Below are 144,179 nucleotides of genomic sequence, written 5' to 3' on the forward strand. Positions count from 1 at the left end.
GTTCCACAGCAAAGTATTGATAATACAACCTGTACCAATTGCTATCAGAGCTGGTGAGAATGGATCGTGTTCGATAGTGGTTTGATGTATCATTTGGTTCAAAACATTACAACATAACCTCACACCAAAATTTGACGATACTAGTCAGATAAGATGAGAATGAGAAATATCATAGCCATTTAACTACTCTTGACCGATTAGTACTCATACGAATCAAAAATCCATCACAACAAACCGTTTCTATCAGATTACTCAATTGACTTTTGAGGCTATGTTTATATTTTGAACCAATGGAAACCGATACAATGTCACCCGTTTGACGTATAGAATGCGATCTTTAAGTTGTTTCCATTAATATATCAATTCAAAAGGCTAGGCAACTTTATGACATTAGAGCTAGCTCATTGCATGTTACTACAAATGCCTATCTTTAGATCAGCACCACCCAACAGGTTAATACAAGCACTCAGACATAACCTTTGGTCAGAGGTGGCTTAAACAATACATAACTTTCATCTCAAAATATGCTGAAGGAGCTCTAGAGCATTAATGATTTGACTCAGAACTTGCCAGGTCACCATTCACTTTAAATGAATTTGCATTGCAGCTGAATACAAGCCTGTCTCAGCTTTCAACGTCCTGCCCATTCTTTTCGGTTTTCTGCCATATCTCACACTCCTCTTTTTGGGCTATATAATTGTGCATCCTTGCACTTCTAAAGGGCTTTTATCTTGACCGAGGAACGCGATGAATCAGGATTTTTATGATTCGGGCCAGTTCAACCGGCCTAAACGCGACCTCAGTCCACCTCGGAAGAGCGGTCCAAGCGTTCCACTGGAACGAATGGAACGCGCCAGTGGAACAGGATAGAAAATGATGCACTCTGCAGCAATCTTCTGCGGTTCGGATAAAAAAAGCCCTTTGGGTACACCGACGGATCCTACAAGGTGCAACAATGCATGAGCAATAAGTTCAGTCTTCCTCACCTGCTGGAACTATGATGTGAAATACATAAAATCCGAAGCTTCCCAATGATGAGGTTATGAGTAGGAGCTGATCACAGAGTGCATAGTTACCTTTCTTTTACGGAGGTGGTGAGCAGGTTCCGAGGAGTTGCATGGTCAGCCATCTCTGGAATCTCTGGATTGATGTGTAGGAAGAGCATGGACGAAAGAAAACCGATACTTTTCTGGTAAGTGTTGGATTTGACTTAAATAGTAGCGGATACAGAAACGATCTCATGATAAAGATGATATGTAGGAATTTGACGCACGAGGCGAATCGTGAAGCAAAGTTGAAGTGTCTGTGTAAATTTAACCTCAAAAATTGTTCATACCGAAAAAAACATTTGATTGGTCGATCGGTATCCATGTATGTAAACAAGTTGAAACTTTACTCTCATTGGTTCCCGCCAATTCGGATGGCGCTCGCGGCGAAAAATACAAATTGACGCGCCACTTTTCAAATAAGCGGAGAGTCCTCTGGTTGCGCGCACTTTGGAAACCAGCATCAGACCACCCGCACTAGGTTGTTTTCCTTGTGTTTTAGGTCATACGAAGTCAGGGATCGCAGCGTTGATAGGGAACCATCCCCGAGGAATCCGAATTTCTTATAGTCCCATCCCCTCCTCCCTTGTCCTTATAGTTCCCTTTGGGAGTTGAATTGGGGGGGGGGGGGGGGGTCATGACCTTAAAGTCGGGGTTCCCGACCGAACTGCGGAGAAGAACGGATAATGTTTCTTGCTTTCATGTTTGAGACATGTTGGCCGAGTTTATACCGGCTTTTAACGTTTTTTTCATTATTAGCGAATCGTTTACTTTAAGAATTTTCCTACTTTACTTTCAACCGAAGCAGGACAGATTACAATGAATTGCAATCAAATTCAGAGCCATTGAACACTACTATTTTTTTTTTGTGTATTAGAAATAAACAAGTGGTTAGAAATGAAAACAAAAGAATATGAACTATGCAAAACGATAATTTGGGTATCGGAACATGGCTGTTTTGAAAACGCCTTCAAATGTGGCGTGATACCTAACGCATTCTGGAGAGTTCAAATAGTTGTATCATTGCGCCGTAAGAATGTGACGGAAGATTTAAATGGAGATAGCTTCCATGCACACTGGGCTTGTCGATTTCCTTTGACATTTTTGCAGTGGTGAATGCATAGCTGAAGTGCGCTCCTGCTAGAATTGTATTTAGCAAATGGGTGGTTTTTCTCCAAGGATTAAAAATATACAAGTGGTTAGAAATGAAAACAAAAGAATATGAAGTATGCAAAACGATAGAGAGAGTTCAAATAGTTGTATCATTGCGCCGTAGGAATGTGACGGAAGATTTAAATGGAAATAGCCTTATTCAAGCAGGCTCGCCACATCCCATCTCGGGCCCTGGTACCAGTTTTAAGGTCCCCAAGGAGGACCGGAGGGGAGGTGGGTGGGTCCGAGGGGCATCCCCCGAGAAATTTTAGAATTTAAACGACTAATCGGACACATTTTGAAGCTTCCATAAAGAATTTTTCCATCAATTTTTGCGGAATAATTTTGTTTTTTTGTTTTTTTTTTCTACTTTCAGCACTAAATACTTGCGAATTGTTGTATTTAAATAAATGTATCATTGCGCCGTAAGAATGTGACGGAAGATTTAAATGGAGATAGCTTCCATGCAAGCTGGGCTTGACGATTTCCTTTGACATTTTTGCAGTGGTGATTGCATAGCTGAAGTGCGCTCCAGCTAGAATTGTATTTAGCAAATGGGTGGTTTTTCTACGAGGATTAGAAATGAACGAGTGGTTAGAAATGAAAACAAAAGAATATGAACTATGCAAAACGATAATTTGGGTATCGGAACTAAGCTGTTTTGAAAACGCCTTCAAATGCGGCGTGATACCTCACGCATTCCGGAGAGTTCAAATAGTTGTATCATTGCGCCGTAAGAATGTGACGGAAGATTTAAATGGAAATATTCTCCATGCACGCTGGGCGGTCGATTTCCGCTAACATTTTTGCAGTCATGAATGCGCTTAAGTGCGCTTCAGCTAGAATTGTATTTAGCAAATGGGTGGTTTTTCTACGATGATTAAAAATAAACAAGTGGTTAGAAATGAAAACAAAAGAATATGATGTATGCAAAACGATAATTTGGGTATCGGAACTTGGCTGTTTTGAAAACGCCTTCAAATGTGGCGTGATACCTCACGCATTCTGGAGAGTTCAAATAGTTGTATCATTGCGCCGTAAGAATGTGACGGAAGATTTAAATGGAAATAGCCTTCAAGCAGGCTCGCCACATCCCATCTCGGGCCCTGGTACCAGTTTTAAAGCCCCCAAGCACGGAGGGTGGGGGGGGGGGGGTCCGAGGGGCATCCTCCGAGAAATTTTAGAATTTAAACGACTAATCAGACGCATTTTGAAGCTTCCATAAAGAATTTTTCCATCAATTTCTGCGGAATAATTTTTTTTTTTTCTCTACTTTCAGCACAAAATACTTGCGAATTGTTTCTCATTCATGTCACTCATCTCACTCATCTCATGTCACGTTGTACATTCAAAACATCTGGAAAATTTTTACTTTTTTTTTCGGGGGGGGGGGGGCATAAGATACTATTTTCTGCTCTATGAGGGCCAGGCCCCCCTGGACTCCTCCTTCGTTTGTCTATGGCAAGGGAGTTGTGCCATGAGCCATTGAAGTCGAGGATGCCTAGACTGGAGACTCTTAGCATCTGACGGGGAAAGAAAATGAAACGCAGTTACTAGAAATATCCCTCCGTACTGAAAATCTTGAAAATTTAAGGAGAATTCTACAGTGCCCCAGCATGTTTCTGAAAACCTATTCACCTTTTGCGAAATTTTTAGGGTAAACTTTTCACTTTTTCTTACGAAACAAGGGTTGCATGTGAATTCGTAGTGGTTTTTCAGGGGGAAACACGGGCCCCCTCCGGGACCCGGGCCCCGGTACCAGGGACCCAGTATCATCCCTTTGTGGCGGGCCTGCACACACCATGGAATGTTTTTATTTTGAGACGAAGGGGCCCCTCATATTCTATTCAAAGTCTCGCAGACTGTGTTGATAAATCTGAATGTTGATTTTCCGGGCTTTTTTGTCGGTTTTGAGGCTCCACAGGTAAAGCTGACACCTCTATAAATTATATTTCATAGTCTCCAGGGGCCCATCTATCACTTCTGAGGCCCTAGGAGCTCCCTGGGTATCCCTGTATATTTCTAAATTCAAAGCCTTAGGGGCCCTTTTAGGTCCGTTGTAGGTACACTTGTGATACCAAAGAATTTCGGGGCCTTAAAGATATTGTAGGTATTGACACAAAGATATAATAAAAAGAACAACAATTAAAAAATATTTCGACATACTTGCATATTTTTCCCTCCAATAAATATAATACTTTTACAATGCAGCCATAATTAGGTAGACCTTGACAGATTAATACACACAAAATTAATATGTTTAAATGTTACGACCCTCTATACGTCGAAGGCTAAAGTAAAAAAAGTGCGTTTATGCAATTGTGACTTCGCATTTTTTTTGCTCATGTACTATTTTTCGATAAAAAATTTGGTCAGTCAATGAAACAAATGCTCCTTGCAGTAGGTTTGGCAGAGTTTTTCAAAAGAAAAGAGACAAAAAAAGAAGAAGAAGAAAATCATCAGCCGAATCTGGCAATGACTTTTAAACAAGTATGATTGGTAATTGCAGGATTAAAAAAAACCCCATATCATTTTTACAATTTACATTTTCCGAGATTTTACTCCCAACAGGCGACCTCTTCAGTGTTACGTGCTTAGGTGGTACCACTTGACTAAGTTGTTGAACAGTCTCAAGATTCCTAGCAAAGTCTCACTTGTATTCGGCAAGGAAATTACGATGGAACTCTTCAAACTTGTTTAACATGTTCTTTAGTTTATCCGTCTGCGGGAGAATTGTGGTTCTAAAACAGAGGAAAATTACACGTGTTTGTTAAAGCGAAGGAGATATATTTGTATGCTCGTGAACGAAACTTTATATTTGAAAGTTTCACTCGAAGTTTAGCAAAATGCGACCATTACATGGAAAAAGTGAGGGCCTCCTTCGATTGATACCTTTTCAAGAAAGTAATTTTGGCCAAGTTTTGATTGAATAATTGGAAACTGGATACCCAATACGACACGCTCTTCAAGTTATACCTCACATCGTTGACAAAAAAATGCTGTAAGCCGCAAAAAACAATAAAAATTGATAAAATATTGTCCTGCCTATTTAGTGTCCTCAAATTTTAAGCCTGTTTTACCCATTTTTTACTTTTTTGTTTTCGTATTTTCGAGAAATGTCTTTAAAAGTGCTTTATCAAAACCAATAATTTAATATTTGAAACCCATATATCAATGGGCGCCTGAGAAATATTGCCTACTCACCTGATGTGATAGGTTCCAGGTTTTTGGCCAAATCCAGCACCGGGTATGACGCAGATCCCGGTGTTCTCTAGAAGTTGAAACGCGTAAAACTCCGAGGGACACAATCCAAGGTAAGTAGCTTTCTCTATTGCCTTGGGAGGCAACTCCATCTGGTTAAAATCAAAATAGAATTGAGAAGAATTTTGTCAAAAAATTCTAGGAGTTTTGTTATTCCTCTTCTCCGAGAGGATTCTTTTATCATTCCGGAGAAGAGAAAGGAAATAGAATTCAACATATGCGCGAGATAAATATTTTTATCAGGTTAAGAGACATCTTTCAACATGTAACATGAAATTGCATGTTTGTTGTTTTCCAAACTTTCGTAGTAAATACATGCAAATGACTTTTTCTGCAGTTCCGAATTGAAATCGGTTATATTTTTTCAAATTTCCTAACCGCTCGACAAAAATACAACTGAGGCAAATAAAAAGAAATCATTGAAGAGGAGAAATGGATGAAATTATCCTTGCTCAATGTACACCGTGCGAGGTGCTCAAAGTGGACTTCGGTTCTTTTGATTGGTTATACTAAAACGAAATATCAACGAAATAAAAAAAAAGGATTCAAAAGGAAATTGAAGTTTTTGGCAAAAATGGCAAAAAATTCTCAACTTTTTTTGTACACCGGTTGGCTTGTCCCCAAACCTTAATTGTGCATGTGCACTGTGATGATGAAGCATACCTTTGGAAATGCATACATGGCTCCTTGAACCGGCTGACACGACATGCCCTCCATACGATTGAACGCATCGGCCACCAACTTAGCTCTTTCTTTAAGGGAGTTTATAACACCTCTTGTTTCTTTCATGAACAGCTCATACGATAGCTCAGTTTCTCGGGGTGGATTCACAACACAATCAATCGCAACCTGTAACCCACAGAAGCGTTTACATTACTATGCAATACTTGGAAAATAACAACAAAAAACCAGTATAACGACGGTGATAGCCTGCAACCATGTATATCGTTTGTGCCGTTTCAAAATCTCCTCTCCTTCTTTTCTTTTTTAAAGGAGAACAGATCAATACCATTATTTGAAATTTTCTTCGCACGGAGAAGAAAAATCACAGCCGTGTTTAAAGATTGCTGCTGAGTAGCCTTCAATTCAGAAAATAAAGTACGATAGAAAGTCTGCAACGTCGCAACCCGAGATGCATGCCTGCGGAGTCTCAACGTCGAAGAGTAACTAATGATTGATAGTTGCAACTGATTGAGTTACGACCGTTTTTGTCTAAACTTTCAGCAACGTGTATAAAAAATGAGATGAATTTATCTAGAAAACCTAAGCTGATACAAAGCAACATTTTTTAGTATAGGTCCTATTTATTTAAATTGTATAGCAATATTTGTACCTACTTCCCTCTTTCCCTCAATTGTCACACGTATGATAATTTTTGAATAAAATGGTGATGAGCTCCGCTCAGAAGATTGAAAATTATTGCAATACCGGTGCTCTGGACACCAATAGTAAAACAAGTAACCGCTGAAGCTTCTAACCTGGCCAAAACTAGGTTGATGCATATGACTAATGGATTTTAAAAGCATGGCTTTTACTTCAGGGTCAAAGTTGATGATTTCCATGTAGGCTCCTCGGGCTCCACATTCACCCATGTAACCTAAAGAGAAAGAGAGAGAGAGAAAGAGAAAGAGAAAGAGAATGAGAATGAGTAGATATATTAAATCAATCATGAGAAAGAAATGTAACAAAAGCCTCCTTAAAAAAAAAAAAAAAAAACAAAACAAAAATAAATCCGTAAGTAAGGGCACTTCTAAACGTAAAAAAACCTGAGGATACTTAAATATGCAATTAAACGTCAATTTATTAACGTGTGCAAGAAGTTAATGCTTACTTTTTTTCGGACGGAAAATGAATTCGACCACATTTGACAATAAGGAACTACTATTTCTGGCTCCCCCACAAAAGCATCTATCTGCGTAGGAAAACTAATGGCATATACGTCGTTTCTGAGGTGGGCCAGAAAAAACGGTTAATTTATAATTGTTTATCATATTGATGACCAAAGTGCGAGACCACATATCTCTATTTGCGACGTTGCAGATTTCCTGTAATACTTCAATTTTTCTCGGAAAACTAGGCAACGTGATTTCTTGAAACTTCCTTGTTTTTTTTCTCTCCACTGCTGGAAAAAGAAGTCGCTTGGATCTAGAGCAGAATCTTAATAACATTGACAAGAAAAAAATACTCCTAATTCAATAGGATTTTTCCTTGAATCAAAGGGCCTGCAGATTTTCTTTGGATTCAAGCAAAAATCCGATTGAATCAAGAGTATTTTTTCTTGTCAATGCTTCTAAGAGTCTAAACTCTAGATCCAAGTGAATTTTTTTTCCAGTGTCTGTTAGCAGAATATTCTGTGTACATTTTAAGTTTTAATGTCAACTTGTGTCTCTTTGGAAAAATAAACCAAGTGGAGATTTCGAAACATCGCAATGGAGATACGTGTACTCGCACCTCCACATTGATACTGCCTTATTACTATTAGAGCGGCGCTGCGCGGCGCGGCGCTACGTGGCATTGCTCGCTGCGATATGCTATCGGGAAAGAAAACCAGAACGCCTTCAACTTTTTGTATATGCAACTTTAACGGCATCTGAACACGAATAGTTGCATCCATGCATCACCAATGACATCTCGTCCCGTTGCTTGCGCTAATATACTTTCTAAAACGATCTTCGTCCTTTTTCTTTTTAAATGAAAAGTGATGATCCACCCCTGATTTTAAGATTGTAAAAGACTTTTTAAAAAAATTCACTTAGTTAAATATCAACTTTCCTAGTGTTTTCTTTCCTTGTTAAATATTATGACTAAAGGGGTTACCTTTTGAAGTTGACATAAAGGAGGCGACTTCCATTTGACTAAACGGCTCACCCATCTCCGTTATAACTTTCTTAACTGAATGAAATTCATCCCCATCTCCGTAAATATTCTGTTGGTAAACCTGAAAGTTGCAGAGGCTACGAGTGAAATTGGGGCAGATTTTCTAAACGAAACGGGATGTATTCTCGTGAGGGAGATTCAAATTAATCATTTAATCATTGTAGAGAACAATCTTCAAGAAGAAAAATAAAAGCAATCTTTAAACCTAAAAAAAAAAGAAAACTGAATAAGTTCCTTTCCAAAAGCTTTCAAATGCTTTTATAAATTTTCGTCATTACTTTTTAATTGAGTTTTCATAATTTTTAATCTTTGATCCTTAATTTTTGTTTCTTTTTTATGTATTAAAAATTAAAACTTAGGAAAGTAACTTAGCTCAACACGAAACTATACACGGGGAAAAAAACACATTGGATCTAGAGTCCAGACTCTTACAAACATCGACAAGAAAAAGTACTCTTGATTCAATCAGAATCTAGCTTAAATCAAGAACCAAGCCTCTTAATTTAAGTGGATTTCGTTTTGATTCAAGCAAAAATCCGATTGAATCAAGAGTATTTTTTCTTGTAAATGTTTTCAAGAGTCTGGACTCTAGATACAATGTGTTTTTTTTTTCCGCGTGTAAGATTTTCCGGAATCGAACAGACAGTGACGCACACATTGCACTCATATTAGTTGGGAATCTCAAATGCGAAACTGATATATACTTACTTCATCAGCAAATATAAATAGTTTCTCCTTGTATGCGAACTTAATGATATCCTCAATATTTCTTCGCCTTAAGACTTGTCCTGGAAAAGAAATTGATGAAAAATGAATGTATGAGGAGGTTAAATACATGAAATTTTCAACGAAAAAAAGGGGGGGGGGGAAAGTCCGAGTTATGACTTATAAAGGGCATGCAGTATTTATCACATCGTCATCGTGGATTAGTTTCATTTGTGATTTTTTACATTTACTCTTTTCAATGTTTTTAAATTTTATGTATCAGTATTTGTAAAACTATGGTGTATATAGCCAAAAGCCTGACTGAGTATTTTGACTAGATAACCCACGCAATGGTTCCATTAAATTAAAGTATCTTTTTACCAATACTCGACTAACCTGTTGGGTTTCCAGGGTTGATAACGACAATAGCTCGGGGGTAGCAATATTTCCTAGCCTCTGTAATAGCGCGCTCGAGTTCCTGAATGTCAAGACTCCAGTTTTGCTCCTCGTGTAAGTAGTAATTTATAGGGATCATTGAAAACTCGCCTATAGTGGACGTGTATAGAGGATATTGAGGAGTGGGAATCATCACACCCGGTGCTTTGTCATCAATACGTGCATTTAGAAGCTTCAGCATAGCCTGTAATTGAAATATAAAAGAGACGTATCATATCCAATAACATACCTCAACAAAAATACTCCATCTTGAGCCAAGAAATGAGGAGAACCTCGAAAAAATTTTTTAATGCACCTCGACAATCTTGAATTCAATTCAAAATCAAAAAACCACACAAAATAATGACTAGATCTTATTTTTTTCACTTGTAAATTTTTAAGGGCTGGTACAAATTTACGAAGTTGAGCGAAAATATTCTCGATGAACCTCTGTTCTCATTTCGTAGGACTCTCATATTATTTTATATAATGTACCCCTAGACAAGGTACGAATTTAAGCATTCTGATACATATTTCTCAGCCAGAATTTTACGTAGTGCACGATTCGCGCAACAAAAATTACTGAAACAAACTCCTACCGAACATATACTAACGTTTTTATTTCACATTGGTCACGAGGAATTTGAACTGCCCGCTCTCAAGAAACTGAAAGCTCTACGTGAGTCAAATCGCGCACTACAACGGTTTCAGCAAGCTCCTCAATCGAGCAATGTTCATTTCCCGCCATGTGTTGTTCAAACTATGAGCAATTTGCTATAGCTGAGCCAATGCGTCAAGATTGAGGTTGCCAGATTTTTATATCGCAGAGACAGTCATGATACCGTTTAGCGTGCGATGTGAATCACGTAGAGCATTGAGTTTTCATGAGCGGGTGGTTTTAATTCACGCACCAAGAATCATTAAATATCTTCGTAGGTTTTCTCGGTAATTTTCGTTGTGTGTATCGTGTTGTACGTAAAATTTTGGTTAAGGAACATGTATCAGAATGCTGAAACTCGTACCTTGTCCTTGTGGTCCATTCTAAAATGTGCACAGGCAAAAATGAGGAATCAAGATAGGACGTGTGATAACGTGTAAAAATGAAACGGTGCATGATAAAGTGAACGTCAAGCAAACAATTATTCATGAAATCATGAATAAGCAGCTTTTCTGGTGTGGTCTAATTCTAATGATGGTATGGATGACAATTCGGCTAGGAAGTTTTTGGATTGGATTCCTCATGGACGAAAGCGCGGGAGACACCGAGTTAATCTTGAATGGGTGGCGTTTAACATGAAACCACCCAAGTAGCATTTTTCAACGGAAAAAATCGCTATATATTGCGATATTATCGGCGATAAAATCGCCAGGATCATCAACATCTGAACGATTATACTCGATCTCACCGCGATAAAATCGCGCTTTTATCGCCCGACAATTTATCGCGATATTTTCGATATAAAAATCGCGAAAAATGGCAATTTAATCTCGATTTTATCGACGAAAATTGATCGAAATTATATCGAACCAAAAATTGCGATGTGTAGCGATTTAATCGCCATATATCGCAATTTTTAATGCGATAGTATCTCGATATTATTGCCACCGATACAATCACGATAACCAACCGAATTAATCACTATTCATCGCGATTACTGCTCCTTTGGGCAATCTGAAATACGCGTTTTTCGACTCAGGCCAATAAATTTTGGACCGCGTTTAGCAGAAAAGAACCAAGTGACATCAGCTATTGCCAAATTAAATTGGGCAATGTAATTGTTTACAGGGGAATGTTCGTGCGGATTCCTTCGAAAATCTGAATGAATATGCTTCGCACTGAGCAGAAAATTCACTGAAATTTGCACGCAAATCCGCACAATAATTTTCACGTGTAAATTAAATTTGGCCATAGGTGATGTGGCTCGGTTCCTTTCTGCTTAATGCGATATATCTTTTGCACAGCATCTAGTGGTATGTGGAAGAGATTTTCCCGAGTAGAATACCAAGCACGTACGTCGATGCCAGTAGAAGCTCCTGAGGTGAGAATGATATTTTGCCAATCGGCTGGTGCACCGTCACGCCTATGGATATAATCTGCCACGTGCTTCCGAATCACTTCAATACCAGGAATATCCGTGTATGAACCTGTAGCAATCGAAAAACTAAAATGAGACATTAAGGCCTAAATACACACGGCGATTAATCGCCGCGATTGAAAGACGAAAGCCAATGGAGAGCCTGGATTCTGTTATTTCGACGTCAATAGATCGAAATCTAGGCTCTCCATTGGCTTTCATCTTTCAATCGCGGCGATTAAGCGCCGTGTGTATTTAGGCCCTTATATATACTTCAGTCATTTAAAATTTTTTCAGGTCTCGGCTCTTTGCTTAGAATTTGACGTATATTTTAGTTTGAAAATTCTGGAAATCTATGCAGTGAGCTCTCTGATACCTTAAATTTCAATATTTTGTCACAGTTCGTTTGATCGTTCCATTGTACGCCGATTTCAATGATTTTTGCGCCGGTTTTCGACAGGTATACCTGGTCCTGTGAAGAGTATAAATATCTAGGGGTTTTGTTAACTAAGGACGGAAATTTGGATCGAGCTATTAAAGATCGGAATGGCAAGGCAAGAAAGCTATCGCGATGCTAAATGGCGTTCTCTGGGACCAGAGTATCTCTAAGAAGACTAAAAGGAAAATTTACAACGTCATCGTGAAGAGTATCACAACTTACGGGAGTGAGGTCTGGCAATTTTCCGGGCCAATTTTCATGATATTTGCGGCTATTGATAGGAGATAGTCCTTAAATGAGCCCGTACTATTTAGATTAACTCAAAAAGGCCCGAAACGGGCCCCTTGCAGGCGCGAACCACCCACTGCGGATTGGAACATATTATTGAATGAGTTTATTATTGAATCTTGATATATCAGGAATCAAGAGGTAAAATATTGTAGTTCGTTTCCTATGAACAATGATTGAATATGCGCACTGAAACAAGAGTTGCCGGCCTTATGGATATACCGTCCGTTCCGGGCTCAGACGCTCAGAGGCCCTTATTTCCGGGTGCTGAACCCGCAGCATCGACTGCTGCGGGTTCAGCACCCGGAAGTTCTACATCCAGAACTTTTTGTCTCCGAGCCTGAAACGGACGGTATGTTTATAGAGCCCCCTTGGAGTGGCTTTCACAGCCGGAGTTTTTTTTTAACAGTGCGTGAAGAAGTATATATTATAAAGAAGTAAGAGACCTGAAACTTTTGAATCATACCCATGGTGCCTCCCGGGCAGCTAGCCAATATGTCTCTAGCTCGAACCTTGACATCATCCGGAAATTTAGGATCATCCAGAAGATGTGGAAGTGCTACTGCTGCTAATACCTGTATGAAAATAGCATCGGTGAATTGCAGTGATCCTACTAGACAATGCCTATCATTTAATTCTATGACAGCGCCGTAGCATAATCAATTTTACCCTCAAATGTATGCATTTGACCACGTAAGCAACCCTCTTTCTAAAATTACCCTCAGGTACATTGACAGTGCCTCTCCAAAATTTCTTCAAATTCCGAGTGAAATTATACCAGCTTTTTCATGTACATTTATCTAACCAAGAATGTGCGTCATACTTCTACATATAACGTTTCTGCATTCTCAAAGGTTTAAAATATCTTCAGTGGGCGGATATTCGTGACCATGTTTAAGACAGCTTTAAATGAAAGTCAAAGTTAAATTACACAGCACACAAGTATGACGAAAGATATTTTGGGGAAGGGAAAATGAGGCAGTATGGGGTGGAATTAGTCTCAAAATAACATGTGTGAAAAAAAAAATCAGCCTTTAATCTGTTGTGTCAGAACAACCGTTTAAATTTTCCGTAGTTCATAAATTTTCATGTAATTGTTCGATTTAGAATCTATTGATCTAAAAAAATTCCTAATGACAGTCATTGGCTGGACCTTTCAATTGACATTTCCATCGTTCTTTACTCTACTTTTATTATACTTTTGTGTGACTGGATGCTAATTACGTGAATAACTCAAGCGTGAAATGGAATTTTCATTGCGTTTCAAAAATTTGTAAGAGCATAGTGTCAGAAAATGAGCATGTTCGGCTTAACCTGCTTACTCATATAAATTTTACTTTTAACAGAAGTGGAATAGTTACAGAATCATTATGTGCTCCGAAAATATCTCGAGTGTCAAGTGATAGGTGAGGCAAATGGAACATTAGACATCAAAGCCCTAAAATTATCCGTTTACCCTCGTCAGTGATAATAATTTATTATCAACCTGGAACGTGATATTATTATGGATATCTCACTTGTCGAATGAAAGTGATCGGCTTTTGCCCCATGGCTTGTGCATCGCCCACGTTGGCTCTCAAAACCTCCTTGAAGGGTTTTTTCACACCCTACAACAAAAAGAAGTTATAAAATCAAAGAGAGTAGTCATAGATTTGTTATATTAATTACATAAGTTCTGTGAAAGTTTGACAGAGAGTACATGAGGAGGATTGTTTAAAGCGAAATTGATATGAAGTTATCACTGATCTAAAGTCATCATAAGGAACAAGTTCATAATGAATTGTTGATTGGTGGAAATGTAGGATTTTTGAAGTTTTAAAGATGAGGAATGAAGAAATAAAGATTTGGTACAGTGAACAGTTCATTTAATTCATTTTAAAGGTACAAAGTTCTTCTGCGTAAAATGTACAGGAAACTCAGTGAAATTTTCAGAGAATCTAAAATAGTCCTGAAAAAATATAGATTTTAAATTGCGCACAACTTACAAGAATTTGAATTTTATGTGAACGCATGGTTGGTCGATAAATACGTTTATTAGGAGGTGCCTCAATAAAACAATCATTAATACCTTAAAAAAGATCAATCAAGTTACGCATTGTTCCGAAGGAATTGAAAAGATAGTGCGCCGGGATGGTCTTCCCTTCGAATTTTACATTATAACCGACTATATTTTATGAAAAGTTAATATAAACCATAACAATTTCAATAACTTAAAATCAAATTGAAAATTATTTTCCTAAAGTTTACATGCGGTTAAGTTCTGTGGTATAGTATTTATCCTTTACAATCACGTTTTAAATGTCCGATAACCATAGACACAATCTTAAAGACGCCCATCATCGTTGTAAAATCGTGATAGCGAGAATATAAGCTAAAAATAATTAGAAATCAGACCTGTTTAAGCTCCGCTTGTATCTCCATGGCCCTGATAAAAAGTGGTCCTCTGACAGCATATTGCATCACTTTCACCCCGGATTTAAAGTTTCCAAGGTCAGACATTTTCCGCGGTTCGGACAATGCCCCCCGTTAACTTCTTTTTTCACCGACATGTCTGTGGTCTTTCTCAGAGTCCACGCAAAAGCCCTAGAGGCAAAAGTGTAGCATTGCTCTTCGAACGGAGAACACAACTCACCGCACTAGAATGACCTAACAGTGTAACATAATCTTAGATGGGCAATTAATCAAATCAGAATTTTAAGCATAGTTGCCAAGTTGATGTTTAAAATTCCCTCGGATAATTATGCCAAATTCGATGTTTAGTAACGAATAAGCCACGTAAGATAGATGGGTATTAACTGCAGCTCACTGCTGCCAATTTTGGTGGAAAGACGTGTCTTTATAAAAAAACTTCAAAATAAAAGATGATTATTTATCGATGATTATTTTCGGATGATATATTGTCGCTCGACTGCGGTGCTTTAGAGATAATAATTATTAATGCATGAGGACCCTTGATTATTAGCATACTTATCACAGACTATCCACGTATCGAATACCTCCTACCTTATCTAAATTTCTAGTGGTCATGTGGCGCGCGTGATATACATACTTATCCTTTCGTAGTTGCATTATGTAAGCATACTTTAACAGTTAGACAGTCAAAGTTCCAAAAACAAGAAAAGACATTTTAAGCCTGCTCAATTCATCATTAATAGGTAATCAGCACAGCTTTTTAACATGATGGAATGTATGACACATTACTGAGTCCCTATAAATAGAATATAATTATTCGAGTGCATTTGAAATAAAGTGCGATTGTTAATTGTTTCATAAAGCATGTGAAGGTAATTGTTATGTCTATAGGACGTGTTTATCCTAAATGGAACTATGTGCAAATGAATAAAATCTAGAGGAGCTACGAAGCACGCAAGAACTATGAATATAATTCATCTCGATTTCATCATTATAAATTGTTACATTGTGTTCATTTTAACACATATATTCCAAATGTAAAAGTAATAAAGCAATGTCGTCAGCTTTTCTTTCTTTTTTTTTAAATGAGTACTAGGATGAAAAATTTGCACGGTCAACACAGAGAGCTATTCGACGAATATTTTCTCTCTGATATACCTGTGGTCAGCCTTGGAAATCCGATGGAAAAACATTTTCATATTGAAGCCTATAGTGGAAGTGGTTTCGTTTCAATTTTCGCTCGGGGACAATGGAGGTTCCATGATTAAAGTTGAAAATAACGAAATACAAAACACGTATATTTACCTATTGGATCGAGCCTACTACTTACTTACTGATAACACAACAAAATATGCATTTATATACAGCTTCCACCCATTTTCTGCAGAAAGTAAAATTTAGGAACTTTTTAGTCATATCCACGCATCAATCAGATGTGAAATATATTAAAGTTGGCTTTATAACTTATATTATACTATAATTTGATGTAACTTATGAAGTCAATCGTTATTTTGACAATTCGCAGGCCTTTTCAAAATTTGAAATCATAGAGGGCTGTAGGACGGCTGAAAAAGCACTGAAGTTGCACATGACGTCTCCCATTTCCCCGGCTAGGACCTCCGCACAGTCTTCCATTTTCAGCACTGATAAATCATCGTCTAAACTTCCCTTTTTGTGTAAAATCTGCAAATTATAGATATAAATAGGTATTTAAAAGAAAAAAAGTTAGGTTCTTAGTTATTAAGTATTTAGTAACTTATTTTAGAAAATCACTCATTTGTACCCTAAAAGAAAATCTCGATTATGTGCTGAATGTCATGTGCCTTATACCGATCGAACTATTTGGTTGGTCAAATTGAACTTTCGATCCGTCAAAGCGGACATTTGGTTTATGAGATCAAACTTCTCGATTGATCCGCACTGATTTAAAAGAAGTTCGGTCATATCATACGAATCGAACGTTCGATCTCCCTTTGATAAACTGAATGGTTCGATGGATATGAAACACTAAGCTTCGGGCTCTCACGATCAAATTTTATCGTCAGTGCAGTGTACGACTTTCTTGATTCGGTGATTAATTTGCGTTGCAGTGTCGATGCCGCAGGTAAATATCATTCGCAATTCCAATATCTATTTCTGTTGATTTATCTTTTAAAAAAAGAAAAAAGTGAATCCAAAAATAAAGAAACATATGGAAAGTACTATTATTCGTCGAATTGTATGGGATGCTTTATTTTTGAGAATGCATGGTATCAGCCCGCACATCACGACTACTTGTGGTGAAATCAGTGGTTCTTAGTTGGGTTTGGTTCGGATAGGCAACCAAACTAACTGCTTGGCAAAGCGGAGAGTATCATCGAATTTGAAGGCGCTCTGAGCCGAGGGCGTGCTTTTGAAGTTCATTACCAATGAAAACCTTTCATATTTCGATGCGAATCATCGGAATTGGACGAGTCACCACGTATGCCGATTGCAAATTGCTGGCTATTACCTGCGACATGGACATGGTTGGTATTCTCTAAGTTTTTTTCTTTCAAAAACTGCATGTGCACATCTGGATTGCATTTTGCAAAAAGGAACCACTAGCATTGCAATGTTGCTAAGATTTTGCAACTTCTTTTGTCTTGGAGGGAAAACCCGAGTATCCATAAATAGTTTCTATTTCACTCGCTAAAAACTGTGAATTTAAGACAAAAATTACCATCTAAATTTCATAGTTTTTCACGATTTCCGCAATTTTATTGCAAAGGATGAAGTTGCACAATCTTAGCATCATTGCAATGCTAGTGGTTCCTTTTTGCAATATGCAATCCATTTGATCCGAAGCATCTTTGAGCGACTTGATTCGGCTACGATTTGCTTCGTCCTGAACATAAATGCCTCTGAAATCAGGAGACTTCCGTTTCGAGAGCAATTTCATTCGATTCGATTACGGGTTTGATTGACGAGTCGCCGCCAAATTTAAAATAGTCTCGACTGCATCAAATCAACTGAGCACGCAAACGTCGCTTGAACCATACAATTATTTTTTCTTGCTAAACTATAAAAACATAACTCAGCTGAATTGCTGAGTATCTAAACCGCTATATATCTGCGAAACTTTTAAATCTCTGTTGATCTCAACTTACTTTCACAAGATACTGATTGTTGATTTCGTGTAGTTCAATGATGAGCGCTGCTCCATAGTATGGCTGGTCTTTAATGTCCTGACTGAAGTTCATGGCTCGCCATACCCGCACCAAATTACGATCATGTGCAGAATACAAAGTTAATCGACGTTTGAAATTTTCCGGATCCTCTATTTTTCGTTTCATATTTGATACGATCTCGTTTAATATGACACCTAAAATTATCAAGGATTCGTGAGAAAAAAATGAATTTGAAGAAAAATTGACAGGGTCGATCTTACAATAGCGTTAGGTTGGGATGGTTCATGGTTCATCTGAACATCTAAAAGTTTAAAAACCCGAACTTGTAAGATGGCTGAGTCAATTATTAATAATAATCTTTTGAGGGGGTAAGTTTTTCATTTCTTCTGGGAGACCCCGAATTTCCCTTATCATAAATGATTGCACAAATATCGAGAGTCATGAGTGCCGCTCAGCTTTTCTGGCGTTGGTCAGCTCTTGGTGATAATAGATCGTAATAACAGATAATTTTTAATGAAATTAAAAATTATTTATTAAATTTGAATTTTTTATTGGCAGAATGCATCATTAAACACAGATAATGAAATTGTAAAAACTGGAGATACGGGATGGTGGGCTGTAGGACATTAAACACAAATTACAGATGACGCCATCAGGCCTCATCTGTGATTTTAACAATGGAAATTGCTCCGGGGTCGCTTAAGTTAAGGACCGAGCAAACACCGTTCCAAAAATCCAACCAAAGTGCGAATCCCTGAAGCACTGAAAAAATACCTGTCTGTAGTTTTAACATTGTAGCTGACGTGTGCAGCTCCAGAAAATCTATTTTAGCCAGCTCTCGTAGTTTTTCTTGATTTAACTGCTCAGTCCATTTCGGCGGTGGAAGTTTTTGTTGCTCCTGTAAGATCAGATTTGGATTTTAAAATAATTTAAAAATTTCATTTTGCTATTGGATATAACTCTATTAATATTCAGTGCAACCGATTGCATCTATTTAAATCAGATATTTCAAGTGACTTCTGGAATCTGATGATCAAAGTAGGGGAATGTAGCTCTATGTTTCATCATTAGACCTTGCTAACCTCTTACCTTTATCACTCGTAAGTCATATCACTTTTTCATCATAGGGTTGGTAAAGAAAGAATCTGACAAACTGTAAGTAATTGATCGTAAATATGAATACAATGAACATAATGGTATTTGGTAGTTTAAATAAGATTGAAGAAGGAAAAATTAGAGAATACGTATTGACTCACTCATTTTCTGATCAGCAGCCGGCAATATTTGTGAATACGATACAATCTTGTTTTGAACGAGAGTTGAAAAATGAAAACGAGGAAAAATAAATTAAAATGACAGGAGAAATTCTTTAAGTTTGTTGAATATATGCTGCACCGGACAAGACAAAATAACTACGATGAGACAAAAGTGGGGCTGAGAGTATTTTGATCTGGTTTTTTACTTACTACAATTAGTAAATTGTCGTAAAGGAATTTGATGCTCTTAATTGATGATAGTTCAGCGCCAGAAATTTTGGAAAGATTCGCGATGAAGTCCTTATGTTTGTTCAGCTCAAGATCAAGTATGGCATTTCTTCGTTTTTCTTCCTCCGATAACAGTGGGCAGCGTTTTCTGACTCGAAATATCTGGGTGAGAATAAAATACATTTCTTTATCATTTTCGTACTGAATTTCACCGAACCCATCCGCTTCCATTACACACTTCTGTTGAAAAATACTTCAACAAGCAATGAAACCACAACAGTTTATACTTAAGATTATTTGTCATTAAGTTAGATTTTCAAAAGAGGTTGTTCCAAAAACGCCGATTTTGGCTCCCCCCCTGGATTCGGCCCAAACTTTGCTCAGATGTTGTACTAAGTGTCCCCGACGCTTGGGCAAAATTTCAGCCCCCTCGGATAATTAGGGGGGAGGGGGCAGGGGGGCAAAGTTGCAATTTTTTTAAAACTTTAAAAATCGATATCTCGCGAACGGTTTGAGTGTAAGTGTTGCGGTTTGCGCTAAAAAACGTTAAAAAATATTCTCTACAAGAATATTAATGCTGTTTGCAAGGTTGCGTAATTTATCGCGGTCATAAATCGATTTTTTCGATTTTGAAGGTTCGACTTTTTTTCGTTTTTCGTCTCCCCTCTCCAGGCGATCGTTGCTACGTGAATGAAAACCGGTTGAGGTGATTCTCCATGAAATTCTGCATCTGCTACACTTTGTTTGACCTTGGGGAAACGATTCGTTCGTGAGTTATAGCGATTTTTCTGCGCGTTACCGGTTACGCGCGGGCGGCATATCGGCGGCGCTCCATCCCGCACGGGCGAGGCAGAGGTTGTTTCACCGCTAGGGCCTTATATTCATGCTGTAGGCTGTAATTATCGATATTTTCTCCTCCCCCACCCTTCCCCTCCAATAAATATTGTTTTAATACTTCGTTATACAGGGTGTCCCAGACCATCCGTAACAGGTCTTTTTCTCGGTTGGTTTAGGTAGTACGAAGTGGGGGACCGCGGGGTTACATAGGGAATTGACCCCAAGGAATCCGAATTTCACGGTCCCGAAACCCCCTATGCCCCCCCTTGGGAGGTAGGTGCCCCCCTTGGGGTCATGATCCCAAAAGTCGGGAGACATTGTGCCTCCCCCTTTTACGCCCCGAGGGTGGCTAGGGGGGCCTCGGGACCGTAAAAATCGGATTCCCTGGGGTCGATTACCCGGGAAATCATCTTTTTCCGGAGAATCTACGTCAATTTTCCACCAAAGGGAAATTATGGAGGAGGCCGATGTCCCCGTTTTGAAGAGATCATTTTTGGGCGCAAATTGACGTACACCCTCGGGAAAAAGATGATTTCCCAGGTAATCGACCCCAAGGAATCCGATTTTTACGGTCCCGAGGCCCCCCTAGCCACCCTCGGGGCGTAAAAGGGGGAGGCACAATGTCTCCCGACTTTTGGGATCATGACCCCAAGGGGGGCACCTACCTCCCAAGGGGGGGCATAGGGGGTTTCGGGACCGTGAAATTCGGATTCCTTGGGGTCAATTCCCTATGTAACCCCGCGGTCCCCCACTTCGTACTACCTAAACCAACCGAGAAAAAGACCTGTTGCGGATGGTCTGGGACACCCTGTATAACGAAGTATTAAAACAATATTTATTGGAGGGGAAGGGTGGGGGAGGAGAAAATATCGATAATTACAGCCTACAGCATGAATATAAGGCCCTAGCGGTGAAACAACCTCTGCCTCGCCCGTGCGGGATGGAGCGCCGCCGATATGCCGCCCGCGCGTAACCGGTAACGCGCAGAAAAATCGCTATAACTCACGAACGAATCGTTTCCCCAAGGTCAAACAAAGTCCAGCAGATGCAAAATTTCATGGAGAATCACCTCAACCGGTTTTCATTCACGTAGCAACGATCGCCTGAAGAGGGGAGACGAAAAACGAAAAAAAGTCGAACCTTCAAAATCGAAAAAATCGATTTATGACCGCGATAAATTACGCAACCTTGCAAACAGCATTAATATTCTTGTAGAGAATATTTTTTAACGTTTTTTAGCGCAAACCGCAACACTTACACTCAAACCGTTCGCGAGATATCGATTTTTAAAGTTTTAAAAAAATTGCAACTTTGCCCCCCTGCCCCCTCCCCCCTAATTATCCGAGGGGGCTGAAATTTTTCCCAAGCGTCGGGGACACTTAGTACAACATCTGAGCAAAGTTTGGGCCGAATCCAGGGGGGGGGGGGCCAAAATCGGCGTTTTTGGAACAACCTCTTTACTGTTCAAGATCTCTCGGGTCTATTTACTTCTGGTGGTAGACATTATATGTATGCAACTTTCTGGCATCTTAGGAACAAGAATTTGGTTCTCTATTGCACGCTCCACCTACACGGAAAAAAAGATCGATAGAATCCACAATACTTAGCGAGCTAATTTTAGCACATATTATAGTGAGTAATTGAAAAGTTAAAACAACCAAGTTTGTTTGCACTGTCAAATAAACCTCGCATTTTACTGATGATACTTCGAATGGAAGTATTTTAATAAAGTTTGATTCGAACAACACCATTTTAAATTTAGTTTTGAAGTATAACCAAGGTGATGTAATGATCGTTATTTATTAATTTACTATCTACTAATTTACTATCATTTGTATTAATTTACTAATAAAAAACGATCATTACATCACCTTGGTTATACTTCAAAACTAAATGGAAGTATTTTATTCAGTATTTCTGAGTCAAAAAGTGAGTGAAGGTAGGTCAAATCTTGCAAAATGCTCCTCCACCGAGGGATCGTGTATTTTGTATGATATTTCCTACGTGAAAGATAAATCAATGAGCTTACTTCATCACACTGAGGAGGAAGAGTATGCACTGGAATCGGTTGCCAGGGTAAATCAGGGTTCCAAATCTGAATCCTGACCGGTGGATACAGTCCTGCTAACACAAGCTGTGCACTCATAATGGTCCTGTCTACATAGTCCGTAAGAACAGAAATCTCTGCAGGTATGTATGCAGATGAAATAAATCCATCGTATCGATGACGTAGGAAACGCCCCAGAGCATGCATGCTAACTTTTCCTTGCTGAAACAGATAATACCCGAAATTAAATATAAACGGACAATTTCAACAAAAGAGTGCTGAAAAGCACATCCCCGCAACGTTCTAGTGCAAAGGAGGGGTTGAGAAGAGCGTGATTTGTTTTGTTCTTGTATATTTAAATATGAGAACCTACGTCACAAAAGTGTTACGAAGGACAAGAGGGGTTGAAATACCCAAATTTCCTTGAGACGCACAAGAGAGAAAACTCAACACAAAATTTTGGTTAATACGGGTAGTAAAACTTTAAATAACCCGAACCCTCGATTCACATTGAGGTTTCCTAGTCTCTTTATTATGTTTTGGGCTAAATTCACCACAAACTGTGCACGTATCAACAAAAAATTTGGGTTGGTTTGTGTTTCACTCCGTATATTAACCAAAAGTAACGCAATTACACAAATATTTTAATCAGTGAATTTTGTAAGCTGCCCGTCTTGACTTGATAGTATTTTTATACAACAAGGCTGCCATAGATATAATTCCTTGTTTCCGAGGCGGAGTAAAAAATACAATAATAATAAAGAACTGAAGACAGAGGTTGACTCAAACATTTTCCTTTTTATTTCAAAATGTATTATTACGGTTACTTAACACTCACCGCTACCAAGGCACCTAGTCCCTCTGGCCAAAATGACTCTGCCTCGTAAGGATCCATGGGGTATGTTCCTTTAGGGGCTCTTTCTCCATGACGATGAATCTGTATCCCAGAAATCAAAAATATAAAAATTTCACAATCGAACATTAATTGGTAAATTGATTGTCTGATATCAAGCGAGGAAAATGCAGTTTATAAACTGGTAGCCAATAAAGGTTGAGTGTATAAGACGCACTTTTTGCACTAGATCGTGATTGGCTACTACTACTTGTTGTTGGTAGCCAATCACCATCGAGGGGGAGCAGTGCGTCTTACGCTGATCCCTCATTGGCTGCTTTCATTGTATCTTGACTCTTACGATGCTCTAGTCGTCAGTAATTTTTCCCTTCGAATTATACATTTTTAAGAGGACAAAAACAGAGGATAGCTATTTTTATATTCTCATTAATGTTAAAAAATAAGCGTGTGAATGAATGAAACTATTATTTTAGACATTCGCTTTATCAACAGAAAGTTCCTCTTTTCTGGACTCTTCCATTTTCTCAATATTTTCCTTCTTTTCTTTGCTCTTTCAATTTTATGCAAAAACTGACTAGTTTTTTTATGCTTTTGCATTGGAAAAAATTATGCATGCAGCATTTGACATCCGTGTGAGTTCTCTGTGTTAGTTGTGAAAATGTATTTCGAACTTTAGAATAAGAATATTGCACTTTTGGTAATACATTGTAAATATCAATAAAATGACAGAAAATAAAACGATACTCACGATGCTGACAAATCGTAGCGACTGTTCTGCTTTTGGACTATTTTTCAGTAGGAGTAATCCAGCACTTGCGGTTAAAATGGAAACTACTAGAATCACCACAAAAAAAGCGCTTTTGTTTTTTAATTTATCGAAACAAGTACTAGAAGTGTTTGTCAGTAATCTCATCTTAACTTATTTTTTGCCGATGATTTATAAGAGCAAGAACATGTAAGTATCCTCTACGGACATTTACTGAAGATGAAAACAGGCGGTATGGTTTGAAATTTAATACATTTTTTCCAGTCTATAATATTGCAACCTTTATTATAAATCCCTTTAAATTCCTTAAACAAAGCAACAATAGAAGTAATCAATAATTTGGAATATGGGACAAAAGATGAAACCACTGCATAAGATAGAATGAAGATCCAAGAAATGATTTTCATATGCTGTAATTAACTATGAAACTACCCATTAGAAGTGTTTCTGCACCTCTTACTTATCACTTAAATTTTTCTCCTGAGAAATCCCTTTAATCCGCAAATTCTTTCCCGTACATTCTATAATTATCCAGATACCGATAAAAAGCTGGAAGTTTAAATTGAAAGCCAATAAAAGTGTCACCGGTGTGTAAATTATCCTAATTAATACGTGTTATTATCCATTTGAGATTGAAAAAAAAAAAAAAAAAAAAAAAAAAAAAAAAAAAAAAAAAAAAAAAAAAAAAAAAAAAAAAAAAAAAACATGCATTGATGAAGTGGTTAAGCTTTCCTCAATGAGGCTCTTAAAACAGTGATGTCTTGTGGCAAAAAAATATTACTCCAAAATAGCACTTTTTCAAGCAAAGATTCAATACTCATTAAATAAAAACACATAGCTTTCAGCCACGGTGCTTTGGTTCAACTTCCACCTGTCCAAGACAAATGCGAAGGGAGAAAAAAAACCCAAAATAACATACTTTTTCCGACGGTTGACATTTATACAAAACGGGTTTTACATTAGGCAACCACAAATAACAAGTATGAGCCTTTCGTATTAGGAGACTCCTCTTTGCCGAAAGTAGTCCACATACATGAAATTATTTAAAGTAAGGGTATATAAATATTCTCGAGTAAGTGTTTAAAATGTGAACTTGATCGTTACAGCGATTTTCAAAGAGGAATCTAACGCGAATGACATGGTCTCAGAGACAGGGACGAATGGAGGGTCTCTAATCGTAACGTTATGCCCCTCTTTTGTACCTACTTTATTTTTAATCATCATTGTTTTTAAAATGCCACGAACAGTTTTTCTGAAAAGTTTCCACGAATTTTCCTAAATGATCTCAAACGTAAGTATTGAAATTATCGAAAAATATTTACCCTTTAATTGTGGTTAAAAACCGGACGGACACCGTCAAAAGAAATGACGCGTGATCCTAGTTTTGCGGCAATTTTAGCGTTGCGCAAGCCAGGGAGGAGGCGCGGTCGAGCGTCGAGTCATCTTCACAGAGTGATGCGCCTTCAATCCAGCTAGCAGCAATATGCCCATACCCGAGGTCGAATAGTTATCAATTTATCAAAAATAGTTTTCGCCTCGCAGTGCGTTTAGAGCAATGCGAGAGGTATTCATGCAGTCTTGCAGGCGCTAACATACGTTCATGCCAACTGCACTGTTTGGCGCAATGCATGAAGTATTTCTACAGTCTTGCAGGCGCTGATATAAGTGTGACGACGCGACGGCCGCACTGTGTTTGACGCGGTTACTAGCACTTGCGCTAAGATAACCGCGGCATCGAATAATGGGGCTTGAGAGGACCACGCTAAGTTTCGACGCCGCGCCGTATGAGGATTCCAACGTCGCCTCGTTTCTGTGGACAAAATATTTTTTCCGAAGAATGTTAGGACAATTCTCCAAGTTAGCTCTTTTAGACTGAATGGACCATTAAACAATTAAGGTCCGAATTTAAGAATTGTGATACACGTTTCTCGACCGAAATTTTACGGAGAACACGATTCTTGCATTAAAAATCAATGAAATTAACTTCTACCTAAGATATTAACGTTTTTATTGTACACTATGGCTACGGGAACTTTACATTGCCTGGTCAAAAGAAAAACAATACCCTCGGCGATACAATTTTTGCAATTTTTTTTTTTTTTTTTTTGAGGAAAAAGTTACCTTTATAGCTTGAAATGTATGTAGAATATTCTTCCAAAGGAGAAGAAAAAGTAAGATAGTTTTAAATAATTACGTTGAGTATGGCAGGATGTAAGCTTTTGCAACGTCCCAAAGCCTCGCTCCGAACTTCCCGTTGTGTGAATTGTATTCTTTACGTAAAATTTTGCGGTAAGCCTCCAGCATCAATCCATCATCCACGGTGATTTCCTAGGGCAGCCGAATCATCAGCTGACCGAAAAAAGCGCCCGGAAATGACGCAAAACCGCGCATTTCCGAACGGAACGAACGAAATAACCGATCTTTCAAAGGGCGCAAAGGCTGGGCGGCCCGCCGCGCTCAGGTGCGGTGGCGTTTGCGGACGCGGCGTTTGCGGATTCTAAGAATCGGGTGGCGTTTGCGGATTCTCATATTTTGACGGTGGCGATTGCGGACATGCGGAACAGGGCCGATGGACTTTGCGGACCGAGATTTCGCAGTGGCGATTGCGGACATGCGGAACAGGGCCGATGGACTTTGCGGACGGAGAATTTCGGCGGTGGCGATTGCGGACGGAGGGTAGGCACCTACATATGCTGCCCCCCACCCCTGCGCTGTATATTAAAGAGAAAAATTACCGGAGAGGCTCTGGATTCCTTGCCGTGGATGTAGAATGAAAACAATATTAGTATTAAACATTAGTATTATATTAGTATAAAAACATATGAGCTGTGAACATACAGTAAATTTTTAAAAACAGGCATATCAGAAATCAAGAAACTGAAAAATCGTCAGTTTCAGTTCATTTTTAGGATGAAAAACATGTCGTAAATTCTAGTCCAAAATTACTGAAAGTCAAAAAATTAAAATGTGTTTTAATTTTTCGTTGTAATTTTTTGACTTTCAGTAATTTTGGACTAGAATTTACGACATGTTTTTCATCCTAAAAATGAACTGAAACTGACGATTTTTCAGTTTCTTGATTTCTGATATGCCTGTTTTTAAAAATTTACTGTATGTTCACAGCTCATATGTTTTTATACTAATATAATACTAATGTTTAATACTAATATTGTTTTCATTCTACATCCACGGCAAGGAATCCAGAGCCTCTCCGGTAATTTTTCTCTTTAATATACAGCGCAGGGGTGGGGGGCAGCATATGTAGGTGCCTACCCCTCCGTCCGCAATCGCCACCGCCGAAATTCTCCGGTCCGCAAAGTCCACCGGCCCTGTTCCGCATGTCCGCAATCGCCACCGTCAAAATATGAGAATCCGCAAACGCCACCCGATTCTTAGAATCCGCAAACGCCACGTCCGCAAACGCCACCGCACCCCGCGCTCAATCCCTCTATTTTTCCGGCCATCAGGGGATCAGGACGGCCAAGCCGGCACCACCCGCGCCCGGATCGGCCGGCGGCGGTTCCTGCTAAATTTTAACCCAAAGAATAGAGCTTACGGAATTAAAGATTGTGATTACTTACAATACCACGCGTGCAAATGCCACTGTGTTATTGTGTGTAACAATAGAATTGCAAAATAAGAGTTTGAAAGCTACAAAACTTATGCTCTCCACGTATATTATTTATTACTATGGAGTTCCTCCGAAGGACAGAAAATGTTGCCATTCAACTTATCTTACCTGTCGGATAATTTGCGTAGAGTGAAATTGAAGGCGAACTAATCCTGCTTTTATCGATGGGTCCTCTACGAACAATATACAAGATATCGACAGTGTAAGTAGGCAATCGTATAATTCGTTTGTGGTGTCTGAAAATCTCCACCTCCATGTTATTTTTTTAAAAGAGGACAAATTGACATCATTCCTTGAAGTTTTTGCAGAATTTTCTTGGCACGGAGAAGAAAAAACACGGCAGTTTTAAAGAACTGCCGTCAAGTGGTTTTCTGTTTAAAAAATAAAGTATCACAGGAAGTCTGCGACGTCGCAAACCGAGATATGTGATTGCCGACTTTCACCGTCGATATAATTTGATGTTGCGTTACCTTTAGCGCAATATTCACATTGGCAAAAGGGCACATTTCCTAACAAAACCACAGGGAGCTAAAGATCTTAGTTAATTTGACACAAACTCAAACCGTCAAGAGAACGGACGATGTCAATTATTTATCTGACTTAGTCAAGAGAATGCGTTTTGAACTGTCCGTTTCGTGTTTATGGTTATCTGAGAATAAAATGAATACTCTCATTTGTATCAATTTTTCTTGTGCTTCCGGTCTTTTAGTCTAAAAATAATTATGTACTTGGTACCTATTCATGCATTAGGTGTTTAAGTAAATTGTAATCTTCAAAACACAGAAATATGATTTAATGCTCTGATATTGGAACAAATATTGCAAGGTGGTGTCTATTTTGTATTTAAATACATGCCGATTAAATCAAAACAATCGATTATTCTAAAGCCAGCCGCGGCTTTGGTTCCATTCGAGTTGTTACTAAATGAGCGGCTTCATTCTCACCTTCGCGGAGACAAGGTTAACGTAGGAAAAAACACCGCTATTTAATTTTTTCTCCACTTTTTTCTTTCGAATTTGCATGAGGCGGTGAAGAAATTGCGCGTAACTCCTGTTTACTCGGACATCGATTCTCACACAGGTGCTAGCCCACGATTATGCATCAATCATAATTCAAACGAAGTAAATGTTGACTGATGAGCTCGAAGGACGCACCGTTGGGAGTCAGCGATTGTCTACTCGGCGAGCACTCATACATCGAATGTATAATTAGACAGATTATGCTAAAAGAGACCATCTAAAATGACAGTTTTTTTTGTGGAAAAACGTAACTGCCATTAACTCTCTGAACAGGATTATGCGTCTTTAAAGTTTCCAGGCGTAAATTACTTTATATTGAAATCAAAATCCACCTACACTCGTTACTTTATTTTTCAACGTTAAAACAACCAATTATAGGGAGTAAAGGAACTACTAATGCAGGTGGTATCGATCAGTATCCCAAAACACTTATCGAATATCCAATTGATTTCAAATCAGACTGAGGGTTTTACACTTTTGCAAGTGGAATCTTTTTTTAAAAAAATTTTCAATCAGCAGTCCATGAAAATAGTTTAATAACTCGTTTGAGGAAGGTACACAAACGAGTTATTAAAATGTTTACACAGAGGTGCATTTCCATGACGTTTCTCCAAAATATCCAGTGTAACAACACAAACATATTTTTCTCTCACTGTGTGCTTACGAGGCATTAAGTAATTTTAAGTAGGTTCGTTTATTTTTTCAGCACCTCATTCAACAAAAGCAATGTTAATGTATGACTATTGCGGACAGTAAGAGAAAGAGCTATCTACACTATTTTTGGACATTGAAATCGCTGTTACGGAAAAAAATGCAGGCTTGTATTCTGTGAGGCAAATATCTCGTCTTTAAAAATGAATGTTAAAATGTTAAAACCGATCATCGTTATTCCTTCCAAAAAAAATATTTAATAACATCAAATGAACTGAATTTTTACTCAAATGACCATTAGTTTTGGTTGAAACGCTTTTTTGTGGAATTTGAACAGATGTTTGAATGAGAGTGGAATTTAATAATATATTCGTTCTGCATATTTACATACTCTCATTCTTCGTTTCATTATTTTAATGACTGTAGATTGGTTTTTACCCTCTTTTTCCAAAAAAAATTAAAATGAATAACAAAGAAAAAAACATAAATGAAATTTTCTTTGGTTTAATTAAGAGTGCTGAAAAATCCTGATAAAAATTATTAATATGCTATACTCTAAAAGTTTTTGTCGATGCATGTCGAATTCAGTAAATAAATCAACACATTTAGTGGAGTCCTCGAACATACCATCTTTATCAATATACCAAGACGGACTTCAAGAATAAAGAAAGAAAAATCAGAGAGTAGAAATTTACCACAAGTTGAGGTTTTTTATTTTCAAAATCCTACAAAAAATGTACAGTAAAAAAGTATAACTTAAACGTTACATGAGCTGATGATTAGGTGTTAATGAAAATATTTGCTGGACTGAGATAAATAAGCTGCATTAATTTTTGTGTGTATTTGGCGAGAATATTTATGACATCTGCGATAAGCTAAAAACAAAATGAAAATTGCAAATAATGAAGTTTCAGTAAAAAATACTTCACGATCTCGGGAGCTCCCAATGAGTATTTTCATCCTTGAAACTTTAAATTATTGCACAGTATACCCTTCATTACAAAACAAAAATCTTTTGAACCATAAGCGCTTAGCTCAGTCCAGCAAATCTGCATGAAAAATGGGCTATTTACAAAATATTGATACATAAAAGGCAAGGCACTATTGACATTTAAAGTTTAGATTTCTAATGTTCCATTTCAATCTGCATTTAAATGAGGCAGATATTAGGAGTATTTTTCAGTAAAAGTGACGATGCAGTGAGAAGCTTTGGCAGACATTGGATGATTATCGATAGAGAGATCAGTGATTTAGCCGTAAAAAGCGCCATGGAATCCACCGTAGGGGTAATGTCCATAGAAGTGATTGTAACCGTAGTACGGGTATCCGTAGCCTGCTGGGAAACACAAAAGAAATAAGATTGAAAGCACTAAAATTTGAAACTAAGTTGCATTTTGTTCAGTCACATCAAAATAATGTCAAACACAACAACAATTATTAAATTTTGTATCGTCGTCTGAATCAGTAAATAGCCAAATATTCTTCTACTCAGATTGTCCCTTTTTAGGAAACATTAGCCATTTTTCAGTCCGTCTAGTGGCTTATAAATAGTTTGAGGGGATGGCTGTGCTCATTTTCAATTTCTCAATTTCATACTTATTTCGTTGAAATTTTAATTGAAGTTGAAAAAATACTAGGAAAGCCGTCGTAATTAAATTAAATTCAAATAAAAAAGACACAATGCGTTAAAAGGAGTGAGTAGAGGAAACCAGTAAGGAAGGAGCGGGGAAGAGAGGAGCAACGAGGAATCGTTACATCGATGAGAAAATTCTCAAAACTCATAGGAATTACAGCATTTGATGACTGATGAATAATAACTTCGCTGACTTTTTACTTTTATCTTTTTACGGAGACAAACACACAACGCGATTTGGATCATTTTGGGGCCTATAACCACCTCGACCATATGGGTAATTTTGGGCCGTAGAATTCTAAGTTCTAAAAAAAGTTTCTACGTGGTTTTACTTTTTTTGTCATTGGTGTAAGACTGCTCTGATTCAATTTAAAAAAGGTGCTTTATGATAAGGGTGTTGTTGAATCCTTTCGTACTTCATGTCCCGAAGATTCTCTCTCGGTGAATTTTCTGAATTTTAACAATGAGCGCAAAGTTTGCTGTTTTTTACCTTTAAATGTGCAATTTTCCGATGTACTTAATAACATATTCAAAGGGGCTGAAGCAACAAATTTTGCGCTAATTGTAAAACGGCAGCAAATACACCGAGGAATCAGTTATTTCAAGCTGTTTTCGGGGAAAAACGAGAGAGAACCCAACTTGGACACTATATACCATGTATGCCACACTCAGCACACGATAAAAATTGAGAACTGGGCCAGAGTCTTAGCACAGCAGAATACTCCTAGGACACGATATTAACCTAGATCCTAATACTGCCGTGCAAATGAAAAAACGCCGTATGAACATTCGAGAGTTGCCAAATTTCCTTCAAGTAAATGTTTGTTTTTAAAGAAAGTTATGAATATTTTTCCTTTAATTTTTCAGGGGCTTTAGGTGAAATTGCGAACAAAATTATCTGAAAATTTGAAGAAAAATGTTCATAAGTTTATCAGGAGATTCGTGTTTTATAAATGGAAATCTGGCAACGCCTGAAGGTTCTTACGACGATTTGAAATTTTCAGATGCATTAGATTAAATTTAATTGCGTACGGAATCGTCCGAAAATTTTGAAAAATAAAATTCATAATTTCCCCCGTAAATTCTGTTTTTATCGAAAGAAATTTAGCAAAATCTGAAGGCTCATACGGCGTTCCTCCTTAGCACGGGAGTATCGATGACTTACCATATCCGTATCCGCCGGGGTAGGGATAGCCAGCTGCGCCGTAGTAGGGTGTGTATCCATAGCCGCCGGGGTAGCCGTATCCGAAGCCGTAGGAGTTGGCCGTTTTGAGGGTCTCGTCGTCCTCCTGCGCGGCTGCGGGGGCGATCTTCCCGTTCTGCACCTTAACCAGCTCCGCGTCTGGTTCCGCCTCTGGTCCCTTCTCCGGCTGGGCCTCGGCGGCGGGAGCGGGCTCTGGTGCGGGGAGGGCGCTGACCGCCACTGCCACAAATGCCAAAATTGCCTGAAAGCCGCACTTTATATTAGAAAAGTTTATTGGCAAGATTCCTAGCATCAGGATTTTCCCTATTCTTTCAGGATGTGAGCACTCAAAAAAAAGGAAATGTCGAAGTAGCATTAACCGCCATGTTGAAATGACATCACAGAAATTATGTTGATATAGGCTGCACTCCCCGTAACCCAACATGGTTTGACTTAATTCTACATTTGCCGTCATGTTGAATCAACATGACCGAGAATGCTTCTACCTGTCATGTTGAATCAACATGACGGTAATATTCGAGTAACATTACGCATGTTAATTCAACCAAATTCATGTAAATTTAGCATTATGTCAGACTGAAACTGCATTACACATGTTGTTTTACCATTCCTTTGGTTGAAAGAACATTAACATTTTGTTGAATTAGCATATGCAGTGTTATGTTACCATTTGCTTTCATATTGTTTCAGGAGTACCGTGGTGCTCTTGAAACATCATCTACGTACTGAAAAGGGGGATGGCGTGTTCTCCTCCTCTCCCTCCTCCTCATCTCCCTCCTCCTCCTCATCCCCCTCCTCCTCCTCATCTCCCTCCCCCTCCCTCCCCCTCCCTCCATTCATGATTTCGTTTCATAAGCTAGACATCTAAGCCACCTGACTCGATAGTCTTGACACTTAGACAAGATTGTCTACTCACTGCGAGTAACGTTCAAATTAAAAAATAGCGTACCTACTTTTTATTCAGAGAACTGGTACTATTACTCTTTTCAAACCATTCGTTGGTACATTCTGAAAAAGTCTCTTAAGAAATACGTCCCAAAGTATTTACTTAAAAAAATTTCTGGATACCCAATTGATAAGGTAAAAACACAATTGAGACACTTTCGGAAACAAAATAAATCGACTCGAATAACGCTATTAACGCTCACCATGACAAATAAATGGTAATACGGTAATAATACTTACACATGAAACAAAAAGAATTAATTTTAAGTTGATGATAGTTTATTATTCTTCGTTCAAAAACATTTTCGCTCGTGTGGTTAAAGCTCTTAGAATCATACGTTTCTAATTATTTGATTATATTTTTTATTTTCAATGTTTGATTTATTTATATTATTAATTATTAATTATTATCATGATATAAAATAAGAATAAAAATGACGATCGTAAACACTGAAGAAAGTAAACATCGTTGTTGGAGGAGAAAAAAATAGTTCGTGATAAATTGTTAATTTTTATATGGTGCATAATGTAAATTCCTTTTCGTAAATAGTGAATGGAAAAAAAGAAAAACCTAACAATCTGATGCGGTATGCATTTCACACAACTTAGACGGCAAAAAAATGAAAAAGTAATTCAGTGGGATATGGAAACACTTAAAATTCGTCTTTTAGAACCGTAAGCCCGGATGGCTCGGTTGGTAGAACACTCCGCTTGTAATAGGTAGGTCCCGCGTTCAAATCCCGAAAAAGTCGGAAAAATTTGATAGGTCGGATGGGATGATTCTGGGTTGAGAGTAGTATTGGAAGTATAACTACATTAAAATACGATTCAATTTTCATAAAAATAACGTAATTTATTTTAATTTGTAGCATTTGACGTACTCGTATATCAACATGATTGTCATGTTAAATCAACATGATTGTCATGTTAAATCAACACAACAGCATATTAAGTCAACGTGACGACAGTCATGTTGATTTAACATGACGGCTATCATGTTTCTTCAACATTTTTGATTATGTTCCCGTAACATGCTGTAAGCTTGTACCCGTTTTTAAGACGCCCGTCATGCTGAATCAAGCTTGCTCAAGCTTAAAGTAACATTTTTTTTTTTGAGTGTGAGGTCAATCAGGATTTGATCCAGATTTCATCCGAATTTGAGGAAAAATCGGTCGTAATATCAGGATTTGAGAAAATTCAGCCGTCCGAATGGATGTTTGTATCGAGCTACTTTTGCAATATTGATTTTTCTCCGCAAAAAATCAGGATTTGGAAAAATTATGAAATCAGGATTTAGCAGTCTAAAATCAGGAATGTCAAGACTTGCCAAAATGAAAAAAACTAGACATCCTGATTGGAGAATTCTTCCTTTCATTCAAGTTTTTTTTTCTTTTTTTAAATATGGAATATTAATAAAAATTTGAATTTGAGATGTAATAATTAGCGGCTTTAAGCATTAATAAAAATCTTGAGATCAAAATCCTCGAATTCTCTCAATTCTACTGAACACTACGATTGAAAGGCATTTTGCAGCAATAGGGCTGTACACAAGAACATCTCATAATTCCTGCATTGGAATATCTGCCAAATTGAATTACATCCCGCTTTTTCTACCTTAATTCTTGTATTTCGAATTGGGAAGGTTTAATATAAGGCTTGGGAGCCGTTTTAAGAAAATCGCAGCGCATGGGAGGATATTGGATACCACCCTTATTCATGACGCAGAAAAAAAAAGAAGAAGAAGTAAAAACTGATAAACACGAAGGAATTTTTGGGAGTGAAGACATTTAGGCTAGGCTGCTCACCCACGTAATTAGAAAAATGAAAAGTAGCTCAAAATCTATCACGGTTCAATCACAAAATTTCTCCAACAAAAAATTACCATGTTTACTGTTCAGGAACCTTGCCAATACTTACCATAAAATTAGAACAAAGGATTCTTAAAGAAAATGCATCAACCATGCCCATCAAATGCAAAACATTAGACACCGATTGAAAAATTGCATGCTTGCCGTGAAAATGATGAGGAAATTCGAGAAATATATGAACAATGAATTATCCAAATTGCCTTACATTTTGTTTACTACCAAACAATTTGAACTTAATTGATAGTGTGTTTTATACGAAGACTAGGAGGTAGAATTTCAATTTTTCAAATGGTGAAGTGACATCTTTGCCAAATTATCACAAATATTGAATTTTTTAATTTTTTTCCGCTTTAAACTCTCCCGTAACGTTTAAATCACTAGGTCATAGCTCATTTTTCAAATTATTCCTTCTAATTGATTAACTTGAATACTTGATCACTTCTTATCCTAGACGCAGCGTTCTCAACAGGTTTTTTATTTCATTGAGTTTTGGCCGAACCAAGAACTGAATGACCTTTTTATAAAACCTGCTCGAATTATTACCGTGACTTTGGTCAGTTTCGGTTGGGAGCATCAGCCACTCGAGTGCACTAGGACCTGCCTCAACGTGTTTTGAAGAGTGAAATGGTATCTAAGAATGAATGAGAAGTAACTATCAAAGCGTGACACGATTCAAAAGAGAATATTATCCACAGTGTTGAGAGCTCTACATGTTGTGTAGAGTTCGTTGGTCATGCCCATACAGCGTTTAAAGCTACGCTCAAGTTTTAAAGCTTATTGAAATGGCAAATATGTATGTATATAAGAATTAGACGCTTCAATAGTACACTACGGCGCTGTGCAACATCTAACCGCCACTGGAATCTGTCAAGGTAGGGATTTTCCGACAGCTGAAATCTCTCTAACTCCTTTTGAATGTCATCTATCCACCTCATAGTTAAAGCACCCTCTAAAATGCCGACCTGGAGGAACCCATTCCGGAACATCTCTCGGTAACCTGGCATCGGTCATACTTTACACATTCCCATATTATACCAACTGTTCGTTCATGATATCTTAAAATATTGTCTCTTTAACACACGTAATCTCTCGGACACATTAATTTCCGATAAGTTTTTCCCTCGATAAGTCAGCCGATCTTCGCCAGAAATCCATTTCTATCGCCTTGGACATTTTTTGGGCCCGTTTTTTCGATTACCACACTTCACTGCCATAAGTCACTATTGTTCTGACAACTGATTTTTAAATCCACTTTTTGTCATTTTTGGAGATTCTTTGATCCCAGAGAATCCCACAAGCTCATAAAATCCACGGTTTCGATTTCATTGTAGAAAGCGCATCCTGGCAGTTATTGATGTTGGAATTAGGTTAAATCGCACTGGCATGTCGGTTAATACATCACTGTAGAGATATTATAAAATTCAGTTTCTTCTCCTACAGCCATTAAAAATCCGACCTCAATCATTCTGGTATTTTGAAGAGAAACTATTAACGAAAAAGAAGAAGAATGGGAAAAACAATAAAGCTCGAAAATATTACTGATATTCCGAAGGCTGGCTGTTTGGGAGAGAAAGGATTTTGAAAAACTCAATCAACCCCGGAGAGTTAAATAATTATTTTTCATCAGAGATTTTATTCTCAAAATTGTGCCAACATACTTCCATTATTTTACTCCCATCTTCACGAATAGCTCGAATTTTTTAGGTTCTCCATAGAATCAGACTTTTAGGTGGTATAACACTTCATTTTACAGTGTTAAGATTTTTAATTGAAATTTTATATTCAACGAGAGGCACAGTTTCCATCTAATTCTAAAAAGCATTTAAATAGGACAAAATAAAAGAAATATAATGTGCATTGCACATTGGTATTTTGAGTTTCAGCTCTGAAAATACCAATGCAAATAAAATCACTACAATTAAGTCTCAATTTATGCATTCTGATCAATTGGTTGCCTCTGAATTTCTGGCTAGATACATCAGAGATAAATCCATCTCACCAAAGCATATCTAAATGAAAATTTATGAGGTGAATTGAACTAATATTATGGATCCCAGAAATCTATAACCTTTAATGTAAGAAATTCTATATTTTTCACTAAACTCAGAAGGGAAACTTCTTAGGATTGCATTTTTTACTGATTAATTTTTTTAACACCATCAAAAGCAATTTAAAAAAAAAATTAGAGTTGGGGAAAACTTCACTAATCTTCCGAATACAAAATGCACTTTACTTCTTTCGCCTTCTCGATCCTTAAAACGCACCCGATAAAAAGGGGGAGGGGGGAAAAATATGAGCTTGTAGAGTCATCCGTAGACTCCATGTAACTGTAATTGAACATCACCAAACCCGACACAGAACAAACTTAGAAAGCACTTAACACTTACAATTTTCGCAAAGATAGCCATTGTTTGCAGTATGTGCACTAGGTTGCGATGGGAGCAGAGAGCGATTGAAACTGGTGATTCAGTATTGACTGAAACGATATTTATAGTTTTCAGCGGAAAATCCTTCACCTCCAAAAAGCGCGGGTGAGGGTAAGGAACGCTGTGCGAGTTCTTCTTCTCCCGGGTTTTTTCTTATCACTCGGGCTGAGAGTACCGAGAAAACGACGTCCTTCACGGTCTGAAGACGATCATCGAGTCAAATAGCCAGATCTGCCCGTAAATTCTTCACATTTTCACTTTAATCCAAACGATTGGGGAATGGCAAGGCAGATTACTTTATAGAACTGATCAAAAAAGTATGGATAAGTAAAAGAATGGGGTAGGGTGTATAATTTTTTTTTAAAAAATCTCTTGAATTATGAGAGTTGAGGATTTAATTGCAAGGAGGCAGGAAAAGAGTGGCAAAAAATGAAAACAACAGATTAGAAACTAAAATTCGAAAGATTTGAGCAATGACTGAAAAATGATAAAATGTGGCTTTGAAAACTTCAAAAATTTTTACACTCGTCACTGACAATGGCGGGAAAGATAAAATATCCTTAATATCTCATAATGGGTCCCCAGTCATTAAAACGAACGAGACAACGGTTACCTATGCTATTCAATATTTCTTTATGATCTGTATAACTCATCATCATAGGTAACATTATTTTTCTTTATTTCTAAGTTTGTTACTAATTGCAACAGCACTTTGCTATTGCCTTAAAACGGCGCCTTCATATTTTTGTTCATGCAATACTGTCCAATATCCACAAAGCACGAATAGTGTATCTAGAAGTTATCGTGAGATAGTATACCGTTCTTTAAAATATTTAAGAGGCCTCGCATTATCATGTAATCAATTGCACGAGCTGGCCAGGAGTATAGCTTCAGGAGACTCAAAAAGATCTTCACTTGCCCAATAACAGCCGATGAATGTCCGACCACTGATCACCAAGATGAGTTATTAAAGAGAATCTATTAATGGAAATTCTGCTCTGGGATTAGATGTTTGCAATTCATAGGAATTGTGATGGTGTCATTAATTTTTTTCTCTTTCATTCAAAATGCTATTCTCACGCTAAAAATATATATTTAGATCATTTATCTAGTCATTTTACATGTCCCATAATGGTGCCCCCCCCCCCCCCCCCCCCCCCCAAAAAAAAATTAGCATTCACTCTTCATTGGTTCAATCTTATAAAATAATGAAGCTAAATTTTAGAAAAGTAATCTTGATAAAAAAAAAAAACCCGACATGAAAGCTGAATATAAATGACAGATAACCGAAGAGAAATTATACTGACCATGTCTGTTTATCCCGGCCCTGGTGGAAATTTTAGCTTGCGGGTATTCTGGCATATCTTTCCCATTGCAACCCTTAAATTATTTCATCTCATCTGATGATTCATGAAAGTGGTAAGTTTTGAGTCTCAGACAAGTTAATAAATCTGCTCAACATGTTGTTTCCGCCAAGGAGAGGGTAACATCCAAGGTTGATTGGTGCAGCCGCAATATGGGCTTAGCCAGTTTCCTATAGTCAAGGGTCTCTATTTGCATTCAAGTTAAACTTATGAGCAAGGTTTCAATAACTTAAAAATAAAAATTGCCTGAAATATTTATTAAGATATTTTACAAAATGGTGTCCTTTTTAGGGACAGCATCTGCTCAGCCCTAACTATTGACTGACGGTTGAAGACTTTCTCGTGTTGAACGGTTGTCACGACATCAACTTTGAGGGATTTCGATACGTTTTGGTATTAGTCTAGGACAGCATCCTTGTTATAAATTAATCTCGAATAGTGAGCATTCTGCCAGGCGAGTTCTCGCAAATTAGCATCGGTTCGCCAAACCAATGGAGATTTCGCACGCAAATTTTTCCCCCTCCGTCTGAGAGTGTTTAAAGAGCTGATTTCGCAGTTCTTTTTTATAATTTTTTCTTTTCTGGCAAATAGTATGTAAATAGGTTTAAAAGTGAGAAAAGTGAGCCCAGGGATGTTATCTGGTGGCTTTTCCCATTTAAACCAATGCGTTTTAGCAGATTTGATCATTTTGTCATATCTCCTCCAGTAATTGTTCAATTTATAAACCAACGATATCCTCGTGTTAAGTTCTTTCAGTATTTTTCACTTGAACACGAAATTCACCAGACATGTGCAAATTCTCCATCGGTCAACACTTCGGTCATCAGTCATTATTTGGTTAGGTGTCGACTTCCGAACATTATCTCTACATTGCAGGGCAGGTGACAGTGCGGAATCTTTAAAGTATATTGTGGAGTCCCTTTACAGAGAGTTGAGACTACGCGGCTCATGTATGTCACAAACGGGAATAAAGATACCCCAAATCGGACGTTTTTTATAATCTTTGATGAACTCATTCCCGACTTCCTGTCTCCGTTCCCTCTCTCATTTCATTTGTTCCTTGCCGCACCCCCAATTCCCAGGTCCATTCCGGTTTATAATCTTTGCAATGGAGAATTTCCTGGCAAATTTTTGATTGCTTCATCTAAATGTGCCTAAAGAGCTGATTTTGCAGTATTTTTTATAATATATTTCGATAATAGTATAAAAATAGATTTAAATGTGAGAAAATGCGACGCCTAGTGACGTCATCTGACGACATTTCTCATTTAAACGCATGTATTTTAGCAAATTAGATCATTTTGTCATATTTGCTCAAGTAATTCCTCAATTTATGAACCAAGGGTATCCTCATGTTCAGCTTACTTGGTAGCGTCCATTCAAACACGGAATTCGTCGATTTTTAGACACCTGCCCATTGGTGACAAAGTAATCTGTATTCCTATTTGTGACGCTGTGAAGGCCTAAAATACGGAAACCAATCAGAAATGGATTCGCATTGTCTTTACTCTCAGTATCAAGGGACTCTAGTATGTTGTATTCGAGGGGATATTTTAGAATTTCCCGCCATTTTGACAATGTCGGCTGGATGAGCGGTTCATCGAGGCGACGAAGATCTGGGAGCGTGGTTCTGCAGCGCGGCATCGCTGGGATGTCGTGGCGATCGATGGACACCAAGGGCAAGGGGACTCCAGGTCCGAACTGAGGACTCATCCATCGCAGATCGGTCTTATCCACCAATTTCCACCGGGCTCCCAACAACGTCGTCATTATTTTGCACGCGCGTCGCGTCGCGTCTCGACGGTTCGGCTGCTTTCGTTTGCATCGCTGCGCCATTGGCACACTTTTCTACACGCGCCGCGGCGGCGCTGCGAAACTTGGCCCGCGACGAGCAGCCGTCAGCTTCGTCGCGGGTCTTCCTGTTCACGGAAGCTGAAGAGTGACAACCACTCCTAAGCCCTCGTCCTACGATCAAATGAACTCATCAAATGCAAGATGGCGGGTTCATCAACATTTGACGGCCCGCTAACATTTGATAGCGGACTTGGGCGAAAACCAGTCGCCATCTTGCATTTGATTGGTTCATTTGATCATGGGGCGAGGGCTTTGGTGCAGACAAAATCAGAGGTGCAATATTTCCGAGATCCCGTAGTTCATAGAGACCCTCTATACTGAGAGTACAGTCAATGCGATTCCATTTCTGTTTGGTTTCCTGAATTTTAGGCCTGCACAGTGTCACAAACGGGAATAAACATTACAGTTCCAACAATTTCAAATATTATAAACCGGAATGGACCGGGGAATTGAGAGAACGGCAAGGAACGAACGGAATGAGGGAAGGAACGGAGACAGGAATTCAAGAGTGAGCTGATAAAAGATTACGAAAAACGCTCAATTTGTGTAATCTTTATTCCCGTTTGTGACATCCATGAGCCGCGTTGTCTTAACTCTCTCCATAAAGGGACTTTAAAGAAGAGTTTGTTTTAAAGATGAGATTGTTTTACGGGACAGTAAATCCTTGCCATGTAGTATCCTTTTTAAAGCGGGCAGACAAAACCAAAATCCCTTCATTTTTGCAGATACAACCCGAACATTCATCGAGCAGTAATAGTTGCTTCCAGGCGCCTTGGCATAGACTTGTGCCGCAGCAATATCGCGTCAGTAAGATGAACTTCAAGAGCTTCAGGATTTCGTCGGACTTGAAAATTCTCGGACTTACATTCTTGCAGACTTACTTTCATACTTTATTCATTAAATAGAAAATTGCTCAACGTCAATTCTTGAAATCTTCCGCGATATGTTTTCCTCTGGGCGTAGAATCCGCTGAGAAAATCTCCAGTCTTGATAGTGGTTTGGTCTGCTCTCAAAAAATAAAATAGGAGCAGGGATTTTAAGACATTGCAAACGAGATATGTGGTTTAGAGGGTTCGTCATCGATGTAGGTACGTACTCACAGCAGGGTCGGATCAAGGGGGTGGCCACATGGGCCGCGGCCCATGGCGGCAAATCTAGAGGGTGGCAAATTTTGCAAATTTTTTAAATGTAGGTATAAAAAAAAATCGGAATTAGAAAAAAAATTACAAACGAGAAAAGGCGACAAAATCTCATTTCCTGAGAGTATAGTAATTTTTAATTTTGTCGTGTTTCAGTGATACAAGAGACAGCATCTTTAAGTAGTCGAGTTAAGAGAAAAACCAAACACGCAATTTGGCCTGGGACGGCGCGGCGCAGAGAGCAATGATGCTGAGGACTTGAGATGGAAAGGAGAAGCCCTCGGCGCGGCGATCGGCATGTAACACATATTAGCGCCTACAAGACTGCACGACTACTTCACGCATTGCATCAGACACAGTGCGGTCATTGCGGTCAGCGTGAACCGCATAGCGCCTACAAGAATGCATGAATACTTTATGCATTGCGGCAAACACAGTACGATCAGCGCGAAACGCATGGCGCCTACAAGACTGCGTAAATACTTCACGCATTGCGCCAAACAACGCGACTGTGCGGCGCGGTGGCGGAAGTTAAAATCATTAAACCACATTTATGTTTATTCTTTAATAATTGTTTTGTTCATTTCTTATGAATGAAAGGCCTTGTCCTCACAGAGATAGGTTTACGAAACTTAACTTTTGCCAGTAGTGTTGACAGAGCATTCCAAAAACATGTGTTCAACACGAGTAAACGCGTCTTATGCACCCCTCCCCCGCTGGCACGTTCACTTGATGGTTTTTATTGATGTTTCAATACGAATGAGAAGTAGGCGGCAAAGTACAGGCGGCCCATGGGCGGCAAGTGGGTAAATCCGGCCCTGACTCATAGTAATTTTTAATTTTTCCTTTGCGAATAAGTTTTTTTTCAAAACCGTCCATCTATTCCATCTACAAGACTACTGCCATCACTGCACATCATTTAGTATCACAGACTTGAGTAACTGGATTGATTTTTAAATATTAGTATAAGCCATAAGCAATAAGCAGTCAGTAATTGCATTTACCGTACTTTGTTTTTATATTGTAAAGAATGTACCTTATGACTCATGGCTAACGGTTGCCGACACTGATCCTCAAGTTGAATGGGATAATTGTTCGATTATGACAGCCAAGTGCCGGTCATCTTATTAACGCCTCACAGCTGCTCTACACCCTTGCCAGATGACATTAATGTCGATTTAAGCAATTCGGCGGACAAAATTAACATTTGTCGTATTGAAAAAGCAACGATACTGAATTTATCAAAGTAAGTTAAGAGGCATATTCCTCATGTCAAAATTTAAAAAAAAAAAGTTATCCCGAGCTTTGAAAAATCATAGTTTCCGCACCCGGCAATTATCAGGCACAAAACAGCGGATCAGTTTTACATGGGGGTTTACAGTTAAAACTTCATTATCTGACGCAATGAGGACAATTTTGTATGATCGTGTTATTTGTTTTCCCATACATTTTGGGCTCTGCGATGCAAAATGACTTCTAAGTTTTTCTATAATTCACCGATATCCTAGAAAATTCTGGGAAAGTAATTAATGAAAGGAAAAATTCTATTTTCCCAAAATTTAGTCGCCAAACGGAAAAACTCATAAAAATGTTAAAGATGAAAAATTGATGTGACAGATTTTTCTTTTCTTTTCCGACAAAATCTTTCGGAAGCGTAATGGATTATTCTTGTCAATTCAAAAATATAAGCTTTTTACTGGGTTTTTAATTTAAAGTTATAAAATTGACGTTTTTTTACTTTAACTAGATTCCAGTCTTGCTTGTTTTTTGCAAACCGTGATGGTGTAACAGTAGTGAGTAAGCAAACAGGAGTAAAAGCATTGAAAAACTTGAGTTTCAAATGGAGAATTTGCAAGTGTCTAAACTTTGATGAAATTCGCGTTTTAGTGTAAACTATCGAATAAACTGAACACAAGGATACCCTTGGTTCATAAATTGAACAATTATAGGAGGAGATGTAACAAAATTATCTGATCCACTAGAATTGACGCCAGATGCCCTGCTAAAAATGTTCCGTGTGGATGATTTCCATGAAGTTGATTTCCATGAAAAAATGACACGGAAAAATGGAACAGGAAATATTTCCATGTGGCTGATTTCCGTGTGGCTGATTTCCATGTGGCTTATTTCCATGAAAATTTTTCATGGAAACGAAATCATTTCCGTGAAAATTTGTCATGGAAACGAAATCATTTCCGTGACAATTTTTCATGGAAACAAAACCATTTGCATAAAAATGATCACAAGATGGTTTCAGTACCATCCAAATTGCTCATGGAAATTAAATAAATCTTAGAATCAAGACAAAGGAGACAAGCGTCCCAATGGGAGCACATGATATTTGGACCATGCAGACATGCTCAGTAAAATAGAAAATGAACAAACAACACTCACCAACTTGTTCAAATCTGTAATCCACTGGGTCAGAAAAATCCACTTGAAGACAATAAATCCAAATTTCCGATTAGAACTGGTGCAGGTACGAAGGAACTTTTGAAAACACGATGAGTGCATTGTAAAAATATCTAAAGCACTCTTTAACGTAAGAGAAAAATTAGCACCATGATTTAATAGCTGATCAATACAGAACACCACTCTCAGAAAAGCACTGACACAACACGATTCTTCAGTTTAGTTTTAGAGGAGAGAGCATTTTTCAAAAGATGCGACATCATAGATCCACAGCTTAAATAATTTCACAATTTACTCCGATTATTGATGATATTAAGGTAGCCATCGATTCTCTACCCGACGTTCCTTCCACACATGACAGGAAACATCTACAGGCACAGAGCAAATGGCACTAAGCAGCAATGTACATCTGATAAGGCAAGCTCCTGGAAGTGTCGATCTGCAAAAATACAAAGCGGGAGACAGATCATCAAATTGATCTACCTATCGTTAATGGCCGTCCTTGGAGACAGACAATAAACTACGTAACAATATATCAACCACCTTTTGATAACAAAACGAATTTAAAATGAGAGCAAGACCCTTCCTTATGGAGGGAGGGCCAAGAAACATTTAAAAACGGAACATTTTACTAGTTACAGGTCTGAGCCACTGAATAAAATACATTCCACCAGTCAATAAAATTTTAAATTTTGAATGTTGATGGATAACCTGATTGCCAGTATACATCGAGTTGAAACATCTGATACGTAGAGCGGTTCATTCTTATAGAAGCTTTTGTGACGAATGGATGGTGATAGTGACAACTGTCACCCCATTCGCAACAAACTGAAACTGGTAAGTTCGTCGGAGAGTGAAAGCTCGAGCTTAAAGCTCCAGGGTGCACTCCCCGATGAACTTACTTGTAGGAATCAGCTGTGAAGCGCCTTGGAGAGGGAAAGCGTCCGGCGGTCGGGATGTCACTCGGGTGGTCCAGCTACAGATCACGCGCGACATGGTGACATCATGTCGCGGATATGTGATCGCTAACATGCGAGGGACAGACCGATCACCCATAAGGACCAGTGATCTGAGAGAGACAGCGTCCTATGGCCATATGATGCCGAATCCAGCTGCTCATCTGCGGGTTGCCGGAGGGGGCACTGAAATCGCTGTTGTTTCACTAACATCATCGGACCCGGCGATTTCGGGTCTCCAAATCCGGCAGCCTGCATGTGATGTTCCAGGGATATGTGATTTGGTGTCTTATGACCAGAGCCAAAAACGCTGGCTTCGGCTGTTTTCTTGGAGTTTTCGCGTGGGAACCCACGCCATCTCCCCTCCATCCGAGGTTTGATGAAAACTCCGGAAAATGGGTGAAGTCAGTCTCTCTCAGGTCTCAGCTAAGGACGGTTAGCTAAAAGCACCCACACCCTATACTGTACCGAAGTTAGCCTCCCGGCCCCCAGAGTCAGTCTAGCCATTGAGCAGATTTCGCTGCCGCGTCGGTAAATCAGTCTTCCCGCTCGAGCAATTTGCCGTTCGGAACCCCGGAGCAATTCGCCCGCCAACTTGTACCCTTGTACAACCTGCCCTTGTTGCTGTGGACAAATAAACCTTGGTCTTCATACATCTGGTCTCTTCATTTATTTCACGAGGTAAATTACCATTGTCTGTACGTACGCTCTACCATCTGAGCTTGATAGGGACTCAGCATACACCATCCCTATCTGGTGGCGCCCCCAAAAGTCATCATCCTGTCAGCACCGTGCGGGGGCTGATAGTGTGATTGTCATTCAGCGGTTGGGTTGTGAGAGTAGCCCACATCGCCTTGCTCTGCAAACCCCCCATAGTAGTTTTAGCCCCGCTCCAAGTGGTGGATTCTCCGTGTTGTCAAAAATTAGTCTCTGTGATTGTTTTGGCCAATTCTGGACTAACACCTCTTGCTAGCCAAGCGGGAGTAAGAATCCAGACAAGTGTTCAGATCGTGAATTTGTGAAATTTGACTAGAATTATTAAATTTTTTTTCTTCCTTCCCTCCTTCACCCATCCTTTCCCCTCTTCATACATCTTCTGGTCTTAAAACAATTCTTTTTAATACTCCTTTTACTTCTTTTTAATAATTTTTCAATTCTCTTTTATTTTTCTTTCCCTTCTGGAGCTAAGAAACTCACAGGATTATTGTTGTTTCTGAACTCTAACTTTTCCTTCTGGAGCTAAGAAACTTACAGGATTATTGTTGTTTCTGAACTCTAACTTTTCCTTCTGGAGCTAAGAAACTTACAGGATTATTGTTGTTTCTGAACTCTAACTTTTCCTTCTGGAGCTAAGAAACTTACAGGATTATTGTTGTTTCTGAACTCTAACTTTTCCTTCTGGAGCTAAGAAACTTACAGGATTATTGTTGTTTCTGAACTCTAACTTTTCCTTCTGGAGCTAAGAAACTTACAGGATTATTGTTGTTTCTGAACTCTAACTTTTCCTTCTGGAGCTAAGAAACTTACAGGATTAATGTTGTTTCTGAACTCTAACTTTTCCTTCTGGAGCTAAGAAACTCACAGGATTAATGTTGTTTCTGAACTCTAACTTTTCCTTCTGGAGCTAAGAAACTTACAGGATTAATGTTGTTTCTGAACTCTAACTTTTCCTTCTGGAGCTAAGAAACTTACAGGATTAATGTTGTTTCTGAACTCTAACTTTTCCTTCTGGAGCTAAGAAACTTACAGGATTAATGTTGTTTCTGAACTCTAACTTTTCCATCAGGAGCTGAGAAATTTACAGGATTATTGTTGTTTCTGAGCTCAAAAATCAAAAGAAATCTTGCCTATCAGAAAACACGCGTTTTTAGTAATTTAACCTAAATGTGTTGCCTAATTAATTTTGTTATAAAAATAGCAGCTGTAGTTTTTCTAATTTTGATGATTCATTTTTTCCTTGCGGAATACCTACAACAACACTTCCTTGAATAAAATTCCTAGCCCATTCGTTACAGAATCCAATTCCCCTTCCTGTGCCTTGCATGTAAAATTTTCAGGTGGTAAGTAATTGTAAATTTTAAATTAATGTCGAAACCGTCTGAAAATTGTCTTGATTTGCAGTAGTTAATGGCATGGCAGAACAAACAAGCGTACAGGGAGAGTCCACTACAGTATATTCCTTTGTTGAGAAAGTCAATCAACTAACAGTGGGTAATATAGTTGTGTATGAGCAAATCCAATTCATTAAGACCCATCCAAATAACGTAGCAAACTTAATTATTGAAGCACAGAAAGCTAGAGAACTAAACATTAATAAGAAAAAGACAAAAATAATGCTGAGTTCTTGAAATCTCAGATTGGTGGAATTTCATTTATAATTAATCACTGTAATCTTGTCTATTGTGTATGTGTATCTACCTTTTTAACTACATAAATTATTGTGTTCAATACTAATCACATCAGTGCTGATATCGTGAAATTTCTTTATTAAAATCTAAATTAGTAGCGAATTGGAGTGTAGAGTTTTGGTGGGAAAATTTTGGTGAAGAAGTAAAATAGCTACGAAGGCAAGCATCGACTTCTGGGAGACAAGAAAAATCACACACGCTATTAGTAATGAGCACATTGAGTACTAGTAATAATCAAATTTACATTGAACTGCAGTCAAGTCGAGAAAAGATTGAAGCAGTAATTTTTGAAAAAGATCAAGAAGGTGTACCAAAAATTGTGAGTGTGTTTTCTTGTTGCCTAGGAACTGAAGTTGAAAATTTTTCGGTCGCAGAACTAGAAATTTTTGCCTTTGTAAAAGTTTATGAACAATTTTTCGACGTAATCAATAATAGACAGGTAATATTGATTACAGATTCTACGATATTGAGCATATTGGTTGCGTGATCTGTTGCCGTAAATATCATTAATAACGACATTCATAGGTGTTACTGTGTAATAAAAAAATCAGTGAATAACTGGGAATAATATTCTGTGAGAGCTTGCTGCGCAATTTAATTGTCAAGTATGTCAGACTACAATTCAAATGCATACCGTGACATTACTGATCAATAATGAAAATTTCAATTTAACCATCTTAGAACTTTTACCGCTAATAAGATTAAACACTCCATTAAGAATCGACACACATGTTAAAATTACAGAGGCATTAGAATTACTAAAATCAATCCCAGTAAAGAAAGTTATAGAGTTTCTGACAAAAAGACTAGGCAAAGTCGTAAGTGAGAGTCCTAGCAAAATTCGACCAGAGATAACTGCCTACGTACCAGTCTATGAATCTGTTGAAGAATATGAGTCAAGAGTAAAAGAGCTCCACCCCATAGTAAAATCAATAGAGTTTGATGAGGAAGGAAACCCAGCAGATATTAGCAGATTGACGGCGGATAGATTAGAGGTTGAATTAGCAAAGCGACTCTATGCATATAATTATTCCCGAGTTGACACTGCACGCGCGGCGTTAAGACAAATAATCGCAAACTCACCAAACTCACCCCCTCAACTACAAAGCTTAATTAAAACACGCGCGCAAAAAGAAAGAGAACAGAGCGAAAACCAACCTCCACGGTGTCATTTTGACCCTGAAGTACCGAGTTTTTCAGGGAGCACATCTGCAGGTAAATCCATAGTTAAATCTGTATCACTACGGGGTTCAGAAGTTGTTTTCACCACTGGTAATTCCACTTTCAGGGATTCGGGTGTAGGTTTGGCACCTAATTTTACATTAAATTCAAATAGTAACAACCCTCAAAACGCAAACAGGGAAAATATTATTAATAGTATTCTACCTGAAATAGAATTTAGGGAAGAAATAGTGCTAAAAAAAAGGGTAAGACAAGGGCAAAACTCAGAATCAGAGCACTCAGATTCACAAAACTCGGAATCCAAGCACTCGGAATCTCAGCAGTCAGAGTCTGAGCAATCGGAGTCCGAGCATTTGGAGTCCGAGCATACGGAATCCGAAGGAGAAGGGCAAAACCCTCCAGTTATGGCGCAAAATCCGGACTTCGTGAAGTTGCGCATACCGCATTTCACGGGGAAAATCACTGAGGATATTGATGAACATTTACGTAGGCTCGATGTAGAAAAAGCCGCGTACAACTGGAACGACGATACTGCGAAAAGGGTTTTAGCATACTTTTTAGGTGGCAGTGCCAGGGATTGGTATGATAGGAAAAGAGCAGCATTAGAGCAATTAACGTGGATACAATTAAAAGAGGAGGTTAAAAATCGATTTCAACCTGCAGCAAATAGATCAGCGTTAAAAACTTTAGGTGCGCGTAAGCAAAAATTGTCCGAACGCCCAATGGATTATTTTGACGCCATGTCAAGATTAAAAACTAGAGTCGGTAATAATTTAGCTGACTTAGAATTTATTATTCATGTAATAGACGGACTCCTGCCCGAACCGAGAAGAATAGTGAAACAATTTGGAAATAACACGTTAGAAGAGCTTGAGCAAAACATTGAGAGAGCGGAAGAGTCGCTAGGATTAAATGACAACAGAACTGCTGAGTCTGGTAGCGAGAATCTCGGGCAGGAGGAAAAACTATTGAAAAAGAAAATTGATAGGCTCGAGACATTGCTAACAGCCCAGGTTACACCGTTGCCAAACGTAGACGCAGAAAATAACACATTAACAATAGATAATTTGGTGGCAGCAATCTCTCGGCTAGCTACGCAGCAGGGATCGAAAGAAAAATCGCAATATACTAGTGAAAATATGGCCGCGAAAACTGATATTCTATGTTATATTTGCAAGGGCATAAATCATTATGCCAAAAATTGTTTACTAAATGTAAATAAAACTCAGTCACAGCCGGGCAGTGCTGACAGATACCGACAAATGACAAGAAGCTCATCCAAAGAAAGAGATAATAGAAATGAACAGAGAGATAGCTCCAATGAGCGTCGGAATTCTGGTGGTCCGATCTGTCAATACTGCTCTGGTTTTGGCCACGTTGCCAGTTCGTGCAGAATTTTAGAAGGTAAAATTAATGGTAAAATGCAAAAAAACTAGAGAAGCCTCGCGATTACGACTCAAAATTGCAGACTAAAGAGGCGAAAAAGGAGTCATTTTTTAAAACAAAGGTTTATTTATTAGAAAATGTAGTTCTGATCCCTCAAGAACAAACTTTGGTTAAAGCTACGGTGCCAAAACTAGAGAAGCGGGAAAATCAAACTTTCAGATTTGATCCATTTATATTACAGGATGCGGAAATAAAACCAAACGTAAAGGTAAGACTGATAAATCGCAATGAGTTTTTGGTTTCGATTATAAATAATCTGAATGTTCCACTAAAGTTAATGGCAAACATTCCAATAGGACATATTGTTAGAGTAACTACCAATGAAAGTACACTAGTGAGCTTACAAATACCAACCAATAAAACCTCACAAGAAAGTAGAAATGTGCGAGTTATAGTGGTAGGAGATGTCCATGTTCAGCGAGTAAAGGCCAAATTAGAAACCTTGCTTCAACCTTTAGGTGAACTTGAAGTATACTGTGCCACGAGCCTGACGTTAGATAAGGCATTGGAACATTTAGAGTCAATAAAAATTAATGGAGATCAAAAAGTCATTGCGATAATAATAGCGGGCGGTATAGATTTCCACATACAAAGTAATTCGAAGGCTAACTTTTCTTGCCCTGCATTTGTCAACAGCTTGCCACTCGGAAAAATGGCAGACCTATCGAAAAGTATGCATATTATTTTTTCACCAATACTGCCGAGATATGACAGAGAAGAATTAAATAAAAAAATATGTGTAATAAATACGACCATAAAGGGACAATTACATGTAAGTCCTACACTAAACAGACTTAATGTGTCTAAAGAAAATTTCACGGAAGAAATGTTTGAAACGAGCGGTTATTTGTTGAACGATAGGGGCAAGGAAATGTTGGCTGCGCAAATAGAAGGCCAGTTGAAATCAGTTCTGAGCGAAAGAACTGAAACTGCGATTGTAAGCACAATAAAACATGAAGAAGTAGGTAAGACAACGTTAAGCAAACCTTTAAGAGTGGAGGGTTGCATAAACGGCCGGCAAGTAGATATTCTTCTCGACACCGGGAGTGGGATAAATGTCGTGAACTTAAAAGTGGTAAATCAGAATTCAATAACATCGGTGGATAATCTAGAATTATTAACTGCATCAGGTGATACCTTTGAACCAATAGGGGAAACTACCGTAGACATAAAACTAAAAAATGTAAATTTACTGCAGTGTGCATTTGTAGCTAAGGAACTTCCGGCATCAATATTATTAGGGGTGCCATTTTTTGAACACTTCAAAGCAAAAATTGACTTCAATACAAAAACAGTATCTTTAACAAGAAATGTGCAGGAAACAGTAGAAATTCCCTTCTCCCAAGACTATGGCAGTTCGGAGTTGCAAAGTTTCTCCATCAGAAGAACACATGCGAGACCAAAAATATTAGTAAGCATTTGCGATGTAAAGAAAAATCGTCATTTGTCTTCTGATGCAGAAACTCCTGGGACCCCGAATGACTTGGTAGAGATGCAGGATGCACCATCGGTACCCAATAAGGTGATCAAAATAAGAGAGTCTGTAATATTCAATCCTAATGAAGTGAAATCGGTACCTGTTTACATTACGGGAGAATTCAATTCTAGGAAAATCACGATAAAACCAGTACGGCACAGAATCAGTCAAAAACTGGACCTCTTAACGAGCAATTTAGACAACAATTTGAATGAAGTAATATTAAGGAACAAAAACCTACACAAATTGATCTTATATCAGGATGCAATAGTGGGATCGGTAAAGGCAGGAAATAAACCTGAAATGATCTTGAAGCCATTTCCACATTGGGAGGACTTGAAGCTCATACAGGTAAACCAAAACTTATCATTAGACGATCGTCATAAGGTGTATCAGATACTCTCAGACTTTCACGATGTGTTTTTGTTCCCGGGGCAACAGCTACAGGGAGGATGTGTTAATTATGAACCGATAAAAATACAACTGGAGAAAGAAGAGATGATTTATAAACCTCCCTATAGACTGTCACATAAAGAATTAATGTGGCTCCAAAAAGAAGTAGAGCGATTGAAAGAATGCGGAATAGTGGAGGAGTCTGATTCTCCGTATGGATCACCTGCCTTACTGATACCCAAAGGCGATGAATTCAGATTAGTACAAGATTTTAGAGTCCTAAATACATTAGTCAAAAAGGTCCGCTTTCCACTGCCAAATCTTGAAAGCACACTAATGGCAATCACATCTTGTAAAATGGCTAGTAAACTAGATGCTTCTCATGGATATTGGCAATTAAAATTAGACGAAAATAGTAAAAAGTATACAGGTTTTAGCTTGCCCTTTGCCCATCTATGTTTTAAGGTGTTGCCTCAAGGATACGCAAATGCACCCGCGGAATTTCAAAATATGATATATAAAATGTTGGCAGGTCTGCTGTATAATAGGGTATTACCCTACGTTGATGATTTATATCCAATAGGCACAGATTTAAATGACATGCTAACTAGCCTGAGGCTTTGTTTGCAAAGATGTAGAAAATTTAATCTTAAATTAAACTATGCGAAATGTCAAATCGGATGTGAGGAAATATCGGTATTCGGATACCGCCTCACGAGAGACGGCTTAGAAATTGATCCTGAAAAAATTCAAGGAATAACTAATTATGAAAGACCCAACTCCGTAAATAAAGTTAGAAAGTTGTTAGGATTGGTATCATACTATAGACGCTTCATAAAAAATGCAAGCATAATATGTAAACCTCTTTATGACTTAGTAAAAAAAGAAAACAGCCCATTTCAGTGGAACGATGAAGCTGAAGAAGCTTTCATGAAAATTAAATCTCTGTTAACTAGCGCTCCAGTTCTAGCGTGCTTTGACCCGGAACTAGACATCCAACTCGAAGTTGATTCTTGCAAGTTTGGGACTGGGGCTGTATTATCAGTAATTATTGATGAGAACACAATTAAACCAGTATGTTATTATTCATGCTTGTTCAGCCCGGCTGAGCAAAGGTATTCTATTACAGAGTTAGAATTAAATGGTCTCGTTAAAGCGACATCTAGGTTCCGTCCTTACATTTACGGGAAGAAAGTGAGGGTAATTACTGATCATTCGGCCTTAAAACAGTACACGAAATTGCAGAACAACAGTAATCGTTTGGCGAGATTGGCAATAAAATTATCAGACTATGATCTGGACATAAGGTACAAAAGTGGTGGAATAATTAAAAATACTGATGCACTTTCAAGATCAATACCAGGGGCAGAGGAACTAAATTTCATTGCAACTTTAATGCTTAACGACATACCGGAGCAACAGGCTAAAGACGAGGAATTCTCAGTAATGATTGCAGCGCTCAGAAATCCTGACAAAGTAACGTCAAAAGAGAGAAAGAAAAGTAGACAGTTCTTCATTGCAGAAGACGGAAAACTGTATAAAAAGAAATATGGGCCAGAGGGAAGAGATAGACTTTTATGCCTACCAAAAGCTCTTCGACCTAAAGTTTTGAAAGCTTTCCATGATGATATTGAAAGTTCGCATCCAGGTATTTTTAAGACGGTCCAGAAGATTTGTAGCAGGTTTTTCTGGGCTGATTTAAGAAAGGATGTAGTAAATTGGGTTAAATCTTGCCAAACATGTCAACTTACGAAACACAGAAACACTCTAGTAGCGGGGAAAATGACATCCACAAAAATTGAACCCTACCCTTTTCGGAGAATTGCGGTGGATGTAGCAGGCCCATTCAGGGCAAGCACCTCACGAAAATGTTACATAGTCTGTGCAATTGATTACTTTACTAAATTCATGCATGCGGAGGCTGTTACTTATAATAACGCTACAACAATAGGAAACTTCTTATATAAATTGAATTTAATGTTCGGCCCTATTCAAATGGTACACTCTGATTGCGGAGCATCCATTATTGCAGACTCTGTAAAGAGCATGCTAACAAAAATGGGCTGCGGGATGAAAACAAACTGTCCATATTCACCGATGACATCAGGGCAAGTGGAAATTACATTTAAATTAATTAAAACCATAATTAAACAATACGTGGACAAAAACCAAAGAAATTGGGATATTTTTGTCCCGATCGCAACAGCAGCATTGAATAGACATGTGCATATGTCAACGGGTAAATCACCGTTTGAATTACTTTTTGGAGTGAGACCGACGCACCCGATTGATTTCATGTTTGGGACCTTACCTCCTCCCATTCCATTGGAAAAACGCATAACTCGAATGGAAGAAATACGCCAAAAGGCAATGACAGCAATACTCAAAGCGCAAGCGAGACAAAGAAAAACTCATAATGAAAAAAAGAGGCATATGGAACTAGAAATAGGGAGTGAAGTGTTACTTTTCCATCCAGCGGTCAAACCTGGAGTAATGAAAAAACTGTCCATTCAATACCGAGGTCCATACATAATTACAAAGAAAATAACAGACTCAATTTATGAAATCAATCAAGGTTCAGAACAACACCCAAAATTAAAGAAAATAAAGATTGATCGGTTGCGTCCATATCTCAATCCAGAAAAATTAAGAGCGAATGTCTACTCAATATTAGCATCAAAAATAATAAAACAACACAGGAGAGGCACGTGCGGGGTAAACAGAGTGAGGAAGAAGAGGAAAACACAAACTCAGCACATAGCCAAGTTGTCATCGGAGAATAGGTCAGCGAGAACATCAGTGTTAACAATTGAGCCTCGACCGGGGAAAGTGTCATTGGATCAGTATGTTATTCCTCAAGTAATTTCAGCTCTTGCTAACAAAGAACAAATCCCCCCTCCCTCAGAGTCACAGATGGAGGCAAATTTGCATGAGGAGTACAAGAAAATCTTCCGAGAATGTAAACCAAACGACATCGCTTTAACACCAAAAAATTACAAAAACAGATTTGACTTAGCACTGTATTTGGAAGAACTCCAAGCAGCCAAAAATTTGAGAGGTTATGCATTGAGAGATGTTCCGCTTTTGGAGACGACTGAATACATGGCAGTCCAGGTGCCAGGACTTAGAGAAGAAAAATCAGTATTAAATATAGGAGATAAAGTTAGAGTTACGTTAACAAAATTCCCGGACCAGGCTTACTATGGAGTGGTAAAACAAATTAGAAATGAAACAACAGAGATTGATTTACCGGCTTCATTCTTTTTCAATTATTCAGATGGCGATAGAGCGAGTGTCACGTTCATGCTAAATCGCTATCCCTTTAAAAGTGCTCATAGAGCCTTACAGCAGTCGGAAAATATGGATAGGGAGGCACTATTTCCTTCAAAAAATACACTAGTGCCCAAAAATTTTAATGACCCAATAAAGTGGATTAATCCAAAAATTGAAAATAACCCAGAGCAGGCAACTGCAATAAAGAGTATATTAAGAGTTTCGTCAGTTCAACCGTTGATCATTTTTGGCCCACCGGGGACGGCAAAAACTGCAACAATAGTAGAGGCAATCAATCAACTATATGATCGAGCCAATGACACTAACACTAAAATACTGGTTTGCGCTCCATCAAATTCAGTGGTAGATAACATTACAGTATCATTGCTAAAACATATTTCTGCCACACAGCTATTGCGCCTTTACCCAGTCAACAGAAAAATAACGTCAATTCCTGAAGAAATTTTGAAGGCACAATGTTACAATAAAAATCTTAAAAATGAGGTGGTAAATTTTAAAGCACATCAGCTGAGAAAACATACAATTCTCGCAACAACTCTGGTAGGAGCTGGAAAACTTGTGTCAGCGGGTTTGGGAACGAGCCCACATTTTACACACATCTTTGTGGATGAAGCATCTTTAGCAATTGAACCAGAAATTCTGATTCCATGGGCAGGGTTAGCAAATGCTGGCAAAAATCCGACTCGCATAATCCTAGCGGGGGACCCATTTCAACTATCTCCAGTTATAATGTCAAATTGGGCGACAAACTTTGGGCTGGGAACCTCACTACTGGAAAGATTAATGAAATTACAAATTTATTCTAGCAACAACGGATATCATCCTAATAATGCGGTTAAATTAATTAGAAATTACCGTTCGCATAAGACCATTATTAATTTACCAAACAAATTATTCTACGGCGGTGAGTTGATTGCGGAAGGTCAAAGTAAAATCATAACGGCAGCAATTGGTTCAAATTGGTTGCCTAATAAAAACCATCCGGTGGTTTTTCATAATGTTACAGGTAAAGAAAAACAAGATGAACTCAGTAAGAGCTACTATAATATGGATGAAACTGATGTAATTGTATCTTATTTACATAAACTATTAACAACGCCAGGGTTGAAAAATAAGGTAATAACACAAGAGAATATAGGGGTCATTACGCCGTATCGAGGTCAGATACATAAAATCACACAAAAATTAATCGAAAATAATTGGTCAAAAATTGTGGTTGGAACAGTGGAACAGTTCCAAGGAATGGAGAAATTGGTAGTCATAATATCAACGGTACGATCAAAAAGAGCAAATGCTCAAAAAACCTCTTTAGGTTTTTTAAAGGACCCTAAACGCTTTAATGTAATGTTAACGAGAGCCAGGGCTTTAAACATAATAGTGGGTAACGCTAACCTACTGACAACCAATGCATGTTGGGCTCAATTCATAAATCAATGTAAACAAGAAAACGCGTGGCAAGGAGAAAAATATTAAATTACGTGATAACAATAGTGAGGACCGCAATAACCAGAGAAGTAAGTTATTTTTATTAGGGTCTTAAGTCATTGCTCCTAAAAAACGTATTTTTTATTCAAGCTACTAAATGAGGGTAGGTCGCACGCATTTAAAGTTTTCAGTAATACGCATAATGGTATAAATTGAACAAAGTTAAATCTTTACCGCACTTCTGAAAGTCATAACAATTGTTTTTTTCCCTCTTCTTGCACTTTGATTAATCTCAGGTGCTTCTCAGGTACTTCTGTAATCTTCCCGTAAATCGAAGTACTTCAAATTCAATGAAATTTGCAGTTGGAGCAGTCATGTTTTAGGTGGCTTAACGCCGGTAGTTGGGCAAAAATCATAACGTGCCAATTTATGTAGTCTACATTCTTAATTGAAGGAGAAACTTATCGAAGGCTGCAGTGGTGCAAACTCAAAAAAAAAAAAAAAAATTTTTTTTTCCTCCCTCTTCTTGCACTTGCTCTTCGATTAATCTCAGGTGCTTCTCAGGTGCTTCTGTAATCTTACCATGTTTGGAACCATGTTGTGAACCATGTTTTGGAATTGGCGTAACGCCGGTAGTTGGGCCGAAATCATAACGTGCCAAATTACGTAGTCTACATTCTTAATTGAAGGAAAAACTTATCGCAGATTGCAGCGGTGCAACTCGGTAAAGTGGCTTCCTATGGGTTTATATTTTTAACATTCTTGATCAACCAATGAAAAGCCGAGCTTCTTCCTGCACAAATCATCTAATTATGAATTGATTATAATCTGCCCTGTAGTTGGCGTGTGCAGAGAGAGGTGTGGCTGACCGTTGAAAAGATCAACTACACACAAAAATGGAGAAAGCACTGGGGATAATTATGCTGAGCGCACTTCTAATGATGCATCGAGAAGTAACTGAAGCATGCATGGAGGTGAAGAACGACACGGTAATAACATACGCAACGGAGCGGCGAGCTTACTTTAAGGACGGAGAATTAATATTAAAATTAGTAATAGATACAACAATGCATTATGAAATTTGTCAAAAACAATATAAGTCAGATGTACTGGGTTCTATGTTTAGGATATTAAATGAGGAAACTTTCAGAGATAACTTAAGCGACTTACAAACTGAACGCACGAAAAGGAGTCCACTTGCGTTTGCAGCGCTAGGAATCGGAGCGGTAGCGTGGCTTGGGTTTGACTATGTTACCTCACAAGGTAGAATTGAGCAACTCCGTCATGAGGTAAACACAAAAGGGGCATACTTGAAGAAAGTAATCATGAAGGATAGGAATGAGGTAGAGCAGACCTTTATTGCAATTAGGAGGAATCTGCACCACATTACAGAGGGGAACAAACAACTTGCGTGCAATGTGGAGCGAAATGTTACTTTCATGATGTATCAACACTTTCTTTTGCAAGAATTTGATGACATCCTACAGAGTCTACACTCAGAGCGCCTAACCAGTAAAATAATTCCACCTAGCCAAATTACACAATTGATACGTGAAACTAACATTTTGCATGACACAATATACGTAAGGAAACCTTATCTCTTATACCAAACAGCAAAATTCTCAGCAAATGTGGAAGAAGCAACCGCTGAAATTTTAAGGGGTGCCCTTACTATTCCTCTACTCAAACGAAAACAAAAGGTGCTTTTAAGTATTGCTACAAAACAAGTAGGTAATGAACTAAAAGTCTTTCAACCAGTTTACGTGGCGGAAAGCAGTAAGATGTCGGTGGAAAAATGTCATAAGGAAGGCCACACATACATATGCACTGATGCCGATCTAGCGAGAATCAAAATGATAGAATTAACTAACCCAATACTGTATGATGACGGCCTCATAATCTTAAATAAAAATCAGGTAGCAACGGTACAACAAAAGAAAACAGGGGCCTTAATTGAAGTTTCTGGGATTGCAGTATGCACTTACGAGGACACCCCGTCCTTAACGCACAATAATAAATTATATTACACGCAATCGCCGGCCTTTCATGTGTTACAAGACACAATCGATTTTGATGTATCTCCCTTCAACATAACATTAGTATTGGCAACAGATCACGTTGAAGAGCTCAACGAGAAAATTGTGTCATTCGATAACGCTTCAAAAATCCTACATGGATCCCACCTATTATTGACCGGACTTATCATTCTAGTGATTATTGCAGCTTTTATAGCAAAAAAGATCAAGCAAAGAGAGGAGAAGAGAAAAAGAGCAGCCAAGGAACACATAGAATTGGAGGACGTAATAATAATTGAGGAGGTAGCGACTACGTCAGAGAAGAAAAACGGTAGAAAATTTAGAAAAATTTGAAGGGGAGATCACTGAAACGGAATTGTCTCACCAAAATTTTGCACTCCATTAAAATGCACGATTACTTACAAAACAACTTATCTTAAATTTTTTGTTTTTCACGATTGTCATAATTGAATGAAACTGATAACACCTAACTCTCTACCCCACCTCTGCTTGAGGGTGGAGAAATAGGAAATGTAAATAATGTATGTAGCTCATCTAATTCTTATACCTGTCTCCTACCTCTCTACCCCAACGCTACGCTAAGGTGGAGAGAAGGTACTCATTTCTCTCTACCCTAAATAAGTTGAGGGTGGAGAAAAAGGTCATGAGATACACAAATCAACATAAATGAATGTACAGAAATAATGGTGGAGGTGGAAATAATATTCCAAAAAATTTAATTAATGTAATAGATACTCATTAATATTAGTCGTATATTATAAAATTTAACTCTCATACAATATAATACTCATTATCCCGCCCACAAACGTCATCACACATATAATAGGTATATAACACATACAATTTCTATTGCAGGATTGTGCTTACATGCTTTATTATGTCTGTTCTTCACTAGGTTGGAGAGAACTCTCGAAGGACGCACTCTAACCAGAGACGGAAGAACCAATAAAACTAGGTAAAATTAAGATTAGTATTAGTGCAATATTCTTTTTTATTGAATCTTACCCACAAAAATGAAACCCAAGCAGCAATTAAAAGCGAAATATTACACCTCGGATGCACCAGAATTGGAGACAATAATATCCGGCTATGAAATATATCCCGATAGATATAACAACATAAGAGAGGATAGAGGAACATGGATATTTAGACAACCCACTGTTGCACCGTGCTATAATGTTTTGCTAAAAAACGCAGTCTTATTAACAGAGAATATGACGGCAAATGTGTTTGCTTATATCCAACAAAAGAGAGAAAGTTTAAAAGGCGAAACTTACTGGTTCTCTCCAGAAAAAGTGGCAAACACATTAGTAAGGGCTAGCGAAGGGCTGGTTAAGACAATAAAAAAAAATATTATCTCCATAGAATTAACAAATATTACTGAGCATAGAATAACATTACAGCATGACACTCTCTTGGGCATAGTAACAAAAGACAAGAAAAATTTGGAACGTAAAAAGAATAGAGCAATTCCCGGAATAAAAAAATCATGTAAATTAAAATGGAAGCCATCAAAGATCATTAATAACAACATGTTAGAGCAAATTTCTCCTACCAAGTGTGTGACCCTACCTAATGAAACAAACCAAGACCATAAGATATCAAGACCATACAATAAGAAAACAGCAGGTGGTAATAGAAAGGGCGCAAGTGAGCGCAAAAGACTGAAACGCCAAATTCTCAGGGGTAAACCTGCCCCACAATTTGCTAATGCACCGACCATACTACCGCCTATTGAGGTCAATGAAAGAAATGTGCATCTACCATTTTATTGTACTGCACTCGGGAGATGTGATTCGTGCAAAGCTCTAATTACTAAGTACTAACCACAGGTAATAAAAAAATAGCTTATCTCTACCTCACGGAACTAACCTGAAGGTGGAGAAAGCCGATTTGGTAAATTTAGGTTGTAAGTCTCAATTTTTATTTATCATTTATTATATTAGGAGTTAGCATACCAACATTTATCATGTATTATTTTATCTGAAGAAGACCAAGGTTGTACATATGTTAAATGTAATTATTAATTTTTTCATGTTAAAATAGTGGCGAAGTGCTCCGCCACATCTCAGACGCGATCATGGAAATGCACATAAGCAATGAGGCCATGCAGTTGCTATCATCCCAGAAATGGCTCAGCGACGAAGTGATAACAGCGTACTTCGAATTGCTCCAACAAAGGGCGACTAGCGAATCCAACCTCCCTAAGATAAAAACCTTGGACACCTATTTCTTCACATCGCTAAGAAATAGAGGTCCAAGTGCCGTGCAAGGCAGGTTCAAGAAATGCAACATCAATGAACTGGAATTAGTACTCATTCCAGTTCATTACAACAACATTCATTGGACATTGGTGGTGTATGACTTGAGAGAAGGATCAATCTACTGGATTGACAGCATCCCCGATGACAAAAGCACCGAACTGGAACTACTGCGGAGCGCTGGGAACACACTATTTGGAGATAGAGCGTGGTACCTCGCAGAGGTGGACGCCCCTTCTCAAAACAACACCTGGGCATGCGGAGAGTTCACGTGTGCATATGCAGAGTCAGTGGCGCGGAGGGCTCCGTTTGACTTCGAAACTTGCAATCTAAGGGACCAACTGAGGCTACAAATTGTACAACGAAAAGCAAGCCCATTCTCAACCGGACAACCCTACAGTGGAGTTCTACGCAACCTCTACAGACCTCGGCAACAACATCCGCCATCGGCCTGCAAAGAGCTAGAGGATGTGTGGATAACCAAGCAAAATCTCATCGATATGAGAAAATTCCTCCACAAAACTAAACAAAGAAAATCGAGGTTTCTTCTCAAAACGGGGATAAACAAAGTGCGGTTATACCAAAAAGACATTATATTGATTCTGAAACGTTTAGAACATAATTGACCCTCATTAACCATTAACATTAACTCTCATTGTTTTTTTTTTCAGTGCGGTGTCACGAACATTTTAAAGTTTTAAAGTTTAAGAACCTTCTTAATTTTTATATAAATTTTGAACATTTTTTTCTCAGCGAAAGTTAAAAACTTTTTTTTTTAAACTGTGTTTGAAGATCACGCGCATCGAAGGCACGACTACCCTGCGGGCCCCTCCCGCAGCAAAACAATAGGAGGGCGAGACTACCCTGCGGGCCCCTCCCGCAGTAAAAACATAGGAGGGCACGACTACCCTGCGGGCCCCTCCCGCAGCAAAACAATAGGAGGGCGAGACTACCCTGCGGGCCCCTCCCGCAGTAAAAACATAGGAGGGCGTGACTACCCAGCGGCACTACCCAAACTTCTACTATATCATGGTAGCATGGTTATGTATGTATACATGTAATTCTAAGATTGATGATTAGAATAAGATTATTCCCTTTCCATTTTAATTTTTTTTTTAAATTATTTTTGACTTATTTTTATATTTTGATTTACATTCTGATTTTACACTTTGATTTATTTTTCCTCCTTTTCTTAGATTTTTAATTAAATGTCTAGTAATTAACCACCCTTGATATCTTGTTTTTTAGTAAGACTAATTATTTTAATTTCAATTTCAACATTTTACTTCTATTTACTGATAATGCTATGCTATTCATACCACATATAATTTACATAAAACAAGATTATGTTATGCTCCAAGCCTCATAAAATTGTTTTAGTTTTGATTTTTTTTTATGGAAGACTATGTATCTTGAGTACCTCTACCCCACGCATAAGCTGAGGGTGGAAGCCAAAAGAATGTTTGAATACATGTATATATATTATGTTTGCCTTTCCTCTGATAACTTACATTTTCAAATTAGTATTTTTTTTGCTATGTATCTTGAATACCTCTACCCCACGCATAAGCTGAGGGTGGAAGCCAAAATGAATTTTTGAATACTTGTATATATATTATGTTTGCCTTTCCTCTGATAACTTGCATTTTCAAATTAGTAGTTTTTTTTTTTTTTTTGCTATTTCAAACATTTCAAATCACATTTTTACATTTCAAATTAGTATTTTTTGCTATGTATCTTGAATACCTCTACCCCACGCATAAGCTGAGGGTGGAAGCCAAAAGAATGTTTGAATACATGTATATATATTATGTTTGCCTTTCCTCTGATAACTTACATTTTCAAATTAGTATTTTTTTCTATGTATCTCGAGTACCTCTACCCCACGCATAAGCTGAGGGTGGAAGCCAAAATGAATTTTTGGATACTTGTATATATATTATGTTTGCCTTTCCTCTGATAACTTGCATTTTCAAATTAGTAGTTTTTTTTTTTTTTTTGCTATGTATCTTGAATACCTCTACCCCACGCATAAGCTGAGGGTGGAAGCCAAAACAATGTTTGAATACATGCCTATATATTATGTTTGTCTTTCCTCTGATAACTTGCAATTTCTAATACTTATCAAATTTAGTCTATCAATCTGGAATCCCGATTTGGATACTTTAATTATTTGGATGTTAGTGTTTTCTACGAAATTTTTGAAAATTTTTGATGTTGTTGTTAGAATTTTTTTTAAAAAAGACGAATGCACGAATGCGTACCACTAATTCCGAAAATTTTTACTTGCTACGTACCATAAATTCTGTTCTTGTATCATGTTATTGTATCTTATGTCATTTATTGTATCATTTATAATTCACTTAATCTTCCGGTTATCTATCCAAGATATATATCGTATTCTGTTATACTAGTTACAGGGCGAATTGCTCCAATCCACAAGTTATTATTGTCTCAAAGCTTCGCAAAGAAGGTAAAATACAGGTCACAGAACATCCTCAGGAGTTGAATAATGTAAAGTCAATGCTGAGGTCAGCATTTTTGTGTAAGGGCGGGGTGAGGGAAGCGGAGCACAGCTGATGAGAAGCAGATCGGTACACCACATCAGCGGATTGGGGCTCCACCAGCTGTGAGCCGCGTCCTCTACCCCCCCTAGACTCACGTTTCAGCCCGTACTCAGCAGACATGACCTATATTTCGACTTCCTTCTCCAAGGCTTGCAGACACATTTGTTTAGTTTGCGGAAAGGCTTCGCTGGTCAAAGTGTGAGGACACACTTTCAGTCGAGATGAGTGGGATGTGACGAATGGATGGTGATAGTGACAACTGTCACCCCATTCGCAACAAACTGAAACTGGTAAGTTCGTCGGAGAGTGAAAGCTCGAGCTTAAAGCTCCAGGGTGCACTCCCCGATGAACTTACTTGTAGGAATCAGCTGTGAAGCGCCTTGGAGAGGGAAAGCGTCCGGCGGTCGGGATGTCACTCGGGTGGTCCAGCTACAGATCACGCGCGACATGGTGACATCATGTCGCGGATATGTGATCGCTAACATGCGAGGGACAGACCGATCACCCATAAGGACCAGTGATCTGAGAGAGACAGCGTCCTATGGCCATATGATGCCGAATCCAGCTGCTCATCTGCGGGTTGCCGGAGGGGGCACTGAAATCGCTGTTGTTTCACTAACATCATCGGACCCGGCGATTTCGGGTCTCCAAATCCGGCAGCCTGCATGTGATGTTCCAGGGATATGTGATTTGGTGTCTTATGACCAGAGCCAAAAACGCTGGCTTCGGCTGTTTTCTTGGAGTTTTCGCGTGGGAACCCACGCCATCTCCCCTCCATCCGAGGTTTGATGAAAACTCCGGAAAATGGGTGAAGTCAGTCTCTCTCAGGTCTCAGCTAAGGACGGTTAGCTAAAAGCACCCACACCCTATACTGTACCGAAGTTAGCCTCCCGGCCCCCAGAGTCAGTCTAGCCATTGAGCAGATTTCGCTGCCGCGTCGGTAAATCAGTCTTCCCGCTCGAGCAATTTGCCGTTCGGAACCCCGGAGCAATTCGCCCGCCAACTTGTACCCTTGTACAACCTGCCCTTGTTGCTGTGGACAAATAAACCTTGGTCTTCATACATCTGGTCTCTTCATTTATTTCACGAGGTAAATTACCATTGTCTGTACGTACGCTCTACCATCTGAGCTTGATAGGGACTCAGCATACACCATCCCTATCTGGTGGCGCCCCCAAAAGTCATCATCCTGTCAGCACCGTGCGGGGGCTGATAGTGTGATTGTCATTCAGCGGTTGGGTTGTGAGAGTAGCCCACATCGCCTTGCTCTGCAAACCCCCCAGAGTAGTTTTAGCCCCGCTCCAAGACCATTGGAGCGGTGCTAAAACTACTCTTGGTCTTGGAGCGGGGCTAAAACTACTATGGGGGGTTTGCAGAGCAAGGCGATGTGGGCTACTCTCACAACCCAACCGCTGAATGACAATCACACTATCAGCCCCCGCACGGTGCTGACAGGATGATGACTTTTGGGGGCGCCACCAGATAGGGATGGTGTATGCTGAGTCCCTATCAAGCTCAGATGGTAGAGCGTACGTACAGACAATGGTAATTTACCTCGTGAAATAAATGAAGAGACCAGATGTATGAAGACCAAGGTTTATTTGTCCACAGCAACAAGGGCAGGTTGTACAAGGGTACAAGTTGGCGGGCGAATTGCTCCGGGGTTCCGAACGGCAAATTGCTCGAGCGGGAAGACTGATTTACCGACGCGGCAGCGAATTCTGCTCAATGGCTAGACTGACTCTGGGGGCCGGGAGGCTAACTTCGGTACAGTATAGGGTGTGGGTGCTTTTAGCTAACCGTCCTTAGCTGAGACCTGAGAGAGACTGACTTCACCCATTTTCCGGAGTTTTCATCAAACCTCGGATGGAGGGGAGATGGCGTGGGTTCCCACGCGAAAACTCCAAGAAAACAGCCGAAGCCAGCGTTTTTGGCTCTGGTCATAAGACACCAAATCACATATCCCTGGAACATCACATGCAGGCTGCCGGATTTGGAGACCTCCTGGACCAAGACCGAGGCTACCCGGCGCCTCCACCACTTGGAGCGGGGCTAAAACTACTATGGGGGGTTTGCAGAGCAAGGCGATGTGGGCTACTCTCACAACCCAACCGCTGAATGACAATCACACTATCAGCCCCCGCACGGTGCTGACAGGATGATGACTTTTGGGGGCGCCACCAGATAGGGATGGTGTATGCTGAGTCCCTATCAAGCTCAGATGGTAGAGCGTACGTACAGACAATGGTAATTTACCTCGTGAAATAAATGAAGAGACCAGATGTATGAAGACCAAGGTTTATTTGTCCACAGCAACAAGGGCAGGTTGTACAAGGGTACAAGTTGGCGGGCGAATTGCTCCGGGGTTCCGAACGGCAAATTGCTCGAGCGGGAAGACTGATTTACCGACGCGGCAGCGAATTCTGCTCAATGGCTAGACTGACTCTGGGGGCCGGGAGGCTAACTTCGGTACAGTATAGGGTGTGGGTGCTTTTAGCTAACCGTCCTTAGCTGAGACCTGAGAGAGACTGACTTCACCCATTTTCCGGAGTTTTCATCAAACCTCGGATGGAGGGGAGATGGCGTGGGTTCCCACGCGAAAACTCCAAGAAAACAGCCGAAGCCAGCGTTTTTGGCTCTGGTCATAAGACACCAAATCACATATCCCTGGAACATCACATGCAGGCTGCCGGATTTGGAGACCCGAAATCGCCGGGTCCGATGATGTTAGTGAAACAACAGCGATTTCAGTGCCCCCTCCGGCAACCCGCAGATGAGCAGCTGGATTCGGCATCATATGGCCATAGGACGCTGTCTCTCTCAGATCACTGGTCCTTATGGGTGATCGGTCTGTCCCTCGCATGTTAGCGATCACATATCCGCGACATGATGTCACCATGTCGCGCGTGATCTGTAGCTGGACCACCCGAGTGACATCCCGACCGCCGGACGCTTTCCCTCTCCAAGGCGCTTCACAGCTGATTCCTACAAGTAAGTTCATCGGGGAGTGCACCCTGGAGCTTTAAGCTCGAGCTTTCACTCTCCGACGAACTTACCAGTTTCAGTTTGTTGCGAATGGGGTGACAGTTGTCACTATCACCATCCATTCGTCACACTTTCGTAAGTAGTTTCAGATAGGTACTTTAAAATTAGACACCGGTCAAATGTAGTACAAGAGAGGAAATGGGTGCAACAAAACTTTAATTGTCCTTGATTCTTTTGAAGACACAAGGAAAATGCAGGCAGTATGAGGATGTTTCAACAGACTATCTATAGTACTCGCCTGCAAGAGTTGGGAAGTTTCGACTTGTGATAAAGTCCGCGGATAATAAGATTTGCACTTAGAGAGTGCAACAGAAGATCCACCATCTTGATTCTGGTCTTTCCCTTCAATGCTAAATGGATGAAAGATTATCTCCCTTCCCACGGAAGGAGTGGATAGGTTTATCAAACGTAGACTCTTCGATCAACTTCGTAACCACGGTTAGGAATAGCACATGGTAGTAAATGCATTCGCAAACCAAGAGAATAGAATTCACGATTACCTCGCTCGTTGGAAAATATCGACTGAATCGTAAATCGGCAAAGAAAATTAAACTCGAGTTACTTGATCAGTATAGCTTGACATGACAAATAATGTGTAATGTAAGTACAAGGTTACAGGCTCATACTTAGGTATGTCCGTCGTCAAGAGGTGAAAGAGAGATAATTTACCTGTGTTCGATGAAACTGAGTATAGTCAAGTAGACGCCGATAATACAATCGATTCTTCGTTAAGAATCATGAAAAGTAGATCAAATTAAGTTTTCATTTTCAAATTAACGGCATGGCAGGGCTTGGCTGGCTGGGTGGATTGAACAATGGTCCGGACTCCGGAGTTCCGAGTCCGACTTGGACATCGAACAGTTGGACGAGGGACCATTCCGCGGTTCCGCCTTTTGCCTTTTTATCGAAGTTGCGTATGAAAATGAGTGAAAATCAGCCGCTATATTGATTTAAGAGAGCCAGTTTTTGTATTTTAATCCTTTTGAAAACATTTGCCTGATAATTATTTTGATAATAAATACAACCCTGGAAGTATCGGCAAGGAACGATTATTCCAGGAACTAGGAACATCTTCTTCACAAAAGTTAGGTTATATTTATCTCTCACATCACTTCAAGTAGTTCAAGTAAGTAATTTAATGAATAATTTTTCACTTTCACACCTTTCCCTACTTCAATTCAGCCTGATGGCATTTATCGATTCCAAATATTCAAGTTATAAATTGAGCGCCCAAATAGCTTGCCGACTGTTACCTACTGAGGTGTGAGAGCTCATTCACCCGTCAATTTAATACTGACAAGGCATCCACACTGCTTATCCTCTGCCTCACTCATGAATTGGGTGGCTAATGCATTAGCGAGAACTAAAATCGCATCATCCTTAGACATTTTACCAATCGCACATCTGCAGTGCTGCGGATGTTGCCGTAATTTTATCCCTTCAAGGTACCCACAGTCAAATCATCAGTTTGTGCATGTACCTAAAAGTCGTATAATTTTAAAATACCTCAAGAGCTTATACAAAAATGAACCGCTCTAAGTATCAGATGTTTCAACTCGATGTATACTGGCAATCAGGTTATCCATCAACATTCAAAATTTAAAATTTTATTGACTGGTGGAATGTATTTTATTCAGTGGCTCAGACCTGTAACTAGTAAAATGTTCCGTTTTTAAATGTTTCTTGGCCCTCCCTCCATAAGGAAGGGTCTTGCTCTCATTTTAAATTCGTTTTGTTATCAAAAGGTGGTTGATATATTGTTACGTAGTTTATTGTCTGTCTCCAAGGACGGCCATTAACGATAGGTAGATCAATTTGATGATCTCCCTAGTAGCCAAAATACCATATAAAATACAAATGAAGATTCAAAAAAAATTCGTATCCAAATACGTATTAAATACATATTAAATACTGGAAAATACGTATTAAATACGGTATCCAAATACTGTATAAACTTGCTCTTTTTGCCGTATATTATTCTGTATCAAATACGTATCTAGATACGAATTAAATACGTATCTAGATACGAATTAAATACGTATCTAGATACGAATTAAATATGTATCCAGAAACGAATTGAATACCTGCTAAAAATTTTCCATGGAATTCCGTGGTGTTTTCCATGGAAAATTTTCTCCACGTAAAATTGGTCACGTAAAATTTTTCCATGGAAAATTTCTCCACGGAAAATTTTACCATGGAACATTTCACCACAGAAAATTTGTACCGTGGAAACCTTCCTTAGCACTCATTGTGCCTCATGCAGGTTTCCACCATCAATTTACTATGGTGTTGTTTCTATAAGTCATCATAAAACTGTTCTACTCAAATTTGCTGGTTTTCTTAATATTTAATTAAAAAATTTACAAGTTTACCTTGTAATCAAAATGAATGAAAATGATACACTCACCAACTTGAAGATACATGGTACCAACTATACTTGACAGAGATGTAATAATTCTTTTAACAGTTTATACAACTGAGAAACTACCGCACTGTACCTTTACTTCACATACTGCACGTGCAATGTTTAAATGTAGATTTCATTAAGTTGACATTGTGATAAAATATTTAAATTATTTCACAATAAGCACGGAAAACAGCACCAAAAATAATCACAACACTGTCCAAATTAGCGGGCAAGAGAGTGATATATGAACTGTAGATTTTGGTTTCTGTCTGAGAAGCTTAATTGCATCTGGATGGTTTAAAAGTTGCCACCAATTCCCTGCGAATGGCTGTTCGATAAGATCAAAGGAACTGCCAGATGATAGGAAACAAATGGCGATTGCTGCAGCTGAACAAAGCAGGTAAATGTCTTGGAGTGTCTTTATGAAAGCTCTGAAAAATGAATAATGTACAGTGCATCAAAACCTTGAGTACAACCAATGATCAGCACTAAATTAAAACAATCTCAAGGTGAAGCCAACCAACATTTCTTGAGAAGTTAAAATAAGTTCTGAGGATAGCAAATAATTTTTATGGCTAAAAATGAGATAAAATTCTTGTTGAAAACCTCAAAATTATTGTATTGGTAGCCATAAAAATAGGAAGTAAATTATTGGACATCTGATAATTCGCTGAAACATCATTGATAAGGATGTGATGTTTTAGCCCTCTAGAGTTAGGAGTTTCAGGCCTCATCTGTAACTTCAGATATATCTCTCACACTACTCACATTTGTGAATAAAAATACCCAGTAATAGCTAAGACTCAATTTAGACGACCACACTTTTCCTCCACTTGTGTCAAATGAAAAGTTGCTGTTAAGTGGTGCAAATTCAGAGCTAATCAGAGATTGACGATTGTCTTAACATACGATGCCCGAGCTCTATGTTCTCGTGTCCGTATCAAACAATCCAACTTTACACTCAAAATAAGTGGAGGAAAATTTGGACTATCTGAGGTGGGCTTTAGTTTCCATCACACGGCAAAAAAATCTAGGAGGGCCTGTAATTATGGTTTCTTTTTCAGTCCTAGTTCTCACCCGTGAATTTAATACACAGTCTATATGGGTTACGGCAAACGATAGGAGATGGCGATCTCATATGATTTGACAGAAATCTGATATTATCCCTTAGGGGGACGATGACATGAGCTGATGAGCAGCTAGGAATGGAATGCAGTTAGAGTGTTTAGCATGTGCTGAAAACACGATAAGGGAGACTGTGACCAAAATTCGATCACGGTTCATGTTTGAGGTGCTGACTCGGAGGAGTGACCAAAGAGAAGATAGAGAAAATGGTGAGCCCATATGAATCTACTATTCAACAAATAATGTTAGAATAGTTTATCAAAATGCAGAAATAAATGTACATAATGCTATGATTCTATATCTATAAAGAGGTTACTGAGCGCTGATGGATCACTACCTATTGGTGCCTACATTCAGTAATGGGAATTGCTAATCATTGTTATTCATGACTTACCTAGATTCAGTTCAAGGCCCTTGCATTCAACTCGGATTTGGCGTAATGTAGCGAAAGCAGGAAGTCAAGAAATATATACTGATCTGAGAATTACTGTAAAGTTTGCGAGAGCCTCACCTCACAGCGCCTGACATCTCGCCTCGTTGATAATCTAACCTCAAAATACCGACTAGGCAGGGCGAGGCAGAGCGGGGTGGCACATCTCCTGAGTTGCCGAATTGAATTGAGGATTTTTTATTTAAATCTGCATGATCTATAAAAACTCATTTGCCTATTTATTATTGAAATGCGTAACGCCAATAATGTTTCATATGTCACACCTTCAACTTTTGCGTTCTATTCTTGCTTTCATTTTTTTAAAATAAAATTTCAACATGAAATAGGGCAGGATTGCAACACAGGAGCCGGAGCTAAATCGTAAAGAAACACAAGATGAGTTGTTGGTTATCACTGCCAGAACATAATGTAAGTTTTAATTTTTTTATTTGATTTAAGTAGTTTCAGCTCGAATTCGAGCCTTCTTCGTTACGAAAGTAATGTTACCTCGAAGTTGGTAGATTTTGATTAAACTGAAAGTAAGCCAGCAGTGTATCGTGATGGATTCTTGGTAATCACTCCTCAAATTTTTATTTTGGCCATGCGTAGAAATAGAATGAAAAAATTCTGATAGATACATCTCAATTCTCATTGATTTTCCTATTACAGCTATTCGGTTCTTTCTACAATTCAATGTTGGTTTCACACAGGAGATTTGGAAGTATGATGAGTGAGCTTCAGTAAAGGCAATCGGATATAACTTGCTTTCAGGCGCTACTTTGCCTTATCAGTTTGTTACACACTTCCTTCATAGGCAGTTAACTCCCCCTACCCCAATGAAAATTCTAAAAAATTGAAAGTCTCTGTCTTTCTTCGTGCTTTCCACTGTACATAATATCATCCTATTGAATAGTCAGTGTCTAAACTAATCTTGCAAAACATAGACGTTTGATTTATAATTGACAGACTTTAAAGCTGTACCTACGTTGTATGCGTGGTTTGAAGAAGCTGCGTGTTTTCTGTTTTTTGACATACTATTGCGGTTATTTCAGTTGTCTTAAACAGAGTATAAGCGGCAAATTATTATTACATCTCTGTCAGCCATAGCAAATCTCTAAGTTGATCATATTTTAAATGAATACTTTCTCTGTGTGAAAAGTAATTGCTACCGACTGGTACAATTGTTAAATGGTGGGCATTGTCTTGGGAATGCCATGGTTGTAGGACGGTTGTAGCCAGTGCACTAATCAAGACTTATTCTGTGATAACTGATGACATGAAACATTTTAGTGGCCCTCATTAGTGAACTTCGGTGAGTATAGTTCAACTTAATTCTATAATGCATAACGAAACAGCAAATAGTTGCTGATAGTCAATGATCAAAGGCTTCCAGATTACCATGTTGATTCTTGTGGTGGTCTCCAATGTTTCACGGCGTTTCAATGCATGTCCTTTGCTATTCCGTGACACTCCCTTGGAATTCCATGTAGCCACCACGGAATCTTCTGCTGCCACCATGGAATCCCATGTAGTCACCATGGAAACCCAGGTGTCACCATGGAGTTCCGTGTCTCCTCCATGGAGTCTCCATGGAGTTCCGTGCCTTCTCCATGGAGTTCCGTGTCTTCACCATGAAATTCCATGGAAAACAGCACGGAATACCATGGAATTCCATGAAACATTTTTAGCAGGGATGAATTTACTGCATATCATGCATACCATTGATACAAATTTAACATGCATCTACTACATATACAAATAGTAGGAAGTGTATATGTAACACACGTTGGCAAATGAGTACATAAATAGGAGTATGTTTCTTATGCAAAAGATGTGTCCCTGTAGCCTTCAACTTATACCACTCAGAAAAGCTCCATTTTATGGGCAAATGCAAAAATCAGATACCACATGACCATATTTTACACTGCCTACTTAATTTTTGTAAGTTCTATCTTTTGAACATACGACTAACCATCTTAGAACTTTCTGCATCTTTCTTCTAAATTAAAAAATTACTTAGATTGGAGGCAAAATTTTAAAAAATTTCGGGGGTGGCCTCCCAAACCCCCCACCTACTGGGGGCGGTCCCCCCAGACCCCCCTTAGATAGTTTACTAAAAGAGAGGCCCGCTGACTGATCCGACCCCGGGGCCCACCGATGGATGTGGGGGGCCTGCTTGGGGAACATGACTGATACCTAGGTACTCACCATGGAGTGCACTCGCCGGGCAGGGGGAAAAATTAAATACATATAAAATACAAATTTTATTTCGCTATAAAATTCATCTATTTTATATGTATAAAATTTATATTAAATACTGAATCCAAATACTTATATTTAATACATGTATAAAATACATATATTATACTGTATCTAGATTCAAGTATTTAATACATGTATAAAATACATATAACATACGAATTAAATACGGTATTTGAAGATACCGTATCTGATACTAGTATTTTTGCTACTAGGGCTGTCTCCCGCTTTGTATTTTTGCAGATCGACACTTCCAGGAGCTTGCCTTATCAGATGTACATTGCTGCTTAGTGCCATTTGCTCTGTGCCTGTAGATGTTTCCTGTCATGTGTGGAAGGAACGTCGGGTAGAGAATCGATGGCTACCTTAATATCATCAATAATCGGAGTAAATTGTGAAATTATTTAAGCTGTGGATCTATGATGTCGCATCTTTTGAAAAATGCTCTCTCCTCTAAAACTAAACTGAAGAATCGTGTTGTGTCAGTGCTTTTCTGAGAGTGGTGTTCTGTATTGATCAGCTATTAAATCATGGTGCTAATTTTTCTCTTACGTTAAAGAGTGCTTTAGATATTTTTACAATGCACTCATCGTGTTTTCAAAAGTTTCTTCATACCTGCACCAGTTCTAATCGGAAATTTGGATTTATTGTCTTCAAGTGGATTTTTCTGACCCAGTGGATTACAGATTTGAACAAGTTGGTGAGTGTTGTTTGTTCATTTTCTATTTTATTGAGTATGTCTGCATGACAGATGTCATCCATTATTACTTTGCATGATGCATATTTAGCTGAAAGATTCTCTTTACACATGCCTAGTGGAAGATACATGTGTGTTTAGAACTGCTAACATGCGAACTTTGAAAAACTACGCTGCTATGATATAGAAAATCCTACAAGTCCAAGAAGGTCTATGCGCTGATATCAATTACATACTGACATATACCCGTCAAACAAGTTCCCATGGCCGTCATAGATGGCCTGCCCACAAAGTATGTCTGAAAGGGTGGCCCTAATTTTCATCAAGGAGCTTTGAGTACGCCATGTACTTTTTAAAATTATTGTGCTTATTATTGCTTTCACTTGAGTGTAGATGTAAGTACACACTAAGCTTTTATCCATCACATATTTTGGCACATTTCTTTAATTATTGAGCTTCATAAAATTTCAGGTACTTGATTTTCAGGGGCTGAGATCGAAATCATATCATTAAAAAAAATTGGTTCCAGCAATTCTTTTCAAATTCTTTACAAAAAAATTTAGAAGATTTAATAACTGAAGATAAAAACATAACATGCTAAACACTACCTTCTGATGAAAAAGTACTTAAGTGATGACCAAAATTGAGACTTTTTTCGATCACCCTGATATGGGGATCTTCTTCACCTCCTTTCTAAACATACGCCTGAGAAGAAAAAATTTGACTGCTAATGCAACCCGCAACAATGATCGTATAGCTCTTCTTTCGGTTTTTTTCCTTTTTCCCTTCATCTCCCCCCCCCCCCTTCCAAAACTTAAGATTTTTTCCTTTTCATGTCATAATGAGCCCATAGCACAGAAGTTTTCAAAAATGATTGGAATTCACGAAATTTCATTTTATGAAGTTACATATAAAATCTTGCATCTCTGGTTTGAACCGTATACCGAGTATAATTCCTTGGCGCGCACCTTGCGGAGCGCCTTCAACATCGTAGTTATGCTTCAAACGCGACACTCACGCTCCGATGTGTAATTTTCGCATGTTGCGCATGTCGGAGCGTATGTCCAGTTTAGAATTGCCCAAAAATTGAAAGATTTTAAAGCCGCGAAATTCATGTTTAAATCCGCAATTTTTATTTCCATGCCGAACTGAGAAGGGGATTTTTAATTCCATGAAGGCTTGATGGAAATGACTTGGTTTCCGTGTGAGTTGCATGGAAGTGTTATGAGTTCCATGTCGAGCTCACAAGGAAATATTTTCATTTCCATGAAGACTTGATGGAAATGACTTGGTTTCCGTGTGAGTTGCATGGAAACGTTATGATTTCCATGTCGAGCTCACAAGGAAATGTTTTCATTTCCATGACGGCTTGATGGAAATGACTTGGTTTCCATGTGAGTTTCATGGAAACGTTATGATTTCCATGTCGAAGGACATGGAAGTCAGACGATTTCCATGAAATCACATGGAAATCGGGTCATTTCCACGTGAATCCACATGGAACATTTTTAGCAGGGTGGCATCACTATGCGCTGCATTTTTTCTCTTTTAAATCTATTTTGAGACAATTTCCCATATCAGAGCAAAATTGAAAACAATACTGCGAAATCAGCTCTTTGAACACTCTCAGATGTAGCAATAAAACATTTGCGGGCAAATTCTCCACTGGGGGTGCTCAGCAAACACGTGTTTTTTCATAATTACTAATTGATACATCTCGTTTTCGCTGAGCGGTGTAGAATCTGACATGGCACCAAAGCAGGATCCGGGGATGCCCGTCTCACGATCACCGACGCCCCGCCCTCCTCACTCCGTGAAGCCCGAGCACGGCCCTCGCTTATTTATGGCTCTGTTTATCTTTAAAATATTACAATATTCGAGGGATTCTCGTAATTATATTGTCAGTTTCGTCAAACAGCTGGGACCCCGCGGAGGCTGGACTTTGACGCAATATGCCGTGATCCGGGAGTGAAGGGATGTTAATCCGACTATTGTTCGGGATCCGGCGAAATCAATCACTGGCCATGGTCAGTTGTTTCAGCGGTTAAGTTTGAGTGAGAACTGATTCTACTCTCGAAAGAATGGCTCAAATAGCGCGATGCTAAAAAATGAGGTAGCATTTACCATAATTTGGTTAATAAACGGCACAGCCGGAGAGTATGGTAACTTTCATCAAAATTATCGTGAAAGTGACAAGATTTTTCCTTGTTGTGCCAATAATTTTGGTGGAAGTGTCTGGTTGTGCTGCTTTTTGACCAGACTATTGTAAATGCTACCCAACTTTTTTTCCGTGAAACTTCGGGGTAACATAATACTACGACAATAGTTCCCATGAATGAGTAGTTCTGTTCCCATAACTAAGTTTTCAGCTGCACGCGATTTCTACGATTCCCCCGGCCCCGAAGCGGCCCTCAAAGTTCCGCGCAGCGCCCCGGGGGCCGGGCTGCGTAGTGGTCAGGAGGTAGAGCCCCCAAAAAACCCAGATTTCTCGAATCTGTCGGTAGGCCGTAGGGGAAGGGGGGGGGACTTTACGGAGGTCAAGACCTATTTTGACCCATAGAACACGATCTTGAGTCGGGTGATTTGGCCGTAGGACACGCTGTTGGTACTCCAGAACATTCCACTCCAATAAAGAGGATGACCGAATCAATGGATAGAGCACTGTTGCGCTTCTTTGTCCACCTCCATCCACCACCGTCGGTGTGGGTATCCAGTGTTTGGCGTCGCGTCGCTTGGCGCGTGCGCTAACTTCCGGTGGCTGGAAGACGCTTCTTATTAGCCTGAAAAAATCCAGCCCATAAAGACGGAGCTCCAGCCCGGGAAGGCGGTTAACCTGCGAGTTGACGAATAGTCGAGATATCCGATGCGCCTCTGATCCGACAGTCACATCCGTGGATGATGCAACCGTTTTCACGCTCGGCCGATCCGAAATAGCACCTTACGACCCGTCGTCGCATCGCCGCGAATATTTCGATACGTCCCTCTTCTACGTTGCAACGCAGTCACGCGAGTTATGATCTTCCGGGCTATTTTCCAATGGTAGACAAAGATACAGTGGCGTAGACGAGGGGCTGAACCCCCCCCCCCCCCCTCCCGCTCAGCATCGTTAATTGCACTTTTTTTTTACTTTTGGAGGGCAGACATAAAATATTATCAGGGATGTACACAAAATAATGTAAATGGACCCCCCTTCCCCTCGCTTCAAGATTTCCTAGCTACGCCACTGCAAAGACAGACAATGGTAGATAACAAAAATTACTATCTTTCACTTTAATGGATTGTATTCGATGGTGGTTCGACGTATCGTTGAGTTCAGAAGGATAAAACATAACCTTGAACAAAAATTCTAGGATTTAAGTTGGAAAAGTTGAAAATGAGAAAATTCCAAACAATTTCACTTTCTATCGTTATTTAGTACGACATACGAGTCGCGACTCTATCACAAAACCCCCGTTCGCTCAGATTACTCAATTGACTTTTGAGGCTGTGTTTACATATTGAACCAATTGATATCGATACTATCTCAGCTGTTCCACATATCGAATACGATCTACTAGGTTTCAATTAGTTTTATTTTTAGTTTTATATTACTTAGAATATTAGTATTGATTTAATGGACGTATTTGTGCTGAAAAAAGCTAGAGACGTGTGGGAAAGCGCACACGTATGTACCCGTTGGAGTTGTACAGAAAACAATGTACCTAAAAGTGGGCGTGTTTCATTTTGGAAAAATGGACAAGTGGGATTTGATATTAGGCAAATTAAATGGAACTGAGCACCAAAAAATGATATTTCATTAACTGAGTTTAGGAAGATTTAATGCATTGACTGTATTTTACAAGAATATGAAATTTTGACTTTGGAAAAAATTATTCACAATTTCATATTTTTCCCCAGTATCCAGCATAGAGAGTACATTTCACGGGCAATATTGCGAGGAGCTTATATTTCTGATGCTGAAACGTAGACCAGGTTAAATCAGGAGCCAAGAGAGTTTCCCAGAGAACCGCGGCTGCAAACGGGTCAATACCAAAGATAAGTAGGACCGATTACTTTGAATATCGATAAATCATAATGATGGTACTGAATGAGAGTGTCATTGCCAGCTTGCTGCAGCTGAACCTTCCAAGCGAACCTCGGAGGGATCATACTACCGTAGATCCAAACGAAGTGGCAGCCGTGGCAATGGTTACCGATGGTATGCTATCGGAAATCGCTGCTGCGGCAATGGTGAGAAGCTTTTTTCTCACTTTTCCTTGAACAGTTCCAGGGTTGCTGCATTCGATATCCTCCTGAATGTTTACATGCATTGCAAATTAGTTTGATAAATTGGTGGAGTTTTTATTTTAACGAAGAATTGGTTATGGGATAATATGAAAAACCTCGGTAAAAATAGATTTTTGTGCGGTGGATTTTAGAGGCAAAAAAAACCAAGTGTTTCAGATATTCCAAAGTCTCCCCTCTTTTTCTGCTGCATGGTTATATGGTTTATACTGTGTTTGGTACACACTCCCATATATAAGCACTATGCAGTGTTCGGAGACGTCAGGGTGATATAGACACATCCATCTAAGCCTTTTAAACTTTTATGGATCAAGGCCAAGTGAGGTCTGTTTCGGCAGATGATCACCTATAACCTTAAATAATTTGAGTTAAGTTCTCATAAAGAATCATCTGGTCAACTTCCAGCATCGACTTATTTTAACAAAAGAAGGAGAGGGGAAGAAACTTGGTCGTCTATCTGGAATGAAAGATATAAAACTTTCTTTAAACCAAGCATCGATGATTTTTTCATGCAATATGGCCACACTGTGCTACTACAATGAGTTTTAATTGATGAGTAGTTGGTAATGCCCTTTGGCGCGATTTGAGAGACCTCGTCAAGAAAATGTGCAGCAGATATTATCTCGCCCCTATAATACTAAACGGCTAATAGCCGATTGTCGCGCCTTTATTTAAACTCACCGCAAAGCGGTGGGTATGATCCTACAACTTCGATGTTTCTTGAAGGAAAAATCGATTCAAATTATCCCCGCCACGGCTTGTGTTTAAAATATTTCTCGCTGCAACTAAAAATTTAAGTCGATGACAAGAGGTTGATGGTAACGACTACCACTTGTTGTCAATTGTAACTTAAACGATTTTAGCTTATACCTTTTTTATCAGTCACGTAAAATTTTTGCATTGTGGGCATTACCACGAGTATTTTTTTTTATTTATTTAAAAGCAGACTACTCTAAAATATGCATTTCCAAAATTTTGGACAATTTGAATTTTCAATGGTTTTTTCATCTAAATCCACCATAAAATTACATTGAAATGTTGATTAAACTTTTACGGTAAATACCTTAAACTGTTTGCGGGGAAGTAATAATGAACTCTCGGAAAGTTTCTTAATATTTTACAAGGACATGCAAGAATAAGACTTAAATAAAAGATACTTCCCCCATCTGAATATTTTAGTGTGCTGCAACTCCTAAATGGGTTGTATTTTTTACAAAATCACGGAAAAATAGCAGAACTACATTATTATTATCCGTGTCTTGATCTTATGTTTTCAAAGAAAAAAAATTTACCAGCGATTTCAAAGTACTGTATTGACTGAGGTACACCGCACCACGATTTTTGTTTTAATTGAGGCGCAAAATACGAACGGAAACTTGAAAACATTGCAAGTCACAATCGAGTTAATTGATCAAAGATGAAGTTGAACGGTTAATGGTTTAATTGCCCGATATTCCTACGAGGAAGATTTTGTAGAAAAATCCAAAAAGATTAATCTCTGAAAATCTTCCTTGAAATGACCGAAAATACATTCATTTCTCGAGTCCGTTAATACTGCCGTGCTAAGGAAAAACGCCGTCTGAACATCCGAGAGTTGCCAAATTTCTCGTGATAAAACATGTATTTTTGACGACAATCGTTCGCAATTTTTGTTTGATATTTCAGATATTATAGATTATATTGCGTAAAAACTTGTCTGAACATTTTGGAAACAATATCCAATATTTTACCAGTAAATTCAGCTTTTAGTGAAGAAAATCTGGCAGCGTCTAAAGGCTCATAGGGCGTTTTTCCTCAACACGGCAGAATACTCCTAGGACACGATAGTAACCTAGACCCCAATACTGCCGCACAAATGAAAAACGCCGTATGAACATTCAAGGGTTGCCAAATTTCCTTCGATAAAATGTTTATTTTTGCGGAAAGTTATCAATATTTTCCCTTTAAATTTTCAGGAGCTTTAAGTAAAATTGCGAACAAAATTATCTGAAAAATTGGAAGAAAAACGTTTATGAGTTTACCAGGAGATTCGTGTTTTATAAACGGAGATTTGGCAACGCCTGAAGGTTCTTACGGAGTTTTTCCTGAGCACGGTGGAATAATAGAATGGGAGAGTCACAGGCCGGCTCCGTTTCTTCGAGGAGGCCCGAAGTTCGAGTTCGGGGGTAGTGGCGAGTGGCGCCGAAGTACTTGACCCATAACTGGCCGTTGCGTGCGGTGCGCGCGCAGTGGTCCGTGTCCGCGCGCGTGCGTGCGAGCCATGCGTGCGGGAAGCTGGCGCCACGCTTATTAGCATAGACGCATGTGAAGCGGTAATTATTTTACGAGAGGCTCGCTAAGGTGAGTGAGAGGGTTCAAAAAGATGGAACAAGAACCCCTTGCGCCGTTTTGATAGATTCTTCCCAAATTAGTCAGCAGATGAAAAGATCTTTCGTCTTGTCTCCAGGGGACGTTTCACGGGATTTTTCCCAAGTTTGAATCGCAGGAATGAAACTTCTGGGCTTATTTCCCGGTAAACAACACAACACAAGTATTTAAATTAACCATGGACAAATGAACATGGATAATTAAACATGGACAATAGAGAAAAAAACAAAATATCATGGTTTTCTTTCATTTTTTCTTCCTCTTTAAGTTGATCTTGGATCTCTACAAGGGCCCTACTTTGTACTGCGATTGGTATTGACTAACTCAATATTGTTCCCAAGTTTCCAAGTGAGATTTTCCCCCGAGACTTATCCCATGAAACGTCCCGTGGGGACAATAGAAATGTGGAATCGGAGTGACTTTAACGCAACAGTAGGAAAGTCAACAAGCGTCAATTTTTTCAGGCCTAAGATTCGAGATGTAACATTTGTCCATAATGGACCTGTTGCAAACTTTTGCTAGAGCAAAAATAAGAGTTGTTTCTTGTAGATAATGCCTCAAAAATCACGATGAGCGCATCGGCAAAGTCTGAAATGCACTCATAACTTCACAATCTGCGTAAGAAATTTGCGTTTTTTTAAGCTTCCCGCTTCAAAAACGATACTACGGCACAGGTGAACATTTTGTTAGAGGAGTCGCTCCATCGTCGGCGATATTCATCATGGCCGACGCTTGCGCGCAGTTCCGCGCGTAATTCGAGGAGAGTTCAAGGTCAATCAATTCGGGCGTGGAAAATATGAACGTTAACACACCGATTGTTATCTGGTCTAATCCAGTTCAGATGTTATCTCGTCCCATCAAACGTGTTTTGGCGGATTGGCGTCGGCCATGATGATTATTGCCGACGATGGAACGACTCCTCTTACAAAATGTTCACCTGTGCCGTAGTATCGTTTTTGAAGCGGGAAGCTCAAAAAACCGCAAATTTCTTACGCAGACTGTGAAGTTATGAGTGCATTTCAGACTTTGCTGATGCGCTCATCGTGATTTTCGAGGCATTATCTATAAGAAACAACTCTTATTTTTGCTCTAGCAAAAGTTTGCAACAGGCCCATTATCGATTGTAGAACTGAACAAATCCTGTATGCGAGTTTTTGATGTTCTAACTGCCCATCAGAAATCACTGTAATAAGAGAAAATCATTCGTGCGTTTATATAGTTCGTAGAATTTTATGAGATTTTTTTTCGTTAGTAAAAAAAGTGTATAATTGTCGTTTTTCTTTCCAAAAGTGATGTAAAAACGGAAAGAGGGTACCCTCATAGGGACGCAGGCGTTTCATGATAAGGACATCGATATCGTACATTAAAATTTTCGTCCGACATCATATGCAAGTACATATATTCTAGGAATTATTGACAAACAACAGCATTCTAAAAACAAACGAACCAATATGCAGGATAGAAAGTAATTATTCAGGCAGCACGAGTAATACAAAACCTTAACTAAGTAGAGCAACATATCCTAAAACGGAGGATAGATATGGGGGAAAAAAATCGAAAATAGAAGCCTCTTTTACACACACCCCCACACCCTGCCATATGGATATCCACATATATCCTCATACATATCCCCTCTCCATGTTTTAATTTCAGAAGAACCCACGAAGAAATGACAGAAAAGTTTGTCAACCTAAGAATTGTGGACTGGCGATGTGATATTTACGCTGTTGGATAAGGTAGAGACGTATTCCGCCAATTTTGAAGTCTCTTTTCAATGCATCTGCTTGATTGCTAAGGGACATTTTGCAACAGAACGCGCTGGGTCAGGGTCTACATTTCTTTTCAGCAACTTGCTGTATTATTAATCGGTTAAATGAGCGGTCTCTCTGGTGAATTATGCAGAAATATGATCGGGAAATGTCGACTCAATAAATAATGAACGAGGAAAAGGGGTGATAATTATGAATGTAGGAGCGAGAATAATCATCATCGTGATTTGATGAGGAGCTAGGAAGCCATTAGACTGCAGCGTCTTTGGGAATCATCCCACCTACTGTAAACGGATCCGATTTAATCAATGCCCTACATTTTCCACATTCATGCATGCTCTTTAAGACTTACAGCGGAAAATGTTTTCTTACCCTTATAATTATGTATACATATCAGGGGGTTCGTGGTCCAATCCAACCCCCGAAGCGCTTCGCTGCCGTGCCAAGGAAAAACGCCGTATGAACATTTAAGAGTTGCCAAATTTCTCCGGATGAATCATGGAATCATTTATCAGCATGATATCTCACAAAAACTTTGCGCGAAGGTGTTTTAGTTTCATCGCCCACTCACAATTTCAATAGATATTAGACGTGGACCACATTTCAGAGGGAAAGATCAGAAAATAATATAATTTTCACCAATAGATTTAGCAGAGTTCATTGTGCTATAGTTCCACCATTGCACCTAGAATATCATATACATGATTTAACCTTTTGTTGGTACGGATTTCCTGTCGAATTTCAGTTTGTCAAAAGACGAACGTTCATCGTTTTTGTTTCGAATCCAGTGCGATGCATTAGGATTGTTCTTTGAACATTTCGCACTTAAACGTCAAAATTAGTTTCCCCAAAGGAAAAATAAATCCAAACAGAGGACGACTCATTAAAGCAGGTTAAAGTAAACACTTCATATCGTGCGTAAATACTTATTTTTTTTTCTTTGAGGGCCGAAAACGTTGTATCATACTTGAATCATGCATTTCTCGGAATATTGACAATACCGCGCTAAGAATCTGCGATGGTTTACTTCATTGGCACAATAGGCGACGCTAGAACCAAGTTAAGTCGTAGGAGTAATAATCAAAGCTCTGGTTGATCTAACATGCGACGGATACAAAACGAATTCCTTTATAACGCCTGGATGTAACTATTCGGGTTCCAAGGATGTCTGTGTTGCATATGCATGGGAGTGAAGGCGTTTCGACTTCAGACACTAACCGCCTGCTCCTCACCAGCAGCGGCGCTTAGTGGTGCTTGTGCGAGTCAATAAGACGTGTCATGAAGAAATGTGGAAACATTAGGAGATGTTATTAAGGAATTTAGAGGTTTTAGAGGTGGTTTCATTGATTTTCTCGTAAAATTTCCTCCAAGCGGCACCGCATACCATGCATGATGAAAATAAATTAACATACAAATTTGCAGTTTTAGTCGAAAATGTCAATAAGTACATGAGGCTATTTTTAAGCAGTCGGCATAAAATTCACCTGAGATATAAAACAACATTTCAGTGAAATTATGTAGTAAAAGCTCATGAGACTTACTCTTCCAGAGAGACAGTAATTGTTTATTTTCATTTATCAAAGCGACGCTGTTATACTGCAATCTAGTTGATCAACTTTTCACTGATTAAAAAAGAATCTTAAATTTGCCGCCAAGAAGTATTTTTTCTTAAATCAAGACTTTTGCTGCTTAATATAAATTACTTTATTGCTTAGTCCAAGCATTATTTGTCTTGTATCAAGAAAAATTCAGCTTGGATCAAGATAAAAAAAAATTGGGTGCCCAAAGGTGGAAAATGTCGGAGACCGCCCCCGAAGAGGACGGTCGCTCAGGGGAGGCCTAAGTTTCGACCCTCAAGTTTTATCCCTTTTCTACCTTCTTTGATGCCTCCTTTCTCTTTTTCTCTCCTTCCTTTCTACTTAAAAACCTATAAATTCAATGTAGAAAATTTTTAGCAAAACTTTCCATCAAAACTACAATCTTACCATAAAAAAACAGTGGAATCTTTGTAAAACACGGCTATCAATATTAATTCTGGACACCTGCAGATTTCAAAAATTAATGAAATAAAAATATTGCCAATTTTTTGCGCTTCATAAGACGATTTTTTTCTCGACGTTTTTACTTGCCCAAAAGCCTCTTTCACGGTTCCGGTAACCGTATATACTTAATTTTTGCTTGGGGGTGCCCGGCACCCACTGGCACCCCCGTAGAACCGCCTATGGCTGTATATTTTGTTTTAACATCCTTTTTAGACGAGTGATTGTAACTGCAAGGTTAATTACAATGCAGTCTTAAATTTTAGGTCTGAAAATAGCCTAGTTAAAAGGTTAACACTGAATTCTTCTCTCTAAGAACGGCAGCATACACATCAATGCGTTTTTAAATTAATGATGCAAACTTGCTTGTTCATTCAATCTGCGAGAGTAAGTCGCGCATTCTCTCGGAGTTTCTTTGCAATGTACATTCAAGGCTCCCTCGGTAGATCTCGCCACAAGATACATCAAAACACCGAAGTATAACTTGTTGGGTGATGGTTTTTACTTCATAGAAGAGGGATTAGCAGTGTAAGTTAGATTGGGCGTATTTGAAAGGACCAACACAAATGATGATTATTTACTTCATTCTCTCTTCCCATCCTGCTAACCCTTCTAATGAGGTTGCAAAGGAGAAGTTACAGCTATCGACTACAAATTAAAATTAATGGCTGCCTCAGGTCGGTTCTCTGACCCTTATAGTTTTAAGAATCTAAAAATTTAGCATCACGCAACATTTTTTTGAATATTACGCATTTTTTTTTTTATCATAGCATAATTTTTTCTCCGGAGACGATCAATTTTGAAGAATGAACTTGACACGCACACATCGGAGGATTGGACTTTTTAAGAAATTGGGTGACAGCACCGCCCCCATAAAAGTTTATTTTCGTAACTTTCGTGAGATAGGCTCCAATCTATGTCGGTGTATTAAATGTGGGGTTGGAATTCATACATTTTCAAAAAACCATTCAACTGGTAGAGTACTCATTATGTCCACAGGTGGCCGTAAATTCCTCTTGGATTAAACTCCCCCCCCCCCCAAAAAAAAAATAAATATAAATAAATAAATAAATAAGCAATAGAAGAAAAATGAAGTTAATTTTTCTATAAAAAGTTCATTAAATTTCTCATAAAAAAATTTCTATACACTTTTTTGCTCAAGGCAAAATTAAGCGCGCTGACGGGCACCGAACTTCGAAAAATGAACGAAAATCGCGTTTTTTTGCGGTTTTTGCAAAAATCCCGGGTAGCGATGTTTTGATCGATTCCTATGTAATTTTTGACGCTGAATCCGAATTTCAACTTTGCGCCATTAAATTCGGACCGGAAAGTTGCCAAATTTGGCAGAAATGGCCTAAAATGGGCCTTTTTTCCGGATTATGGCCTGTAACTCGCCCAAAATTGATCTGACGATAAAATTAGTTATTTTCAGAAATAAAGCTCGTTAAATTTTCTATAAAAAAGTTCCTATTCTTTTTTTTGCTCAGGGCAAAATTAAGCGCGCTGGCGGGCTCCGAACTTTAAAAAATGAGCGAAAATTGTGTTTTTCGCGGTTTTTGCCCGATGTCTCCTGCTTTAATCGTCCGACGAGTAATTTCTGGACAAATTAAGTGCAGATGATAAAATTTACACTTAGTAAAATAAATTGATGTAAATAATAAGGATAACCCAGCACATTACACTATGCGCAATATTCGCTCATTTTACAAAGTTCGGAGCCCGCCAGCGCGCTTGATTTTGCCTTGAGCAAAAAAGTGTATAGGAACTTTTTTATAGGAAATTTAACGAGCTTTATTTCTGAAAATAACTAATTTTATCGTTAGATCAATTGTTGGCAAGTTACAGGCCATAATCCGGAAAAAGGCCGATTTTAGGCCATTTTTGCCAAATTTGGCAACTTTCCGGTCCGAATTTAATGGCGCAAAGTTGAAATTCGGATTCAGCGTCAAAAATTACATAGGAATCGATGAAAACATTGCTACCCGGGATTTTTGCAGGCTATAGCCCCTTTTATGGCTTATTTGCCTGGACTAATGCCCCATGCGAGTACAATACTGCCGTGCTAAGGAAGAACGCCGTATGAACATTAGCGTGGAGTTGTCAAATTTTCTTCGATACAATGTTCAGTTTTGAGGAAAAGTTATGAATATTTTTCTGAGAAATTTTTCAAAAACTTCAGGTAAACCTGCGAGTAAAATGATCTGAAAAATTTGAAGAAACATATTTAAAAGTTTTCCCGAAAATTCGTGATTTACCTCAGGAAATTTAGCAACGCCTATAAAGGTTCATACGGGCTTCTTCCTTAGCACGGCAGTGTATCTCTCAAGCATCAAAGGTATCTTCCTCGCACTCTCGGCCCATATTTACCGGATTTTTCCAGCCATTTTTACACGATTTTTGCGGAATTCAACAGAGGATAGTCGTAGCTGACCCGCTCTATTTAGATTAACAAGGCATTTTAGATTTAGGGCATGTAGGTATTTAGGCAATGAGGCGCACTCCTTTATATCACTTATGCATACCAATTAAGATTTTCACTATCGCTATGGACACGTTCCTCATAAATTTGATCTATATTTTACTCGGCCTTTGTAGCTAAAAAGGGATCTTACACAATACTTGGTCGGCAATTGAATCCAACGATCGAAAGAAAGTTTATCCATGCTTCAAACAGTCCTCAGCGGGTAGTCTCATTTCTATGCAATTTTCGGAGAAGAATGAAGCTGAACTATTCAGAATAAGTAAAGTCATATGCGTGGGCCATGCAATTATGCATTAGCTAACTTTGCAGTCGTATTACACAACTCAGATATTTTCTTGGAGTCCAACCGAGGAAATATGCTGCCTCTGTTCGTCTCGACGTCGGATGTGATGGATCAATTACCTACATATTTTCACTGCGCTTACTCATCCTGATACTGATCTATGAGAGCATAATTTTGAATATGTAAACGTTAATGTATCGATTGACTCATTTTTTCATATTTTATTTTATTTTTCATGCAATTTCGGTTTTCATGAATCTCAAGAACTCATGAGAATTTTTTAAATGCAGAGAGACTTTAACGCAACGGCATAAAAATCAACCAACAATCTATTATAGAAAAGTTTTCCTTTTTGGCACTTGTATAATGAAAAGTGAGTCAGAAAATAAACTTCTGGCTCAGATACACACTTTGGTTGATGATTTGAAAGCGTATTTTGAACTAAGTCCAGTATCCAACTTTGGACTCGTGCTTGTTTTTGATAGATTCACATTATTCTCAGCGCGACTTTTAATTGCAATCCGACAAAAGATGTGACTGTGAATCTGATCGAGTTGAAGATGGGTTCAAGTATTTTAATATTATTTATGTGAGGAATGTGGTATTAAATATTACTGCCAGGTATAGTTCATCGTTATTCCAAGTCGCAGTAAGGTAGATTCAATCAGATTTTGAAGCCAGCTATTCCTAATTTAGTTTCATGATTAATTAGAAGCTTAATTCGAAACCTTCTCTCGCATTAATCAAAATGACAAACTACCAGTGATGACTCTCGTAAGTTATAGCAACATAAAATTGTATTCATTTAAGTTTTTGTGAAACTATCTTTATCTATCGAAACAGGCTGATTCACTGAATCTAAGAATTTTCGAGCCGGACCGACACTGGGTGTACCGTTCGTTTTGCTGTCATATGGAAATGACTTATAAATATAGAATAATGGCAGCGACGTTTGCGTTATGATCAAGAGCAGTCAGGTGTCACACTAACAATAAGTCTTAGGATTGCGTTACCCACACATCTTACGAGTGTAAAATCGACCGATCAAAAATCGATCGCATAGCTCTCGATAGTACTCGCAGGTATGTTAGACAAGCTAGGGATTACTTGGATTCGATATTTTTTGCGCACTTTGCGCACGGGAAAGACAATCCGACGCAAGAAACACATCCGAGTAATACTCGGTGATCCGGTCGCCAAGAATGTAGAGGCATTGTTGCCACATTGTGATAAAAATCAGCACTTTTCCCTGTATAGCTCCATATAAAATATTCAATTGTATCACTTAACCTAGCAACTTGTGTAGAAGTCAGTTACGACATCTAGGAAATCAGGCTGTGGGTTTCAGCGAACACTCGATGCTTGCATTCAAGCGAACTCAACTAAAGATGAGCTTTTTATATTATAGTAGTAAAAAATCACTCCGGCAAGGTCTTCAATAATTTTTAACACCATGCGGCAAGAAGAGTTTATACTCTCATTCATATATTTAATTATGTTTTGAAAGGCAAGTATTCAGTCATTCCCTTACAAAACTGCAAGGCAACTTGCAGCCTCTCAAAATGGCATTTTTCTGACCTTCTGGGAATTTTTCAACACGAAACCTTGTGATGAAAAAAATGAGCCTATGTAAACAATTATACCATGTGGTGTTTTTGGAGATGAAGCGTTGCAGTTTTCACATTGTTTGATGGCCTTTTTTGCCCATACGGCGCTGAAAATATAAAATTCCCATAGCCGCATCGCCAAAACTAACCAGTAGCTGATGCTATTAAATGTAATGGAGTTGTCCTTATCATAAGATTTTTCTTTACTCACATTCCAATTATTGATATCCCGCGTTCTCTAAAAAGGGGTCATGTTTCCGGAGTCTCTTTGTCTCGTGTACATACTCGAGTGGAAGTAAGGTAGTTTCTATCTTTTTCTTTCTTACACGGCAAAAATGAAGTTCTTTAATTCATATTATTAATCTGAGGATTGACCGATCAAACAAATTATAAATGACTTAGAGCACAACTCATGACAGAAAATAGTTTTATTTACAAAACAAACGCTTATGAACTAAGTACGAAAATAAATAATAACTAATGCGTAAAAAAAACAGTAAATTAAAAACGGCACAATAGTGGCAGGAATCACATAGCAGTATATGTGTACGACTGGTGTACATTTTATTGCCGTAAAATGAGTCAGCTCCAAAGTGTGTATCAATTCTGTAAGCTGACCGTCAAAGTGTGACGAGAATCCTACAAACTTCTAACTCCACGAAGTGAGAAAAAGGCATTCGTTTTATTTACAGAGTAATAAAATCCTCTAAAGAGAGGAATAAATAAGTTCGTCTAAAAGGAAAACGAAGAACACAATAAATAAAGAAATAAATAACGAGAGGAATGGGAAGGAGTGCCTGAGATTTTTTTTGTCCTGTTCTAATTTAAAAAAAAAAATCGGCTCATCGAAAAGAACCGATTTAAAACTTCGAATTAAAAAGGAAATGTTTTAAATTTAAAACGAACAAAAACTCCTCACGTGTGAGTATCTCTCTGGTTTGAAATTTCTTCATTTTCATTTAAACTGAGTATTCTTTCTCCGAAGCGAAATCACATCTTTTTTTCTTGGTCGTGAAAATATCTCATAATTAAAGAGAACCTCACACCTGACATTCCACGGTGATAGTTTGATCGCGCAGAGGTGAGGGGTGGGTGACGTTTTTTTCTTATTTTTCATTTTTTATTCATTTAGTTTTTGTCTGTCTGCGCCGAGCTGAAAATTTCTTCCATTTTCCCCGAGCAAATTTGCTGTAAAACTCGCAGCATGTCAATGATTAAGAGTAACTAATTTAAATTTCACCCAACTTTTGAATTGTACCTTTAATCGGAGCACTTTTTCGTCGGAAAACATACGAGGAAAAAATTATCAGGATAAAAAAAAACCTTGAGGACGAAGGTCGAGGAAAGAAAGACCGATTTCATGAATTTTAAAACAATAATCTCTCGAAAACTAATTCCTCTTGTATACCTTTTACAGACTGGAATAAGTAAAATCAAATAAATTCTTTCCAGTTTATAATGTCAGAATGCGTGGGCACTGGAAACTCGGAAACTTTAAATCTATTGAAAAATATCAAATGCTCACAATTGGTTACTGAACTCATTCAATGGTCATGTATGGCTAAGACATTACACAACAGGTACATCAATTTCGAGGAAAATGAGGAAACTTGGCGAGAGATTCAAGCACGACCAAGAAAAATTATCGGAAAAAATAAAATAAGGAAACACAAAAAAGAAAGTTACTTGCGAGCAAACAATACGAGCTTATTTCGTTTGAGTTCGTCACAGAAACTTTAAGGCAAAGAAAATAAATGGAGTCACCAAACTTTAAAAAAAATGAATGTGCGGCAGTCGCATCGTTGTGGTATAAAAAATTCTCGTGGATTTCTGAATGCCGTTTCCAAACGGCAGAAAACAACTGCCGGTATTTCGCGAGACCGTTCTCCCACGGTCATCTATCAGACTTTTTTTGTGGGCATTGTAGCGCATACACGCCGTGCACCGAACGCGTGCTACATACAAACGTTGTAAAATTGTTTAAAATCCTGAAATTATGAACGTCTAGACTTAAACGTCTCAGCGAGGGGTTAAAAATTAAACTAGGCGAGTGAGGATTTTTCAATTTTTTTACAGCACTCAAAAGGCGCAATACTGTATTTTCCTGGATTCAGTTCCTCGTAACAAGAAGAACCTTTTCGTAGACTAATCTACCATGCTAAGAAAAAACGTCGTGTAAACATTCGAGAGTTGCCAAATTTCCTCCGACAAGATGTTTACTCTTAAGGAGAGCTATGAGTATTTCCTTTTAAAATTCTCAGATCATTTTGATCTGATCACGAATAAAATTCTCTGAAAATTTGGAAGAAAAGTATTAGCAGATTTCTCTGAGGATTTATAATTCATCGGAGGAACTTTGGCACTTTCTCAAGGCTCATACGGCGTTTTTCCTTAACACGGCAGTAAAAGCAAGAAACGTGGCTTTCGCTAAATCAGTCTGTTTTGAAGTTATTTGGCAGGTACTCGGAAGAGCTCCGCGGATTTCCCTCTCTCGGGCGAATTTTTTTTCTCAGCGATGGCTTCACCGCCGGTGCTTTTCGGTGTATTTTTTGCTAGTTTTCAGGAACTTGACCGAGGTGCGTCTGGGATCATCATCAAGCTCGTTGTTCTCGGTGACTTTAACCTTGCTCTTCTTGGTCGGGGCTGGTGCCTCCACGATCACGGGAATTTCTTCTTCATCGTCCGAGTAATCCTCAGTCGAGAAGGAGCGAATTGGGTATCGCTGTTGCATCCGGATGAAGTCTGCTATTCGGCCCGTTATGCTTCCATAAGGAATCCCTCCTGAAATAAACGTACAAATGGAGTTTTTAAATAATACTAATGAAATACCTGACGCAAACGCCTTTATTCAATGTTGAAATGCGTGAAGAAGCTTTAGACACAACGATAAAGATCGCAGGCGTGGTGTGCTTTTGCGATACATCTATTTAAATAGAGGAGGGGTATCGATAAGGGCCTCTTTTAGCCCCTCCTAGAGGACCTTTTTTGGCCCTCCCTAGAGTCTGGAAATTTATGCGGGTTTTCCAAGTCGGCACAATGTTGTTTACGGAAATAATCATGGTTTGGTCCATAGGCCACTGGATACGTGTTAAACGGTTGCCTGAACATACGTCTGCAGACACATTTTAGCAAAAATGCGTATTTTCTATCACTTTGTGGCTATTTTGACACGGAGCGCTAACTAAAACCAAACCAGGGTTGAAATGTGTCCTAAAGCTTCCTTGATAACATATTGTCAAAAGCTCGTTTTAAATACCTAGACGATGCGCTCCATGACAGCCTCGGAGTGATAGAAAAGCACGCATTCTCGCTAAAATGCGCCTGCAGACGTACGTTCAGGCAACCGTTCAACACGTATCCAGTGGCCTATGGACCAAATCATGATTATTTCCGTAAACTACTTTCAGGAAACTTGGAAAACCTGCATAAATTTCCAGATTCTATGGGGGAGGGGGGGAGGCCCTCTAGGAGGGGCTAAATACAATTCTTTATCGATACCCCTCCTTCATTAAAGTTCATTTGTTGAGGATGATTTAAAAATCGATCTATTGCAAACTCTCGATGACGGAATACGTACAAGAGTTATGTCTATACATATGGCTCAAAAATAAAGGTAAGCCTCCCTGAAGAAGTCTAAAAATTCCCTCGTCACCTCACAATCCGTGTGAAAAATCAGCGCATTGTTGTGGTTGGTTGGTAGATATGTTTATTTGGTGCTTTTAACATCTGAGCCATTAACACCTTAGAGGAGAGATCAAAATAGTGCCTCCCGCTACAAAGATATAGATTTGATATAGATGAGTCACGTCGGCTTCACGTCTGCACCTAAAACTCAAAATGATCGTCATCGTGTGACGCAATTCCTCAATTTAAAGAAGAAAAAATTGAAGACAGACAGACAAACAAACAACAGCAAAATTACAAACATGTCTCATCGAATATCAGAACTTTCCTGCTTACCAAGTGTCCCTTCCTAAAAAAAAGTATTTTTGTGGTTTAGTCTGTATTGAGGAACTACGTGACGTCATTGAGGAGCTGCATGACGTCATAGCGGTCTTCATGAGCTTTACGCAGGGTCGTGAGACTTATCGGTACCGAATGATAAATTTGTCAAAGCATGATTTTTAAGAGGGAAGCTGAAAAATGCGCAAATTCTTCTCGCAAAATATGAGTTTAAAATAAAATAGACTTCGCCACAGCACTCAAAATTATTTTGGAGGCATTCATTGTTAGAGTGGTCTTATTTTTGTTCTATTTAATCATTAAACAGATCCATTAAGCAGTTTCTGTGTAAACTGATTCTCTCCTAAACCGATTTATTCAATATGTAAATTAGTGAAAAAGAGAGAAAAAAAAACTTTTGAGATGCTTCGGTTGTGCGTCTGAAGCATCTCAAAATGGAACGCGGAGGTATAAAAGAGTCGAGTTCTTCAAGCTCATCATCAGAAATATAATCTGAATTGCGCGCGAAATTCATCAAATTTTTAAAATTGCAACTACATTCTCACATTATTAGTTCTAAACTTAAAAGAATTCAATTTTTTTGTTTCCCCTTAGTTTCCTGTTCCGAATGGTTAAAACTAAATTCGAACACGGGTTGTCGGTTGATTATAATTCGCAGTTTTAAAAGATTTAGGGAGAATTCCGCATCGAACGAGATGAAGTGCACCGTCGAGTGTCAGGATCATGAATTATCCTCGTTGACAGAGACAACGCTTTCCTAAATTCAGTAATTTTGATTTTTGAAGAAAATTGTATCAAATCGGTAGGTGTTTCTCACAGAGAAATAAAATATTTAATCGAAAAGAATCTCAAATTGTTTCTATTTTGCCTCCACCTTAATGGTACCAGATTTCGCTCCACCTTTTTGATTTATTCGCATTTATTGATTTTCTATCATCGTAACCAACTTACCGTAAGCTAGTCCATTCCGCCGCTTATAGTGGCCAGCACTGTCACTGTTAATGCTGACGACGCAAACGAGACAGACAAAAATACTGATCTGAAACAATAAACAAGAATCATCAGCAGGCATTTCTAATCTGGTCCTAATGGGCAGGTTTCTTTTTTAGAGAAGACAGTAAGTATAAGATTAACTGAATATTTTCTTTTCTGTAAAAAAAAAGAAAAAAAAGATGATTTCTGGCTTATCTTAGAAACAACGTACACATTTTTAGTTTGCCCTTTTAGATAGGTGTTTCTACAAATGAGCCAGCAATCATTATTGCAAAGTGTATATAGTCTATTTATCATTTGACTTCATGTATACTGTCTATTTCATAGGTATCAATTAGTTGATTCATCGTCTTTCCTGGATGTGACCGGAGAAGTATCTCGCAAAATTTAATTGCATTACAAGAACTTACAAATAATACAACAATGAAAAAATATCCCCAAAACCGAATGACCAATGATTCTATTTTAATACCTCCTTGAAGATTTGTATAGTTCAACGCTTTATGATCAAACTGATCATTAATGAGTTTATTGGTGCTGTAAAATGAAATATCACGATTCCACAGCGATTTGGATACATTCACTTAATAGGTGAGGGGTAAAAAAGATCGTTTGTTTTTGTGCATGAAGGTCAAAATGTGTGCGTCATATAATTATTTTTTCAGAGCCATGCGTCGCGTATTTGGAACCATTGTCTTTGATAAATTCGTAGAGAATCTTGTGACTTTATTCATCATTTTAACCTTAGTTTTTATTAGAAGTCATCACCGTGATGCAGTCGCATTCCGTCGCGCTCACAAGTACCGACTGAAAATGACTGATAATTTGCGGTATGTAATACACTTGTTAATGTAAGTGTAGCCATTCCAAATAAGGTTCTCTCTAAGTATGAATTAGACAACATTTACCAGATATTAGCCTGACCACATACCACGCCATCTAATTTCCTCTTATGATTTATCTCATCACAAGAAAAGTAAGCAACAGTCTACCTTGAGTACACCCTTAATACCCCGAGGAAAATTCACGGAAAGTTTTAATTGCTTAGTTTTCCTGTAGAAACATTAAATGTCAGAGAAATTTAAGGCACCGTGAAATACAGTTAGGCTCATACTGCCGTGCCAAGGAAGAACGCCGTATGAACATTCGAGAGCAGGACAATTTCCCCGGATATAAAATAGGTATTTATGTCAAAATGTACGCATATTTTCCCTTGAAATGTTCAGATATTTTAGATTAAAGTGCGAACTAAATAGTCTAAAATGTTTGAGGAATAATATTTACAACTTCTCCAATAAATTCCCATTTTATCGGAGGAAATTTGGCAACGCTTAAAGGCTCATATGGCGTTTTTCCTCGGCAAGGCAGCATACTGGTGTATCCATTCTAATTATAGTGCGCTTCGAAGTTAACACAAGGCATTAACCACGTGTAGGCATTTTGTAAGTGATTCTTCCTTCCGAAAAGGATACGTCACGTAGATTATAAACCAAAACACCCAAGGTCACGGCAATCAAAGCACGTTATAAAAAGAGAAAAAAGACAAAAGATCGAAATCCGTTGTTTACAGATTCCCCGCCACGCCTTTGTGAGAAATCATCCGTGAAACCTCGTCAAAGTAAGACTCGCCTCATTAATGACTAAGAATACCCGGCAATCAGACAGGATAAAACACCTGATGACGTCATACATCCGTTGAGAATCCTAATCGTCTCTGGTAATCGAGCATCATTTACCGAGAAGACACTCTCTCTGCAATTTTCCTCGAAAGCATTCCTCTTGCTTTAGAATCAGTGGACAAGACGCAACGATCCAGGTGTAGAAATAAGCTGCACCATTTTAATTTCTGATAAATCCTTACTCTTTCAGTCAATAATTATGTGCAACCAAGCAGTGCAATCAGTTAACACAACTGATTTGCTGTAATTCAACATTCGTCAGTTAATATTTTATTTAAGTTCTTGCATAGAGAGAAGTTGGATTCATCATAACAAGAGCCAGAGACCCGTCTCTTTGGCAACCTCTCGTTGAGGCACATTTTTTTGCGTTCAGATAGTGTCTCAAGAGAAATTTGGTTTCTTTCAACGGGGTTTCCTGGTTGTGGACCGTCCGATTTCATTGGAGTTTTCCATACAATAAAGAACATTTTCCCTTTCATTACATTATTTTTTTCTGTTTGTGTCGAAAATTCAATGAAATTTTAGGGTATTTAAAAATAAGAAATCTACAAGAAATCGCACCTGCCCTGTGAGGCTCATTTATTTAATCTCATTTTTACCATTCATTTGAGGATGTTTTTCCACGTATGGTCGTGGAGCAAAGAGTGACATGAGATACAGAATACGATTTTGCCTCATTTTTGCCTCACTTTGCAGGCCGATTATTGAAAGTTTGGAGCAGCCCGATTGGACATTTGAACTAGACGTATTGCACAGTTGAGTTAAGAGAGGGCAATGTGTAGCCTTGTCGTCACAACATAGTTTCAATAATCGAGCTGCAGTGCGTGTGGATGGCCGGTGAATGTCCTCAGGATATTCTTTCCGAACATGGCAACAATTTTTCTGCACTCCCCGGCGGCAGTCCTGTAGACTGTTGATTCACAGCTAATTTTATTTTTCTCTGTGTTAAGCTATGAAACTGTGAAAGATTTTTGGCCGTAGAATTGTTACCTTCTCACTCCTTCAGTATGTTGTGAAATAATCGTCCTTTACTGCCGACACATAAACGTGAAGGCCGTCTCTGTTTATTAATTGAGGTTTCCATAAATAATTAAATATATAAAAGTGAAAAAACTATCCATGGAAAACTTATTGAAGTTTTTAGCCCTCTGTGCTGTGTTTAGATGGAAACAGGAATCGTGGGACTCCATGAGGCTCTGAGAGCAGTATTTTTGAACGTGCTACACGGTATATAGCTTATTTCTTTCAAGATTGATCGTGCGAATAACTGAATATGATTGCAGCATCATACAAAGGTATTTCGGTACTCTTGGTGAAAACAGATAATAAATATTTCTTTATAAGCATCTGAATAATCATAGGATTGGATATTTTCAGTTATATTGTGATATTTTAATAAAATTAAAATTTTCATTACGGGTTAAACTCATGATCCAAGAAGTCGAAAATTATTCTTGAAGTTGAGGGGTTTTGTACCCCAGAGTTTAACTAGCATGCAATGCTGCTGAGATTGGTATACGTGCCTCAATGTTTTAGCAACCTGTAACCCTTTTTCCCCAAACATTCCGAAAAATTCTCTCGTTTAACGGAGAAAATAATTCCCACGCACAAGCAAGGGCGGACTGGCCCTAAATTAAGTATGGGGCGGGTCCCTAGGGGTGTCTGGGGGGCCCCCCCCAGTAGAAGGGGGGTCTGGGGGCCCTCCCCCTGAAAATTTTGAAAATTAGGCCCTTTTAGAATGAATTTTACGCTATTTTAGACCCTATTCTTTAATATTATTTTTGAAACATTATCCAAAAAGAGACCAAAAATGCAAAACTTAGTATATTTTCTTAAACTGGATGAAAAAATGAGAATCCGTTGTATACTTGGAATTCAACTTTTACTTTCCTCTTCCAACGAAGAATTGTGCCAAAGCTAAATTAGTATACAGAAGATACATAGAATCAAGTAGAATAGTAATAGTGACAGTCTAAAAAACTGCAAGTAAAACCGCATCAAGGCCTCTTCAAATCGGCAATAAATGGTCCCTTGGAAACGGCAAAAAAGGACTCCTTCAAATCAGATAAAGGGGCTCTTTTAAAGTCCTTAGAAGCGGCAAAAAAGGCTCTATCGAGTCTTCTTCGAATCGGCAATAAATGAGTCCTTCAGGGCTCTTCCGAAATGACAAAAAAGGACCCCTTTGGACTTATTCGAATCAGAAAAAAGGGCTCTCAAAATGCAACGCCCTTAGATACGGCATAAAAAAGCTCCTTCAGGGCGCTCTCCGAATCGGCAATAAAGTGTCCAGCAGGTCGATTGTTGAATCGTTATCGAATGATTCTGATCGATAACTCCCTATCTTCACAATGCTATATATCGATCAAGGTCATTCGATAACGATTCAACAATCGACCCGCTGTCCTCTTAGGAGTCTCGGGGCCCTTTCTCGAGGACGAACCAAAAAAGCCCTCGGGCGCTTCTTCGAAACGGCGAAATACGGCCCTTCAAATCGGCCAAAAGGGGCCCCGGGGGGGGCCCTTTTGGCCGATGAAAGTGGGGCGATCGCCCCATCGCCACCCCGGCCAGTCCGTCCCTGCGCACAAGTATTTGGCTCGATAAAAGAGATTTGAAAATCAATTACACATTCTTATTTACATTATTTGCACGAGGCTTCATCGCTTAAAATTTAAAACAAGCAGGAAGCTCCAACGCATTGGCGTCGGAGAGCGGCTCTGGGGGCAGTAGTTGTAGTCAAGAATGAGGGCCTAGACACATTTTGTCATTGATGTACAATCCGACAACTGTCGATTCATGTTTTGTAACTTAGCAGATTTACGTAGCCGGTGTATAAATGTGTATTGGGCTTTGATATGGCGAATACATGGCATTATCACTTGTTGTATACTTTTAATTTTGAAAGCTCTTTGGAGGTCCGCTTCCTAAAAAATCTCTGGTTGATAAGTCGTTTAGCGAGGCTGCAAAAAATTTGCATTTTTATATCTGAAAGTGTAGGTATTGGTTTTTTGTATAATTGTTTTTTTGGATTGCTGGAAAAGTAACGCATACTTCTATAATTTAGGACTGAGTCAGGGAAATATAAGGTTCGTTAAATAGTAAATATTCCTAGTACCGTGTGACACTATTGTTAACGAAAAGTTTTTGCAACTTGTCAAAGAGGTTGTTGAATGATCTTCGAATAACTTTTGATGGGCTAGAGGTAATGGTTCTATCTGCAGCTCGTGGACTTCTGTACGATATTGTCCAGAATCATCTAAATTTTCAAAAAGTGTCCGCTTGTTCGATACCCAATTTGCTCATTCATGCATACAAGGAGAAGCGCATGAAAGCTTTAGCAGACATTTTGGAGATGAATCAAGAATTAGATGAAGAATTTATGACTTAAATCACGGCACCTTAATCACGGGATGACCTTAATTACGGCAACTATTTATTGTCCATGAGATGCAGATGGTTCCATTTCCCTAGCTCATCAAAAGGTATTCGAAGATCAATTTCATCAGCCACCCGTACGAACCACGTTTCTAGTGACCCGTACTTGCTTCGCACGTATGAAACATACTATCAGAGAAAACAGAATTCATCTTACAATAATCAATAATCGTAGGACATGAATCGTTGCGATGTATAATACGACATTATAATGCGGCATTACTATTGTAATTCATTTTAATGTTTAGGGGCATTATAAATCATTATTGCCACGTCGGAATGAAATGTTGTAGACTGAATTGAAAAGCATGTTGGCAAAATTTATTATAAAAATAGTATAACATGTAGGTACATAACATAAAGGTAATACAAATTAAATGATTAGAGCGTGTATATTTCATTACATTATAGGTATATTACAATCATTTTTGTCATTGTTGGAAATTTTGATAGTTTGAATTTTGATAGTTGATAGTTGATAGTTTGAGAGTTGAAAATTTGGTTATTTTATTTAGTTAAGGTGATTCGATAGACGCCATATTTTGTGTCAGAATGGCATGCGACATATCCCATCAATTGGTTCCATTTTTTCATTTACTCATCATTTTTCTCCAATTTTAAGTTTCGCAATTCTGTTTTCAGGAGACTAAAGCACTCACTTATCAATTTGTATATTTATATTGAGTTAAGGGTAGAGACGTATTCCTCACCGGAATTGAGGAATGGAGGTGTTACAGTATGTCCGGCATTAGGTTCCATTTCGACATCAGCGACGATCAACGCTGCGATACTGGAAGCCAGTCTTCCGATATTAAATCCCTAGCGGGGAAGAAAAAAAATGCCTAGATTTCGCTAAAAATCCCTAAATCCCCAGATTTGCTCAAATATACTTAAAAAATCCCTAGATTTTGCAAAAAGCGCCATTTTTTTATGAAGAATCATGATGTCATTCGATGTAGCGATTTGCAATATTTAAATCTGATTGGCTCGTTTGAATTTTGGCGCTCTCTGAAAGCAGTGCTAATCCAGACCAATAAAATGAAAGAATATTAGTTGATTTCTTATTATTAACAGGTTGAATGCAGTTGAATGTCAAGTACATCGAAGGACACAATCGTTTTAATTTCCGGCTTATTTGCGGGGAAAATAGTGTTGCCAAAAAGGCCTACAAAATATAGATGAAAAAATGTTTTCGATTGTCGAAGCTATAATTGAGGTTAAAAAGTTGATTTTTGGTAACTTTACCTCATCAAAAAAAAATCCCTAGATTTCCTGAAAAATCCCTAAATCCCTGGAAATTCCGGAAAATCCCTAAATCTAGGAATAAACCCTTAGACATCGGATGGCTGTTGGAAGCATTAGAGTCAACATTTGAAACGCTGCTGCAGAATTTGCCGGGAGTATAATCGAGTGTTGAAAGTCAGTAGAATTGAACAATGTAATAATTGCTTTCCGAAATAAGCGTTATAATAAAAAAACAACGAATCTGAACTGTTAATACTGGAACACACCTTCTGTAAATGTACCTTGCGAGAGATAAGTAAAAAAATAGATGTACTGGAGGAGAAGTGCTTCTCCACAGAGTTTGAAGAAGGAAAAAAAATGCCCAAATTTACTTACTTCAGCATTTTCGGCAAAATCACTGCAATTTCCGAACCTTTTTCTGGCCAGGGGCCAAAATTAAATGATTATGAAGGGCCACTTAGATGTTGTAGATAAAAATAGGACTGTTGAAAAAGTCGCCGTTTTCAATAAATATGTTCCCGGAATGGAAGAGTTAGGTTAAAAAATTTAGAGTTAAAAAATTACCATGAGCCGAGTGCCGTAGGTTAAGGGCCCGTTCGCCAAAACTAATCGGAACTGTATGAATGAATTGCTCCTTTTAAAAATCAAAACAATATCGAATTGCGATATATTACACAGTTAAGATAGGGCTATGTCCTGTCGTAAGCGGCGACATACAGTCGATATCATTTCAATAATCGCCCCAATGGCCACGATAGTTGTTAGACGTTTACGGTTTCCCTGGTAACCTTTGTTTGCTATCAGCTGATATCGAGTAAATGACTAGGAAGCTCCAACCCAGTGGTTAAAGCTTCCTTAACCGCGAAAACTTTAAAATTCAAATTTTCAAATTTTGAACGTAAAGTACATTTTTTCCATCACGAGATAAAAGCACAAACAAGTTTTGAATTGTTGACTGTATCACCATGATTCCAAAAATACAATACACAACATAGCATTGACTAACAATAAAACAGTATGCAATAAAATAAAGTCATGACAAGGAACATAGCCGAAAATGGCGCCGATTCCCATCAACCAACGCGCGGTCTCTACAATGTAACATGCTGCATTGATACTCCCCAGCTGGGACCGTCCGGAATAGCAGCTCTAGTGCAAGCACCAGAGCCGCTAAAATCACGTATAGCTGTATAATACATTCACTTCACTACAGATGTAAAATCGATTAAACTGTCTTATTTTCATTATTTGCACTATTAACTTTATTATATGCATTATTATTTTCATCATTTTGGCTTCATCGCATAAACTTTGTCAATCATAAATCCTTTATATTCAAAAGCACGTGGCCGTATAATATATGCACTTTACCGCAGTCGATACATAAATACAATATTTAAAATCATGCATCTATCAGACTTGTCAAATCTTCATTACCAACCTCTACATCTGTTCATCATCATTATACTCAGTCATATCCATTCCTTTATCATTCCAAAAAACTGCGGTATAGCAGAGAGACTTAAGGAAAATTCATTGCTCCATAATATACGCGTTTTCAACTCAGAAGAGTTCTTAAGCAAGGAATGAAACATGTCCCATCGGAATGTATCAGTTAATCTCAATGTCAAATAATAACTGAGAAGTTGAACATAAATGTTTTGCTCTATTTCTTAAAAAGCACGTGGTCTCTGTTGCTCTTGAAAACTAGTTGATCGAGTTTTTAAAACTCACGAGTGCACTGAATTAATCGATGCATTTTATGGACACGTAGCGGTTTCAATTTTAGCCGCCAGTGATCCAATTTCAATGTTAGCGACCAACAGTAAAATAAATACAAGACTGGTACACCATGTTTTGATCGTTAATTTCGGTGTAAACGTATTGAACTGTCAATCGAACTATCAAAAACAAAAAAATCAACTATCTGATTCACAGGTTTCTGCCCACTTGACGTCTTTGTTGTTGATTAAAGTGTAGGTAAATGACATTTGGGATGGGCAGAAAATTATTTGACGTCATTTTAGGTCAATTTTTCTGCACAAAATACTTTGTAAAAAATACTTCGCGAAATTGGGCGATTATAATTGAAACTATTCTCTGATCTGATTTACTTACATCAGGTGAAAATGTTTCAAAGTTTTGAAACATTGATCGACATGAAAAGGTTTTTAAAGTTTGAAGAAGGGTTTTGTTCACAGTACAGTACTAAAAACTTCTTTGTCTAGTGACGTACCTATTAATGTTTGCCTTCACACAAACAAAATTAGCAGGTGACGGCATTCTTTTATCGTGGAGGAGGTGTTGAAAAATTGCTGTTTGAATTAACAATATTTCATTCTCACTTTAAATCCACGGGTTAGAATTGATGTTATGTCTATGAGATAATAGACGGATTATTTTTTTCAAGGACCATTCACGAAAATTTGCGAGGTTTTTTCATCTTTGTAAAAAATAAGAATACATTTTTGAACAAAAACAATGCAGTGGCAACCTTACCCAATGACTTGCTTGTAAACACAATTGCAATATCATTCCGGATGGTGCTTAGAATTTTATTCATTCACACATTGGGAGTAGAGGCACTATGGGATGGGGCTTCGAAAGAATGTTGCCTATCATCGCACACATGAATCAAATTTGACTCCATTTTTTCATGCACTAACAAGTAAATTACTCCTAAAGTAATAGTCCTAAACTGATTCCGGAGAGATGTTGAAACAGCTTATAGTATGTGTAGTCGGAACGCATATTTGAAGGTTGGAAAACTCAAATTTTTTTGTCTTTGAATTTGCAAAGGAAGAGAGCGCATTTACTGGACCAATTTTAACAGAAACGCAACAAGTCACATTTAAAAAGAAAAAAGAGAAAAAAATAAAAAAATAAAATAAAAACAAATAAAAACAGAAAAAAAATGAGTCGGGATTCCAACTCATTTTTTCAAAACTACTCGAGTAGTTTTGAAATTTAGACCCCATTGTTGACCTCAGACACACTAAAACAATTTTTTGACTTTGCCATCCATCGTAGTATGACGATGGATAGTTGTTTTACAATTTGGCTGAGCAAAGAATACCGCGACATCAGTTAATCGTTCATAAGAAAATTAGAATAGCTTATTTTTTCGCTAAGGAAAGAAGACAATGACACCACTTCCTCATTTGTAAGATTGGTGTGGCTCATTTGTTCACGTTTCCCCTTTTTCATCATTAGTTCGTGTTTTAGTTTTTATTTTTTACTAATGTCATGACTTGATACATCCCCGACACTGCCGTATTGTGTATTAAAGCCAGCGCATTCAAATGGATATCTCGAGACCGTTAATCTCTCATTTTTTTCATTGATGCCAATTTTTTCCCTCTGCGCTTCACTTGTCCAACCAGCACGTCCTTTCGGGATACGGAAGATCATAAACATTCAAAATAATTTTTTTTTATTCTCTCCTATTCTTTCTTCCTCTCTCCTTCTTTATCTTCTCCTTCAGCGAAGTGATTCTGCGACATTCAAAGTCCAAAGCTAACGGATTATTCTTCCCTGAAGTTTTGGCAACTTTTTCTTCACTACAGCAATGTAGCATAAGCTGGTAGCGTTTTAAAAGAAGAAAATGGCGAACTGTTTTACATTTTAAATTTCAGCGAATTTTAGTCAATTTAAAGAGATTCGTCAAAAATTCACCTGCAGTGTACAAACAAAGTGTAACCGCTACTGAGTAAATACACGAATTGAGGAATAAGGCTTTGCAACGTTGCAATGTTGTGATATTCCTGTAGTTCTGCCTCTCATATTAAAATCATTTCATTCGTGGAAAGGTAATACACTTTTTCTGGATCGCAATATTTCGATACACCCGTCCATACTTTAATTCTTAAAGAAGGAAATAAAAAAGAATGTTTTTGCTCGATATTTTGAGTATGTTCATTGAGGATTCAAAAAAAATCATGCTAAACTTCTCAAATTAAAAATGTTAAGTTTTACGTAATGAAGTTGAGTATCTCGAGGAAATTAAAACAACACAATCCAAAGAATAGATAATTTTAGTTTCGATGCTGTGTACTCCCCCAAACACTGTTTTCTTCGAGACCAAGGAACTTGTAAATTAAATTGTTCAAAACCTAAATAGTATAACCTGCTTTACAAATAATTCTCGTGATTTTCAGTTCATATGACGGATGAGTGCGTGGTTTCAATTGCTCCCCCCTCCCCTTTTTGGAGATCAGTATGTGTTTACATCCCATCTCCCTACCCCCATTCCCTTCTTACTTTGTGACGATATCGATATTTGCCGGTTTATTGAGAAATTGTCACTATGAAAAAATGAACACTTAATGCAGGACAATAAAGTTCAACAGTTTCTTTTTTTTAAAGGCGCGGCGATCGACTTCAATTTTTTTTTAGAAGCTGTCTTGCTTTTGTTGAGTTATGCAAGAGTCCTCATTTTACCGTTTGTGACTGGTCGTTCTGACATGACAATCCGTAAACTTCCGGGGGTCAATGAGTGCATAAATTGACGGTGTTGCAACGGACACCGGAAAAAACCCGTCTGCATGTCTTAAGTCACCACAAAAAAAACAAGAGAAAAATAATCAAAACAGAGTTCCGCACTCAGAATCGTTTTTAAGAACATTCTCATACCCTGAAAAAAGAATGAGGGACGAAATGGGGGGGAGGGGGGAGACCAACTATTAACAACCAAAATTTAGGGAAAAGAATATTGCATGCGTGGTGACTAAAACCACCCGCACCTGGTTTTTCCTCGATAATTGGGCGTATTTATGCTAGAACTGACTATGTTACACGCAATCCTTATGCACATAGTTCCTTTTAGCACCAATATGTTCAATTGGGTCGGACGAAGTCGAAGACTGTGAGGACGCATTGGGAATCAAAAAGTTCGGAAAATTTGGACCTGAATCGATGCAAGAAAAATCCAAAATCTTTTAGTCTCTGTCCGGAATATTGGGCCCTGAAAAAACCCCTTCATAAAATATTATGGTTTTTAACCCCGAGGAATTTGAATTTGACGGTCTCGAAACCTCCCGGAGCCGCATTAATGAGGTGGACGATTACTGGCAATATTGTAGTTTTTGACATAACACGCTTCCATTTATTTTATTCATACAGAGTCATTTGCTGAATTATTGAATCCCTAATCGTCAAAAAGTAAAATGTGTTCATTCTCACGCAAGAACGTAAAGATTGAATACGTAATCGTGTGTGAAGGCTCATCGTGGTCAGAGAAAGTAACCTCATAGTGAACGTAAGTACATACGATAGTTTTATTAGGTGAACAAATTGTGTAGCTGAGGAACATCATGATCAAATAGTCTTCAAAATGGGTACTAAGAATTGTGCTTGTATTAGAGGGAGAGGCTGAGCTCGTAATGTCTGCAATATTGAATGATGAAATTTTACAGCCCTCTTTTCAAAATTAACGAAAGGTTAATTACCCAGTGTATGTGAGGTAGTCCATTTCAAAGTAGTTGCCCTTGAACTATTAGCTGTTCTTTCAATCTTGGAATCTCGGATCACTGTTCTGTGACATTCTCTATATGGACTATGAAGTATTACGTGGTCTTTTTTATTTTTTTCTCGAGAACATTTAAAAAATTGGCCGACGACAATTTATTGATAAAATATGTCTCTATTTTTATGGAAATCAAGTTTTATATTCTATCGAGATATTTCTATTTATACCTCAAAGGACAGTATCTTCCAATTTTGAAGCGTCGGTGATTAACATGTATATGTATGTCTTCTTATTCAGATAAATATTTATTATTTCAGTTAATCAATTAATTAGTTATTTTTAGGAAACTTTAAGAACACAAGCAACATTGTCTGGCACATGTTTGAACATGTCATGTGTCAGAAGAGTTCAATGACCTCAAAACTTTCAGCCTTTCATTCAAAAATCATAGTTGCGTAGTGATTTTTGAAGCCAACGGGTTGTCAACTTCTAATACCTGCACGGCATCAATGATTCTTTTGAAAATTTTCGGTTCAAGTAGTAGTTGAATTCGGGCAACCTGGAGTTCGTTAGAAAATCAAAAGAGTATATACTTTGTTTACTTCACGAAATTGTGGGATACTCAAGAATATAACATTGCAAAAACATAAGGAATTATATTTTTTCTGAAATAGGTGTAGAAAATGGAAAGACCACATAAAAAAAAAAAAAAAACTGCATTCTCCATTACGAGAATCATTTTAAAGTAAGAATTATTGGGTGCGTACAGAGAAGGACGATGAAAGTTTCATTCAAGGAAAAACGCCGTATGAACATTCGAGAATTGCCAAATTTCCCACGATAAAACATGTATTTTTGAGACATTCATGCATATTTTTTCTTGAAATTTTCAGATATTTTGGATTAAATTGCATACAAAATTGTCTGATCATTTTGGAAAAAAATATTTAAAATTTACCAATAAATTCGGTTTTTAGTGAAAGAAATCTGGCAGCGTTTAAAGGCTCACACGGCGTTTTTTCTTAGCACGGCAGTATGGCTGTGCAATTTTCTCTTCATTCAAGAACATCGCTGACATGTCTTAAAGGCGACATCATTTAATGCATCTTTTTGAAAACTATTTTTCTTCTCTTTTTTGCAAAAGAACTGATCATGCGCATTGCTAATCCATCTTAATGTGTGTAGTTGCCAAAAGGAAGGGAGAAAAACGCGAGCACAAGGTAAGTACGTCAAGGGGTCAAGGTTTTTTTCGAGGGCCCTTAATTTTGAGATAGAATGATGATGACTGTTAAGTCGAGTTCACTCCTACCCCGGAATCATTTCAATGCATACTTTGGGTCATTGTATTTCAAACTAATACCAGAGGCAAACGCAGGAAAAACCTTAACTCAGGGTAAAATTCTGCATAAACACATCACCATGAAAGATAAAAAGTACTCACAATTCCAAAGGCTCGCATGGTGCTGACTTCTCCTCGAACTTCAAACTGACTGATTGACCGGTGTGGTCCAGAAGCTGTAGTCGTCTCGCCCGCGTTCAAGGCCGATGTACTTAACGTTAGGCGCACTCTATTGGCAGCAGGTCAAACCAATGGCACTTCTGTTTTCTTTCTGCGAAAAATATTGGCTTTCGATAGATGATATGAGCAAATTCACTCCAAAATAACTTTGTGCGAAGGATTTAAACTTAAGAACCCAGGACATTTAGGGCAAGTGGCCGTAATTTGAAAAATTTCAAATTAAGTTTCTAGGTTGGATATTTGAAATTAGACAAAGTAAACCAGTTTCAACCTGGTTTTCGCCGGCTAACCAGTACGCTTTTCAAGCTTTGATGTATTGAACTGGTGAGAAATTAGTTGCCAAACGCAGATAATCAATCGTCCTAACCTAGATTGCATTTCTAAAGATTTTTCCAGATTTTTGGATTGAAAATGCCCGAATATATGCAGATGAAAATTTTCTCTGGAAATTTCGATCATTTCATAATATTTTTTTAGAATTTTTAGTTCTGATTTAACGCTACTCGCCAGATTGATCAATTTTTCTAAAAAGTCAATTATTTATAAGTTTAAGTATCAAAGTTAAGCACGAAACATTTTGGGTAATGAAATGTTAAAAAAATTTTCGTCTTACATCAATTTTTTCTCTATAAATGGCTAACCATTCAGACTTTTTTTTTTCAAAACATGCGCGATTTAATAAGTCTTAAAAATTTAATTATTTGTCCTGGCATTTGAAAAAAGTTTAGATTTGACTATCATTCTGCGACGAACTAACTTCAAAGTCAAACATTCACCAAAAAAAAGAAGAAAAAAAAAGAAAATTCAAACTTACCTTTCCTCTGAAATCCTACACGAAGATATACTTCCTAATCAGGAAAATCAAAGGGAAACAGGGAGGGGGGGGGGGGTTGGCGTGAATATAAACCCGTTAAAATTATAGATTCTTAGCAGCACTAGAATTCGCAACTATCCTAATCGACCGACTGTTAATCGAAAAGGAGCGAGGTTCTCCTGAGTGGGTGACACACTTGCTTTCGCGGTTTCCGAAACGAGTAAAAGCTCGTTCCCTGATTCCAAACGACGAGTAGTTCGCGCGTTTGACAAGGAGGCACGAGTGTTTTGAGCGGAATCCAGCGGCACGCCGCAGAGAAAGTGGTAGAAATAATAACGGAAACGAAGTGGTTAAGTCGTTTCCCGCTTTGAGCTTTTTGTCCGGTGTCTGGATTTTTAATTCATTCAAAGTTGCGCGAGGATTCCGAGCGCCTTACGATCACCTCAGCAATTAATTTTTTTCTCTCCGATATCATCGAACTTATTTCATGGTTCCCACCGTGTTTTTGAATAAATCCATCCCAGAAGTGCAAATATAGACGTATTTCTACCAAACAGAGCTATGTGTATTATGACGTGAGCCCTGTTACGCATATATTCTTATGAGTATCCGGGGCCATGTATTAATGCACATAATTCCGTTCGGCAGAAATACGTCCGGATATCGTGCAGTTTTTTATAGTTGTCCGGGGTTTGAAGACTCGTTGAATGACGGATGAACTCTCTGACGAAGGCTAATGAAAATAACTAAAACAGGAATGATATGATGACTCCTGAAATGTATCATAAATTATGAATTAGGAAAAAAATTCCATTCCATTCAGATTCATTTTCACAACTCATCATGCAACTCCTATTAACATTACAAAATTAGTAGGAATTTTTTGTCAATTTATTGGTTAGTCCTTTTTCACAACAGTTTGTCCCTGTAAGTACTGTTTTTGTAAAAAAATTTAAATTGCATTTTTGATGAAATTGATCGGAAAAGTTTAGACAGAAATAATTAAGAAGATAACGAACGAAATGGAGACAAATGGGTTGAATTAAAAGGCTGATTTGAACTGAAACAAAGGCAATGTCTTTTTATTAATTCAGTAGACAAGTTCAATATGAAATTATCATAAATTCTTGTAATAGACTTCTGTAAAATAACAGAAAAATTAAAAACAACATCCTACATGACCTCACCCCAAAGGAAAGAGGAACAGAATTATACTATTATTTCTAGTTTTTCTGCCGTATTGAAGTAGTACTTAGTTACTTATTGTTAGTTAAGTACTTAGTTTAAGTAAATACTTACACAATTGCGAAGTTTTTACTGTACAAGACTCTTCTTTTTAATGAAGTTTAATAAACACACCTCTCAAATTTTAAAACCATCAGGAGCAAGCATATGGGTACAGGTAAGCTCCTGAAGCACTTCTCTCTTTGAAACCTCAAAGGGGGACCTGAGGGATCTCACCCTGAGGGACTAGGTCCTTAACTAACCGCAGAACCTTTGACATCAAGTACCGCCATTTTGAGGATGTTGGTGATACCTCGGGACCAAAACAAACCAAGAGCACGTGTTCCTGCTCCAAGTTTATGAATCTTTCATAAATTATACATGAATGCATACCGACAAATATTCAGAAAAGATGCTCTTGACCTCAGCTTCGGTTCAAAACACTGGATGTAGGTCGACGGTGTGAGATTATTCCACGCGACCTGACACTGAAATGTTTCGAGCGTTTTTCCCTTTTCAATCAGCTGTTCTCTCTGCGAAAGCACTGATGCTTTCTCATTTCTAAATCTAGTCAGATGATTCCTTGTTACGTTCTGTTTGTCTACAGATTTGCGGTTCCGACGCTTTTCTTCCTCCTAACCGCACTCCCTCGGTCTGATTAATCAATGCAAATTTTACTCCGAGTGGCGTGGCGTGCTTTGCGATATATCGATTGATACGCCACTCAAATCTATGAAAAAAGATCGATTATCAGGGTGTTCGCAGTGAATACCTTGGTAATCGATTCTTTACCACAGCCTCAAATGGCGAGATATCGATAATCGATCATTCACGCCACGCCACTCATTTACACTGGATGTAGGGGAATCAGTGGCACAGAATACGTTGAATCTCCAGGCTACAAAAAACAGTTTTCAATTGAAAAAAAAAATGCATATAAGAACCGGCCGATACGAAATCATTGGGCTTTAATGAAAAAATTAGGAACAAAGTAAGAATAGAAAAAAATCCATGATATTTAATTAAGCATTCTCTGACAACCTCTCTAAGAAAGGAGCATAATTATATTATCATAGCATTTGACATTTCACCGAATTTTATTTTAAGTATTAACTACAAGCCAGAGGCGGATCCAGCAATTTGGCAACGTCGGATTCCCTCCATTTAAGTTATGTTAAATAATCGATTCTTGTCGGAGCACTTGGCCCTTCCAAGAATCGATACATTTCCATAGGTTTAAATGGAGAAAAAATTTTTGTCAATTTGCTGGATCCGCCAATGCTATAAGCAAACCTCAAAAATTCATTGATACCTATTACGTAGTTGTCACCACTCTCCCATACGGCGGAGTATATCTTATACATATGGGCAGGTCGTAAAAGCATGTGTCGGTAGGTACATGCAAATTATATAGTAAAAATACAAGATGTATAATTTATTCCTTCATTTATTATACATATCCGTATAATTAATACACTTCAATTACCGATAGGCTGTACGCCCATGCATGCATGGTCGATACATTATTGAGGCCTCCAAAAACGAGTGATACGTCTATTCCTGTAATTTGTATTTTTCCATGCTATAATTGTATGCGAACAGGGTTTTTTTTATCTTTTTCTTTACTACGTAAGGTCTCAATTTAGGTTCATCGGATTCCATTAAAATTTTTTTCTTGACGATCTTATAGTAGTGGAAATTACAATATTGCCGTGGAGCACAGTAATTGATATTGTTACGACGATATCGTCCGAGTTCAGTCAAACTGTGAATCATGGGACATTTCTGGAATACATTGAAAATGATTACTGGATTATAATTAGGAATTTTGGTGCTCATGTTTATTGCGTGCTCAATAATATTTCTCAATGTCATAGGACAGGTATGGACGACTTGTTAAGAATACTAAGACATGCACGGTACGGCTTGTTTCAGACATTTGTTTCAAAATTTAATTTTTCCCAATAACTTACGTTTAAATGCAATTACATCTGAAGTTTCTAAAAAATATATGATGTATAAAATGAAGAGAAGCTCGCACGTGGAAAATTTCCAGGAAATGTAATTTTGTGTGTTTTAACAAAAAAAAAAAAAAAAAAAAAAAAAAAAAAAAAAAAAAAAAAAAAAAAAAATCCGAGAAATTTCATGTTCCAGCTCTCCAAGCCATGACTGAACAATATGATTAACTTAAATAAACAAGACGAAACGCGTTTTGGGCTGAATTTTCTTTGTTTGTTTTTAATTTAATAACATTTTCAAATCTCCTTTAAGCACATCGGGCCTGCATCCTGAAAACCTTAGAAATCAGCAGATATCCATGTGTCCCACCCTCATTTGTAAGAATCTTAAACTCTGGTGGCCCATCAAAATCATGGGCCGTTTTCATGATCATCCTAGGCCTCCACACTGTTTATTATTGTCATTCGGAGACATTTAAGGTTTAAAGCAGAGGTACACAAATCATAAACAAATGACACTTTTTATGCAATTAGAGCGAAATTCAAAGATTTAATTTTGGAAATAGATCTTTTGCATTTTAATTCTAATCCACCCTGAGACTGAGAAATAATATTTATGAAAGGACGAGTATACTGTGGGTTTTGCAAACTTAAAGGTAGGGCCGCGCCTACCTGACAGCTTTTTAAAATCATACATTTTTTCAAATTCATAGAATTTATTTCTATGTATTTATAGGTCAGGAGAAAACTTATTGCAATGATTTGAAAAAATTTGGTTCCGCATTTTTACTGCTATATACTTTGCTGGTGGTTCATAAAATTTATCTTTTTTTTATGTATAGCCATGTTATAAAGTCCTCCATAAATTTACCCTAAACGCGACGTTGACTATATAAGACCTTCTTAAGGAATAGAGGAGTTTAAAATCTGGCTATGAATACGGCTTTGAATCTCACATGAGCCGAAGATAATAAGTGGCGAGCAGGCTACATAAAGAGCCTTCAAATATTTGGGATACTTCACCGAGATAAGGATCAGTAGGTATAGACGCTATTACCACGCAATGTAAATATGTGAACTTACTGTATACCTGCGTTGTAGAACGTTGTACATGAAGTCAGATAATAAATAAATAATACATCATACTAAAGTCTGTTTTGGAAAGCAGTCCTTCCTCAGAACGTAGAAAGCGACGGGATCACAAATTGGGCACGACTGAGGATATGACATACCTATTATTTCTTTCGGTCAATATCTTCAGTTCTTGAATATATATTTTCTCCTTTGTCGAATATTATGACATTGCTTCACTACATCACTAGTTTACTTCAATTCTAGCCCTGTCAACACTACTAGCAAAAGTTCACGGAACTTTGCGTGAAAGTTAAGTTCCGTATACCTATCTCTGTGTGGACAAGGCCTTCCATTCGTAGGAAATGAATGAAAAAATTATGAAAGAACAAACATAAATGTAGTTTAATGATTTTAACTTCCGCCGCCGCGCCGCGCAGACTGCACTGTGTTTGGCGCAATGCGTGAAGTATTCCGACAGTCTTGTATAGGCGCTAAGCGTTTCACGCTGACCGCAGTGTCTTTGGCGCAAAGCGTGAAGTATTCATGCATTCATGTAGGCGCTATCCGTTTCACGCTGACTGCAGTGACTGCACTGTGTTTGATGCAATGCGTGAAGTATTCGTGCAGTCTTGTAGGCGCTAATATGTGTTACATGCCGATCGCCGCGCCGAGGGCTTCTCCTTTTCATCTCAAGTCCTCGTCATCATTTCTCTCTAAGTCGCGCCGTTCATGGCCAAATTGCGCGTTTGGTTTCTCTCTTAACTCGACTAATTAAAGGTGCTGTCTCTTGTATCACTGAAAGACGACAAAATTATAAATTACTTTACTCTCAGGAAATGAAAGATTTTGTTGCCTTTTCTGGTTTGTAATTTTGTTTCTAAATACGATTTTTTTTATACCTACATTTAAAAAAATTGCAAAATTTGCCGCCCCTTAGATTTGCCGCCGTGGGCCGCGGCCCATGTGGCCATTCCCTTAATCCGGCCCTGGCATGTACTCTTTAGGGTTTGACTTTTCCGGTGGTGGCATATTAGTAAACATGAATGACCGGGAAAGTAGGAGCATCATTATGAAAATGTGATTTTTACGTGGTCTTTGAAATTTGTTGAAATGGTCACTGAAAGTATAGGAAAACCTAAAACATCCTGATCATTACTTTGAGAAAAGCATATGACATAGGACGCACCACGTTTTTTTGTCAGCAAACGGAAAAAATAATTCAACCTTGCGACAATCTCCCCGCATCACATAAAGCACTGCAGTGAGCTATAATTAAAGGCAATAATCTTAAAAGAGCAAGGAATTAGTTTTTGTGAGCACAAAACGAATTCATTTCTCGGAACGCTTATATTGAAAGATGCAAAGAGTCGATTGAATTTTTCCGCCATTTTAAATGGAAAGAAGTACTTTCCAAATTTATAATCTGTCATTAGACTTGGAGATTCATGAAGTCTTTTCAGCAGGCAGAAACAGATGAGAGAAACACTGGGTTTTTTAAAATAAATATAAACTTTTGATGTGATTGAGTAAGGAGTAAAAGGAGAACACAAGCAAAAACGCGGAAAGTATATTGACGGCGATTAGCGGAAAAAGGTTCACAAATAACTTTGACATGTCGATGATGAAACTTCAAAACCACGTCTCTCGGTTTGCGACGTCGCAGACTTCTTTTCATACTTCAATTTTTAAATGGATAACAACTCTGAGTCAATTTATAAAAAATTCTGTGACTTCTCTTCTCTGTGCGAAGCAACTTTTGAGAAAACTTCAAGGAGAAATGTTGATTTGTTCTACTGTAAAAACATAAAACAGGTGTGGAGATGTTTAAACACCGCAAACGAAATACGTGGTTTGGGAGCTTCACCATCAATGTGCTTTCCTTGATTATTTAAACAGTTTAACATTTTTATTTCGAGCATTCCTTCAAATGGCATATCCATGGTCACATTGTAAAACCAAGTATCTCCGTTTGCGACGTTACAGACTTCCTGTCATACTTCGATTGAACCGCGAATAGAATCAGCCACATCTATTGTTAAATTTAATTGAGTAATTTAATTTTTTCATGAATACGGTTGTGCAGATTTTGTGCAATTTTCTGCAATCCATAAAATTTTCAAAGGAATCCGCACCAACGTCCTCTTGTAAAGAATTAAATTGTCAAGTTAAATTTGGCGACAGCTGACGTGGCTTGGTTCCTTTCTGCTAAACGCGGTCAATTTTTTTTTCTTCTTTTTTTTCGAAAAATTGATTATTTCTTGGAAACTTCATTGATTTTTCTGCCCTGTTGGCAGAATTTTCTGTATTGACTTATTTCTCTTCGGAAAACTAAAATAGGAGCGGGTATTTTGGAACATTGCGATGGAGATATGGTACACGGACTTTATGTTCACTTTTTTTACGTCCACAGACTTTTCGTCCACAATTTTTACGTCCACAGTTCTAAAGCCCACACTATTGTTAAGTCCATTACTTAGACGTCCACTAAGTTAAGTCCACAAATGTAAAGTCCACTAAAATCAATTTCAAGCTTCATATTTTAGTCCGTGTGTAAAATTATATTTACAATATTGAAATGAGGAAATTAAGAGAGAATGAGGTGTTGTTATCGTAACTCATATTTTAAATGAAATGTTAATTTCTTCTTTTGATTCATTTTTTCAAATTGTCTTTTGTAAATACTTGGTTTCATTTCTATCCTTGAAATTTCCGATATAAAATATGCATAAATGTACATTATTTTTTTTTTAATGAAATTGATTACTTCATTTTAAAAACATTTACATTTTTAAAACGTGGTAAATATTTGTAAAACCTTTTCCAAGCAATGGCATCGATATGAATCTCAATGAGCCGTAGTTGTGATGAAAGAAACTATACAAAAATTAATAAAATAGGAAAAAAACTGAGATGCACGCAATTTTTTGTGTTTAACTTATTTGTACATCGACCTCCTTGAGTCAAATACGTCCAATTTTGAGCGTTTGGTTGCGCTTACACCACGCTGCAGCACAGTAAAAGCCCAAAACATAAAAGAATAAATTTGAATGCTTTGGAAATCATCTATACGGAACCACTATTATATTTACAAAAAACACATTATATTTTCCAGCAGTGCATATTTCTTTTTCATCGATTTAAATAAGACTAATTCATACAGAGTTTTCAAACATTTCAAAATTATGAGTTGAAAAACGCTGACTCCACGAGTTTAAATATTAGAGCCTAACACAGAGCGGAGCGGCGTGTTAGCAGCGCAGAACGCGCACTGCGGCGCCTACAAACATAACGGGATACTTCACGCATTGCGCAACGCGTGAAGTATCCCGTTAGGTTTGTAGGCACTTATGCGCGTGTCACGCTGATTGCCTGCCGCGCCACTACGCTTTAAGCAACTATTTCGCATCAGAGGCGTTGCACAGTTTCCTACAAGATTGAAAGCGCACGAAATAACTAGTTAAAGAGGACTTTCAATTTTGACTGCAACTGTTACTGAAAAATGTTTAATATGGCATTGGAGCGTTTCCTAGGCTCCCGCTTTGGTTTTCATCTTATCATATCCGTACAGTGTACACATGAACATATGTTTTTATCTGCTCTTAGAGTCTGTTCTCTTTCATGACTTGATTCATGAACGAAATGTTTTCAAGAATGAAGGTAGTAGTAGTATGCATTTATTTTTGAGGTGGTTCCTGTCATTTAATGAAGGAGAAGAAAACAATGTGGACATAACATGTCCACAATTTGGACAGTTTTGGACATATTCATGGTTGGACATTAAATCATGTGGACTTAATAAGATTTAAGACTGGACTTAACGTTTAGTGGACATAAAAAGCGGTGTACATTTATTTAATGGACGAAAGGTAGGTGGACATAAAGTCCTGGAAGCGGAGTACGTGGTTTGGACGTTGGCCGTTGTATAACTATTTAAGTTGAATAACTAGAAAAGAGTGAACTCTAAAAAATCCAAAGGCACGAACTCGTATAGAGCTTCGTCTTCTCATTTTGTCAAAAAAATTACGAGAAATACTTATAATGGTGTACCCCGCATAGATTAGATCATTTTATGCTGACAAAATATATTATAATAATATTATTATCGACCCTTTACGGTAGCTCCTTATAATTTGGCATCCCTGAGTTTTTCGTTCCATAACGCTAATAACGCAGCGCACGCAGTTTGCGACGGACGGCCGACGCGTGTAGGTGTGAGGATGCACCACGGATGCTGGTCCTCCTTAGCCCGAGTGCCAGCCCCCCCCCCCTCCCGCCATAATGAAGGGGGGTGGGGGCAGCAAATAGAGCAGAACGGCAGAACCACGCTTTGACCCGGGTGTTGCTTTGATTCGGGAGCTCTGCCGTGCTAAGGAAAAACGCCGTATGAACCTTCAGGCGTTGCCAAATTTCCTTTGATAAAACTAGAGCCCCCTGGTAAACTTATGAATATTTTTCTCTCAATGTTTCAGATAATTTTGTTCGTAATTTCACCGGAAGTTCCTAGAAATTTCAAGGAAAATAATCACAACTCTCCTCGAAAATAAACATTTTATCGAAGGAAATTTGGCAACACTCGAATGTTCATACGGCGTTTTTCCTTAGCGCGGCAGAGCTGGACCGCGTCTCCTCGAAGCCCGCTGTTGCCGAAGATAATTACGGAGTAATTTCCACAAATTAATTCTGAATTGGATTATTTTAAATTTCAATTGATTAAAGCTCCCTGGTTTCCTCCCAATTTCATTATTTTACGGCAAATCTCTTATTTTCACACACTGAATTCGCTAGGTAAAGAAAGAACGAAAGTCTTAGAGACCATGAAAAATAAACCTTGTACTTATCCTAATGCTAAAAGAGATTTGGCAGCAGTATTGTTGAGTAATTATTCATTCCGGTGTTAATAAATTGAATTCCTGCGAAAGTGAGCGGAGGGTAATCAACGGAGGCTAGCAGGGCTGGACTGACATCGACAAAGTTAGGGGGCGATCATGATTTGATGGCCCTTCCAGTTCCAAGGGGAGTCTATGAGATTTCGCCCCAGAAGGAGAGGGGGGCTTGGGAGTCCTTAAAAATTAGATACACCTAGAACTCAATTTTCAGTTGTTTCCATGATAAATCTTCCCCTTTTCTTCCTATTATTTTTGGGGTTCCAAGTGAGAGATATCTTGTCATCATCCTAGGATTAATCCCTTCAAAAAGGAAAAAGTCTTTTTTCCCTTGTCAAATATTCAAAAAGAGTCACAAGACGTAGCACACATGTTCCCTCCAGCGCCTAATGCGGCCAGCATCGATAATTGTCCGAGGGAAGTAAAAAAAAAGTTTAAAAAAAAATTGAGAAGTGGTCGTCGTCCTGTCTCCCCGTCTCCCTTACCCATGCCACCTATGTTTCAATATCAGCTTTGAGAGTACTCAGAGGCCTGCAGCCTGATTGTTGAAATTTTTTGTTTGTCGGGACGACATAGATGACAAACCTAGGTTGAAAGGCGAAGTGTGATTGGTCAGCTATGTCTTATCGCTATGCTTTGTCGTGCCCATGTCGGGTGAAACTCACGACAAGCTAAAGGCACCTCTCAAGTCTCCAACAGTATGTCGTCGATTCCACCTAACAAAGGCAAGATAAAGCAGTGATAAGACTTGGCCGACCAATCATGCTCCGCCTTTTAACCTATGTCATCTTTGTCTATCCGGCAAACACAAAATTTCAACAATCAAGCTGCAGAGGCGCCCTGCAGATACACCTCTGAATTTTCATCATTTTGAAATCGTAAGTCCCCTCTCCCCTCTTTGGAGATCTTAGAGGCCAGGCGATTTTTATTCTTGCAGTTTTGGTGATAGGAACCCACTCATTCTTTCCAATGCCCCATTAAAATCTTCAAATACCAGAACTTTCAAGTTTTAGAGGCTGTTTATAAATGAGTCCTTTAGAGGATTACGCTTTCACTACTAAACAATTTAACTGTTTAACTAATCTTTAGTCACTCGAATTCCGAACCAGCGAGCCATGCATCATTCGTGACTTTAAGTGGGTTGTCCACTCTCATCGTTTCTCACTCGTTCCTATCAGTACGCCTTCAATATTCCGATAGGCATTGTGCGCGACTTGTGAGCAGTAAAAGTTGCTCGCAGCATTTCGGCCACGTTCACTTGATTTATTTATGGTCGCAGCGAATACTTCACTCTTATAGTTGGATTTCATTCTGCAAAAAGGAATCAGGGGCATTGCAATGTTGCTACGATTATGCAGCTTCTTTTGTCTTGGAAGAAAACCCTGAATATGTAGTTTCTATTGTACTTAGTAAAAACTGTAAATTTAGGACAAATATTACCATCTAAATTTCATATTTTTTCAGGATTTCAACACTTATATTGCAATGGATGAAGTTGCACAATCTTAGCAATATTCCAATGCTCCTGGTTCATTTTTGCAAAATGCAATCCAGTTTATCATTCGTTCCAACCAAAGTAATTGAACTTGCATTGAAAATATGAGCTAGTCATAAATAAACACATTTGAATTTAAATACTTTTTGATCATAAAAATTCTGGGAGCAATGTATTTTTGGCCCAGGCAATTAGCGACAAGATAAAATAAAACTTTACCAGACTGCGGTTCGCCTAACTCGTCGTACATTGAGCAGTGAGCGCGCCAGTTAAAACCAGGAGGAAAGCGAATCGGCAGAAAAGCGAAGACGATTGCGGTTTTTTTTTGGCCTGGTTGTGAACTGCAGTACTGCACTCTGCTGCTTCCTGACCGAATCTGGGGGCTTGTACCTGGCTTGCGGTTCTCGTTACGATGCAACAGGCACTCTGCTCATTCGATCGAAACTGTGGTTGACCGGTGTGCATTGGTAATCCTCCATCAATGTGCTTTAAAATGGTCTTTTATTATTTTTCAGAAAATTTCGAGGAGCTTCTTTTTCCTAGCCCTGCCCAGGGCAGATCATAGGGGATTTAAATTTAACAAGAGCAAAACTCTCATCTCTAGGGATAAAATATGTTGACTCACTTCTATGCTTGGCGTACGGTCAAGCCCGTTGGCTGGCTCGTATATTCTGGGGTTTCCTGGTGTTTTTATTCATTTTTTCCTCAAATTTAACACTGAACGGTGTAAAAAAAGTAAAAAGGATAAAAAAAAAAAATGTAAAAAGGAAAACTTTGTCTCTAATTTTTTACTTCCCCTGCGTTTCTGTCAACGAAGATGTGCTGTTTTTTGTATTGAATTTAATTCGTATGTCGGAATACAATTATCTGTTCGACGTTTGTTGCCCTTTAGTTTTTTTCTTCTCGGGCGTTTAAGTCTCCCTCGTTATCTCTAAGAATTACCTTTATCTTGTTCTATTAATTATTCGCAGCTTCACTTATTCCTTTAGATTTTTTCTTTTTTTGTCTTATCTCGCCAACAAATCCATATATTGATTCAACAATCAGGCTGCAGAAGAGAAAGAAGTATAATTAAAAACTCGAAGAAAATGATTGATATCATTTTATAGACGACTTTAGATTCGCCGTCATTGTTTATCTCACATTATACAGCGTCAAGCAATGGTCCTAAACCTGATAAAACCGACATTCACTCTGCTTCCATTTTTTCAGCCCGTTTTTTCTCTCTCTTTTTTCTTTCTTTTTCTTTTATTGTCTTTTTACTTTCCAAGAGTACTCCTTTTCATAAAGGAAGTAAACGTAGAGGGTCTACGATTATCCATATTTCCCCACTTAAGCTATGGTAAAGAATCGATTATTAAGGTATTCTTTGCGAGCATCCTGTTTATCCATTCTTTCTATAGGTCTGAATGGCAGATTAATAGATACGTCGCAGGCAATTAGCAATCGCCGGCACTTTACAAGCGGTTCACACGTTCTTTCAATAAATCGCAATAATGCGTATCGGCAATGCAATTTTTAAGGGTTATGGTCTTCAAAAGTATGAGCTCGGCTTGAAGCGCCTTCATTTTTTGTGATACTCTACGCTTTGTCACGATGTTAGTTTAGTTGTCTGTCCGATCTCCGATACACTCTGTTAACACCCTCTCGTACGCATTAAAGAGATTTAGGACCTGGTTAGATATTTTCCAATCCTTTTTGGTCAAACGGTTTTTGGCTAAACTCTGAATTCACTTGAAGCAAAAATATACACGAAGTCAAGACAAAAGGATGTAAACTGTGCATTGCTGTGCCCCAAAAACTAGCTTCGAACTCCAAAGAAATTTTTTCCAAGCTTTTCTTACTTTCAGATTTCATTGTAGACATGTATCTGTCGCAGGCAATTAGCAATCGCCGGCAATTTGGGAGCAGTTCACATGTTGTTTCAATATATCGCAATAATGCGCATCGGCATAATGCAATTTTTAAGGGTTATGGTCTGCAAAAGTATGAGCTCGGGTTGAAGCGCCTTCATTTTTCGTGATACTCTACGCTTTGTCAAGATGTTAGTTTAGTTGTCTGTCCGATCTCAACCCAACTAATGTCACAGAGTTCACTGCACTCTTTCCTGAGTGTGTATATTTCTACCGTGTTTTTAAGGATGGAAAAGTGTCTACCCACACTATAGGCAACATAATCAGCACTCAAATCTTGTTCTTTTGTTTTTGAATTTTATAATTTTCTATATTTATTCGCCACTGGCTTGTAAATTGCCTGCGACAGATATATCGCAAAGCACGCCACGCTTTGAATGCCATATCATTTGCATATTACCTGTACAACATGACAATGGGTATGCTCGCACGTTTTCTCTAGAGACTCCACAGTTTTCCATTTTCCAGGACCCCTCGCGCAAGTTTTGGCGACTCAGCTCACGCATGTCACCGATTGTGAAAGTCAAAATCAAGAGAGCGACCACGGAGCTTAACGGCGCCTTATTGTGCGCAAGATTAGTTTCCCGTCGCGCACGCGTAGAACGCGCATCCGAGGTAGGATCTGCAAGGGACGATCTACGGAAAACATCTTATTGATATGCATGATTCCATATTTGCTGGCAACTTTCTCTCTCGCGCACGCAATCAGGCACACACGCAAAACATGGATATTCACTATTCTTTACAATTCTTCAATACACACGACGCGACGCACGGTAGCCAGGCGCGTGGCAGTGGATTAGGTCTATCCTGCCATGTAATTCCGGATCTGGGGGTTGCCAAAATTCCTACAATAGACACTGGAATATGTTTATGAATCTATTCATCTGAGGGATAAATGTGATGGAGTATTAGGCAATATAAACTTCTAGGTGGAACTTCATATTCCTCGATACGGAGGAAAATCCACTTCCCCCCCCCCCAAAAAAAAAAAAAAAAAAAAAAAAAAAAATATTGATTTTTAGTTTTCAGTGCAAACACTATCCAATACTTTCAAGAACATCGAATTAAAATTTCAGGCGTTAATTTGCATTAATTCGGGTGTTACAAACCTTTGAAAACTTAATTGTATATGGACCGGGCAATATAGACGTTAATCACGTTTTTCTCTACTTCTTTAAAAATCGTTTTTTAAATCTGAAATTTTTCTAAGGGGTCAATTTTTGAAATGTTTGGCTTTTCTTTACGCCAAAAGATATAGGTTCAATTTTTCTGGGCCATAGTAAAGTTTTCATTTTTTCCCCAAACAAAGTACCGTCTTGCCTGAAGCCATCACAAACTATACTTATCATTTACTTATATTAATCTTGCCCTGCTAAAAACAGAATTATGATAAAATTGGTAAAATTTCAATTGATTCCTTCCTAACCTGTACTTTAAAGTAGGATATTCAGATCCCACCTATATTCACCTTTTTATATTATTTAAGAAGTAAATCGTGCTGTACCATTTTACTCGTCCTAAAAAAATAGAGATCAAAATTTTTCAATAACAATCAAGAAGAAAATTAAGATAATAGGCAGTAGACTGCTGTAAGTTTATTGATGGAGTAAACTTAATTAAGATTGCAGTACAAAATGAATACATGTTCACTTGGATTGGCTTTTTCTTTCTCTTTATCTCTCACTTTTCAAAAATATGTGCCTTTTTTGAAATTTTATATTTTTTTTTATTCAAATGAATAACACATTATTTTCCCGTTTCAAAACTAGATACAAGAATGTATCATTACATCAATAAAGTAGTCCATTTCACTCTTATTTCGTATTAAAGGAACTGTTCCCAAAAATGGACAAATAAACAGACTTATATTTGAATACATGTGGCAACACGCGGTTTAATTAGTTTTCCTTTTATGCGTGCATGCGTAATGTTTGAGCACTTTCTTTCTTACGAGTGGAGTTTTCCGTAGACGCAATTTTTGGAGCTCACCGGAGATCCCTTTCAGTGCAGCCAAATCATGAAGAATCCTAAAGAAGTTTCCATCATGAGCGTCTTTAGATTAATATTTTAAAAGAAAAATGTCTTACATAATACCACTATTTAGTATGCCATTACAGCATTTGTGCTGTTATTGACTATTAACTGCCTTCCAAGAATTATTTTTTTTCCTTCTTTGAGAAATTCTTAGGAAGCTGCGTCGTCATGAATTAATCATGTGCAGTAATTCTAAAAAATGTTCTGTAACATTAACTGCTACTTTTAACGGATCAGTGTTCGTTGGAAGAACACGCTTGTTAAATAAAAATGTGGATTCTTTTTAAAATTTTGAAACTGGAAAAGTGAAAGTTTAAAAAAGTTCAGATATGGCAATTCTATGCACTCGTGAAATTACGACTAAAGGAGCAGTGATTAATCCTGAACTTCTTTCATTTAGTATTCATCATTAGAATGCGCAAAAAAGGCATATGACTTTTTTGGCCAAATCAAAAAGTTGCAAATTAAATTTTTTTATTTTTTACGAAGGTTTTCAAAGGTCACTCTAAACTATGGCGTCTTAAATTCGAAATAATCCCAAATTTTTACATTTTGGAGAGCTCTCAGGCTTCTAAAACTCACTGCAAATGTTGAACATTTACCACGCAAATATCATTTAAAAATCCATTAAGACTGGACACTTAAAACTTGTCGTCTAAAACTGTCAGATCACATAGGTTGATCTATTGCCTCACCAATTGCATTGAAAGAACTAGTGTATGACAAGAAAAGAATTCAAGGGTATGGTCGTAGGAAACTCAATTATTAATATACTTTGTCAAATATGGCTTTTTATTGAAACAATAAATAAGTACAATTACATAAAATAAAAATCATTGGTAACACTTAAAAATTCCAACGTAAAAAAACACCATTTTCTTTTTTTCGAAAAGTTAAATCAAACTCCTCGAAGCTTTTTGACTGGAGTGAAATGAGGAATGGTTTGCACTTTTTACAAGAAAATTCCTTGTTTCCTCTTTTTTCCTTGAAGAAAATCATCGACCCTTAATCAGATATTAGCACCATAATACATGTCATCTCGTCACAATTTCGAATAAAAGCAATAGGCACATCGGAAATTTGAAAATTTAAGTCGCAGGTGAGAATTTAACATTTCGACGATGTAAGTCCGCAACCACGCGTACCTCGTTTGAATTGCGGTATTTGAAAATATCCGCTCCAATTTTATTTTTTAAAAGGAAAACAAATGAACACCGTTTCTTGAAGTTTTCGCAGAAATTTCTTCGTACTGAGAAGAAAAAACACGACAGTAAGAATTGCCGTCGGGTAGCTTTCCACTCTAAAAATGAAGCATAGCAATGTCTGCAACGTCGCAAACGAAGATACGTAATTGCGGACTTACAATGTCGATATGTTCCGTGTTTCGATTTCCATTGGAGGATTAACTATGATTCAAATACGAAGAAATTTTATAAGTCAAACTCCACTAAAAATTGATGAAAGGAAAATATTTTGGCTTGCTTACTGATATTAAAAAGAGCCTATACATTTTTGTTAAAACGTAAGAAAATCTAATCATCAACGAATCCAGAAACATTTTGTTATCACATCCTTTCAAGCTATCGATACAAGAATTCATTTCGTATTTACCTTTAGAAGTAAATGAAAAAAATTCCTATGCAATGAAAATTAGAAACATACATGATAGGAAACCAATAGTATACTATTACTATTCCGTAGACTTTAGCAGTATTTCTAAAACCCGAATAACACAAAATACCGGAGATATATTTAACACATATACTCTTATCTCTTCATTCTGTCTTGAAAATATGATTTATGATACTCGCGAACAGCAAGATCATCCATTTGTGTAGGAAAAAGAGGGTATACGCTTCCTCATGCACTGTTAAAAATGTAACGGCATTAAAGCGTCATTGAGAAGGCGTTTATGAAGCGCATTATAAAGTGTGTCGATTTCTTGTAACTTCTCTACTTCTGTTTAAATCGGTTTAAGTCATAAACAAGTTTCAAACATTCTTTTAAAGTTTGCTGTACAATTTTCCCCTCAGGGATCTCTTTTCTGCAAGTAGAACTACGTTAGTAGATACAAAATTTTAACGATGGGCACCTAAATTCTACTTCTCTCTAACATAAAAATTTCTTACTCTCTTTTTGTCAAAAGTTAACTCCGAATAGTGAACTATAATAATTCGTCTGCATACAATTAACATGAGACCGCATGAAATGACAAACTACGAAGTAAAGATGTCATGATTATAGATGGTGTTTCCATCACAATGACATAAATACAACACAAAGCGAGTAAGTCACTTTAAAATCATAAAATGGAAAAATCACTAACATGAACAGACGATCGTAGAATAGAGCGCAAATTCTATTTTGATGATGTATGTTGCAATTTCAGTAAATACGTAACCATGAAAATTGTCTTCAAAGGTTTTGAAGGCACCTCACAGTGATTGACCCGTTTTTCCTGGAATGCTTTTCAGTGTGTAAGGTGGGGATGACGTGAAACGCTTCGGATAAACAAGCCTGTGACATAGAGAAATTCTGGCACTTGTTACTTATCACCACTGAGGTACGTGATAGCAAATAGGTGATCCAAACAAAAGCAGGAAGCCTGTCGTGAGAAGCACCAACCTACCCACGCAAACCTGTTGAAAAAAAGAATCGGAAATGATCTTAGCACACGTAAATAGTGCCACACAAGTCAACGGTTAAAGTTTTAAAAACCACAAAATGGACGAAAATTAAAGTCACGTGCACTATACATAAAACTTGGGATGCCTTTCGACACCTTTGGCGTCATCTTCAGCGGCGAAACACGGTCGGCGTGAAATGCATATAATGCCTACGAGACTGTAGGAATACTTGACGTATTGCGCCAAACACAGTGCGAACGGCATGCATAGCATATTAACGCCTACAAGACTGTAGGAATACTTCACGCATTGCACATATGACACGGTGCTTGGCATGAGGATGACGCCAAAGGTGTCAAAATGCGTACAAAGATTTATGCACAGCGCAATTGAGTTAAATTATCGTCGGTTTTGCGGTTTTTATTATTTTAATCGAAAATTATTTTAATTTAAATTATCATTGCTGATCTAAACATTAATGAAAGCTTCGTCCGTCATTTTTTGGTGTGCAAATTTGGATATCACTGAATTTTGATCAATTTATGGCGTTTTGTTTGGAGCCTTATGTTTTTTGAATCATTAAGAATCAGAGCACTTATGCGGGGTATACCAGCCGCAGCATCTTTTGATCCGTCGCGCAAAATAGGTTTCCCAAGAAAAACTTATAGACGGAAGAAAACAAACGAAACTTGGAGTCAGCCTCATCCTTGGGAATATTAAATCAAATTTCCATGAAATGTATTTGAGTAATTTATATTATTATTTGTAGTTGATATTTCATAAAATTAAAGGCATGCAAGGAACTACCCCTTTACAGTATACGTTATCTGAACTTTAACACAAAGGAAGTAAATAAAATGACTGGTTGGAGGTGATGCGATAGCAATGAAATACATATAAAACCAGGATTAATAAAAATCCTAATGTTTTCTCCTTTCAGAGTAGAACACTAGGTTCACGTTTAAAAATTAGCAAAAAGGTGAGTTAGCGGGTCGATCTTGAAAAATGCGAATATTTCGACGCGTGCGTGCGACATAATTTTGCAGAAATTCGTTGATTACGGATTATACTCTTTTTCATCTAAATTAATCCATGTTTATATGAGACTGAGTATTGTGTGACTTCATCCTGATGGCTACGATATAAGAGATAATAAGGGCCAAACAGTCACATTTTTTGAGATCGGCCTTAATAGCCACTTAGTTGAGTCCTCAATAAATAACCCATGTCATCCAGCTCATCCACTTTTTGAGTGGTACGGAATATTTGCACTTAAATTTTTTGAGTCATTTTATGCTGACAGTAGATTTTCCGTCACTCTTCGAAACAGATCGAACTTTTTTTGCGTGCACTCAAGTTGTTGGACAATTTCCTGTTGGCTATATTTTTCCAGTTATTTTTACAGACAAATTAATATATTCTGTGATTTCTGAACGTCTTATGAGACTTAATGTGATTCGATGGACGCCATATTTTGTGTCAGAACGGCATGCAATGTATCACATCAATCGGTTCCATTTTTTTAGCCATTCGTCATTTTTCTCGAATTTTGAGATCGCAATTTTGTTGTTGGGAGACAAAAGCACTCACTTACCAATTTTAACAAATAAATTAAACGTAGTAAAGGCGTGGTTTATTTAAAGAGAACACATAGCATTCGATACTGATATCGAAACTGCACTCGAATGCTATGTTTTCTCTTTAAAAAAACCACGCCTTTATTACGTTGAATTTCTTTGTTAAAATCGGTGAGTGCTTTACTCTCCTCACAACAGAATTGCGATCTCAAAATTGGAGAAAAATGACGAGTAGCTGAAAAAATGGAACCAATTGATGCGATATATCGCATGCCGTTCTGACACAAAATATGGCGTCCATCGAATCACCTTAAATTTTCATAGAGCCCGATGAGTACAGTGAATATATTCTCTCGGTTTCTCACGAGGTTTAAAGAAGAGTGCTATAGATAATTACAAAAATCCCTCATTCTGTAAAGGACTATCAGGAGCTGCACAGCTTTCGAAATATAGGCTACCTTTTATGAAAAAATGGAAACAACTGTATCCTAATAATTTTAAAAAGAAAAGTACACAAAGGATACTTGCCTCGGAGGCTCATTCAGCCGTTGAGATCCGCAGAAAATACGTCAAGATTTACTTTCTCCTCGACCACAGCTCCGTCGATAAGCTTGACGATTTCAATCGTCTGAGTTGTTGGAGTTTGACCCTGGTCGAGAGCAGACCCACGACTCCGAGACGGTGTCTTCCTATGTTGCATAGTCCGGAGTCCGTAATGAAACCCGAACGGATCGTCATAATTGGCCGATAGGCCAGTTCCTGCCAAGATATTGTTTACTGGGACCCGCTTTTGATGGACTTGTACGCTCTCATATGGGTCCGAGGGCTGCCACGGAGTATTGGGCATCTCAACTTTGATTTCCTTCATCCATTGACCTTGCCCGGACTCAGGAGCGACAACGTAGATCAACGAATCTTTCATAGGGTTAATCGTCGTCACAAAGTCTGTAAGATGGCTTGACTCCGTGAACGACGGGGACTCTTTAGTGTCATGGCTCCCATCTTGATCAACAATGGCCTCAGTGTTCTGCTTGTAAGTCTCAGAGAACACTTTAGACCCTCTATTCACATATTTTTCAACGGGTTTTGGTCTCTTATTTGGTGGACTGGGTATAATCTCACCCTTGAGGCGTCGCAAGGATTCGTAAACGTCCACATGTTTGGGACGTCGCAGAATATCGTCGGGTTTTAGTAAATTTCGCGATGGTGGGACGATACTGAAGTTAGAGTTTGACTCAGAAGCTACCGGTCTGACGGTGGGCATTGTGTTTTCTTGCTTCACAGCCCGCGAGGGAAATCGGAACTTAAACCTTGGCTTTTGACTGCTCGGAGCAGCTTCGGTGGTTGTTGGTGGTGTCGTTGTAAGGTTCCTCTTCATGGTCCAAGTTCCATTATGGAATTCAGTCAGCTCTTTATTATATCGACTGCTAAAAACGGGGTTATGCCGACTGACGAACCCAGGCAGAGGCTCCGGTCTTCGAGTTGTGTCAATTTTAACCTCACGCAATAACAGCAATTTCGGATAAAACATGGTTTGTGCAGTTTTCATAAACGTCTCTGCATCATCCAGGCTAATTTTGCGAGTTGCAGCAGATGGCGCACGTTTTTTCGACCTTGTGATATTTTTATTCTCAGTTTTATTCAGAGCCGTATCTATTTCAGCTTCGATAAAATTGTATATTAAGTTATTAACAGTAGTGGCGTTTGAATTATGATTAGTTACAGATTTTGCCATCCTAGAGACCATTGAAAAGGGCTCGGAAGCGGGGAATATGTCAGATTTTAAGTCGCGCTTGTGCCGCCGGAATTTTCCGGTGGGAGACTCTCCCATTAGGTTCAATACTTTGGAAGGCAACCAACTATACTCTGGGTAGCTGTTGCCTGTGCTCGGGTAGGATGAAAAAGTCATTTTTGGCCTATTTAAAAATCTCCGTTTTGAGTGTCCGTAATCAGAATCTTCAGGATTGGATTGTGCATACTCAGGGGAGGTTGCATATTCTGGATGCTCTGGGTCCTCATTTCCTGGAGAATTTTCATCATAGTAGTTATAATTGTAGTTGTAGTTCGAATATTCAGGCTCGGTCTCTTTGTGATGATCTGTTAATGACCCATGCTTTTTAGTTTTTGGTGAAACCTGTAAATTGTAGAAATTATGTACAATTTTTATTGGCGTGTCAGAATATTCAGCTGGTTCAACCATTAAATTTTCCAAGGGGCTAAATAGGTCAAAAATAGGGGCTTGCTGATACATATGAATAATTTGCTTACTTGGAACTCCAACCATCTTTAACTTTTCCTTATCAGTTTCAACTTCTTGAGACTCTGAAGAGTAGTCGTAAACAGAGTTGGATACAATCGGGTTAAGAGGTCTCTTTTTAATCAGGAACTTAGTTCCTGACCGTATAATTTTGTGATGCTTATGATTAGTAGGTTTTCGATATTTTTTTAAGTATGGATATGCATATTTCGATTTTTGAAAAAGATTTGAGGTGTAATGTGTGTTCTTGAAGTAGGGATCTTTAAACATATTATCATAATGGTTTGATTTCAAATAATTTCCTCCAATTTTTGTTCGATTTTGAAAAATATTCTGTAAATCTGATTGAAAATACGCATGTTTTGCTTCTGGATCGTTCTCAGAGGAAATTGAGTCCATAAATTGATTTCCTCCAAAAGTTTGATTTTTTCGCGTGTCTTTCATTGTGTGGCGGGGATGTTGCCACTTGTGATTTTTAATGTAGTCTTTAGGCATTGATAAAATGGAATGTACACTTTCTGTGTTTTTCTCAGACTGGGAGCCAATTGAATCATTTCCCCCAGTGCCTTCATTTCCATGTTTATCACCTCTATTTGAGTTCAATGAAGTATCGTTAAATTTCTTTAAGTTTTCACTGTCAGTTATTTCATCTCTATATGCTGCCTCGTTCATGTGTTTGATGTTACTAATGACATCTTTATACAGTCCAAAATCATCTCCGAGAATACGACGCACTTGACCGGAGGATTTTGCTGCCGAGGCAATTTTATCGGGAGCCTCTATTGGCGTAGTATACGTCGCCAAATTTCTTGTCTCTTGAGGTTCGAATGAGTCTTCCTCCTCTGATTCCTCTTCTTCCTCTCGGAGCTCATCATCAACAATCGTATCAGCATCTTCATTTTTATCGTCCTCTTGGTCTTCATAAATAACTTTTGCAACCCTAATTCTTTGAGGCGGGCCAATGAACTCCTCCTTAAAGAATGGGTTATCTAAAGGGTCCTCATCAAAGAATTTTCTTCTGAAACACCTGATTCTGTCACCAAGCTCTGGTAGACGGGCGCTTTCTGGTTGAGGTCGTTCATTCCATTCGCCATCAGCAGCCCTTTTAGGAACAACATCCTGGGGTCCCTCGGGATCGTCACAATTAATGTTTTTTCTAGACTCATAGAATTCCATGCCATGGCCTGATTTTTTTGGAATGTGCTGTGGATTTTGGGCATACCTAAGAGGTGAGAACTGAGCCGTCTTATCTGCATCCAAGGAGGTGTAGAAGGGAAACTTTTGTACATCTATCGGCATTAAAGTTGTTGTACCTTCTGACGCTACTTCCAGAAGCATGCGTTTTCGTCCAGTTGAATCGGTATTACCTGCTGACCTGCGCGTTCTTTTCTTCTGCTCAGAACCTGAATTGACTGCATCCGTCGAGTTTTGGATATTCATTGAGTTAACTTTTGATCTCTGTTTTTCAAGCTGCTCAAGTAGGTCACTGTAACTTAAAACTCGATCGGATTCTGTTTTTCTTTTATTAATATGAACTGTAAGTGGGAGTCTATCTACATTCGGGGATTGATCAGTCTTGTTGTTGGAGATTTTTGTGTTATTATTCTGATCTATTGATAAGTTGAAAGCACGTTCATTGCGGCCATCAACAGCTGAATAGGGATAACCCATGTAAGTTTGAAAAAACGGCTTGTTCACATCATGCCTACGATTGGATGAGTTCTTTTCTGCAGCCGGAGGTTCTTTATTCAACTCATTTGCAATATTGATGATCCTGTTTTGTTGAGTATTTGAGAGCGGTTGGTAGGGTAGGGAATTTTCAGGCATTGAATAGTGCTGAAGAGTGAGGTTTTCGATATATTTAATAGGCGCTATTTCTTCTGGTTTTTTTGGAAGTTCTGATATTTCGTTTGGTTTTTCATTTTTTAAAACTTTCTCCGGAACGTCAAACGACCCATAGTAAGTTACAAGAACATCAGACTGATTTTTTTTACCACCGTCTTTGTAAACGACTTGCTGACCGTGCATGTTGGATTCCATGTCTTTTGGGAGAAAAGGGTGTCGTGAATTAATGGGTGAATGGTTTGAGTCTACAGCCTGGTCGGAAGTCTGTTCTGTCTCTTGAACGGTTTGATTTTGCCTGGAAACAGTTTGGTAATGTTTTGAGTTCTGACTGGCCGTTGTAATTAGAACCTCAGGTTGGACATGAGTAGTGCTATTATTCTCTGCTGTCGTGCCAACTGGGGGTTGCAAACCTTGTCCTGGATTGGAATAATTTTTTTCCCTTGTTGAAATAGTTGACGTAGCATGCATGACCTGATCGGTTAAATGGTCTACAGAGTAGCTTGCTGACTTATTCTCCGTCATTGATCCTGACTGCGGTCGACCTTTATCTTTCATAGCACTAAAATCGGGGACTGTGTAATGAAGCTGTAGATGAGGAAAACGCTGCGCATCATTCAGTCCAAATTTCGGAGGTGTCATGACACTGGGGTAGTAATTATTTGATGGTTTAGGAACCGAGTCTCTCTCTGTATCTGGCCGGGAACTCAATTTGAATTGGTTTGGAGGAATTTCCTGTTTCGGCCGAGTTCTACGTCTAAAAATTTCACCTCTACTGCTATTGTTCTTCCCACTCCAATCTCCAAGTTGAGGATGTTGAGTTGGTTGTTTTCGCGGTCGCCAACGGTACCTGCTGTTAGGTTTTTCTCTAGGTGCGGTGGTAGTTTTTTCAAAATTTGGTTGTTCTGAGGTTGTTTGTAATGGCGGAGATGTTGTCGAGTTGTCCTGTGAAAAAGACATTACCGTCACGTTGAGGTTGCTTGTTGAACTCGGTTCTAAGAATTGAGAGCTCTTGTGACTATTTTCTCCGTTCATTTTTGAGGGTTTTGGCTCAATATGTTCATGATTTTCTGAGAAAAATTTTGATGAGTCAAGTGGAGCAGTTGGAGGAGGAACTGGATTATAGCTAGAAGGGTACGTGGGAGCGACTTCCATGTGAGCTTGAGTGGTAAGAGCTATGTTTTCAGGGTAGCTAGGTTCAAAACTGTAACTAGAGTGAACGTTAAATTGTGGGCTGTAATCGGAGAAAGTGCTCCCATGACCCATGTGATTTGAACTATGCGACGGGCGGTATGGCTCATGCTGCTCACTCATGTAAGGGAAGTGGTCCACATTACCGAATCCTTGGTTCCCTCCAAAATTTTCTTTGTCTACATTTTTTACGAACTTCTCACTTTCAAATGACCCAGGAAACTCCCCAAATGATGGCTCACTTTCAAACGAGCTCGGTTGCTGATTTTGATTTTTAGGTCTCTGGTTCTTTTGAATATTATTAGTTTTATTACGAGTTCTCACCGGTGATTTTCGGGGAGGTTTTTTAGGATGTGATTGCTCTTGATAAGGGAAAAACGGTCCACTCATAGGGGTAGATTCTATGTCAGTCTCAAAATTAAAAGGCTCTGAGTCACCCGGCTTCCTAAAATTTGAATTCTCAAATTTGAAAGTGTCGGGATCTTTCGGTTTCTTGAAGCTACTAAACTGTGGTTCATATGGTTCCTTCGGGTCATTCTCCCTATTAAAGTAGGAATACCTTGTCGGCTGACTTTTGAATTTGTTGGTATTTCTGAATTTGTTTGAAACGTATTGACCACCTGGATGGCGCGGAACAATGAAACTTTCCGGTTTCCTTCCTCTATGCTTCATGACTTCGGAAGATCCCTCTGTTGACTCGCCGCTTCCAAAATGGGCAGATTCGTGAGGCCTGGCTACAGATTTTATCCTAAATGGCGAGTTCTGATGAGGATTAAAATGATCCTCATGATTTGTATACTGGTGAAAATCGCTGTTGTAATTCTGATTCACTGAAGGAGGAGCTTTTGGCCGGCTGTGCGGTCGCTTATAGTTATCTGCAATGTCATGAGTGGATCCAAGCCAGCTGTTTTGTTTTGGTCTTTTTAAGTGCTTTTGAGGCAATTTTGCTTTTGGCGGTTTCATGTCAGGATTGGGAAATTCATTCGGAAAGTCCGGAAAACCAATAAACTTGTCATTGACAATGGGACCACCATCATCAAAATTTGATGCGGAAGGAGGTCCTTTAAAATGTGAAGGACCATTTGAAGGTTTGCGACCACCTTTACTTACTTTGGGAGGGGGTGAGTTTTGATATTCCGGAGGGGGTGTGATTGGTACCCATGGTGAAGTATCCGGCTCTCCAAAAATAGAAAGCTCAGTCGATGGAGGATTGATGTTCAATGCAGGTCGGTCCTTGATTTTGAAGCTACTCTCAAATTCAGCGGAGTTTAGGGAAGGCAGCTTTTCTGTGTGCGATTCCTCACTCTCTGGGAAAGAGGGTGGTTTTTTATTTAAACGCTGGCGTTGTCTTGTCGGTGATTTTGGTTTCCCGTTTATCACCTCAACCTTGTTTACGTAGCGAAAAGGGCCAGGATTGGTAAAGTGGTAAGCTGAGCTTAAAGAGCCCTGCGTGTCTGGATGAAATGATTTTAACTTTGTTGTGGGTCGATTGTAAGAGTGCGAGTATTTTCCATCTGTATCAGTCACATACTTAAATTTTGGGGGAGTCGTTACAAACACTTCTGGATTTGAATGGTAGCTTGGCACATCTGGGTACTTGGACGGATAAACTTTCTTTTTATTATTCAGTCTTTTTTTGGTTTTCGGCCGACTTGATTCATCCTCAAAGGGCCGCGTTCGCATATTTTTCATGGGTTTCAAATTCTTACGAAATATTGGAATTTGCTTCCCGTTTATGACAACAAACTTCTCGATGACCGCACCTTCAAACTCGGGTGGAGTATATGCATGCTTCTTGTAGTGCGTTACGGGATGACTATGGCTAGCTTGTGGTCGTCTTTTGCTACTGGTCGGAGGTTTCTTGGAGACTGAGGTTTTGTAGTTGCTAGCAGATTCAATGGCAGCTTCTACCTTAGGGTAGAAAATGAGTTTTTCTGCAGTGGTGTTGATTGGTGCTTCTGATTGGGGCTTCCGCACTGACGCAGCAGGTGACTCCTCAATCTTATCTTTACCTTTTCGATTCACTTTAGAATTCGCGCCGTGATGCCCTTTGTCGAGAGAAACTTTCGCCTCTTGCATCTCTCCCTTTTTCTTGTAGCCTCCGTGATCATAAGCAGAGTCCTCGTAGCCTTGCTCCTCGTATACCTGAAAAAAAAGAAGAAGCGGTCAAAAGAAGTGCTTGTATAAAGATATTATGCATTTCTACTATACAGTAGCAGTATTCTAAGATGAGAGTAAAGCTTCTCATCCAACATCTAGCCATCTTCAGGTTTTTGACTAAAGTTGTTTTTTTAATACCAGAAGAATGTCTCATCTCTTCTTTACAGGGTCCCATAACTTCGACGGTTTCTAATAGATTGGTCTGCTTTCCGACCGGTCGAATAACAGAATGAACAAAATCTGACAAATACCTAATTGACATCATTTTGAATACTTTTGGAAATTTCCTTCAAAACGGCATGCCATCGAAAAAATGTACATGTACATTTGTTTTTAATTTGCATTAATTATGCAACTACTGATGGTGACTCCAAAACCGCCATGCCCCGCTTAAAAAAACGTGCCACGCGAATTGTAAGGGACCGCGATACATACGAGTCGTAGATGTAGGTCTGTACATATTTGTATATTAAATAAAGAATCGAACTTCAAATTGAAAAAAGAAGAAAAAATTGAGAAAAAACTGAGTCGAGACGTAATCGGGGCTGGTTTTTTAAAATTTTCTCTCAAATCAGAGCGAAACCTCACTGGCATCATAGAACGGAGCATTGCGAGTTCATGCAAAGCGCTTTCGCGCCTTCAATTTTGCAGATGCAACACTGACATCCATCATGTACGAATAGTTGTATCTCTGCGCCGTCATCAATGCGCTTCTTTTTACTTTGCTCTATGTCTATACTGTGTTTGATTCAGTTTGTCCTAGTTGTATCTTTAGCGGTGCTTTAAAAGCGGTATGAGCAACACAGCCTTAAAATGGAGAGCCGTAATAATCGAGCCTCATTTCTTAACTTTTCTCACGACACCTTATTGGCAGCATAACGCAGAGCTGCGGAACATCTCAAACCCGAAGCTCGCGCCACCGCGCCTTCAATTTTGCAGATGCAACACAGACATCCAGCAAGCACGAATAGTTGTATCTCTGCGCCGTCTTTCCATTTGCTCTATTTCCATATTTCAATATAAAAATATCTACTATAGTATCCTTTTATTCAATAATATTTTCGATATTTTTAATCAAGTCAATGTTTTTAAAAAATTACGGAACTTTAATCAACGCATTCTAAATGCAGCACTAATTTGCAAGAAGCTCATAAGCTATATACAATAGTTTCCATTTGTTTGCTGTCATGGTGCTTGCTTACAAAATACTAAGGGAATGTTTGTACTTTCAATGTCAACCTCTTTGGTTAATCATTTTGGTTGAACATGTACAATTTTTACCTCAATATCCAATGATACTAATCACTGTTCTAAGAGGATTTCTAGGTACTCTAGAGCAGACGCTATAGGTATATATTCAAATTTACACGGGAGTAGTGCATGCAGATCTTAAAAAAGGGAAATTATTGACCAACTAACAAAAAATAGGAAGATCATGGAGATAGACCAACTACCCAGGGGTTATTAAACTGCCAATGCGCATCTGAAGAGGACCGATCTGAGAAATCTTCACGATGAGAATTTAGTCAGTTCATCCAAGCGCAGCTCAATTCCCATAGATACCATGATTGCCGATTTGGTCAATTAATTCTTTCATTTCAAGTACCTACGCTCTTTGACGGCGAAGCCAATAAATTTGGATTGACATAAATCGATAGCGCTGGTCGCCAGAATCCAGCCGATCCGACGATTAGAGCCAAAACGTTCCGAAATGATCGGCCTGATCTAGGTGCGGTATTACATAAAAGGAATCGCTTCTGATTGAGTAATTACGCGGTTGACACCAACGCTGACTCGCTGACTCACAGTGGGAGAAGTTTATACCTGAAGTATTCCCAGATCTGCGGTAGTTATTAATTTTTCTAAGTTATAGCCAATGAAAGGCAGGATCATTTTTCCTGAGGAGAGCAGGGAAAGAAGGAAGAGGGTTTCACGCAGTGGGCATAACGGGTTGCAAAATCCACTCCAAAATGAGATATGAACTCTCAATTTTCACATACATACATACATATAAGTCGCTTTACAGCACTCTCTCGCGCTCTACGACTCCTAACCTCCACTGCTCTCTTTCAAACCACAAATCTTGGGGGATTGAGCACCTTAACATTTCCGCTTCAATCCCTTCCCTCCAACCTTTCATTGGGCGCCCTCTGCGTCTTCTCCAATTTTCAATTTTCACTCTCTCAATTTTCTCAAAAATTATCTTTTTCTCAATTTTCACTCATTTTTAATTTACCACATAAATAATGTTTACTATACATATATTTTATCTCCTCTAATAGTTAATTTTCAAATTTTCCGCCGTGAAAATAAATGAACCACGTACAATTTTGAAGGGAGCACTCGTACGCTGTCTGGTGCTCCATTCTGCCCTGCTGAAATTAACCGCTGACTAAACCTTCAGGATGTTGAAACTTTATTTTGGTCAACCCATCTGAATTTACGAGATTTCCTACTTACGTTTCATTGAATCTAATCGAAATGTATTCTAAAATCCTTATGAATCTTAAAAACAAATAAAAATAACTTCTCTCGAGTAAATGTTTGCTATTTAAATTTGTTAATCTCTGAATCCTCGAAGGACATTTTTTTGCCTGCCAATGACAGCATCGGACTGCATTCGCTATTTAAGGATTCATGAGAATGTAGGCGTTTGTAGTACTTTTTTGCTCAATGCGGTCCACTTGTTCAAACACCAATCATGATCTGATCTTTGTTACAGCAAAGCTATTCTGCCGTGCTAAGGAAAAACGCCGTATGAATCTTTAGACGTTGCCAAATTTCCTTTGGTAAAACACAAATTTCCTGGGTTAACTTATGAACACTTTTCTTCAAAGTTTTCCGATAATTATGTCCAAAATTTAAAATGAAGATCCTGAAAATTTCAAGGAAAAATATTCGAAACTTCCCTTAAGAATGAACGTTTTATCGGAGGAAATTTGGCAACTCTCGAATGCTCGTACGGAGTTTTTCTTTAGTGCGGTAGTATTGTGAATGATTGTTACTGTGATATTAATACAGTTCAACTGACTTTTTAAAGGACACCCGACGAAAAACACTTAGCTGCCTCCGCTAGAGATCAAAGATGGAAATTGTTTCAGAGGAAATAAAGACCAGGTCGATGCCTGATGCGACTCCAATGAACAGCGTTTCCTAGCCGTACGTGCGACTAACTACTGCGACGATTCACTCTATCCTTGACCGTGCACCAACGCGGCTGTCAGCGTACTTGTCGCACGTGATGAAATAATCCTCAGCTCACTTGCAGTCGGGGAGTAATTTAAAATGAAAGCCCGGGCCATGCGAAAAGTAACGGAGAACTCTCCTCGTTCACAAACTTCATAGGGCCATAGAGTATTCATCAAAATAGATCTAAAAATTTGATAAAATAATAGATCTGGTAAAATTGAATTCTGTCAAAGATATATAATAAGAGTTTATATGTTAAATAGGGGATACGTCCCCTGACTGCCTCGCAGTCCAACCCCCCCCCTCCCTCCCCCAATCGCTTCGCGCCTCAAGCGTTATGCATTACTTGTTATTATTATTATGATTTTATTATAATAAAGTAGGATGTATGCTGGTTCATCCTAGTGAGAGTAAATCGGCTGTTGAGCATTTCCGATTTGAAGCAGCATCGCTAAAACCCCTTCAAATATCAATGCAGCAACTATTTGTACTCGTATTTTCTTGAGCGCTAAAACATATCGACGATGAAACTATCAGACCACGTATCTCGGTTTGCGACGTTGCAGACTTCCTGTTATGCTTTATTTTTCAGATGGAAAACTACTTTTCGCCAATTCTCGAAAACTTCCGTGACTTGTCCTCTCTGTGCGAAAAAAATTCTGTAAAAACTTCAAGGAATAATATTGATTTGTCCTCATTTTATGTAATAAAATGGGAGTGGAGATTTTTAAACGCCACAAACGAGATACTTTTTGGTCCTCGATAAGTATCATCAATATAAACTTCAAAGGATTCCATGCACTTCATTCCACCTTTCATTCAAGGACGGACCTTCCTCAGAGAGATTAATGATTTCTTCCGTCTATTGATGATGATGGGAATGATTGCATCCAATTTTCCTAAACTATTTACTGAAGCTTTCGCAATGAAGTGCTGAAAAGAGAGGAGGCCCACCTATCATAGTTTAAAAATTGCCGTTCTGAACTTGTTATGTAACTTTATGATACCCCGAATTGTGTTAGGTTGAGTTTAATGTTATGTGAGATCATCCTTTGATTCGTAAGTTTTTGAGCCTAATTCTTGACCAAGAGATATCGAGTTACTTTTTCAACAAATGTGCGGCTTGCATGGATTAAATTAACTTGTAAGATCTGAGGATCATTTAGCTAAGGGAGACAATGATGTCCCGACTAAAGGGTCTTTCGTGAGTTGCCGTTAGTTAGTCTATTACCTACCTCATTTTGCCATTGCATACACCCACTTCCAGCAATAAGATCCCTCCATATCCCTTTTTTCGTCTTCGTCTACGTCTTCGACTATCAGTTTCAATGATCGGCCTGCTGAGCGCTTTAAAGGTTCAACAGGATTGCGTCGACTTGAACGCAACTGTTATGTGTGTGTATATGACGAGGCATTAGATGTTTCGAAAGTGGTTCGATTAAAAGCGGCAGTGGCCGATTATCGACAGACCCCGGAAAGATGATTTCCCATCGAAGAAAAACCGCCAAAATAATGCAAATCCGGGAGAGCGGCCAGACTGACAAGACACCATGTCTGCGACGCGTCAAAATGCGTCCGTGTGGGCGCGCTGGCCGTCGCGTCACAATAGCTGAATCACGCCGCGGCCGGGGACCAGCATAATTAAGCGGCGCGTCACTTTGCATACAACATAATTAGCGGTGGACTAGATAACCCGTCGAAAGTAATATCGCCCGGTGACTGGACACTGGACCGGCTTCGGCGGTGTCGAAAGTAATATCGCGCCGCCGCCGGCCGCCGACTGCTCGCCATTCGTCACGGCGAAAACTAATAAAGATTTGATTTTCCAGCGCTTACGCATGCATACGCGGAATCGCCGTCGGCCCGGAGTAGTGCGATTTTCCTCGCGACGCCGACCAGCGCCTTCAAGGTCTTTTCAAAGGTCCTTTACCTTTCATTCATCGGCGTCCGTGTAGAGAGGTTTGCCTGTCTGCCCTGGGATTCTTTGTGTCAAGTAAGTGACAAGCTATTTACACATTTTTTGGAACTTCTTGTAACCCCCCCCCCCCCACCCCTCCCCTCTTATACAAACACACATTAGGAAAAAAAGGGTCTCAAATCCGTTTGCACTGATTTTGTCCAAGCCTGCCACCTCTATCACGGCTCTTAATATGTAAGCTCATTGCTGATCTTAAGTTTTATGGTTAAAAATGTGGAATTTTCCCAATTTTATATTTTGGCTTGTGTTACCTATATATCTAAAATGTGTTTAAAGATGTTTATCTGTGTTATGTGCCTGATGATGAACCATTGTATTCGAAAGTTCCTCGCACCATAAAATAAAGGATGTATAACAAGGTATCAAGGCTACTATCTATTCTTCTATTTTTATGGGAAAAGCACACATTAAAAAGTTATTTAGTTAACTTCGAAAAAACCCATAAAAATAACTCTGCCGTGCTACACGAGAAGCCCGTAAATCCATCAAAATTTTCCCTCGTTTTTGGAACTCAACACTTTATAAAATGAAAACTGAATTGCCCATGCACCTCAAATATTCAGGTTAAGTTCTTAATAGTATTTGAGAAAAATATCTGTAAAAACATTGTCCCAAGGTACACAAGTTTTTCTACTATGATACGTTGTTTCCAAAAAATGTAAAATGACGTTTACGGCGTTTTTGCGTTGCACGATAGATACTGCAGACCTTCCTCACATCATCCTGTCGTGTACTCTTTGCTTCCATAAGCTCGTGAGAATATGAAATTCTAAATTGCAATTTTCCTTCGATTGAAGTTCAAGAATATATATTCTGGGTCATGAGGAATGGAAGGATGTCAAAAATTGACATTACTTTAGGGCGACGATTTTTTCCACTTTAGTCTATAGGTACCCTTCCGTCTACAAATCTGCAGAAAATACACATTTATCGTTTTTAGACGATTTAATTTGTGTGGTTGGTTGAGTGGCCGGTCGGTCGGTCCGTTCCTTCGTTTGTTCGTTTGTTGCAGAATTGGCTTGAAGATTACCCGGATTACTAAAATGTACGACGCTTGTTTGTTTGTCAGTATGATCATTGTGCGTTTCACATCAACTGGTCATTTACACAATTTTAAAAGGTACTACACCTAAATGAACTAAGCGTTTGACACAAAAAGGAACACATTACATTTGAATATCACTGAACATTCTTTCATATTGTACTTGGCAAAGAAAAACTAAATGCCAAATTGCTAAAACTTAAGGGAATTTTTACTATTTCTCGAGAGACCAGTTATCGAACCTTGAATGCATGTTGAGACTTCCATCGAACGTGAAAATCATCCTGAAGGGATGAAACGAAAATAACACAAAAATTTAGTGAGCCATTTAATTTTAACTTAGATCCTCTCTAGCTGGGCATTTATGGCAAAAGAGTAAGTGAACATTTAGCTTGAAGGATTACGCAAAATCCACAAATTATCCGTCCGGCAATGGTTATCACATACGTATGAGTCGCTCTCACAGGGCTCTCTGGCGCTCTGTGACGCCATGCCAGATCGCCACAAAACTTGTTCCTCCCGCGCAAGTCATCAGGGAGTTGACACTCCCTCATCTCATCCAAAACCCTAATGGTTATTACAAAGTGAAAATGAGCAAGCATGTCATCTCCGTCTTGTATGTTGTCAAGCAGTATTTAATTTCAATATCTATGTTCCACACAAGCAGGCTCATTGAAATCGCAATCATTAGAAGTTTTGCAACGAACCTGCCAGTCGGCGGTTCCATCCAAATAATGAGCATCAGTGGCGTGGCGAGAATTGCGATATATCGATTGTTATGCTATTTAAACCAATGGTAAAGAATCGATTATTAAGGTGTTCGCTGCGAACACCCCATTTATCGATCCTTTTCCATAGGTTTAAATGGCATAACGATCGATATATCGTAATTCACGCCACGCCACTGATGGGCATTTAAGACTCAACAATCAGATTCGAGGCTACCCACCGTTGTCTCTACGCACCATGAAAATTGCTCTTGTTCTGACTGATTCCAGCCGCAAACCGAAGTTGCCGAAGTTTGAACGAAATTTCTATTTCATATTGAGAGGAAAACAGAATTTCAATCACTTATTCTAACAACTTTTCAACACGCTGACAAACCGAGGTAAATTCTTTTGGAAACGCCCCCTCATTACACCAGTTGGACGTTCTCGTATTTCTGCCAAACGGAAATATGAGCATAATGACGTGAGCCCTGATATGCATGTATTCTTATGGGTCTCAGGGATCATGTCTTATGAACATAGTTCTGTTTGGCAGAAATACTTCCAGTTCTGGTATACATGGTGTTCCTTGATGCAGACGAAACTACAAGTGAAAGCACTCCTCAAGAGTTGGGATGGTATATCCGCAGGACATGGTTGGATTCATTACTTTTTTCTCAGGTTTTTTTCTGGTTATAAATTCCCTTTTCTAATTTGCATTTTAAATTCAATTTATTCTCAGTATCTCTAAAGAGTTTCAACTGAAAATTCTGTTTTAGGACTCTGGTGTAAATCACTTCCATCACGCTTATTCCAGGATCTGATTGAAAATAAAATGATGTCGGGTTATAACGGAGTCTACTAAAAGCGGAAACGAATTTTTTACACCAGTAATCACGATCACCCTTTATTTCGGGCATAAATGTAGCCAAAATCACCTCAGTGATCTTATTAAGTCAGCCATTTTTCACGTGATAGCAGGAAAATACTCTTAATGGGCCCAGTAATTGCGTGAATTTTTGATGGCAAAGGCATATAAGTAGGTCTGTTCATCACGAGAACTATGCTGTTCATGGAGAGGTTGCTTCTACCCATGATATTCTTTTCTGACTAGTTGACGTTGACTGTTATACTCTTTTCAACCTTAAGTCCTCAAAAAGACAATATTATAGACGCCTATTATAAAAAATGAAGGCGTTTCAGCTATTTCTGCTTCCACACAAACAAGCGTAATTCATTGTTGCAAGTTCTGTAGACCGTATCGTTGATGATAACAAGGAACTGGCGTAAAGCTCCGATGCAACTATTTGTGCTGAATAAAGACCACTATAGGCAACGAGGATATTGACCTCTCGACGTCGAGCTCGAAGGATCGAAATCCTAAGCCTAGATTAACTTCTAACCGTGGTAATGACGTTTTTCATTAATAAATTCAACCTTTCTGCTCATGGAAGAAAGAATAATTTACTTGGGTTAAATTGCACACCAAACTTCACTATGACAGTCTCAGTAGTATGAAAATGCTGCACGCAGTAGTATAAAAATAGACAGTGTGGGGAGGAAACAATGATCGATTGAGGAGTGTGCTAAAGCCGTTGTAGTGCGCAATTTGACTCACGTATTTTTCACGTTGTTGTTCTTGTGACCGAGCAATTCAAAGTTCCCGTAACCAATGAACAATAAAAACGTTAATATCTTAGCTGGAAGTTGATTTCAGTAGTTTTCGTCGTGCGAATCGTGTTCTACGTGAAATTCTGGCGAAGAATTATGGATCAGAAAGCTTAAATTCGTACCTTGTTTAATGGTCCATTCAATCTAAAAATGCGAACATAAAGAACTTTCCTAACTTTTCTCAGAGGAAATATTTTATCGGGAGAAACGAGGCAACGTTGGAGTGCTCATAAGGCGTTGAAACACAGCATGGGCCTTTTAAGCCCTATTGTACGATTTCGCGATTATCCTAACGCGAGTTCGAGTAACCGCGTCAAACACTGTGCGGCCGTCGCGTCGTCACACTCATATCAGCGCCTGCAAGACTGTAGAAATACTTCGTGCATTGCGCCAAACAGTGCGGTTGGCGTGAACGTATGATATTGCCTACAAGACTGCATTAATACTTCTCGCATTGCACTAAACGCAGCGCGAGAGTTATTTGCGATAACTATTCGACTACTGGTATAGGGACATTGCCACTAGTTGGATGACTGTGAAGATAACTTGCACACGACTGCATTCCCTTCCCTGGTTTGCGCGAAGCTAAAATTGTCGCAAAAGTAGATCCACGCGTCATTTCTTTTGACGGTTCCTGCCCGGTTTTTTATTCAATTAAAGGGTAAATATGTATCTTAGTTGCAACGATTCAGAAACTCGGACGATGTTTAAACGATGCAGCAATTCTGAAACTTGAATCGCATACAATTAATTTTGGTTCGATAAAAAGAAAACAGAACGAATGAAAATATAATTGCATAGAGACGTCAACATTGTCGCGTCCGCCCCACGGAAATACAGATCGAGATTATCAGGCCACATTCTCGTGAGACGGAATTGTGACTTACGAATTCGAAATTTTTGCGCGTGTTAAAACAAATACTAAATATACAAATTGCCAACAAGCAAGAAAATCCCGAAATATGAAATGGAGATGAAAAAAAATGCAGGATTTGAGAACCACTCGGATGGTACAGACCAAATAGACTGTGCGGAAAAAAAAAATCTGAGGTGAGGTTGGCAGACGCAGTCCGGATTGATGGCGGAACGATCTGGATTTGGACGAGGAACGTGAGGGAAAGTAACTCTGACATCGGTGCGACACTGACCATCGGACTGCTCGTAGTCCCCTATATACCGGACCAGGGACTTGCCGAAATACGACTTCAACTATGGAGATTCGTATTGATATCATTCAGCATGAGGGGCGTATTCATAGTCTTTCCTTAAACAGCTCCTACTCTTAGAGGATCCTTACGGTTTGACTTTACATTCTGTTTGAAGGAGATTTAAGGACACACGGAGAAAAAAACTTCGTGCATGGGACCCGAAGTTGAGGTCATATGGATCTCTGGAGTTTTCTGATCGCGCGTCCGAAAACTTGAGTTCGAGCTGTCGAAGCTCGGGTCAGACATCAAGGCACCTCGATATGTGCCGAAGTACTTCAGATGTGTGACTCGAACCCTTCGGTATGTATCGAAGTCCTTCAGATGTCTGACCCGAACTTCGGCAGCTGGACCTCAAGTTTTTAGATACGTGATCCGAAAACTTCAGAGATCCAATGACCTCAACTTCGGGTCCCACGCACGAAGTTTTTTCTCCGTGCACCTTCACTATAGCATCATGAAAAAGAACATTTGGACTGCGTTCAGCAGAGAGGAACCAAGCCACATCAACTATTGCCAAATTTAATTGGGCAGTTCAATTTTCTACGTAAAAACGGTCGTGCGGATTTTTGTGCAAATTTCAATGAATTTTCTGCATAAAGCGAATTCATCATTCATCAAATTCCATCGTAGATTTGATCTTGATCTCATCAATGATGTACTCTTTGACCGATAGATCAAACAAATTCATGCTCAGATTAATGATATTCCATCTATCTTCCTCTCCAAAAGGTGATAATCATATTGGATACTTTCCTAACGGGACTTCCGCAGGACATCATTTTCCTCGACCGGGGGTGGCTGCAGCTGCTACTCTTGATCT

The 144,179-nt window shown here is 38.5% G+C and overlaps 7 protein-coding genes across 9 annotated transcripts in view; 2 read left to right on the forward strand and 5 right to left on the reverse strand.

Annotated features, from left to right (window-relative positions):
* Nucleotides 1-4,343: 4,343 nt before the first annotated feature.
* Nucleotides 4,344-14,967, reverse strand: LOC109043491 (alanine aminotransferase 2-like). Its single transcript, XM_019060698.2, is given in 12 exon segments — nt 4,344-4,939; nt 5,403-5,551; nt 6,123-6,308; nt 6,938-7,056; nt 8,277-8,397; nt 9,045-9,124; nt 9,438-9,681; nt 11,491-11,621; nt 12,745-12,853; nt 13,796-13,885; nt 14,673-14,746; nt 14,749-14,967. Coding segments are annotated over 12 exon segments (1,473 nt in total). The 5' UTR covers nt 14,828-14,967; the 3' UTR covers nt 4,344-4,848.
* Nucleotides 14,968-15,255: 288 nt separating this feature from the next.
* Nucleotides 15,256-24,436, reverse strand: LOC109043492 (prostatic acid phosphatase-like). The gene is made up of 7 exons (XM_019060699.2): nt 23,809-24,436; nt 23,046-23,144; nt 22,190-22,429; nt 19,306-19,485; nt 18,614-18,737; nt 17,819-18,033; nt 15,256-16,373 (listed from the first exon to the last, which is right to left on the reverse strand). The coding sequence occupies exons 1-7, from the start codon at nt 23,971-23,973 to the stop codon at nt 16,197-16,199; spliced, it is 1,200 nt and encodes a 399-aa protein (XP_018916244.2). The 5' UTR covers nt 23,974-24,436; the 3' UTR covers nt 15,256-16,196.
* A 5,375-nt stretch (nt 24,437-29,811) lies between these two features.
* On the reverse strand, nt 29,812-37,382 carry LOC109043501 (uncharacterized). Of its 2 annotated transcripts, none has more exons than XM_019060708.2 (3): nt 37,165-37,382; nt 31,926-32,205; nt 29,812-30,460 (listed from the first exon to the last, which is right to left on the reverse strand). In XM_019060708.2, the coding sequence occupies exons 1-3, from the start codon at nt 37,183-37,185 to the stop codon at nt 30,378-30,380; spliced, it is 384 nt and encodes a 127-aa protein (XP_018916253.1). In that variant the 5' UTR covers nt 37,186-37,382; the 3' UTR covers nt 29,812-30,377. The 2 variants fall into 2 exon arrangements, with proteins under 2 accessions (XP_018916253.1, XP_018916252.1); XM_019060707.2 differs by having other exon boundaries at nt 29,812-30,463.
* A 7,358-nt stretch (nt 37,383-44,740) lies between these two features.
* On the forward strand, nt 44,741-62,180 carry LOC140224240 (sentrin-specific protease-like). Of its 2 annotated transcripts, XM_072298238.1 has the most exons (4): nt 44,741-45,609; nt 57,393-57,542; nt 59,485-59,544; nt 60,636-62,180. In XM_072298238.1, exon 4 carries the CDS (start codon nt 60,670-60,672, stop codon nt 61,474-61,476), a length of 807 nt encoding a protein of 268 aa, XP_072154339.1. In that variant the 5' UTR covers nt 44,741-45,609; nt 57,393-57,542; nt 59,485-59,544; nt 60,636-60,669; the 3' UTR covers nt 61,477-62,180. The 2 variants fall into 2 exon arrangements, with proteins under 2 accessions (XP_072154339.1, XP_072154338.1); XM_072298237.1 differs by lacking the exon at nt 57,393-57,542.
* A 26,444-nt stretch (nt 62,181-88,624) lies between these two features.
* On the reverse strand, nt 88,625-106,682 carry LOC109043490 (uncharacterized). Its single transcript, XM_019060697.2, has 3 exons — nt 106,435-106,682; nt 93,129-93,216; nt 88,625-90,995 (listed from the first exon to the last, which is right to left on the reverse strand). Exons 1-3 carry the CDS (start codon nt 106,450-106,452, stop codon nt 90,736-90,738), a joined length of 366 nt encoding a protein of 121 aa, XP_018916242.1. The 5' UTR covers nt 106,453-106,682; the 3' UTR covers nt 88,625-90,735.
* A 19,965-nt stretch (nt 106,683-126,647) lies between these two features.
* Nucleotides 126,648-144,179, reverse strand: part of LOC109043363 (uncharacterized) — a 26,654-nt gene continuing 9,122 nt past the window's right edge. Inside the window, exon 2 of the mRNA XM_072298243.1 lies at nt 126,648-133,549. Within this exon, the coding sequence (XP_072154344.1) occupies nt 126,656-133,549 (6,894 nt within the window). The 3' untranslated portion in view covers nt 126,648-126,655. The remainder of the gene's footprint in view (nt 133,550-144,179) is intronic.
* The window catches only part of LOC109043419 (uncharacterized), a 143,232-nt gene continuing 137,576 nt past the window's right edge, over nt 138,524-144,179 (forward strand). Inside the window, exon 1 of the mRNA XM_072298250.1 lies at nt 138,524-138,746. The gene's annotated coding sequence lies outside the window, so the exon portion shown is untranslated. The remainder of the gene's footprint in view (nt 138,747-144,179) is intronic.

The sequence above is a fragment of the Bemisia tabaci genome, chromosome 3 (genome assembly GCF_918797505.1).
Source record: "Bemisia tabaci chromosome 3, PGI_BMITA_v3".
In the NCBI taxonomy this organism is placed as follows: domain Eukaryota; kingdom Metazoa; phylum Arthropoda; class Insecta; order Hemiptera; family Aleyrodidae; genus Bemisia; species Bemisia tabaci.

Coding starts and splice junctions, on each gene's coding strand:
- LOC109043492 (XM_019060699.2), bottom strand. CDS start 23,973: ATGAGATTACTGACAAACACTTCTAGTACTTGTTTCGATAAATTAAAA. Junction 19,486..22,189: donor TTCCTCCTCAGTGTGATGAA/GTAAGCTCATTG, acceptor ATTCTCACCCAG/ATATTTCGAGTCAGAAAACG. Junction 16,374..17,818: donor ACAATCAGTATCTTGTGAAA/GTAAGTTGAGAT, acceptor TATAATTTGCAG/ATTTTACACAAAAAGGGAAG.
- LOC109043501 (XM_019060707.2), bottom strand. CDS start 37,185: ATGGCTATCTTTGCGAAAATT. Junction 32,206..37,164: donor TGGCTATCTTTGCGAAAATT/GTAAGTGTTAAG, acceptor TGCGGCTTTCAG/GCAATTTTGGCATTTGTGGC. Junction 30,464..31,925: donor CCCCGGCGGATACGGATATG/GTAAGTCATCGA, acceptor TGTGTTTCCCAG/CAGGCTACGGATACCCGTAC.
- LOC140224240 (XM_072298238.1), top strand. CDS start 60,670: ATGGAAATGCACATAAGCAATGAGGCCATGCAGTTGCTATCATCCCAG.
- LOC109043490 (XM_019060697.2), bottom strand. Junction 90,996..93,128: donor GCGGAATGGACTAGCTTACG/GTAAGTTGGTTA, acceptor CGTTTATTTCAG/GAGGGATTCCTTATGGAAGC.